We start from the raw sequence: 115,047 nt of genomic DNA on the forward strand, positions 1-115,047 counted from the left end.
AACCAATCAGGAGCCAAGAGAGGGCCCGCCAGAGGGGAACAGGGGGAAGCTCTTAGAGGGGCAGCTTCCTGGGGCAGCCAGGTGACCTCTGACCCCAGAGGCAGGGTTAGGGGCCCTCACGCCGGGGGGGGGGGGGTGCAGCCTGGTCACGTGACCGGACCGGTGCCCTGGGCTGTCACATGGCAAACGCTGACCCCCAGCTGACCCCATGGTGCCCCCCCGGTCACGTGACCCCCCCCAACCCAGTGGCCCCTGTGGCCCTGGGCCGGGGGTGCTGGGGCGGGGGGGCTGCCCTGGGCCCATCCTGCCCCCGAGGCCCCGTAGAGCCCGGGGCGGCCAGTGTCCCCCTGGCCCCCCTGCGCGGAGCCCAGCCACTGGCCTTCGGCTGCCAGGTGGCCAGGACCCGGGCAGTGTGAGTGCCACTGAACATCAGCTCGCATGCCGCCTTTGGCACACAGGCCATAGGTTGCCTACCCCTGGGCTAAAGCATCTTCCAGAAAGGCCTCTGGGCTGGCTGTGACCGGGGGGCGGCGGGACCCCGTATCCCTCTCCCCAGTGCGCCCGATTCACCTTCCTGCTCCTCTGCGCTCCTCCCCTCCTTACCCATCCGTGGCTCGCGTCAGCCCCTTGTGCCCCCGCGCCGTGCTGGGAGCTCGTGTTTGTCCGCCCTGACCCCTAGATCCTTTTCGGCGTCACTGCTGCCCTGGCTACTGTCCCCCATTCGCGTGCTCTGGCCTGCGTTTCTCGAGCCCAGCTCCGCATTTGGTTGTGTAACCCACATACCTCCCAGGTGCGGTGTTCTGTCCCATCTAGCGGCACCGAGACCACTTAAAGAGAGAGATAAAATGAGTCTGCTTAACAGCCAGGTGGCTTTTAGCTCATGAGGTAGAGGCTCATGCACTAAGCTCCAGAGTTCCCCAGTTTGATCCCGCCCGCCGATGACCAGGATCTGTTGGTGTTACAAGTCGGGGCTCATCTGGGATATCACCTGGGAAGTCTCTGAAGCTCGGGATGCACTTCCCCAGCTAGGGGAAGTATGTAATCCACACACCTCCTGGGTGTGGTGGTGTGTCCCATCTAGTGGCACTGAGATCACTTAGAGAGAGATAAAACGAGTCTGCTCTAGAGCCTTAGCTAACAGCCACGTGACTTTTAGCTCATGCGGTAGAGTATCAGGCACTAAGCTTCAGAGCTTCCACGTTCAATCCCGATGACCAGGATCTGTCGGCGTTACATTAGGGCACCTTTTGTTTGAATGGGCCCAGCTTACTCTGACCCAGAGATCCCTTAATGCTAACTGGTGGATGACATAAGTGATGCACAGAGGTTTACAGGCATCTCCTGGGGCTGGTATATGCATAATAATTCACCAGTGGAGGGGCATGTGAGGTCTCCACTGACCCAGTAGGCCACTAATCAGCTTAATCTTTGCAAAATGATGATAATATTTAAGAAGTTATGTTTCTGTACTGAACATTATGGTTTTAAGGTGTGTAAGTTAAGACAGGTCAACTGAGGGTGGAGGTGCTTATCTCTCCCTGGCTGACCATTGCGTATTGTGTGTCTTACAATGTAAATCTATTTGCATCCGGAGCCACCAGCTAATCAAGACTGCGAAGTCAACAAGAGATCACAAAATCTACAGGAAGAACCACACAATAGGAAGGGTTGTCCTGTTTATGACTAAGATCAAAGCATTCGTTTGGTATATCAGGAGGAGCTTGCAGAGAGAGATACGGTATCCTTCACCCAAGGGACAAGCGGCCTGCCTGCTTGTCTTATGAACGGAGGATCACAGCCGATCTGCTTGTTGCTCACTGGGAGAAAGACTTTGGGTGACCTAAACTTCATAAGACCATGAAAGTGTCTTGTTATTTAAATCTAGACTCTAGAAGGCACATGATGATTTTGTTTTAAACGTAACCCATTGTTTCCAATACTTTTACCTAATTGCTATTATATGAATCGCAGTTGTTTGCTTTCACTGTACTTCTTTTCACCATAAACAAAGGGAAGTGCTGTGTGTTAAGCAGAACTGTGATCCTGTGGTAAGCTGAGGTGTGGTGTTCCTTTGGGAACAGCAGGTCTGTGAATTCTGTGTGTCCAGCGGAACGGAGGCTGGACACTCTGCAAATTTATCAGCACCTATTTACTTCCAGATCATTAATGAAAATGTCAAATAGCGTCTGGCCTTGTACCGATCCCTGCAGAACCCCACTAGAAACTCCCCCATTGACAGCTGCTTCTTGAGCTCTGCCAGTCAGCCCGTTCTTAATCCATTTAACTTGTGCTCTGTTGATGTGGCATTGTGCTATATTTTTAATCAGAATGTCATGTGAGTCTAAGTCAACTGCCTTACAAAAACCCTAAGTATATTACAGCTACACAACTGCCTTTATCAACCAAATTTGTAACCTCGTTAAAGAATTAAATCAGCTTTGTCTGACAAAAATGTCTTTTCCATAAAACAATGCTGTCTGACTTTAATTACATCTTTTCAGTCTTTGTTGATGGAAGCCCTTATCAGCTTTTCCCTTGTGTCGCCCAGAATTGATGTCACGCTAACCAGCCTATAATTCCCCTGGTCACCCTGCTTGCCCGGCACAGTATTAGCATTCTTCCAAAAAGAAAAGGAGGACTTGTGGCACCTTAGAGACTAACCAATTTATTTGAGCATGAGCTTTCATGAGCTACAGCTCACTTCATCAGATGCATAAAGTGGAAAATGCAGTGAGGACGTTTTATACACACAGACCATGAAAAAATGGGTGTTTATCACTTCAAAAGGTTTTCTCTCCCCCCATCCCACTCTCCTGCTGGTAATAGCTTATCTAAAGTGATCACTCTCCTTACAATGTGTATGATAATCAAGGTGGGCCATTTCCAGCACAAATCCAGGGTTTAACAAGAACGTCTGGGGGGGGGGGGGGTAGGAAAAAACAAGAGGAAATAGGTTACCTTGCATACTGACTTAGCCAATCCCAGTCTCTATTCAAGCCTAAATCAACTGTATCCAATCTGCAAATGAACTCCAATCCAGCAGTCTCCCGCCGGAGCCCGGTCCTGAAGCCTTTCTGTTGTAATATCGCAACTTTCATGTCTGTAATCGCGTGACCAGAGAGACTGAAGTGCCCTCCGACCGGTTTATGAATGTTATAATTCTTGACATCTGATTTGTGTCCATTTATTCTTTTACATTGAGACTGTCCAGTTTGACCAATGCACATGGCAGAGGGGCATTGCTGGCACATGATGGCATATATCACATTGGTGGATGTGCAGGTGAACGAGCCTCCGACAGTGCGGCCGATGTTATTAGGCCCTGTGATGGTGTCCCCTGAATAGATATGTGGGCACAGTTGGCAACGGGCTTTGTTGCAAGGATAGGTTCCTGGGTTAGTGGTTCTGTGGTGTGGTATGTAGTTGCTGGTGAGTATTTGCTTCAGGTTGGGGGCTGTCTGTAAGCAAGGACTGGCCTGTCTCCCAAGATTTGTGAGAGTGATGGGATAGGTTGTAGATCCTTGATGATGCGTTGGAGAGGTTTTAGTTGGGGGCTGAAGGTGACGGCTAGTGGCGTTCTGTTATTTTCTTTGTTGGGCCTGTCCTGTAGTAGGTGACTTCTGGGTACTCTTCTGGCTCTGTCAATCTGTTTCTTAGTCTTCTGGCATTTCATTCCAACATCTATTAAAAATAAACATTCGCAGGCCTGCGATCTCCTCCGCCAACTTTGTTGGGACTTTGGGGGACGATTTACTTGGGCCTGTGATGTGAACATGTTTAGTAGACGTTGTTTAACATCCTCCTCGGTCACTAATGGGCTGGAAAGTAGTTCACCATCCTCACGGGATGCGAGTTCATCATCCTGCTTCTCTCCAAATACAAAGCCCTAATATTTATGGAACACTTCTGCCTTCTGTACATCCTTATTAACAGCTTTACCATCTCCGTCTAGGAACAGAATCGGTCTGGTCCTTAGCCCTACCAGCCATGGATTTTTCCTTGATGTTTTTAGGTTCCCTTATTGCCATCTCTGCTGGGAACAGACAGTCACGGACGATCCTGTCCCACACCCCACCCTGGTCTCTCTCAAGTCTCAGTCCCAAGCCACAGAGAAGCCGGAGCTGCTCCAGAACTGGCAGGGCTGGGGAGATTCCAGGCCAGTTGTGGTGAGATGCAGCCAGGGCAACTCCCATCCTGCAGTCCCAGGAGAGGAAAATCAGATCTGGGAATCCCCCTGATCCCCCAGAGCCAATGGGGATGTGGCAGGAGATCATTCAGCCCTGGCAATCAGGTAGGAGATGAGTCCCATGAGCAGCGGCACCAGGATGAGCAGAGACACCCAGACCCCGATGCTGAGAAGGGAGAACCGGAAGGACTTCCGGGCCCAGAGATCCGCGTCGGGAGAGTTTGTCTTCCGCTTCTCGTTGGCCTGAGGAGAAAAGGGAGAGTCACCAGAAGCACAGCCCTGTCATCCCTCTCTGCTATATCCCAGCCCCCGGTAGTCCCCAGCGCCGAGACACGACCCCGTACCCCCTCTATATCCCAGTCTCTGGTAGCTCCTGGCACCAAGACATGGCCCCGTACCCCCCGCTATATCCCAGCTCCTGGTAGCCCCCCACGCCAAGACATGGCCCCATACCCCCGCTACATCCCAGTCCCCAGTAACCCCTGGCACCGAGACATGGCCCCATGACCCCCACTACATCCCAGTCCCTGGTTGCCCCCAGCACCGAGATGTGGCCCCATGCCCCCTCACCTTATTATATCCCAGCCCCAAGAACCGTCCAGCACTGAGACATGTCCCCATCCTCCCTGCTGTATCCCAGCCCCCCTCACCTTGACAGCATAGATTAGGGCCAGCACCCCCAGGCAGGAGCAGCAGCAGACAATGCTGCCTATGGCCAGGCAGCGGAGGGCATGGGGACGTGGGGTCCAGGCAGACGGCTCAGGCCGCGAGGGCCCCTCCTGGATCATCACCACAGTCTCTGCCTCATCCCCTGCGGGTTTCCCAGTGCAGCCATTCCCCACGCCGAGGGCCATCTCCTCCCCCATGGGGCACCGAGGGCTCCCCCAGCATGGGGCCGCAGGGGCACCTACAGGACAGAAACACAGATAGTCACATGCCACAGCCCTGCCCTGGCCCGCTCCAGCTGCTGTAGCCCCAGGCATGGCCAAGCTCCCCCTCGGGGAGGGGAATCGGGATGCCCAACCAGCTCAGGGATAGGGTGTTTTTTAGGGAGAACCCCCCCTCCCCGCACCAGCTCCCTTAAGGCTGGGTCCCCTCTGAGCCGGGTCCCCTCATCCTTTGCGGGCTTCCCCTTTTGGGCTGTGTCTGTGCTTGGGATTACCTGCGTCCTCCCTGGTTTCCATTGCCCTGAGTCACTGCCCGCAGGGGATTACCTGGCTGCCCAGGGGAGGGGGGGTGACACCGGGGAAGGGAGGGTGGCACCGAATGCCAGGGCACAGCCCATTCCTGAGTTTCCAGGGACAGCAGCTGCCTCAGCCAGCAATGCCCCATCTCCCAGTGCCCCCCAAGAGGGGAAGGGCCCCACGTCCCACCCCCCTGCCCCCCCCGAGCCAGCCAGTCCCTCCCAGTCTCTGGTTCAGAATCGTTCCTTCTTTCTGTCAGCTCTTTTCAAAGGCGCTTTAAAGGTGGCTTCGAGCGCAGAGCAAACAACAGCCCCTGGGCTTCACAATCACATTGGTAACGTTCCCTCCGGTCCTCTCCAAACCCCGCTGGGTCCTGACAGCGACTCTCAGGCCACACCTAACAGCCCTGGCTGGAAAATCATCCACCACAGCCCCGGGTGGGGGGCGGGGGCCTCTAGCCAAGAGCAGGGTGCTAAGGGGAGTAAAGATCCCCTCGTGCCAGGGCAGCTGTGAGTCTGGTCTGCCCTAGGGAAGGGCAGGGAGTAGACTGCGGGGAGACAGGCTGGATGGGCTCTGATTGGGAGCTGTCTCCATCTCTGCTGGGGAAACGGACTCTTGGGGAGGGGGGCTGTGCGGACGAGGAAGGGGTGGGGTGGAAGGGAAGAGCCCCCCACCCCCTTGGGGAATTGTCTCACCTGGTGGCAGGGTTCTGGCCTGGGATCCCAGCTCCACCCGTCTCCGTCTGCCTGTTTGTCTGCACACCTGTGAGTTCCCAGTCCAGGTTTGGCAGTGCCTCTTTAGGGCTGGGCCCAGCCTCTCAGCATGAGCTCATTGACTCTGACTCAAAGCTGGCCGGCTGCCTCGTCAAACGCCCCCACCCACCTTGCCAGGTCCCTGGGTGGATAGTCAGGCTGGGCTAGTGGCTTGAGCGTTGACATCCCCCTGCCTCTGGGGCGTGTGAGGGGGGAGGGCTGGTCGGTGGGCTAGGAGCTAGTTTCTGGGGCAGGGGGAGCCGTCTGATCGGCTATGGCTGCCTCCTTCCATTAGCTTGGGAGTTTTGCTCTCTCCATGCCTGGCAGCCCCCTCCCCATGGGCAGCAGCAGGACAGGTGGGTCTCTGTGTGTGTCCCTCTGCCTCTGAGCATGTGTCTGTCCAGCAGCCCCAAGGCCAAGCAACCGTGTCACGAGCCACTGCTCCCTCTCCAGGAGGGGCTGAATCAGAAAGCACTTGGGGCCCAGAGCTGGGGACAATCCACCCTGGGACTGCCCGAGCCAGCTGGGAAACTGGTCTTCACTCATTCCTGTGGCATGCCCCGGGGCTCCTGTGTGACAGCCCCACGCCCTCATATGGCACAGCTGGGGGGTGTGTCACTTCCCCATGCCCTTATATGGCACCTCCAAGTGTCATGTTCCCAGTGCTAACGCAATTCAAAGGCCTGCGGAGAGTACGTTTTAAACGTGTACTCGCTGAGGGTTAAAGTTTGGAGGGATAAAATTAAAACGACATGTGTGCCTGGGGAAATGAGTTGACACAAATTATGTTTCAGAGCTTGTATGAAGCTGTACGAATACTTTGTATGACATGAGCGAAATGCGGCTGAACAAAGACGACGTTCAACATTCCACACGCCGTTCTGATTATTTTATCTAGCACTCTAGCGGGGTCGTCGGCCTCTGGCGCTTTGTCCACCAGCTCTGGTCTTTGAGCTGAGCGATTCTGTGTGAAACAGAGGCACTGTAGTGTGCATGCCAACGGGGTAATATTTTAAACACTCTCCGTGCACAAATTAACACAAGTATCTTTGATTTTACGGTTCACGTCATCAAAAACATAAGAGCTGCCATACTAGGTCACAGACCATGGTCCGTCTGGCTCAGAATCCTGTCTCTGACAGTGGCCCATGCCAGAGCTTGAGTCTGCACAGTACAGGGCAAATATGGAGTGATCCACCCCATCTTCCACTCCTGGCTTCTGGTAGTCAGAGGTTTAGGATAACCTTGAGCATGGGGTTCCATCTCTGACCATCTTGGCTAATAGCCATTGATGGACCTGTCCTCCATGATTTTATCCGCTTCTTTTTAAAAGCCTGCTATAGTGGGGTCATCACCATGGCTGCTCTGGCCAGGGGCATCTACAACACAACCTGGGCAGTCCTCAAATTGCTTCTCTCTCAGAAAGTCATTGGCCTCCCCCAAGGAGGAATTTCTATTTGGGGCAAAGTAGATTAGGGACCATTGTTGAAAGGGCAAAGACATTTGCACAGTTAGTTCTGCATTATTTTTCTCATACATGTTGATAAGTTAGAGTTTGTCCAGAACAAGAGACACGTGGCCCCATGTCCTCCCGAGTGTGCGGTAGGTCTATGGGCATCTAGGCCTTCACAAAGTACCCCTCAGCCACTCAACTCCTACCATTGGTGCACATGGCAACCAATTGATCACTGTCCCCTTTGTAACAGCCTTTAACATCTTTGAAGATTGTTACCAGGTCCCCCCTGAGTCTTTTTATCTCAAGACTGTAGCATGGGGCACAGGTCACTCGCTGGAGGATTCTCTGCACCTTGAAGTCTTTAAACCATGATTTGAGGACTTCAATAGCTCAGACATAGGTGAGAGGTTTATTGCAGGAGTGGGTGGGTGAGATTCTGTGGCCTGCACTGTGCAGGAGGTCAGACTAGATGATCAAAATGATCCCTTCTGACCTTAATATCTGTGAGTCTAAGACTAAAAACAACTGTGTTTTTAGCCCTTCCTTATAGGTCAGGTTTGCTAAACCTTTTATCAATTTTGGTGCTGTCCTCTGGCCTCTCTCCAATTTCTCCACCTCTTTCCTAAAATGGGGTGTCCACATCTGGAGACAATGCTCCAGCTGAGACCTCACCAGTACTGAGTAGAGTGGGACAATTACCTCCCGTGTCTTACATACAATGCCCCGTTAAAACACCACAGAACGCTATTAGCCTTTTTCACAACTGCATCATATTGTTGACTCATATTGAATTTGTGATCCACTATAGCCCCAGATCCTTTTTTGCAATACTATCATTTAGCCAGTTATTCCCCATTTTGTATTTGTGCCTTTGATTTTTCCTCCCTAGGTGTAATATTTTGCACTTGTCTTTATTGAATTTCATCTTGTCAAATTCAGACCAATTCCTTAATTTGTCACGGTCATTCTGAATTCTAATCCTGTCCTCCAAAGTGCTTGCAACCACTCCCAACATGGTGTCAGCAACAAATTTTATAAGCATACTCTCCACTCCATTATCCAAGTTATTAATGAAAATACTGAATAGTACTAGACCCAGGATGGACCCCTGCAGCACTCCACTAGATACGCCCTCCCACTTTGACAGTGAATTATTGAGAACTACTCTTCCAACCAGTTTTGCACAAATAGCAATTTCCTCTAGACCACATTACTCTAGTTTGCTTATGAGAATGTCATGTGAGACTGTGTCAAAAGCCTTATATCATATCTATTGCTTCTCTCCTAACAGGGCTACTGGCCTAGTGGTTAAAGAAGGAAATTAGGTTGATTTGACATGATTTATTCTTATACCCACTTCCACTTCAGCAGTGCCTCTTAATTTCTCCCCAGTCTCTCTGCATTAGGCCTTTTGTTATCATAACACCTGTTTTCAGTAATTGCTCAGCTCTCTCATCGACTGACTTGTATGATTTAATGCTGTCGAGTATTTAGAGTTACAGCTTGCATAAAAGTGTTATATATTTATATCAGTAAGAACAGAAAAAATCATTCTTTCAGGCCCCTTGATTGTGATGATAAAAACAAAGAACATCATTGTTGCTTTCCAGATACTGCTACAAAATATTGTCCATCGTGTACTCCCTCCTATGTTTTTGTTAATGGTATTTATTTACTTGTCTGATAGTCCACTGAACAGTACAACTATATTTGATAAAACTGAACAGACGTTTAAGAGGTGAATCGGAGAAGGTTGCCGTTTCAGACCAAAAAAAATTCAGAAAGGGAGGAGAGGGTGTGGGGTGGGTCAACAGTGTCAGAGGCTGCAGCCTTATCCCTGGCCCGCATGCAGGCACAAAGCCATGGCTTTTGCCTTTTAACATTTTACTTTTTTATTGTAAAATCCCTGAACGGAGCGGATGTATAGCATGATTGGAATTTAAATCTTTCTTTACAATTGACAAGCCTAGTAAGAGACCTATGTCCCATCTTTGTCAACTGCCTTTGTTTCATGTTCTCTGTGTATATAAATCTCCCCACTGTATTTTCCACTGAATGCATCCGATGAAGTGAGCTGTAGCTCACAAAAGCTTATGATCAAATAAATTTGTTAATCTCTAAGGTGCCACAAGTCCTCCTTTTCTTTTTGTGGATACAGACTAACACGGCTGCTACTCTGAAACCTGCCTTTAGAGAAGGTTTTTGGGTGGTTGGGGGTTTTCTAGGCTGGGCAATTCATTTAGGCAAAACTTCAAAAACAAACTAACACGATTTTTTAAAGGTTGGGAGAGATCTTTTAAACACTGATATGTAATTTTTATTTCACTAGACCTCTTCATCTTTAACACAAAACCAAAATCCTACACAATCTGTTCCACCTAGTATTTAGCTGTGACCTATCCCAGACCTCTACCTAATTCAACTGATAATGCACAGACTCAGCTCAGGCATATGGATGAAGGGCTCACACTTACTGTTAAAACAAGGAGACCAGAAAGGAAAGGTTTATAGAGGTGTTCCAGTCTGCTAGAGACCAGATCTTGAAGGGACTTCACATTGTATAATGGACTGTTAAAACAAGCGTCAGGTGCATCAAAGCAGATGGAGAGTCTCTGTATAAATTATAAACTTTAAATTGAACATTTCAGCTGTTAGCATTGATGGAGGACCTGCAACTTGAGCAACCAGAACTGCAAAAATTGTCCAAGGGCTGCAAAGTGCCCATAGAAAGCAACTTGTGGAGGTAAATTGCTGACCGACGCAAACAAGTCAATGCTCAAGATATGTCCCAAGATGATTGTACCAACAGTCATGGCCTAACTTTTACACAAGCTGGTGTGATAAGTTGTGCTGCACAACAAGACTAGAAAGTTCCAGTCCCACCTGCAAAATCTCAAAAGCTGATGTTTCATTCCCTGATTGGATGGTGAGAAAGGATGACACTTTTCAAATCTTCACCATCTGCTTGGTCCACACCAGCACTTCCAAGAAAAGGAATCCATCCTGTCTCCTTCAGCACACAGCTTCCTGAAGGCTGAAGACACCTGGAAGGGAGAAGACAGAGATCCTGAGTTGATGCCCTAGGAGTGCTCCTGGTGACATGAAGTACCTGTCTCAGATAGGCACTTTTAACTGTCCTTATTTTCCAGCAATTCAGGTTGCCTGCTAATGCACTGGGAAAAAGACTGTGGTCGTGTGTGTCCTTTGCTCCACCTGTGTTTGCAATGTCAGCTCTTACTGTAAATAATAACAGCACCGAAAGCTGACAAGTGAGCAAAGATCTGGTAAGTAACACACAGACTCTCTCTTGGGTGATGACCTAAGTCAATCAACTGACCACTTCCTGAAACTGCGTTCCTAATTAGAAAGGAAGTGTACATGCTTGTGTATGAGTTTTAAAGAGTGTCACAGAATGTGTCCTTGTTTTGTAGCAAATTCCAATCAAGATTGTTGTACAGTACCTTGGACACTGAACAAATTACTGTTGTTAACTAAGATGGCATAACACCGTATGCATGTCTACCGTAGTTCATGTTCCATACTGCTGTCCCAGTTCAGGGCAAGCGTAGCTGTATCTGCCCTCAGTGGTTCAGGTTACCTCAGGCTTCCAGCACCGCAACTGTTGCCTTTATTGAATAGAGACATGGGTCCCTCTCCCTTCTGACCAGGGTATTTCCAGGATGGACAGTTCCCTGCCTTTGCTCCCAGCACAGACAGGCTGCCCGAACAGACCTGCTTGCTTCCTCTTCAGAGACTAACAGAGCGATTGCCAGCAATACAAGTTGCCATACCAAGTTTTCTAGGCAAGCCGACTTTATTTTTAAAGGTACAAAGCAGGACAGAGAACCGTAAAAACCAACAAAAGAACTGGCACATGTGCTAATAAGTTTACCAGATTTCAACCCAACTCTCACATGGGCTGTGGCAAGACCCCTCTTTCAACCCTCGCCCCTGGGGGCTTCCTTGTGATCACCAGTTCAGCAGAGCTTCAGTCACAACAAGCACACAGACTTAAGAGGCCTCGTAGGCCAAGTCCTTCCAATCTTCCCCTGTGGATTGGTGCCCTCCAGGGAGCAAGGGTCCAGTCCGTTTGCTGGATCAGGAAGAAAGCCCCAGCTCCACCTTAGCTGTTGTCTGGGGGGCTCAAGAGTTTGAAGGCTGATAATGCAGGAAGTTCGTTAGCACCCTACTCGAGAAGGTACATACAATGCTGCAGGAACAGACACAGCTGCATTTTTAATACCATGTACCCCAAAGGCATTAACCCTAATTCAATAAGGTTTAATTTAACTCCGTAAAGCTTCTCTTAATTCCATATGGTTCGTTCAGGACATTATGGAATATTGTCAGTGTGTCACACCTGCTGGTCAAGTGCTAGGCACATACAGATATAAAATGAGACCAAGCGGGCAGGCTTCTTGATCTGCACTAAGTCTGCCCAATGATTCATTAGAACGTAGGAATTCATCTTAGCTACTTAGAAACGTTAAGAGCCTGGGGCTAATCTCACTCCTTGGGAAACAGGTAACGAGGGTTGATTACTATGCCTCCGTGGGTGAACTGGCATATAAGTAATTGGCAGATCGTCTTCTACTCTAGCTTTGGATTGTTTTTCCTCGGGTGTGATAGCAGCACTGAAGTTGCTGACACAAACAAGCATAAGCGAGACCCTGATTTGAGTGACAGAGTAAAAGCGTTTTCAAGGGTGGTTGTGTGATTTGATTCTGAAAACCTACATGGTTATATTGACCGTGCTAGTTTATGGACCTACATAGTCCACTCTTCTCGTCTTCTTATGTCCTAAACTCGTAGTTGTTGCTAAGGATATTTAATCCTATTCAACTCCTATGACCTTTTCTTTAGGAAAGTAATCAACATGAGAAGAACCCTAAGAAAGGTGAGATGGGTACTCAGATAAGCAGTTGCTTAACCAACGTTTATTTTATACCCTGTATTTCTTACAAGCACCACCCACTTCTTGCTGGGTTGAGCCCAATGACTTCAATTAGATCAAATCATTTCAGCCTTGGTGTGAGACACAGGAAGAGAACAGGGGGGACCGAACTGCCACCCAGAGGATGTGGCAATGGGAGGGAATTGATGAGGTGAGAGATACACAGATGACCCCAGCAGGCAAGCACCCTTGCAGAGGAAGGAGGTCAGAGGAGATGGGCATTACCTTGAAGGAATGGGAGAACAGAAGCACACAACTCACTGCACAGGATGTGCTGGTAGTTTTTCCCTCTTTATTTTTTAAAAACACTTGATTCATAGCATTATTCTGAAGAGAGTTTACGTCAGCCCTCTGTACACGTTCTCAACATGCTTCAGGGGGAAAGACAGCTCCGTGGGAACACCTCCCCGCCAGCTCCTGATCTCCCAGCTCCCCAGCCACATACTCCCTGCCCCCTCCCAGAGAATGGCTGCTGCCCCCAGTCCTGCCGCGGAGAGGGGAAATGCTGTGTTCCTTTATACAAAACACTGAGGAGTCAATTTAAATTACCGATCAATGGCACATCCGCTAACCATGCTCAGTCAGTTTATTAAGCAAAGATAGATCAGCACAATACAGAAAAGCAAAGGTTAGCACTGTACCAGCTGGGGATACAGGCTCGCAGCAGTCTTCAATCTGTTCCAAAATCATGAGCTTAGCTGACATTTATATCCTGCATTTTCAATAGGCAGAACACCCTCCGCTACCCCACCCACCCCCATCTCACGGTCACATCAAAGACCTAATTTCCCTATTCTTATCTACTTTCCCCACCTGTTTTTCAAGGTCTACAGACATCTTCACCCAAGACACCTGCACCAATCACTCCTATCACTTTATACCCTGTATTTTGTACACTAATTGTTATTTGGCAAGCCTTAACAGAACATACATCTTGCTTGACAGTTCCTACACTTACAAATACCAGAGGTTATATACAGCTCACTCCGTAGCCTTTGATTAATTTAGAGCGCACAAGTCACTGATCACGGTACTCATGCAGCTACGTAAAATGTATCATACCAACTGACATTGGTGGGTCTCACAGAGATCTGAAAACTTTAACATCCAACTGAAAAGGAAACAGCAAAATGTTTCCCTGCCTTGCACATGCTCCCAACCTCATGGAGACCACCAGAAGCATCACAGGTGAAGATGGAAGAAACAGTAAGTGGAAAAACACCATAAGTAGACATGATTCCACTATCCTGTCATCCTGGTGTATGGAGTTGGTTTGACCAGCTTTTAACTCATTTTCCAAACACCCCACCAGATTATTTGAGACGGTAAGCAAGCCATTCCTAGCAAAGAAAAAATAGTTTTTAAATATGGACCTTTCAAAATCAGCTCAGGGGTCACAAGTCAACAACTGTAAGCTTAGCATGAACACAAAGCATGCTAGGAGTCTGCTTCATAGTTACACAACTTAGCGAAAGTGCGAAAATACAAAACCGTCAGAAATATATGATATTGGCTAATAGCCCCTCCCCGCTCAGATTTATAGCAACAGGGTGACTCCCTGGGGGGGAAAAAAAAAAAAAAAATCACATAGCTGATGTGAAAGCATTTAACTGAAGTTTAGGCTGTTTTAGCAAAACACATGACAAAACAAAATTGACACACACAAAATCAATATAATTAAAGCTTTAAGAGTAATCTCTGTCCAAGCATTAGACGTAAGTATTTCTAAGTCACCATCATGCCTGTGATTATACAGAGCCTTTTCTGCTTCGTGCATGACATTGTTAATCTGATTAAGATGCGTATCTCTTCGGTCTAATGATATTTTTACATTTATGGTTAGTGGATCAACGTGTAGGTTGAACAACTGGTATTATTTTTCAACTTCATCCTGGTGATGGGGTTCACTTTGGATAATGGATTCCCTGATGCCTGTTCCAACCTACACGTTATGGTTCGACTTGCAACACTGTGGGTCAAACAGAAAGTTGGAGTGAAGCAAAGTCTCCATAGGTCAAAAAAAATTTTAACTGGTTACTATGCAATCCCATCTCTCCAGAGCCTAGGTCGCCCTAACTGCTGGTTGTCACCAGTGGATGAGTCTTGCAGGACAAGAGGCTGTAGCCTCTTGTCCATCTGTCTCGTTGAGCCGTGTCCATGCCGTGAGCATGGCCACAGACAGTAGTTTTGATGTCAGACATTACACAGGCACACGCACTGATACACGGCAGCAGGCTACACGTGGTGGGCTCCAGGTTTGCACTGCTGAATGAAATACCAGGAGCTGTGGTACATCCAGACACTCGTTGTAGAGGTCTTCTTCTAGGTAATCAAGTGACTGGACAAACGCCAATTTATTAAACATGTCAGCGCTAAGATTCGGACAACGGAAGCCAAGACTGTTTAGATCAACAAGTACCTCTGGTATGATGAGGTGTCACTGACCCCAAATTACAAATTGTGCTCAAGGGAATCTGTTTGCAGGATTTGAGACATTGCCGGTTTACAAGAGCCTTTGAGATATACTGATGGAAAGACCATTTAGCTAATTTTTTGTCAGTGATAAAATCAGGAAATTTATCCATTTCATCATCACTTGACAAACTGGTTATGGCAGTTAACACAACTATCATAAATTGTGCAAATAATCTTCTTACCTCTGCCATGTTCCTTTTCTTTCCTGTAATTCATTCATTAATCTTGGTGTCTGGCTGAACAGTTTAGCAATGTCATGCTCATTATACACACACACACACACTATACCTTTCCTCAGTAGTTAGGCCATTAATGGCATATTATAGGTTTAGAAACTGTTTCCACTGCCTGGTACTTGAAATAGTTAATGTGTCTTTTTATATTTTCTAAATCTCCCTGTAGCTCACGAAAGCTCATGCTCAAATAAATTGGTTAGTCTCTAAGGTGCCACAAGTCCTCCTTTTCCATTTGGAAAAAGACATCCCTGATCCAAATAATCCTAAAACTGAACAAACAATTCCATCAAAACTTCAGAGTTGCCTATTTTGAAAGATACCAGACTATGTAATAGTTTCTGGAGCAGCTCCCAGATTTTGCACTTGTCCCTGATAAAATGCTATTAAGTCTAATAACAAAGATGCATACAGCAACAATACATTTGTTGTTACACAGTGGACAAATTCAGCAATATTCCATTGAGAAAGATTTAAAACAATAGATATATGCATAAACTACACATTATTAAGCAAAGCACTAGGGACTGAAATAGCAGTTAGACCAGTAAGCGAGCACAGTCCAACCTTAGGGCACTGTAACATCTCTCTAGCTAATTGCACTCAGTTGTTCTTACGAGTGGGTGGAAGTGTAATTGGCTCATCTGTCACCTGTAGGTTTATCTTTTCCCTTCCGATGCCTGGGGGTTTCTTCACTATGCACTGATATACCTTGGTGTCTTTGGTCTGGGTGACGCACCTCTAAAACATCTGAAGTTGGTTAGCATGCTAAACTTTATCCACATTTCTCTTATTCCCAGTAACCCGATTACAGATAAATGAGTTTAATTTATCCATAGTTCAATGGAGAGACAGCCATTTATTATACAAATTATGCTTCAATAAGCATAACAGAAGCATGATCTGGTCTCCTACTTTCCAGTCATTTTCCTTTAATTGTCAAAATACACTTTTGCTTTTCACTGTGATATTCTCCATTCGTTAGCTATGTACACGTGCTTGTTTAAGGTAGTCTTTGAAAGTTTTGCACAAGACATCCATTTTTATTCCCTCAATCTCATGCATCATTAGTTTTTCATAGATGTTTTGAAAGTCTCATTTCTCCATGCGTCATTACCTCAAACAAAATGCAATTTCTTGCACTAGCAAAGCAGTCCCGAATGCCATGTCAAGTAACGGAATGAGACTGTCCTGGTCTCTTCCCTTTAGAGAGAAACTTTCTCACCATCAGTTTGACGGATTCTGTTCATCCTTTCCACCTGTCCTGAGCGCAGTATGGACTGTGGTACTTTTGTTTTGTCCCTAACACCAAAAGACAATTTTGGAAGATTTTTTTCTGTAAAGTTAGTTCCTCAATCTGATTTCAATTTTGCCAGTAGGGCCCAATAGGAGAATACCTAGACTACCAACACACGAGCCATTGCTGAAGAAAAAAAATATTTATTTCCTTTTTAACTTGCAGGTAACAGTCCCACAAAATGAATCTGCAAAGTAGACCACGGCCCTGAATTTTTATGAGCTTTAAGGGGAGCACTGTTCTTATTACTTTAAGATCATTTTGCACACAGATTAAGCAATTGTCACAGCATTATTTCACATTATTTCTTATCTCTGGCTACAAACCTACTCTTGCCAATCTTTGCCTGGTTTTATCAGTCCCTTGCTATCCTCCTGAGGGAACGTCATGGACCAAATAAATCAAATTTTCAAATTAGTGCCCCATTCCCTTTTTACATAAGAAAGCAACTCTCCGTGGTTCTCTATTTTGGTTTGTAAGATTTTAAGAGTTAGTCCTATGACAATTCCTTCCTTAGCCTGCTCCTGTTTTATTGCTTCTGACAATATGGCAATCCACCTCTGCAGAGCCTACAAAACAGGTAGTCTCCGCAAGACTGATTGCTAGAACAGAAATGCTCACAATTTTATGGAAAGAGCCCATCACTTCCTTGTCACCCCTTGATCACTTGGTGTAGCAAGAGTTAGCGATAAGATTTTCATAATGAAACAGAGTCGTACAGCTTTCTTCATTAGCATACTGGTGAATATCTCCGCCTGTCCTGCAGCACACTGGGGTCTGATTCCTGACAAGGAGGCTGTACTTCAAGGTTTAGGAATTTACCAGTGACTTTGGTAAGAACAGAGTACCTTTATAAACAAATCACGTAATGAAATGAGAAGGCCGAGGTGGGGGACACAAAAATAAAGTGACGAAGAAAGCAAGTACCAAAAAAAAATAAATAAATAAAAAAAAATATAGGAGGACAGCGTAGAATACGGGAGGAAAAGCCATTTATAAGAGATGGGAGGGGAGAGTCTATGGCCAGGGCAGGAGGTCAGACTAGATGGATCATAATGCTCTCTTCTGGCCTGGGAATCTAGGAAACCTTTAGAACCTAGGGGTTACAGTGGACAAGAAGCTGGATATGAGTCAACAGTGTGCCCTTGTTGCCAAGAAGGCCAATGGCATTTTGGGATGTATAAATAGGGGCATTGCCAGCAGATCGAGGGACGTGATCGTTCCCCTCTATTCGACATTGGTGAGGCCTCATCTGGAGTACCGTGTTCAGTTTTGGGCCCCACACTATAAGAAGGATGTGGAAAAATTGGAAAACGTCCAGCAGAGGGCAACAAAAACGATTAGGGGACTGGAACACATGACTTATGAGGAGAGGCTGAGGGAACTGGGATTGTTTAGTCTACAGAAGAGAACAATGAGGGGGGATTTGATAGCTGCTTTCAACTACCTGAAAGGTGGTTCCAAAGAGGATAGATCTAGACTGTTCTCAGTGGTAGAAGATGACAGAACAAGGAGCAATGGTCTCAAGTTGCAGTGGGGGAGGTTTAGGTTGGATATTAGGAAAAACTTTTTCACTAGGAGGGTGGTGAAACACTGGAATGCGTTACCTAGGGAGGTGGTGGAATCTCCTTCCTTAGAAGTTTTTAAGATCAGGATTGACAAAGTCCTGGCTGGGATGATTTAGTTGGGGATTGGTCCTGCTTTGAGCAGGGGGTTGGACTAGATGACCTCCTGAGGTCCCTTCCAACCCTGATATCCTATGAAAGGGAGAGGATGAAGCGAGGGAAGCAATGTAGGAAAGGAGAGAGGCAAGATCAGGGGTAGGTTTATTAGAAAAGTTGGAATTTGGTGGGGGCATTGCATAGCCATGCAGAATTGGAAAGCAAAAGCAAGGGTATGAGAAAACCAGTGAAGCGTTCCAAAGCACAGGCAACAGCACCAAGTTCAGCACCCTGAGTTGAGTGAGGCATGAATGAGGAGAGAAAGGAGCAGACCATAAACACCGAAGCCTTTGAGTTAAACCGTCCTCATCAGACAGTGGTGTGGGAATTTGAAGATTTAAAGGCTGCTCTTTTTCATTTTTAGACCTGTTCCTTTCTTCTCCTTTTCTACATTCTGAGTGAGCCACTAATGGGCCCCGTTTTGCTGCTGCTAACTGCTGCTGTGCTGCGGGTGGAGCGGGCGGGGGGGTGTTCAGGGGCACTGCTTTCCCCCAACGAGTTGCCATCTGGCTCCACTTCAGGGGCGGTGTTCTGGGGTGGGAGCAGGGCCGAGGTCTCACCGCCCAAGTCTGGCTTTTCTTTCTGCCAGAGCGGGGCCATCCCATCCTCACTATCCAACGAGCTCTCACTGCCGGCCAGGACAGGCTCCTCCTTCCTCCACCGCCTCCTCCTCTTGCGGCCAGGCAGAGGTGGCTCGTTCTCAGCAGAGGTGTCACGGTCTGAGGCTGACCCGGAGCACAGGACTGCCACCTCCACGCGGGGCAAGGCTGGGCTCTTGGAGGGCCGGCCCCGCTTGCGCTTGGAGGGTGATTCAGCACTGGGGGCAGCCGGGGCCCAGGGCACCTTGGGGGGCCGGCCCCGTCGGCGCTTCTCCAGAGGCTGCTCACTGCTTACTGTCTTGCTCCTGGATGAGACTGGCTCAGGGGCACTGGATCCTGGCTTCTGGGCATGTGGCTTTGGGGTGCTGGGTGAGGGCTGTGCTTCCGCCTCCCCTGGCAGTTCTGAGGTCCTGCTCCTTGGTGAGGAGAGCTCAGGCACCTTGGTCTCCAGCTTCATGACATGGGATGTGGGGACACCGGGTGGTGGCTGTACATCCTCCTTGTTGATTTCTGGAGACTTCTTTTTGGAGGGCTGGTGCCACTCATGGGGCAAATCAGTATGAGGGATGACCAGGGCACCGTGCACCTTGGGAGGTCGGCCCTGCTTGCGCTTCTCGAGGCGGGAGTTGCTATCACTGCTGTCTGTCTCGCTCCCGGGTGAGAACAATTCAGGGGCCTTGGTCTCCAGCTTCCTGACGTGGGACTTAAGAGTGCCGGATGGCAACTGCTCCAAAGACTTGATCTTGGGAGGCCGGCCCCTTTTGCGGGGCAACTCAGTGCTGGGGATGACTGGGGAACACCGTGCCTTGGGAGGACGGCCCCGCTTGCGGGGTGACTCAGCACTGGGGGTGACCAGGGAACATTGTGCCTTGGGAGGCCGTCCCCGCTTGCGGGGTGACTCAGCGCTGGGGGCGACTGGGGAACACTGCGCCTTCTGAGGCCGGCCCCGCCCACGGGGTGACTCAGCGTTGGGGGCGACTGAGGAACACTGTGCCTTGGGGGGCCGGCCCCGCTTCCGGGGCGACTCGGCCCTGGGGGCGACCGGGGAACACCATGGCTTGGGAGGCCGGCCCTGCTTGCGGGGTGACTCAGCACTGGAAGCGACTGGGGAACACTGCGCCTTGGGAGGCCGGCCCCGCCCACGTGGAGACTCAGCACTGGGGGCGACTGGGACACGGTGCGCCTTGGGAGGCCGGCCCCGCTTGCGCTTCTCAAGGGAAGAGTCATTCTCACAGATCTTCTTGCTCCTAGGTGAAGAGGGCTCAGGTGCCTTGGTCTCTGGCTTCCTGGCATGGGACTTGGGGGTGCCAGCTGGGGGCTGCACCTTCCCCTGGCTTGGCTGCTGCACAGACTTGTTCTTGGGGGGCCGGCCCCGTTTAGGCTTGAGGGGCACTGGGGACAGGCTGAGGGCCATCTCTGGCTCAGAAGCTTCATCATCACTCTCCACCTCGACCCTGTGGCTGGCGGGCTGGCTGCGGTGCTGCAGCAGCTCCTCGCCGCTGGAGGACAGCGCCAGCTCCGAGATGCTGCTGGCCCAGCTGCTGCCGCTGTCGTTGTCTTTCTGGTCCAACTCCCTCCTGCCACCCAAGTCCGGCAGTTTGTCCTCAAGCCCCATGTCCTGGGTCATGCCTGTCAGCTTCTCCCGGGGCTAGGCTCACAGACCTGCGGGCCAGCTGAGGGAGGGGAGAGACAAACAGCAAGTGGACAGAGGGCAGCGACTCACCTCTATCTGCACTTCCCCCCCCCACCAAGCATTAGAGCCCCACTCCCAGGTCCCCCTCCCCTCCCCCAGCCCCCCAACCCTCCCCCCAGCTCCCCCCTCTCCCAGCCCCTCCCCCAGCCCCCCAACCCTCCCCCCAGCTCCCCCCTCTCCCAGCCCCTCCCCCAGCCCCCCAACTCCCCCCTCTCCCAGCCCCTCCCCCAGCCAACCAACCCTCCCCCCAGCTCCCCCCTCTCCCAGCCCCTCCCCCAGCCCCCAACCCTCCCCCCAGCTCCCCCCTCTCCCAGCCCCTCCCCCAGCCCCCCAACTCCCCCCTCTCCCAGCCCCTCCCCCAGCCAACCAACCCTCCCCCCAGCTCCCCCCTCTCCCAGCCCCTCCCCCAGCCCCCAACCCTCCCCCCAGCTCCCCCCTCTCCCAGCCCCTCCCCCAGCCCCCCAACCCTCCCCCCAGCTCCCCCCTCTCCCAGCCCCTCCCCCAGCTCCCCCAACCCTCCCCCCAGCTCCCCCCTCTCCCAGCCCCTCCCCCAGCCAACCAACCCCCGCCCCCACGCGCTCAGCACCTCGGTTTCGGGCCGCGCGGTTTGGATAGGGCCGCGCGCCGTGCCCACTTCCGGAGAGGAGCCTGACCACCCACGCGCCAAGAAGGCAGGACAATCAACGGGCACTGGCAGGGAACAAATGAGGGGCGGGCCCGGGAGAATTGAGCGGCAGCCAGATTGACCAATCGAGCTCCGGGGCTCGGCCTCGGTGGGTGAGCAGCGGGGAGCGTGGCCAAACAGAAGGGGAGGGCGGGGTTTGAAGCTGAGTGACGGCTCAGGTAGCCAATCAGCAATGGGAATGCTGCGCGGCGCTATGTTTGACGAACCAATCAGCCAATCAGACGTGGAGGAGGAACGGTTTTCCCAAGTAGCCAACCAATCAGAAGCCGAGCTGGGGGGCGGGCCAGCCAATAGGGGAAAAGAAGGAGCTCTTAAATGGATAGCTTCCTGGGTTAACATGGGGTCAGCCAGGTGACCTCTGACCCCAGAGGCAGGGTTAGGGGCCCTCACGCCAAGGGGGTCACGGCTGCAGCCTGGTCACGTGACCTGACCGGTGCCCTGGGCTGTCACATGGCAAACGCTGACCCCTCGGTGCCCCCAGGTCACGTGACGCCCCAACCCACGGTGACCCCTGTGACCCTCAGGCGGCTGGGCCGGGGCCGGGGGCGCCCCGGTGGGGAGCTGACCTGGGCCCATCCTGTCCCTGGCCGGGCCCATCCTGTCCCTGGCCAGGCCCAGGTTCGCCGAGGCCAGAGGGGCCCATCAGGCCCAGGAGCCCCTTAGAGCACGGGGGGGGGAATCTCTCCCCCGGGACGAACACGCACGACCTATGGCGGGTGGGGCGGGGGGGTTAGGGTGACCAGGTGTCCGCTTTGCGACTGGAACAACCGGTGGAAAAGGGACCCTGGCGGCTCCGGGCCGACTGGGCCGTTAAAAGCCCGCTCGGGGGTGCTGTGGCTGTAAGGCAGGCTAGTCCCTACCTGTCCTGGCTGGCACTGCGCTGCGTGCGCCCCGGGAGCAGCAAACGACCAGCAGGTCCGGCTCCTAGGCAGCAGGGCCACGGCAGCGCTGTGCACTGCCCCAAGCACCGGTTCCCGCTCCCATTGGCTGGGAACTGGCCAATGGGGGTGGGGGAGCAGTCTCTGCGGGAGTGTGGAGCCTCCTGGTCCCCCCCGGCCTAGGAGCCAGACCTGCTGGTTCTTTGCCGCTTCTGGATCATGCGCAACACCGGTGCCAGCATAGGCGGGGGAGGTGTGTGTGGGGTGCCTCCCCTGCCTATGCCCTGCTCCCAGACCTCTGCCCCACAACCCCTCACCTCACCTGGGGGGCCTCGGGTCCTGGGCCCCTGTGGTGGCCCCACCCCCGCTCCCAGGTCTCTGCTCCCGGGTATCGCTTGCCCGTAGCCCCACACCTGGCCCCATGGACGGGGCTCTGCTCTTGGCCCCGCACGTGGGGTCCTAGTTGCTGGTCCCTGCCTGGAGCTCCGCTCCTGGCCCCATACCCTCCCCCAACTGTCGCCTCGGCCCCCTTATCCCTGTCTGGGTCCCCCGCTCCTGAAGAGACAGCCCTGCTCCCAATCAGGGGCAGGGGTGGATGGGTAAGGGGGCTGGCTTTCAGCACCCCCACTACTAAAAATGTTCCAGTGCCACTGGGTGCCAGGACAGGCAGGCAGCCTGCCTTAGCCCCCCTGCTGGGCTGCTGACCAGGAGCTGCCTGAGGTAAGCCAGTGCCCCAGCCCTGAGCCCCCCCAAACCCAGAGCTCCAAACCCCTCATCCCTGGCCTCACCCCAGAGCCAGCACCCCCAACCCAGAGCTTTCACCCCAACTCCCTGCCTCAACCTGCAGCCCCCTCCTGCACTTCAAATCCCTTGGCCCCATCTTCCAGCCTGGAGCCCCCTCCTGCACCTCATTCCCCAGCCTCACCCCAGATCTGGCACCCTCAGTAAGAACCCTCACCCCTTCCTGCACCCAACCCCGCAGCCCAGTGAAAGTGAGTGAGGGTGGGGGAGAGCGAGCCACCCAGGGAGGTGGAATGTAGTGAGCCGGGGGGCGGGGCCTCAGGGCTAGGGTGTTTGGTTTTGTGCAACTAGAAAGATGGCAACTCTAGGGGGAGGGGTCCTATGCCAGGCTATGGGGGTGGTACCATGCCAACGCTGTGGGCACAGGAATGTGTAAAGAAAAGGCGGCTCTGCAATTTCCGTGGCTCGGGCAGTCCCAGGGTGGATCATCGCCAGCACTGGGCCCCAAGTGCTTCCTGATTCAGCCCCTCCTGGAGTGGGAGCAGTGGCTCGTGACACATTTGCTTGGCCTTGGGGCTGCTCCCCAGACAGACACATGCTCAGAGGCAGAGGGACACACACACAAAGACTCACCTGTCCTGCTGCTGCTGCCCGGGGCAGGGCCTGCCAGGCATGGAAAGAGCAAAACTCCCAAGCTAATGGAAGGAGGCAGCCATAGCTGATCAAATGGCTCCCCATGCTCCAGAAATTAGCTCCTAGCCTATTGCAAACAACCCTCCTCCTGCCACATGCCCCAGAGGCATCCGGATTTCAACAGAAACGCAGCATCAACAAGGGGGAAACTGTGCCATGAAGAGGGGAAGAGACATGCATTACGAGACAGAGGAAAGGCTAGGAATGACTCACAGGCCATCCTCTGGTCTAACCCACAGATTCCTGCCTAGCACTGTGGCTAGAATCCAGGAGGGCTGATTCCCAGTCCCCATTGCTTGAACCAGCCTGAATGTCCACCATATCCTGGGGACCTGGCGGGGACTCGGCCAGAGGGGCAAGGTGGATGGGGGCGTTTGACGAGGCAGCCAGCCAGCTTTGAGTCAGAGTCAATGAGCTCATGCTGAGAGGCTGGGCCCAGCCCTAAAGAGGCACTGCCAAACCTGGACCGGGAACTCACAGGTGTGCAGACAAACAGGCAGAGGGAGCTGGGATCCCAGGCCAAGACCCTGGAGGTGTGTGTGGGGGGGCTCCTCCTTCCACCCCACCCCTTTCTTGTCCGCACAGCCCCCTCCCTAAGAGTCTGTTTCCCCAGCAGAGATGGAGATGACTCCCCATCAGAGCCCATCCAGACAGTCCCTCTCACCTCCGAGGCTGGGTCGTCCCCCCCAGTGTACTCCCTCGGGCACACCAGATTTGCAGCTGCCCTGACGCTCTGGGATAGTTGCTCCCCTTAGCCCCCTCCTCTCAGCTAGAAGTTCACCCCCTTTCTAGGGCTATGGTGGATGATTTTCCAGCCTGGGCTGTTAGGTGTGGCCTGAGAGTCGCTGTCAGGACCCAGCTGGGTTTTTAGAGGCACTGAGGAAATGTTACCAAGGGGATTCAGAAGCCGGGGGCTGGTGTTTGCTCTGTGCTTGGAGCCGCCTTTAAAAATGGGAGAGGGGAGGTGGGTGGGGTAATCTGTTTCACAGGCCCCAGGTATGTTGGTGAGAGAGACAAGCCACACAGAGCTCCTCTTCCACTCCAGGGAAGAGTCTGGTCCGTGAATGGTTCTCCCAGTCGGGGTTGCCAACTTTCTAATCAAAGAAAATGGAACACCCTTGCCCTGTCCCGCCCCTTCTCCAAGGTGCCCTCCCCGCTCACTCCATGCCCCCCTCCATCAGTCACTTGCTGTCCCCCACCCTCGCTCACTTGCTCATTTTAACTGGGCTGGGTAGCAGGTTGGGGTGAAGACGGGGATGAGGGGTTTGGGGTGCAGGAGGGGGCTGCTGGCTGGGGTGTGTGGCCGAGGGGTTCGGGGTGTGGGAGAGGGCTCCGGGCTGGGGCAGGGGGGTTGGGGTGTGGGAGGGGGTATGGGCTCCGGGCATGGGCTCGGGGGTGAGGGCTCTGGGGTGGAGCCAGAAATGAGGGAGGGGGCTTTGGGCTGTGGCAGGGGATTGTTGGGGGGGCTCTGGGCTGGGGGTGCGAGCTCTGGGGTGGGGCTGGCGATGAGGAGTTTAGGGTGCAGGAGGGGGTTTGGGGTGTGGGCTCTGGGTGGCTCTGGCTGGTGCAGTTCGAGGGGGCTCTGGGAGGCTAACTGAGCCCAATGGCTTTAGTTAACATTTCCCGGAGATGGAGGAAGTAAGTACGTACAGCTCCCAGGAAGCAGTGGTATGTCCCTCCGGCTCCTAGGTGGAGGGGCGACCGGGGGGCACTGCATGCTGCCCCTGCCTGCAGGTGCCGCCCTGAGTGCTGGCTCCACAGCTCCCATTGGCCACAGCTGTGGCTCCCTGGATTCACGCCCACCGCGGCTTCCCAGCTAATGGGAGCTGTGGAGCCGGTGCTTTGGGTGGGGGCAGCGTGCGGAGCCCCCCTGGCTGCCCCTCCGCCTAGGAGCCGGACATGCTGGCCGCTTCTTGGGAACCGTGTGGAGCCGGGCAGGGAGCCTGCCATAGCCCCGCTGCAGCTAGCTGGACTTCTAATGACCTGGTCAGATGTGTGTCAGGTTGCCAGAAAACCGGACACCTGGCAACCCTACTCACAGCTAAACAGGAGGAGGAGCAGATAGTTTAGCATAAGCAGTTAATGCCTGTGCTAAGGACCCATTCAAGGTGAAGTGGCCCGTTAGTGGGAGGGTGTTTCAAATGAGCCCAGAGAGAGAAAGAGAAATTAGACGTGGGGAGGGGAATTGATTGTGAACCAGAGACGGACTGGCTGGCTCAGTGGGGGGGATGAGACGTGGGGCCTTCCCCCTCCCGGGGGCACTGGGGGATGGGGCATTGCTGGCTGAGGCAGCTGCTGCCCCTGGAAACTCAGGAATGTGCTGGGCCCTGGCATTCGGTGCCACCCTCTCTCCCCTGGGAAGCTGGGGAATCCCCTGCAGGAAAACCGGGAGGGGGCCATGCACAGACAGCCCAAAATGGGGGCCCTGCACAGAATGAGGGTGCCCACCCCTGGGGTGCCTCCCAAAAGGAGAGTGGAGCCCCAGGGGGCTGCTTCATCACTCTTTGCCTAGCACCCCCTCCTGGAGTTGCCGGGGACCCTGGCACCCTGATTCCCCTGCCCAAAGGAAGAGCTGGAAGCACACCGGGACTGCAGCAGCCGAAGCGGGGCAGGGCAGGGCCGTGTGACTGTTCATGTCTCCGTCCTGTAGGTCCCACCCTGGGGGAGCCCTCGGTGCCCCATGGGGGGAAGAGATGGCACTCGGCGTGCAAAACGGCTGCACTGGGAAACCCACAGGGGATGAGGCAGAGACTGTGGTGATGAACCAGGCGGTGACCTCACGACATCAGCCACCCGCCCAGACCCTGCGCCATCCTGGTGCTGGAGGCTGGAATATAGCAAGGGAACAGGGCTGTGTCTTGGTGGTAGAGGTTCCTGAGAGCTGGGATATGGTGGGGGGATAGGGCTGTGTCTTGATGCCAGGGGTTCCTGGAGTTGGGTATAGTGGGGAGGGTGGGGCTGTGTCTCGGTGCAAGAAGTTCCTGGGGGTTGGGATATAATGCGGGGGGGGCGCACAGGGATCGGTTCTTGTCCCTACACTATGTAACATTTTTGTGAGTAGCCTGGCCCAAAACATAAACGCTTCACTGATAAAGTTTGCAGATGACACAAAGATTGGGGGGAGCAGTAAATATAGACGATGAGAAGTCACTGAGTCAGAGCAATCTGGATTGCCTGGTAAATGGGTTGCAAGCAAATATTGTGTGTTTGAATATGGTTGAGTCTCCATGTGTAGATCTAGAAACCCAGAATGGTAGAAAGGCCATGCTGAGAATGTGAACCAGACAGAGAGTGCAGCGGCTGGGTGTGGAGCAGGGTGTGGGGTGGGCTGGGAGAAGACAGTTACCTTTTTCCGTAACTGGTGTTCTTCGAGATGTGTTGCTCATGTCTATTCCACAGTAGGGTGTGCGTGCTCGCCACGTGCACTGGTGCCGGAAGTTTTTCCCCTAGCAGTTCCTGTAGGGGGAATATCACTGCACCCCCTGGAGTGGTGCCTCCATGGCGCGGTATAAGGGGAGCTGTGCGCTCCCCCCACCCTCGGTTCTTTCTTGCCGGACAACTCCGACAGAGGGGAAGGAGGGTGGGATGTGGAATAGACATGAGCAACGCATCTCGAAGAACACCAGTTATGGAAAAAGGTAACTGTCTTTTCTTCTTCGAGTGATTGCTCATGTGTATTCCACAATAGGAGATTCCAAGCGATATCTGTTGGAGGTGGGTAGGAGTTCACAGATTCCCGGGACGGAGTACAGCCCTACCGAACCCGGCATTCGTCCCTGGTTTGAGAGACAATCGCATAGTGCGAGGTGAACGTGTGAACAGAGGACCAGGCAGCGGCCCTACAGATGTCCTGAATTGGGACGTGGGCCATGAAGGCAGCTGACAAGGCCTGTGCCCGCGTTGAGTGTGTCTTCACATCGGTGGCGGGGGAACTCCTGCCAGATCGTAACAGGTGCAGATGCACAAGGTGATCCAGCGAGAGAGATGCTGGGTGGAGATCAACCGCCCCTTCATGTGCTCAGCTGAAGCAATAAACATTTGCGAAGACCTGAATGGCTTAGTCCGTTCCAGAAAGCCAGTGCCCTATGTACATCGAGCATGTGGAGGAGGCGTTCTTCATTGGACACGGGAGGCTTGGGGCAGAGGACAGGCAGGAAGATGTCTTGGCCCATGTGAAAGACAGAGACCACCTTAGGGAGGAACGCAGGGTGTGGGCGGAGCTGGACCTTATCCTTGTGAAAAAACGTGTACGGGGGTCCAGAGGTCAGAGCCCTGAGCTCCGATACCTGCCTGGCCGATGTGATGGCAACCAGGAAGGCCACCTTCCATGAAAGATGAGACCAGGAGCACGTGGCCAGAGGTTCAAAGGCGGGTCCCATGATACGGGACAACACCAAGTTCAGATCCCACTGTGGGACAGGGGGCCTAGCATATGGGAAAAGACGGTTCAATCCCTTGAGGAACCATCCGGTCAAAGTATGGGAGAACACCATACGACCCTGCACCAGCGGATGGAAGGCCAATATGGCTGCCCGGTGCACCCTGACCGAGGAGGGGGCCAGGCCCTGGGTTCTAGGGTGGAGGAGGTAATCCAAGATAAGCTGAATTGGGGTGGCCGTTGGGGAAACACCGTGCTCGACAGCCCATCTGGAGAACCTGGACCACTTTGCCAAGTAGGCTCGGCGTGTGGACAGCTGCTGACTTTTCAGGAGGATGCGTCGGACCCTTCCAAACATGCCCGCTCCTCCCCGCCTAGCCATTGAGCAGCCACGCCATGAGGTGGAGAGCCTCTAAGTTGGGGTGAAGGAGACGGCCTCAGTTCTGGGAGAGCAAGTCCGGGCGGAGAGGCAACGGCCGCGGCGGGGCTGCCACTAGGCTCATGAGGGTCCCATACCAATGCTGCCAGGGCCAAGCCGGGGTGATTAAAATGACCCATGCCTTGTCTAACTTCACCTTCTCTAGGGCCTTGCTGATGAGGGGGAAGGGGGGGAAAGGCATAGAGAAGCTGGCCTGACCACGGCAGGAGGAAGGCATCTGAGATAGCACCCCGTCCCAGACCCTCCCTGGAGCAGAACCGGGGGCAACACCTGTTCTGCCTCGTTGCGAACAGGTCCACCTGGGGAATTCCCCGTGCTCGGAAGGTCTGGTGAGCCACCTCCGAGTGGAGAGACCACTCATACTGGGAGGAGAAATTCCTGCTCAAATGATCGGCCCGTGTGCTGCGGGCTCCCGGCAGGTGGAAGGCCCTCAGGGAGATGCCATGGGCTATACAGAAGTCCCACAGCCTGAGGGCTCCTTTGCAGAGGGCCGAGAACCAGGTCCCGCCTTGCCTGTTGATGTAAAACATCAAGGCCGTATTGTCCGTGAGGACCCTGATTATCTTGCCCTGTAAGTGTGAGCGGAAAGCCACACACGCCAGGCGTACCGCCCTGAGCTCCCTGATGTTTATGTGGAGGGACAACTCCGTGGTTGACCACAGCCCTTGGGTCTGAACTGTCCCCCCAACCCAGGTCCCATGCATCTGACACTAGCTCCAGTGATGGGGCCAAGTCCCGGAAGGGGACCCCTTGGAGCATGTTGCTCAGGGAGGACCACCACCGTAGAGAGGCAATCACCGGGCCTGGGAGAACTGTGAGGCCAACCAAAGTTGGAGAGGCCTCATCTGGAGTCTGGTGTGGCGTACTACATACGTGCACGCTGACATGTGACCCAGGAGCTGTAGGCATGCCCTGGCCGTTGTCATGGGGAATTTCGAGACCGAGGCGATTCGCCCTTTCAGGGTCTCGAACCTGCCCAGCAGGAGGGAGGCTGTGGCCGTCGAGGCATCCAGGAGCGCCCCGATTAACTCTATGTGCTGGACTGGAACTAATGTTGACTTGGCCTTGTTTACCAACACACCCAGGGTGGCACAAGCGGACAAAAGGAGCGCCACGTGGTCCCGCACCTGCAACCAGGAGCTGCCCTTGACCAGCCAGTCGTCCAGGTAGGGGAAGATCTGGACCCCCCGGCACCTGAGGTAGGCCACCACCACCGACATACACTTCGTGAACACCCTGGGGGCAGTGGATAGGCCAAACGGGAGGACCATGAGCTGATAGTGGTTCTGCCCCACTTGGAACCGGAGGAAGCACCTGTGCCCCTCGAATATATGAATATGGAAATACGTGTCCTGCAGGTCCAGGGCCGCGTACCAATCCCCAGGGTCCAGGAAGAGTATGATAGAGGACAGGGAGACCATGTGGAACTTGAGCTTGACCATGAACTGGTTCAGGTCCCACAGATCCAGGATAGGCCTGAGATGCCCTTTCACCTAGGGGATAAGGAAATAATGGGGGTAAAACCCCTTGCCCTTGAACTCCCTGGGCACCATTTCCACAGCTCCCAGACTGAGGAGCCGGCCCACTTCGTGCTCTAACAGGTCCACATGTGAAGGGTCCCCCAGGCCAGCGAGGGATGGGGGGTGGTTGGGCAGGGGCGAGACAAACTGCAGCATGTAACCCCGAGAGATGGTGTTGAGGACCCATTGGTCCGAGGTTAGTCGCGACCATTCTGAGAGGAAAGCACACATGCGATTGCGGAAGGGAAGCTTTATTGAAGGGGGAGTCCCCTCGGGAGTTGCCCGGGTACACCCCGGCGCCCCATCAAAAATGCTTTTTTCCCGCCTGCTTGCCCTTAGAGGGCCCAGGCTGCAGGGCAGGACGCGACTGCCTTTGAGGGCGCCCCTTCCGATCCTTAGACCTGTTATAGGCGGGCTCATATCTAGGCTGAGAAGCCTGGGCAGGGGCCTGCTGCGGCTTGAACTTGGCTTTGGCCGGCGGTACGTAAAGGCCCAGGGTCTGCAAGGTTGTGTGGGAATCCTTCATGCCACGCAGCCTGGCGTCCATTTGTTCTGCGAACAGAGCCTTCCCATCAAACGGGAGATCCTGCATAATTGGCTGGGACTCCGTGGATAGCCTGGACAGCAGGAGCCATGATGCCCTCCGCATGGATACTGCTGAGGGCATGGATCGAGCAGCCGTGTCCGCCGCATCCGACGCCGCCTGTAAGGCAGCGTTGGCAGCAGCCGCACCGTCCTCCAGCAGCACCTTGAAGTCTTTCTTGTCTCGCTCCGGGAGGGAGACCTCAAATTTTGGCAGTGAGCCCCACAAGTTAAATTCGTATCTGCTCAGGAGAGCTTGGTGGTTAGCCACCCACAGCTGGAAGCTTGAAGATGAATACAGCTTCCTACTGAAAGAGTCCAGTCTCCTCGAATCTTTATGTTTGGGCGTGGGAGCTGGTTGGCCTGGTCTCTCTCTGTGGTTGACACATTCGACCACCAGGGAGTTGGGCGCCGGGTGGGTATAGAGGTATTCATGCCCTTTGGCGGGTACAAAATATTTGCACTGTGCCTTCTTTGAAATGGGGGCCAGGGAAGCTGGCGTTTGCCACAAGGTGTTCGAAATGTTTGCCACCCCCTTGTGGAGGGGCAAAGCCACCCTGCCCGGCACCGGGGAGGACAGGACATTAAAAAGGGAGTCCGAGGGCCCCTCCATCTCCTCTGCTTGGAGGTTAAGGCTCGATGCTACCCTTTTCAGGAGCTCCTGGTGTGCTCTGAAGTCCTCCTGCGGGGCCGTGGGTGGCGGGGCCGCAACTGTATCATCCAGAATGGGGGGGGAAGCCGGCATGGAGCTCTGAGTGTCTGCCGGCACTGGAGGGTCCACCCCTTCGTCGGACTCCAGGCGCGGCGCCAAGGATGTACGTCCCACCGATTTAGCTCCCAGGGGCCTAGAGAGCGAGGCCAACAGCGCCTCTGAAGCTCCGGTTACTGAGCGAGCCCCCACCTGCGGCTGCGTCGGAGGCCACAGTGCCCACTGGTGCCACTGCCCTTGCTGCAGCACGAGCGGCACCGGCTGGTCGGCTTGACTAGGCTGACCCAAGGAGGGGTGGCGGCGAGCGGAGGTCGGGCTGACAAGTGACCTGGCACTATCGCCGGAGCAGGAGGAATGGCGGTGCCTGGAGCGACGGCGTCCACGGGACCGTGACCCCGACACAGAGGAGTGGTACCGCTCATAGCTGCTGCTCCGCGATCTGCTCCAATGCGTGGACCTTCGATGGCATGGTGCTGGCAATCTATGCCTCGAGCCGCGGGGACGGTGTCTCGGCGGGGAGCGAGAGCAGGAGCCTGACCAGGAGCGGCGACGGCGCCCATGCTGTGACCGACTGCGGTAGCCCTGACCACTCGGTGACTGTCTATGACGCCTTTCTCGGTCACATCGGTAATCGCTCCGTGGTGTGGAACGGTGCCGGGAGCCCTGTTCGGAAGGCAGCCAACCAGACAGTCTAGCGGATGTTGACGGCGATGCACGAGGACTGCGTCCTGAATGATCGCTGGGCGGCTAGCGGGGTCGGGAGCAGTCTCTTGACCAAGATCTGTGCCAAGCTGGGGGTGATTGCGGGGAGCCCAGCGGCGGTTTGCCTCTAGAGCAGGGGCCCGACACCGGCGGCACCCCTAGTACCAGCATGGTCATGACGTCTCGAGCCGCTTGGCATCCAAGGCATCCAGACATCCGGAGAGGCCTGACCCGACACGGCCGGGCTACTCCGCTCAACCTGAGTCAGAGGCCTAGGGTCCGGAGGGGAACAAGGGCTGCCCGACATGGGTCTAGCTTCTGCCCCTACTTTCTCTCGATGCCATTGCGACGGTTGGCTTTTCCTCGGCTTCTTCTGTCCCATAGCTGGGGAGCGGTGCCAGCTAGTGGAAGGCACCGAAGGGTCGCCGTGCACCGAAGTTGCGGTGCCCGGAACTGAATCGGCGTGCCGGAGCCAGGGTCAGCGCTGACTCCATGAGAATGGCCCGGAGTCTAATGTCTCTTTCCCTTTTTGTTCGGAGTTTAAAAGATCTACAAATCTTACAGCGGTCGCTGATGTGAGTCTCAGCCAAACAACATAGGCAATCCGCGGGCGGGTCACTTCTTGGCATAGAACGCCTGCAAGTGTCGCACGACCTGAAGCCCGGGTCCTGGGGCATGCCCCAGCCCGGGTACTTGAACTGAACTGACTGGAAGAACTGACTAGCACTAAGCGAACCGAAAAGTTCTGGGGACGAGCTACAGCTAAGCTGGAGCAGAATAGTTCCCACGCACCTTCCCTGGTGGCAGGAAGGAACTGAGGGTGAGGGGAGTGCGCAGCTCCCCTTATACCGCGCCATGAAGGCGCCACTCCAGGGGGTGCAGCGGTGCTCCCCCTACGGGTACTGCTAGGGGAAAAACTTCTGGCACCGGCGCACGTGACGAGCACACGCACCCTACTGTGGAATACACATAAGCAATCACTCGAAGAATGGGATGTAGAGCAGGTGGGGTGCAGGGCGAACGGGGGAGGCTGGAGGCAGCGTGTGTGGGGCACAGGGCAGACGAGGGAGGGTGGACAAGGACTAGGGTGGGCAGGTGGAGTGCCGGAGGTGGGGAGGGCATGTGGATTGCTCAGACGCACCAGGCTCTACGAGATACGGAATAGAGAGAGGTGTGTATGAATATCTCAGACACACGGAGAAGACTCTCAAGGGCACGAGGAGCCGCCATGTGCCAGGCTGTTACTCCACCAGCTGTACCATGTAAGGGCAGAGGGAGGGTGGCGTGGAGGCACAGGATCTGTGCTCTGGCCCGGCCATTCATGTGCCAGACGCCCAGGGCTCCTGCTGTACCCCCAGGGCAGGTCCCAGGCCCATCCTGCCGGGGTCTGTGAGCTCCAGCACCCCATCTCTCAGGAGTGAAGCCAGCGGAGTATTCGCAGTGATGCTGCACCTTTTCAAACAAGGCAGTAGCTGTTAAGTCTCCTGGAAGCCAGCATGAGAAAGTCCTTAGGGCGGCCTGGACAAGCCAGGCTTCAGAGTCCCCACTGGAAGGAGCCATGGCCCCGACGCTGCCCTGCTCTTCTGAGATCCATCCTGGCTCCCTCCCGTGGCACCTTTTTCCCCGCTGCGGGTCATTTCCCCCCATGGGATCATGGCTCTTCCTTTGCCAGCACAGGGTCTGCCCTTCAAGGGGTGTAGAGTCCAGCCAGTCTGGGCTCAACTCAAACCGTAGCCCTGATCTCCCCTGGCCCAGGGAGAACTCTTCCCCCCGCCCCCTCCCCTCCAAGAGGTGGCCATACGAAGCAGGAAGAGGCCCTGAGTCAGCCAGATGGGTCATAAAAATGGCCTGTGATGGGATATTAGATGGGGTGGGATCCGAGTTACCCAGGAAAGAATTTTCTGGAGCAGCTGGCTGGTGAATCTTGCCCATATGCTCAGAGTTTAGCTGATCGCCATATTTGGGGTCGGGAAGGAATTTTCCTCCAGGGCAGATTAGAAGAGGCCCTGGAGGTTTTTCGCCTTCCTCTGTGGCACGGGTCACTTACTGGAGGATTCTCTGCTCCTTGAAGTCTTTAAACCACGATTTGAGGACTTCAATAGCTCAGAGATAGGTGAGGTTTTTTGCAGGAGTGGGTGGGTGAGATTCTGTGGCCTGCGTTGTGCAGGAGGTTGGACTAGATGATCATAATAGTCCCTTCTGACCTAAATATCTATAAATCTAAAAATAGCACAAAAAATTCCCACCCTCCTCAGCTGCTGTCATGCCCCCAGCAGTGCCATCAAAGGCCCAGGGAGGTGTCCGGTACCTGACTATGGTATCTTACTGGTACAGGGATGTATCAAGGGCACAGAAGGATGCCAACCATGGGGCTGAGCCATACAGGGGCACAGGGAGGTGCGACAGCTATTGGAACCATGTGCGGTATCTTTGGGGAGCAGGGTAGTTCACATTTAAAGCCTGAAAACCTCCCAAAAGCCACTACAGTGAGCTAGGCCAGACAGTTTGAGGCACACAATGCTTACAGCCCTTTGTAGCAATACAGCTGATGAGTCTGTGTGTGTCCCTGGCTCGCTGGTCTGTCCCTTCTCCCCCGCCCCCATAGGGTGGCCTCAATGTTTGCGAAGACTGTGGCCCACCAGCCTCCAAGACAGGCCATTCCTGGGATGGCAAGGAAACCTTTCAATACTTTTGTTTTTAAAAATATGTTCTCACTCTGATGCTTTTGCCCTAAGAACAAATGCAGTGGAGGGTCTTGGGGTGGAAGTGCCGTCGTGGGGCAAGGTAGATTCCCCATCCCTGGGAGTCCTCAGAGACAGAGTGGATGGGCCTCTCTCCAAGAGCCTGACGGGAATGGGGCTGGTTAGAGACAGAAGGGACATGATGAAAGCCTTTAAAATATTGATGGGCTGAGAGTAGGGAGGGTTTGTTTCCCCTGACTTACAACACAAGAATAAGGGGACAATGAATTACAGTAAGAGGAGAAGTTCAAAACCAAGCAAAGGAAATCCTTTTCCATACACTGAGATTAGCCTGCAGAACTCACTGCCACATGATAAGGGCAACACCAAGGCTTTGAGGCCTGCTAAAGTGATTGGTCATGTCTATGGATAACGCGAACAGCCAGAGTTAGCATAGCTCATGCTAATACTGGTGGGGATATCACTTCTCCTCTGGTTGAGCCTGAACTGATCTTTAATTCTTTGATCTCAGGGTGCAAACCTAAAGCAGGGTCAGATTAGCCTACATCTGCTATGGGGAGGTTCTCACACCGTCCTCTTAAGTGGCTAGTACTGGGCGATGCCAGGTGGGATACTGGGCTAGATGGCCACTGGCTCCGAGCCAGTCCGGCCATCCCTACGTCCCTTCTTAAAGAGATGCTCTAGCTTGGCCACCAGATACAGGCTTCAACCCTGGAATCGTGGCCTGGGATGCTGCAGATGGGGCTGTTTTACGGATTCCAAGTCCAGAAGGAGCCCCACAGAGCATCTGCTCTGACCCGCCGTAGAGCACACCCCATTCCCCATGTTGAGCCCAATGGCTTTAGTTAGCCCAAAGCATTTCAGTTCTCTTCTGAGCCACAGAGAACCAGGGGAGGGGAGAGACACTGACGTGCCACCAGTGCCCAAGCCCCTTGAAAAGCCCCGTGAGCATGCCACGCTGCGGTGGAAGATCTAGACAATCATAGCCGCGAGGGAAGGCTGAGAGAGTGGACGGGAGACAGGAGGGTGCTGGAGGCACAAACCACACTGCAGAGGCTGGGGCTGTGCTGTCGGTTTTTCTTTTTTTTAAACACTTTATTCATAGCATTATTCTGAAGAAAGATTACATCGGACCTCTGTACACGTTCTGAACATGCTTCAGTAGGAAAGACAGCTCCATGGGAACACCTCCCCCCCCAGTCCCTACACCCCCTGCTCCCCAACCACACGCTCCCCCCCCCCCCAACCCCAGAGAACGGCTGCCGCCCCCAGTCCTGCCGTGGAGGGGGGAATGGTGTGCTCCCCTATACAAAATAACCTTTGCATAGATTATGTTCAAAAGAACCTATTTTACAACAAGGGCTGTACATACAGAGAAAGGTGGGGGGCTTGTGTGTCGGGGGGGGGGGGTTCCAACCAATCAGAGCCCCAAGAGTCCTTGGAGCTGTGAGTCTGAAATGTACATAATTAAAAAGAGGACAATTTCTCCTGTGTGTGTTGGGGGGCCGCTGCACCCCGTGTTCCAGTCTGTCCCCAGCGGCCAGATTTGGCTGCCCCAGCCTGACAACCTGGCTCCTGCATGGAAGAGCAGGAAGGAAATCGAGAAGAACCCCAGGCGGGAGTGGGAGGCCGCGAATTTGGTCGCGTCAGTTAAAAACCAACCCAAGCTAGTTAAAAAGAACGGGTGAGTTTTTAGAAATCGGGGGGGGGAGCTCCCTCCATTGGGGGGGCAGGAGGGGAGATCTGAACCAGCCCTGGATTGGGCAAGAGGATAGAAATAAAAAAGGGTGTGAAACGCCTGGGCCAATCCAGCCAGGGCCTTGGGCTAATCCCATGCCTGGAACCAGGAGGAGCCGCGTACACCACCCGCCTTGGTTGGCGCCCTGCCTGCTCTATGATGCCAAGGAGCAGAGCCCTGTTCCCTCACAGGACGTGTCTCCCCCAGGGCCGGAGCAGCAGGGTCACCCCAGGCTGCCGAGACTTGCAGCTGGGTTAGCTTGTGCCCAGAGCCAAGCGTGTGTCGGGGCCAGGGGAACCGGACAGCCATGCCACCAGCCCCTCCCGCGTTCAAGTAGTGGTTTAAACAGTCCAGACGGGGATGGCAGAGAGGTGGGAAGCCCAGAGCGGCTGTACTGCTGCCCGAGAAGGGCGGGATGGGGGTGGGTGGGGAGGCGAGCTCCGATCTATCCCAAGGGGAAGTGACTCTGGCATCTCCCAGGCTGTGGTCACGTTTTGGGCTTGCGGCCTCTGATACTTAGTGAGGAGGTAACCATGGCGGCAGGAGCAGCGGTGGCCGAGGGGGTGGGGGCTCCAGCCACCCCCCCCGGCGTGGTGCCGGTGGCCGAGCGGGTGTTGCCGGCTGGGGTGGCGGCGGCGCTTCGCAGGATGCGGTCGGCCGAACTGCCTCGGGGGCACGGCCGCCTCCTGCTGCCGGTGGCTCGGCCTGCATGGCGGCGGCGGCGCTTGGGCCGCCGCTCACCCTCCTCGCCGCTCAACTCTGCTGATGACTCTGACTCGCCGCCCCCGTCGTCCTCCGATGAGCCGGCAGCCCCGGGGGACTTGCCGCCCTCTGACAAGCACCCCCGCTTGCGCCTCTGATGCTCCTGCTCCAGCGGCGGCACCAAGCTGCCAGGGCGCTGGCGGGTGGAGCGGGCTGGGGTCTGCTCGGAGGTGCTGCTCTCCCCTGACGAGGTGCCGTCCGGCTCCGGCTTAGGGGCAGCGCTCTGGGATGGGAGCAGGGCCGAGCACTCGCTGCCCGACTCCAGCTTCTCTTCCTGCCGGAGACGGGCCAGCCGGGTGAGGGGCCGGGCCTCCTCGCCATCTGACGAGCTCTCGCTGGGGGCCTGGCCAGGCTCTTCCTTCCTCCTCCACCTCCTCTTGCGGCCAGGTGGGGGCGGCTCCTTCTCGGCGGAGGTGTCGCGGTCCGAAGTTGAGCCAGGGCGGGGGGCTGCTGTCTCCACGCGGGGGGAAGCTGGGTTCTTGGGGGGCCGGCCCCGCTTGCGCTTGGGGGGTGACTCAGTGCTGGGAGTGGCAGGGGCCCAGTGTGTCTTGGGGGGCCGGCCCCGCCGGCGCTTCTCCAGGGGGGATTCATTCTCACTGCTCTCTGTCTTGCTCCTGGGTGAGACTGGCTCAGGGGCCTTGGGCTCCAGCTTCTGGGCACGTGGCTTCAGGGTGCCGGGCGGTGGCCGTGCCTCCCCCTTGCATGGCTGCTTCAGGGTCTTGGGTGAGGATGGCTCGGGAGTCTTGATCTCTGGCTTCCTGATGCGGGGCACATTGGTGCTGGGTGGCGGCTGTGCTTCCCCCTGGCTTGGCTGCTCTGGAGACTTGTTCTTGGGGGGCCGACCCCGTTTACGTTTGAGGGGCGGCGGGGGCAGGCTGGGGGGCAGCTCCAGCCCAGATCCCTCGTCTCCCCTCTCCTTGGCAGCCCGGCTCTCCAGCTCAATCCTGCGGCGGGCGGGCAGGTCACGGAGCAGCGGCAGCTCCTTGCTGGAGGGGGACAACTCCAGCTCGGAGATGCTGTGGGCCGAACTGCTGCTGGGGCTCACCACGGTGCCGCCGGTGGTGTCCAGCTTGTGGATGCGGTTGCGCCGGCGTCGGATCAGCTCTTTCTCCTCCACCACAGTAACCAGGCGGCCTGGCAGCTTGCGCAAGACCTTGGCAGCTGGGCCGTCCTGGCCCTGGTGGTTCTGCCGGATCTCTACGTCAGCGCTGGTGCGCCGGCGCGGTGTTTTGGCCGGCGATGGGCTGTCCGAGGAGGAGGTCGTCCCTGGCTGCATTTCCCCCAGCCCCAGCGAGGCGGTGTTGGCTGCACTCACTCCGTCTGGGTGCTTGGGCTTGTCTTCCCGGTCCTCCAGCCCCCTCTTGGACATCACCTTCAGGCTGCTGCTGCCACCAGTGGTGATCTCCAGTGGCTCCGTGGCACCTTGCGCCAGCTCCCTGGGCTGGGGCTCGGCCAGGCTATTGGGGAGAGGGGAAGGCCGCTCTAGCCCGTTGTGCTCCTTGCTGGGGGGCGGCGTTTTCAGTTGAGGCAGGGAGTTGGCAGCCTCCACGGGCTGGTTCAGGTAGCCCGTGAGAGGCCAGGCTGGCTGGGGCTCCGCCTCTCCTGGCACTTTGTCCTCTGTGGTGGAGAAAGGCTCAGCAGTGGGCGGTTTGAGCCCTGTCCTAGCAGCGCTGTGGGCACGCGTCTCTGGTGGGAGCTCTGCTGCGGGCCCATCGGGTGCCTGGCTCTCCGGCACCTCCAGGGTACCTCTGACTGGCTCTCCCCTCTTCACGTCCACACTGTCCAGCTCCACTGGGCATCGGGACAGCTCTCCGGCTACCTCAGCTTTGCCCAAAGATCCCTTGGCTTCTTCAGGTGGCTCCTCCCCAGAGGCTGGCGTCTCCGGGCTTGGCACCGGCTTGTCGGGGGCTGGGATCTCCAGGTTGCAGGGGGCTGGTAGGGGAAATTTCTCTGAGGCAGAAGATGGCTCCGCGCTCCCCATCTTCGCCCCTGTCGTGAGCTCCATGGATCCCAGCACCTTTTCCCAAGTGGGTGGAGGTTCCACCCTCAGCACATGCTCAGCAGGGGGCTTCTTCGAGACTAGCTCCCCTGTGGGTGCTGGGCTCTCAGGCCCTAGCAGGGCCGGTGCCCCCAAGATCTCAGCAGCTGGGAGCATTGGCTGGGGGGTCTCCTCTTTGGCAGGTGCTACCTCAGGTCTTGGCTGGAGGAGCTTCGCACCAGCCGCTGGTGCCTCAGGTCTCAGGTCCTGCTCCCCAGCAGGAGGTGCCTCTGGTCTGAGTGGAGCCGGTCGGAGCACCCTGTCCCCAGGAGCTGGAGCATCTGTTCTCGGGGGGGCGCTCCGCAACACCCGCTCCAGGGCAGCCAAGGGCTCTGCTCGCTGCGGGGCGCCTCGTAGCACCCTGTCCCCGGGGACTGGGGTGTCTGTTCTCTGAGGGATGGCTCGGAGCACCCGCTCTATGGTGGCTGGGGGCTCGGCTCTTTGGGGGGTGCCTCGCAGCACCTTGTCTCCGGTGGCAGGGGGTTCAGGTCTCTGTGGGGAGGTCCGGAGCACCCTCTCCCCGATGAAGGGGGCCTCTGTTCTGTGAGGGATGGGCCGCAGCACCCTCTCGCCAGCCCCTGGAACCTTGGTCCCCGACTCCTCCCTCTTGGCCGCGGCCTTGCGGTTTGGAACCGGCATCTCCTCCCGCACCAGGTCCCTGCGGATGGCTGCGCCACGTGTGTGCTGTGCCACCAGGGACAGGTGGTCTTCTGCCTCCTCGGCCTCCAGCCTGGCATGGTGGCCCCGCAGGTGGCGCAGGCTGGGGAGCCGGGCCTGGGGCGACTCTGTGTCCACTCCATCTGCCTCACGCAGGGAGAGGCGAGTGCCCCGCAGTCGCTCACTCATGCGTGTGCCAGTGCGCTCTGGGCCTGCACGGCTGGGCACCTTGGCCTTCTTGCTCTTTTTGATGTAGCCTTCCTCACTGAGCCGACCCTCCTCCTCGTCGTCGGGCAGCTTGAACACCACCTCATCCTTGGCCTGGTCTATGTCCTTCCGGGCGGCCTCCACCTGCTCCTGTAAAGGAGAGAGACAGTGGTCATCTGCCAGGCAACCACAGAGCATCTGGTCTGGGCCAGGGGGACAAGGAGGGGGTGGAATACTTGGCCAGATGGGCCCATTGGCTTGATCCAGGGCAGGATATTGGGCTAGATGGGCCCATGGGTCTGAGCTGGGGCAGCAGGGAGGGGGCAAAGTACAGGACTTGAGGGTCCTATGGGTCTCATCCAGGGCGGGATATGAGAGTGGTGTTTGCGCCTCGATGGTCCCATGGCCGTGATCTGGGGCAGGATACAGGGGGCTAGATAATCCTGTGGGTGTGATCTCGGGTGGCAAGAGGGACGGGATACCGGGCTAGATGGGACTCTGGGTGTGATCTGGGGCAGCAGGGGGACAGGATACCAGGCTAGATGGGACTCTGGGTGTGATCTGGGGCGATGAGGGGGATGAGATACTGGGCTAGATGGCCCCTGGGTGTGATCTGGGGCAATGAGGGGGACGAGATACTGGGCTAGTTGGCCCCTGGGTGTGATCTGGGGCGGGGGAACTGGATACCAGGCTAGATGGGCCCCTGGGTGTGATCGGGGGCGGCAGGGGGGACAGGATACCAGATGGGTTTACACAGTGCCTCAGTGCCCTGTGGCCACCCCCGTCCCCCACCCAGCTGGTGCCTGTTTGTCATCTCCATGAAAGGTCATAAGCCCAGGGGAGTGGGGCTCACAACAGCCTGGGAGATGGTTGCTGTGCGGCCACACCACTGAAGCTGCGTTGCATGGGGGGAGCCACGCGCTTGAGGTTTGGAGGTGCTGCCGAAGCCAAGGCTGTGGACAAAGCTACTCTGGCCAGCCAGGATGAGATCCCCCCACCTGGCCCCAAGCGATGAAGGGATTAAAGGGGGTCGCATTCACCTCTGCCTGCTTCAGCTCCTCTCGGCTGATGTCCTCCAGAGAGGCCTCCAGGAAGTTCATGGCATAGCGTTCAATGGGGGTGAGCTGCGAGAGCAGGAGATGATGAACAGGAGTTACCAGAGGGATCTGGGAAGTCAGGACTCCTGGGTTCTAGCCCCAGCTCTGGGAGGGGAGTGGGGTCTACTGGAGTAGAGCAGCAGCAGGCTGGGAGTCAGGTCTTTTGGGTCCTATTGCACATAAGAGCCCTGAAACGGTGGGCTCACAGGATTGGCTAAACCCAGGGCACAGGGGCCGCTGGAAAAGCTTGCGAGATTCTGAACCCACCACAGAGAGCAGGGCTCATTCCCTCCAGCAGGTGGCAGCAAGGACACAGCCACCCACCCCCTTCCCATGGTACAATGCTCCCCGAGTTGAGATACACTAGGGTTCGCTGTGCTGCAGGGTAGGAGCAAGGGGAGTGACATGATGCAGGGTGGATCTCTTTCTAGCCAATCTGCCCCTGCCCCTGCCCCTGCCCCTGCCCTGCACCTGCTCCATGAGCGAGGCGATCTCCTGCTCCGCCTTCGACATCTCCTCCTCCTCCTCCTTGCTGGGCCGCTCGTCTGCGTCCAGGGGGATGTTCTCGTTGAACTCGGCCAGCTCTGCCACCTGCTCGGCCTTGGCCTGTGTGGCCGCTCGGATGTCCTCAGGGTCCTCGGCCTTGCACAGCGCCTGCCGGCCAAACACACTTCTCTCAGTGGGTGAGGAGGCGGAGCTGAGGGAAACCCAACCCTCCCCGTGGCTGGGTGGGGCTTACCTGCTCCAGGATCTGGGTCTGCTTGTTGGCCATGGGATCCTCCTCGTCCTCCTGTGCCATGGTGAGGACCTCCCCTTCCTTCTTGGCCGGCTCGTCCAAGGGCATTTCGAAGAGTTCCCGGATGGTTTGCTGAGGGGCAGACACACCCAGGTTAGGCATAGATACCCCCGGGTTATACTGAGCAGTGACCTGCTTGAGTGAGGGGCTTTGTAAGAGCAAGAGCAATGTACTCAGCCAGATTTCTGGGATTGGATCAAGGAGATCGGGCTTGGTCAGGACTCCTGGGTTCTCTCCCCAGCTCAAATTCAATGTTGATAAATGCAAAGTAATGTACATTGCAAAACATAATCCCAACTACGCATATAAAATTATGGGGTCTAAATTGGCTGTTACCACTCAAGAAAAATCTTGGAGTCATTGTGGATAATTCTCTGAAAACATCCACTCAATGTGCAGCGGCAGTCAAAAAAGCAAACAGAACATTGGGAATCATTAAGAAAGAGATAGATAATAAGAAGACAGAAAATATCATATTGCCTCTATATAAATCCATGGTACGCCCACATCTTGAATACTGTGTGCGGATGTGGTCGCCCCATCTCAAAAAAGATATACTGGAATTGGAAAAGGTCAATAAAAATGATTAGGGCTGCTGTATGAGGAGAGGTTAATAAGACTGGAACTTTTCAGCTTGAAAAGAGACGACTAAGGGGGGATATGACAGAGATCTATAAAACCATGACAGGTGTGGAGAAAGTAAATAAGGAAGTGTTATTTACTCCTCATAACACAAGAACTAGGGGTCACCAAATGAAATTAACAGGCAGCAGGTTTAAAACAAACAAAAGGAAGTATTTCTTCACACAACGCACAGTCAACCTGTGGAACTCCTTGCCAGAGGATGTTGTGAAGGCCAAGACTATAACAGGGTTCAAAAAAGAACTAGGCAAGTTCATGGAGGACAGGTCCATCAATGGCTATTAGCCAAGATGGACAGGGATGGTGTCCCTAGCCTGTGTTTGCGAGAAGCTGGGAATGGGCGACAGGGGATGGATCATTTGATGATTACCTGTTCTGTTCATTCCCTCTGGGGAACCTAGCATTGGCCATGGTCGGAAGATGGGATACTGGGCTAGCCTTTAGTCTGATCTAGTATGGCCATTCTTATGTTCTGTTCTGGAAGGGAAGTGGGGTCTCTTGGGTTAGAGCAGGGGGTGCTGGGACTCAGGACTCCTGGGTTCTCTCCCCAGCTCTGGGATGGGAGTTGGGTCTGGTAGGTTGGGGGTGCTGGGAATCACTAATCCTGGGTCCCAGCAGGGAGTTTCAGCTTTCAGCCCATGACTTAGCTGGTCAGCAAGGGATGCAATGCAGCAGGGAGTGTGACTGCTGCAGCAGGGCCAGGTACCTGTTTGAAGTAAGCTGTGGTGAAGTTCCCGCCCTCAATGGCCATGTCTCCCAGCATCCTCTTCTGATTGGCCTTCTTCAGGATGTTCTCCTCCACTGTCCGTTCGCTGATCAGCCTGCAGGGGGAGGCAGAGAGGCAACTTACCCTCTGGGGCAGGGTCAGCCACACAGAGTGGGAGGGGAGGGGACATGCACTGCACAGGCTCCCTCTGCTGGACAGGAGGAGTCAGAGCAGGTGACACGGCGCATGGCTGACCTGTAGATGTGGACATCACGGGTCTGGCCGATGCGGTGGCAGCGGTCCTGGGCCTGGGCGTCCATGGTGGGGTTCCAGTCGCTGTCGTAGAACACCACAGTGTCAGCACCCGTCAGGTTCACCCCCACGCCTCCGCTGCGTGTCGACAGGATGAAGCAGAAGATGCGCTTGTCAGCGTTGAAACGCTCCATCAGCGCCTGTCAGGGGGGAAGCCACAGTGAGGGGTAGCAGACAGGATATGGGGCTGGTGGGGTCTAGAGTTTACAGCTGCGGGGCCGGCAATCAGGACTCCTGGGCTCTGTCCCCAGCTCTGGGAGAGGAGTGAGGTGGATGCGTAGCAGAGGAGGCCTGTGGGCTCAGAGGAGTCCCTAGCCTGACTGCTGAGGGAACCCCCACGACACGTGGGTGCAAGAACAAGGCGGCAGCCGGCGATACCTGTCTCTGCTCCACGCGGGTGCTACCGTCCAGGCGCAGGTAGATGTGCCCATGGTAGTTGAGGAACTGCTCCAGCACGTCCAGCATGCGGGTCATCTGGGTGAAGATGAGAACCCGGTGCGCTCCGGCCTTCAGCTGCCGCAGCAACAGGTCCAGGGTCTGGAGCTTCCCTGCAGGAAGGAACAGGGATGGTGATCAGGCGAGCCAGGCAGGAGTAAGGACCACGAAGAGCCTGGCTTCTCCCTCAGCCCCTGCCTGAGCAGAGCGTCTCTGCCCAGCCTCCCTGCCTCCCACCCCTCCCCTGGATCGGCCAGGGGCCCAGCTAGCCATGACCCCCACTGCCCGGCCCACCCACATACCGCAGTCGTACTGGATGAGGCGCAGGTCGGGGAACTGGGTGCGCATGTTGCAGACGATGCGATGCAGGCCACTGGCACGGGGCGAGATCTCCCGCCGCAGCGTCTCCTTGAAGATGGCCTGGTGGAGCAGGAGTGACGGGGGCGGGTGAGAGGTGTGAATGGTGATGGCAGGCGCCTCCACGGGAGGCATAGCAAAGATGAACCTGCAGATACAACGGGCATGGCTGAGGGTGCGAACGGCCAAGGGCACAACAGCAGGCCAGGGGGACGGAGGACGCGCCTCCACGGTTGTCAGCTCCGGGAGGGGAGTGGGTTACAGTGGGGTGGAGAAGGGGCCTGAGAGTCAGGGCTGCTGGGTTCCAGCCCCAGGCCTGGAATGGGGCAGGTTGGGCCTGGGAGCCAGGACTCCTAAGTTCGAACCCCAGCTCCCCAAGGCAGCTGCCCAGATCCCCGTTCCTCACTGAGTGGCCCAGCCACACCGCCGGGAGGCGTTACCTCTCAATGATGTCTGCCAACTGCTCAACCCTCTGCTGGGGGGTCAGGATGGCCTGGGCAACGGCTGTGGCCCGCTGCCAATACATCTCTAGGTGCTGGGGGTCCCGATGCACCTGCGCCACGTAGCAGTGGCTGTAGCTGGCCCCCCTCCAGCCATCCAGCTCTGGTGCCACTTCCTGCCCCTCCTCCTCCTGCTCCCGAGGGGGGCTGGGTGGGAAGAGGGTGCAGAGGCGCAGCACCTCGGTGCCATAGATGGGGGCCAGGTTGCAGTGCTGCTCGTTGAGGCGGAAAAGCCGGTCCAGGCGCTCCTCCTTCTGCTTCTTCCGCTTCTCTTCAAGTGATTCCTGCCACCGGGACCACACAGATGGACAGACGTCAGTGTTGGCGATGGGACGCCCCCCCGAGCTGCCTTACATCTGAGATCCCAGCCCCACCCCCCAAGATCCTCTCCCCTCCATCCGGGCTAGCATAGCTCCCACCTCTTGTGAGATCCTCTTCCCAGCCCAGCTGGTCCAGATCCTTCTTCTCCCCCTCTCCTGGTCCAGTCCTATCCCTGCCCCACTGCACTGAGATCCTCCTCCCCATGGACTATCCCAGGCCCTCCCTGCCCTATCTGACCCCTGCCCCCTCTTCTTTCCCCCAAGTCCCAGTCCCCCCGCACATTCACTCACCAGATAGAAGGGTGACCGGGGTGGGGGAGGGGGCTGCCGTCTGTGCCGTGGGGCCCGTGGCGACGGGGGAGGTGGGGTGGGCGTGGTGGAGCGTAGCATTAGTGTCTCGGGTTCCTCCTTGGGCACCGGGCTGGGTGCGGCTGCGGGCCGCGGAGCCAGTGTGGGGCAGACAGCAGCAGCGATGGTGGTGGCAGGGGGGATGGGGAGAGGGGCCGCCGTGGCAGGAGAAGGTGGAGCCGGTGCTGGAGCTGCAGAGAAAGGCCAAGTGGGGTTAGTGAGAGTCCTAGGGCACAAGGCCCCGTCTAGGAAGGCAAAGATGACCCGCTTACCCGACTGCTCCATACTGGGCACTTGGGCCTGTACCACTCGGATCATGGGTCGCACTAGGGCCTGCAGTGGGGTGGGTGCCCGCACCGGAACCAGTGGCTGAGTGGGCAACCGCACGGGCGGCATGGGTGCCACGGGGAGCTGGGCTCGCTGTGCCATCAGGGCGGCCGGCAGGCTCGGCAGGGTGGTGGCTGTGGCTGGGCGTGGAGGCTGCTGTAGGGCTGGGGCAGGCACCAGGCCGTCCCGCGGGGCCTGCCGCACTACGATCTTCACCACACCAGAGCTGTTCACCATGGAGGAGGGCACTGGGGAGGAGGAAAGCAGGGTTAGAGTCTGGCAGACATCTTCCCCCTCACAGCACACAGTGACCCCCACACTAACCACTGGACCCCACTCCCTTCCCAGAGCTGGGGACAAAACCTAATTCCCAGCCCCTTCTGCCCTAACCCACTAGCTCCGCCCCGCTCCCAGAACTGGGGATAGAACCCAGGAGTCTGGCCTGCCGCTCGCCCTGATCTGCCCCCTGGCCACTGACACTCACCTTGTGTGGCAGCTATGGGGACGCTGATGGCTGCTGAAGTGGTGGCTGCCGTGGTGGCAGAGGCTGGGGCGGGCAGGATGGTGGTGGGCTGGGGGCCTGACATGGCCTGCACCCCGCCCTGCGCCTGTCCCCCCTGCTGGGTCATGGCCTGGATGAGAGCCACCTGGGCTGGCTGGCTGATGATGTGGTGCTGCCCCCCGGCAGAGACCAGGTGAACTACATTCCCTACAGGGGAGAAATTATGAACAGCTGGGCTTCCCCACCAGAGCACGCCCACCCCGTCCCCGTCCCCTGTGCGCCCCCCTGCAGCGACCCGGCCGGGCTGGCATTAGGGCCTTACAGCAGGGTCAGGCTTGGAGTTTTGCTCTCTCCCTCGGGTCAACAGGCGCCTCATGGGCAGAGACGGCTGGAGCTTAGAGGGATCCCACCCTGGCCGTCTGCCCCGCCATGCCCCAACACTCCCTTATGGTGCCCCTCCGCTGCCTGCCCACCACCGCCCCTCGGTTCCCCACTCCTCACCCCACTGGCATCCCTCTGTGCACTGCTGCCCACCCCACCTCACCAGCGCCGCTCTGCTCGCCCCAGGGCTCCCCACCCCACCGGTGCCTGTTGATTCCCTGCTCTTCCCCACCGTGCCCCTTGGCTGTTCCCCAGGACCCCACTCCCCCAGATCCGTTCTTACTCCACCCACTGGGACCCCCTGGCTCTTCCATCTCCTCCCCCAAGTGCTGCAGTCTCTCATGCCCCCTCCCTCCACCCTCCCTCGTCCGGTCTAAGAACGAGTGTTCAAGAGCCCCCAGCAGAGCTCTGGCTGAGTGGAGGGGAAGAGGAGAGAAAGCAGGCAAGCCAGTCAAGCAGCCAGGGCACAGGGGGCTGAGGGAGAGACAGTGAGAACAGCAATGGTGGAAGCAGGGGAGCGAGGGTTTGGGGCAGGGAGAGGGCTCTTAGCAGGAGGATCACACAGTGTGCAGGGACTGATGAGATGCAGCCACCTCTGGGGTGGGGCGTGGGGGCTGTTTACACCGAGATCCCTCACCAGGATGGAAGGAGGGGAGGGGGAGCAGAGGTGCCTGGGGCCACTTGGGAGGGGAGGGGTTTACCTACTTTGCAGCTGTCGGGGCTGGGCCATGGTGACCTGCCGCACCTGGGTGCCCGTCAGGGTCAGCTTGTTCCCTTGGATCTGGAAGGTGAGGGGCTTGCTGCCTGGGGCGCTCTGCAGGGGCCGATTGGCCAGCGAGGCCAGCTGTGCGATACTCACCACCTCGCCCGCTGCGGAGAGGGGACGGGGTCAGTTCCCAGGAGGGGAGGGGGCAGACACTTGCTGCCTTCCCCCCCACTCCCTGCAGCGCCCCTTGTACTCACAGGGCAGCCGGGCCTGCATGTCCGGGGAGAGCAGCAGCCTCTGCTGCACAGCGCTGGTGGCCGGGAAGTTGTAGCCAGGCAGGGTGCTAGTGGTGGAATGGACTGTCACTGGCTTCATCATGCTCCCCACGGCGCCCGGGTTCAGTGGGTTGGTGGCTAGCCGCACGGCAGGGGCTGGCACCGGGCCGGGCTTGAGGGTGGAGGCAGCAGCAGCAGCAGCGGTGGCAGGGGCCGGCAGCACAGGGGGCTGGGGGGCATTCGGGACCAGCTGGGCCGCAGGCATCAGTGTAGGCAGGACTGTGGGAGGAAAGAGGGGCTGGTTAGAGGGGAGGAGTCAGCCAGCCTAGCCACGCCCCCATGGAAGGGAGAGGGGGATACCAGCCCAGCTCCTCCACCCTGGGAAAGATGGGGCAGGGCCCAAGGAGGTGTTACCTGGCCTGGCCCTGCCCTCCAAAAAGGAGAAGGGAGGGAAATCCAGGCCACACCCCCCCAGTACGGCATTTCAGCCCTCAGGCAGAGGAAAGGGCCCCGCTTCAGGGGATCCCAGTGGGGACCCAGCCCCGCCCCACCCCTTCCATTGGGCAAGGCCCTTACCCTGCGGGGCGGACACCGGGGCCTGGAGCACGGCGGCAGCGGCGTTGTTCTGGCTCAGCGTAGGCACTAGCGTTGGGCCCTGCGGCCTGGCAGCGGGAGGCACCGGCACCGGGGATGGCGGGAGGGGCAGGGGCAGCGAGATGGGTACGGCCATGGGGTGAGGGAGCAGGGGAGGCTGAACGGGCCCTGGGAGAACTGGGCCCATGGGGTGCATGGGGGCCAGGGCCTCTGGCAACACAGGAGCCATAGGTCTCTGCAAGGGGGCCACAGGGCGAGGGCTGTTCACCAGCACCACAGTCCGGTTCTCTGGCTTTGGCATTGGCTGCAGCATCCTGCAGGGAGGGGGAACAGATGGGGTTAAAGTGCGGGGGCAAGGGAACTCGCCACTCCCTGCCGACCCCCCCACAAATCCAGGACTCCCCTCCAACCCCCTGCTCTGCGCTATGGCAGCCCCCTTCCCCAAAACCCCTGGCATTGGCTATGGAAGCCTCCTCCACTGCCCCCAAGATCCCTCCGTCCTGGGCAATGGCAGCCCCTCCCCCCACTGAGATCCCCATCCCCCCATCCCATGGCCATGGCAGCCCCCTTCCCTCCCGCTGAGATCCCCATGGGGGGCTGCAGTACCTGTTCACTTTCATCTTGACAGGCTTGGGCCTGGGCGGGGGGTCCGGGGACTCGGCGATCTCCTCGATCAGCTTCCTTGTCACCTTCCACTTAGGCAGGAAGGTGTCGGCCTCGTAGCGGGACACGCGCCCCTCCAGGTTGATGAGGTCGAAAATGCCCATGTCCACATGCTGTAAAGGGGCCAGGCCCAGTTAGGAGAGGACCAGCCCTCCCATGGCTCCTAGTACTTCCCCCCGGAGCAACACCAACACAAGGGCAGGCAGGAAGGTAAAAGGGCCTGTGTCCCATTCCTGCCTCCCCCCTGAGCAAGCCAGGGCTCCCTAGAGAAAGGCCCCATCTCTTCCCGCCCCCTTCCCTGAGCCAGCCAAGCCCCTGTCCTGGGGCTGGACTGGAATTGAAGTCCCCTAGAGCCCTGTGTCCCACCCCCCACCCCCCTTGAAGGGCTGGGGGCACCTGCCTTAAAGGGGTCCCGGTTGAGGGCGCACAGGACGAGGGAGGCGGTGCTGAAGCAGATGCCCTGGGTGATGAAGGGCGAGTGGATGGGCCGGGGGTCGAAGAGGTTGGGGTGGTTGCAGACCTTCCGCAGCTGCATCAGGATGTTGATGACGCTCATGAAATGCCCTGTGGCCAGAGTCTCCTTGGTGCTGAGAGGCAAGCAAGAGCAGAGTCAGCTCGAGCTCCTTGCTGCCACCACATGCTGCATTTCTGGACTGGCGGGTGGGTAAGAACCACCCAGCAAGGCCACCCTGGGATAGACCATCCAGCGCTGAGATGCGGCCGCTTCTGGGGTGCAGCGCAGCAGCAGCCGGGTAACCACACCGTGCCACTGCACAGGGACCCCTCAGGCAATACTGAAATGCAGCTACCTCTGGGGCAGGGAGCAGTGACTTATTAACACAGCAGTGCAACAGAGCAGTGAAGGTGGATTCTGTACGCAACTGACACTATGGGCAGGAGTTAGAGAGGCAGAACGCCATCACCCGAGTTGGGATCTGGCCCCAGTCCTTCCCAGAGCTGGGGACAGAACCCAGGAGTGCTGGCTCCCAGTCCCCCCTGCTCTAACCCATTAGACACTCCACGCCCCCAAGAGCCAGGATAAACCCAAGCGTCCTGTGCCCTCTGCACTCACGTGGCCTGGGCCATGAAGTCGTCGTAGAGATAGCGCTGGCGCTTGGACAGCCGGCACTTGATGACGTGCTCATATTTCTTTGGCATTTGCTTCTCCACATCCACCTTAACCCTTCGCAGGAGGAAGGGCCGCAGCACCTGCCAGGGGTGGGGCAGAGCCATCAGTCTGAAAGCCAGCCCCGCCCCCAACCGTCACAGGTGTCCTGATCACCAGCGGGAATGCCCAGCCCAGCCCAGCCTAACAGGGAAAGTCTGCCCTCACACCCTGGCCACCACTGGGCAGCCCCCCCACCCTAGGGGTCGTGAGGCTTGCAGAACTCTGACCCCTCCCAGAGGCACCACTTATGAGGATCCTGCTTGGGGACGATGCTCGGCCCCCACCGATCGCCCCGACTGTACTATTTAAACCAGGAGGAAGCACAGAAAGTTGTCTGGGCAACCTACTAACTTCCTGACTGGTTCCCAATTCTGGCCCCCTGGCCTGGCCTCTGACCACTAGGCCTGTCACCCCTGCTCCGAGCACTAGATCAAACCGCCCATGTCCCGGTCCTGACCCATCCCCTCTCCCAACCCCAATCCCTCGCAGACCCCACCCCAGGCCTGATTCCTAGCAGCCCTTGCTCCCCACCCCCAGCAGCTCCTTCTCCCCTTCCGCTGCAGCCACAGCAGTTCCCACCCGCACCTTGTGCAGCCGCTTGACCAGGCTCTCGTTGTACTCCTGGCTACCCTCGATCATGCCTGTCAGTGGATTGGAGAACCACTCCTTGAACTCGCGGTGCGACTGGAAGACATGGGGCATCAGGAAGTGCATGAGGGACCAGAGCTCCATCAGGCTGTTCTGCAGGGGGGTGCCTGTCAGCAGCAGCCGCCTCTGACTGGAGGAGACACGGGGAAAGGAAAGGCAAAGCAATGAGCGTGCTGGGCCACGCCAGGCCAGGGCCCTCCCCACCTCAGGGGGGTACCCCACCCACCTGTTGAAGTTGAGCAGCGACTGCCAGCGCTGGGATTTGAAGTTCTTGATGTTCTGGGCCTCATCCAGAATCAGGTACTTCCAGTTCTTGCGCCGGAATGCCTGGTGGTCCTGCAGCACCAGCTTGTAAGAGGTGATGCAGATGTGGAAGGCATTGGGCTTGGTCCAGCCCTACAGAGGGGAGCTGGGTTACATTGGGAGGGGCTGCGAGCAGCCAGAGAAGATGGACCACCCAGATCCCCTTCCCATCTCCAAACCAGGTGGTTCTACAGCCCAGGACCAGACTGGAGCTGGTGCCCCCAAAGGGGAAAGGCCCCGGGTCCATTCCCCGCCCCCATAAGCCAGCCAGTATCCTGTGCAACCCTACAGAAGCCTGCCTGCTCGTAAAGCAGGAGTGTGCTAATGATACAGACCTGGGAGGCACTGTCAATACAGAAAATTGGAATATTATACAGGAAAATCTGACCTTGAAGACTACAGTGACAGAAATGGGATGAAATTCAGCAGGACAAAGTACAAGGTCCTGCATCTCGAGTCTAATAATAAGAATTTCTGTTACAAGCTCATCAGCTGGAAGCAAGAGAGGAGAGAGACATGGCTGTGGGGGTCTATCACAGGATGACTATGAGGCACCAACGTGATGCAGCAGTGACAAAGGCAAATGTGATCTTAGGATGCCTCAGGAGAGGCATTTCCGGTAGAGAGAGGGAGAAGTATTAATGCCATTGTCCAAGGTACTGGGAATACTGTGCAGAGTTCTGGGCCCCCTGGTTCCAGAAAGGTGAATTCAATCTGGAACAGGTGCAGAGAACAGCTATGAGGATGACCAGGCAAACAGAGGGCTGATCCTACCAGAGGAGACTGAAAGAGCGTGGCTTATTTAGTCTAGTCAAACAAAGACTGAGGGGGATCTGATTGAGTTCTATAAATACACCAGGGAGTGGGGGTGTGTGTAAATACCAGGGAGGGAGAAGAGCTACTGAAGCTAAAGGACAAAGTTGGCACAAGAACAAATGGATATAAATTGGCCATGAACAAATTCAGGCTGGAAATGAGAAGGCAGCTTCTAACTATCAGTAGGGTGAGGTTCTGGAACAGACCCCCAGTAGGAGTTCTGGGAGCAAAGATCTCCATTAGTTTTAAGAGAAAGCTGGAAAAACGTATGCGTGCGATTGTATGACGGGGTTGCTTGTGCTGGCAGGGGGCAGATTTATTTCTTATGTTCCTAAAGCTCATGCTTCAGGGCTTTAGCCAGATCCAGGAAGGGATTTCCTCCATATATTCTGTTTTTGTGAGGCTTTTATCATCTCCTTCTTCTGAAGCATCAGGGATGGCCACCCTGGAAATGGGACATTGGGAGGGCGGGCCAGGGCACTTGGGTGGCACCGAGCAGTCTATCTCTCTCTCAAGTGCTTGGCTGGCTGGTTCTTGCTCACAAGGGCTGGGTCTCACTGATCGCTGTATGTGGGGTTGGGAAGGAATTTGTCCCCCAGGTCAGACTGGCAGGAACCCTGGGTTGGAGGAGACGACTTCCCCTTCCACTGCAGCGTGTGGGTGCAGGTCGCTTGCTGGGACCATCTGGGGATCTTGCATCTAATCATTTCCCTGCTGGTGCCGGTGCACCGGTCCCTCCTACTCTGCCTGTGGCACACAACAGGCTAGTCAATACACTGGCCACATTTCGCTGGCTGGATTAGTGTGCGGGTGCTGGGTGGTGTTGGTGGCCTGTGCTCTATATGGAAGTCAGACTAGATCTAGTGGTCCCTTCTGGCTTATACTCTATGACTCTCGTCCCCAATGCCCGGGAAAGCAGACAATCCTCAGCCACCATAAGGAGGCAGTCCTGTATCCCAGCTGGGGGGTGCACTTGGGGTAATGGAGGAGCCCCGGTTCCTCACCTGCCGCTTGAGCTTGCGCTCCTTCTGTGCCCCATAGTAGGTGAGGATCTTGAAACTGGGGCACCAGCGCTTGATCTCCATCTCCCAGTTCAGCATCACGCTGGTGGGCACGATGATCAGGTGGGGACCCCAGCTACCTGTGGGACCAACACAGAGCAGGGCTGCTTTCAAGCTGCGGACTCAGGGATCTTGGCGCGCCAAGGTGGGCAAAGCCTGAGCAGCAGCATGGCAATCTCTTCCACGTACCCTCCTCACCAATGAGCCTCCCCGAGCCCCCGAGGAAGGGAGCTCCATCTCCACAGTCTGTCAGCCCTGGGCTTCTCTGCAGATGCCACCAATGGGGCAGGTGGCTATTGCAATCCAGGCATCTGGGCCCATCTAGCCCGTCCCCACCTGGGGCAGGATTGTCCCCGTCAGAGATGGAGCCGCCCCATGCAGCCCCATCCCACCCCCTCACCCTTCTCGCAGGCCAAATGAGCCAGCAGGGAGATGGTCTGGATGGTCTTGCCCAGCCCCATCTCGTCCGCCAGGATCCCGTTGAGCTTCTTTTCGTACATGGTGACCAGCCAGTCCAGGCCGATGTGCTGATACTCCCGCAGGGTCCCCCGCAGCAGGTAAGGGATGGGCGTCTTCACCTGCACAAAGGGGGAGTGGGTTAGTCTGGCTGCCTTCCCTCCTCCAACCCCCTCCCCACTGTGGTCCCGCTTACCTGGGTAGTAGCCAGGGTGTAGCCCTTGGGCTGCAAGCTCTCAGCAGTGGCTGCGATGTCTGTGATCTCCTTCTTGGGCCCCAGGGCGGGGGCCGCGTCGTTACGCCCCTCTCCCCGATCCTCGTCCCTTTTCAACAGGTACTCCACGCCAAAGTCTTCCTCCCGGCTCACCGCCGTCGCTTCCTCAGGAGGGGTATCCTCCTCCTCCTCCTCTTCTTCCTGGCTCTCCTCCTCTTCCTCACTCTCCTCCTCTGCGGTGGAGTCTGGGGCAAGATCCAGCTAGCATCAGCCCTGCCTTAAGACACCCACCCACTCCTCGGACCGTGCCGCCTCATCCCTCTATACCTGACTGGCTGCTGCTGTCCTCGTCCTCTGACTCCTCCTCGTACTCCGAGGTGCTGGGCTCCGAGGCATCCGAGGAGCTATCCGACTCATCCATCTCAAAGTCCGAGGCGTAGGCGCCGGCGTATCTCTGCAGCAGCTCCTCCATGGGCAGCTCCCCTGCCAGACAACGACAGGGTCAGGGGCGCATGGGAACACGCAGAGGGTGGGATGGGGCAGGGGTCATGTCGTGTTCCACCCCCGCCCTGTGACTAGATGTCTCTCCAAATCTGTAACGCAGCCAGCACAGAAAGGACCTGGCTGCGGGTTGCAATGGAGAGGTTTCTCTGAGCACCAGCTACCAAATCCCAGCCTACGGGGCCAGGCAGGGACCTGTTTAAGTGCTCCCTGAACATTGATCACATGACTTGGGGGACAGTTTGCCAGGAGCCCTCGGGATGGTGAGACAGAGAAACTGACCCTGTGTCCCTGAGAGAGATCCAGGCCACGCTGAACATCAGTGCTACATGGCTGGAATCAGTCCAGTCCCACAAGGCCTTATTCTTCAGGGCTTAGCAACAAGGCAACACGGAGGGGAAGGTGCAGGAACTGGTTTCAGAATGAGGCTCCACCAACAAATCTGCCAAGGACGGATCAGGGGCTTCCCAAGCTGTTGGATTTGGCCCCGCTGCTGGGGTTAATACCCTGTCTTGAGAAGATCTTTACACCCTGAGGGCTCCATCCCCTTGCAAGCTTGGGTGTGGTCAGAGGATTAAAATCTCTCTGACCCATGCAGTTAAAGCATAGGGGAGAATCCTGGAGCTACGAGGACAGTTAGGCCTGTCCCAGACATACTCTCCTCCCACCCTCTCCATACCTTCCTGGGCCAAGTCATCCAGTTCCTTCCTGTGATCCATGTCCCCTTCCAGCTTCTCTTCAGCATCGATCGTCTCCTCTTCATCCTCAGCTGAGGAGAAAAGGGGCTGTGTTACCACGTGGATGGGAGAAAGCCCTGTTAATCTGTCACCCCCCATCAGCCACCAGTGGCAATCAGGTCCCTCCCATCCACCCAGAGCCTAGCTGCTCCAGCAGGTCCCTTGCCATGCTCACCTTCCGCCTCGTTGGCCGTGAACTCCTCATCCTCCTTGTCAGGTTTCCACGGCCTTTTGTTCCTCTGCATGACGGACTTTGCTTTCTCCTGCTGGAGGCATGAAGTAGAGGGCTGGGAGGAGAGGCTGGGGCCAGGCCCTCCTACCCCAAAAGGAGAGCCCTGGCCCCCCCCAGGCCCTCCTACCTTGGCCTAGCTGCGGGACACAGATCATGCAGCTTAAGGCAGTGGTTTTCAAACTGTGGATTGCGACCCAGTACTGGCTTATGGAATGTAAGGCACTGGGTCGCGGCAGCTCTGGTCAGCACCGCCGATCGGGCCGTTAAAAGCCCCGGTGGCAGTGCTGCCCATCTAAGGCAGGCTAGTCCCTACCTGTTCTGACACCGTGCCCCGGAAGTGGCCAGCAGCAGGTCCGGCTCGGGGTGGGGAAGCCATAGGGCTCTGCGCTCTGCCCCTAGCTCCGGCTCCACACTCCCATTGGCCAGGAACCGGCCAATGGGAGCAGTGGGGGGAGGAGGAGGGGGGCAGTGCCTGCAGGCAAGAGCTGTGTGGAGCCGCTTGCGTGCCTCCTCCTAGGAGTCGGACTTAGTGTTGGCTGCTTCTGGGGCGCAGCACAGTTCCAGGACAGGCAGGAAGCCTGCCTTAGCACTCCCGCTGCGCTGCTGACCAGCAGTGGCCCGAGGTAAGCCCATGCCCCAACTCCCTGCCCCAGGCCTGAGCCCGCCCCCCCCCACCAACCCAGAACCCCTTCCTGCACCCCAAACCCCTCATTCCCGGCTCCAGCCCAGAGCCTGCACCCCCAGCCCAAAGCCCTGACCCCCTCCTGCACCCCAACCCCCGCCCCAGCCCAGAGCCCCCTCCCACACCTCAAACCCCTCATCCCCAGCCCCAAGCCCCCTCCCACACCCCAAACCCCTCATTCCTGGCTCCACCCCAGAGCCCTGACCCCCTCCTGCACCCCAACCCCCTGCTCCAGCCCAGAGCCCCCTCCCACACCTCAAACCCCTCATCCCCAGCCCCAGCCCAGAGCCCCCTCCCACATCCCAAATCCCTCATTCCTGGCTCCACCCCAGAGCCTGCACCCCCAACCCAGAGCCCTGACCCCCTCCTGCACCCCAACCCCCTGCTCCAGCCCAGAGCCCCCTCCCACACCCCAAACCCCTCATCTCCAGCCCCACCCCAGAGCCCTCACCCTCCCACACCCCAACAACCTGCCTCAGCCCTGAGCCCCCGCAAACCTGGAGCCCCCTCCCACACCCCAAACCCCTCATCCCCAGCCCCACCCTAGAGCCCTCATCCCCCCACACCCCAACCCCCTGCCCTAGCCCAGTGCTCCCTCCCACACCCCAAACTGCTCATCCCCATCTCCATTGGGTCGCGGTCATCAACAATTTTCTTCAACTGGGTCGCCTGAAAAAAAAGTTTGAAAACCACTGGCTTAAGGGATCCGAGTGCAGCTGGCTCTCCAGGTCAGTAGACTGAGAAGGGAGGTGCTTGCTCCGAGCAAAGCGCTGCCTCAGTCAGGGGTGTCCTGTCTAGCGCCCCGAGACTGTCGCTGATCACCAATCCCCTTAGCCTCCCTAGCAGGTCTGACCCACCCCTCAGTCATCTTTACCATCTTGGATTGTTTCCCTACCTCCTCATCACTCTCCCCCGCAGCCTCCTCCTCCTCGTTGTTGGAGCTGGAGACGGAGGGGGCAGCGCTGCAGGAATTCTCCAGGATCTGGGCGGGCAGGGACTGCAGCAGCTCCTCCAGGGGCAGCTCACTCTCCTGCTTCAGCAGCTCTATCTCAAGCCGGTGCGTCTCTGAGTCATTCCCTTCCTGCTGCTCCTCCACCTCAATCGTCTCCTCGTCGTCGGACTCCTCATGGGGCTGGAAGTCCCCATCTGCAGGAGGAGGAAGCAGGGTGTGAACCATACACCTGGGGCACTGACAGGGCAAGTGGGGAACCCTGGGACTACGGAGCCCTGGGAGTGAGATCTGGGGCCTTTCCTCTGTAGGGGGCGCCAGCTGATCTGGCCTTGGAGGGGGAAGGGACTGGAGGGCTCAGGGAATGGGACATGGAATCTTTCTTCTTTAAAGGGTGCCAGCTTCAATCCAGCCCCATGGCAGGAGAGACTGGCCAACTCAGGGGAAACGGACACAAGACCTTTAACCTCTAGGGGAGGACTGGCTGGCTCAAGGTGAGCAGGGAATGGGATGTGGGGTGTTGGGGTTCCCTACCTTCTTCGTCGGTGAGGTGTGGAGGTGGCGGGGGACTGGATGCGGTGGAGCCGGCGTGGGAGGAGCTGATGTGGGAGGAGGAGCCAGTCTTGCTGGCTATGGGGAAGGTCTCGTTGAGGCTCTGAGTCAGCAGATCTGAGTATTTCTCTGTCTGGCCCACAATGAAGTCCAGCTGCAGGTCCAGGGCCTTCTTCCTCTTCTCCTCCAGGCGAGACTGCTGCTTGAACTGCACCACCTGCCAGTGGAGGGCCAGGGGGGTGGGCAGGGACATCCAAGTGAAAGAGAAGGGTAAGCGGGAGGTCTCAAAAAGCAGCATATTGTTAGCCTGTCATCCTCGCTTCTGAAGAACCTTCCTGCTGAGGGGCAAAAGGAAATTTCCCCTCTGACGACTGTATTCTACTGCTCGATACAAGACGCTGTGTTAGTGAAACCCACCCTGGAGTAGAGGAGAGGCAGGGACCTCGAGCTAGAGAGTCATGATACCCAAGCTGAAATGACAGAGAGCAGGGGATGCTGGGACAGAGAAGCCCAACAGCCTGAGCTAGAGCAGCGAAGAGGCACGGATACCAGGCTAGAGGCCTGTATGTTGTGTGACAATTCTTATATGAGAAAGGCCAGGCCCAAAGCCAGCCTGAGCACTCCCTCCAGTGCTGCACGCCCTACCCACCTTTTCCACGTTGCTCCAGAACTGCTTGACCTCTTTGGCGATGGAGGAGGCGATGCGCCTCAGCTTGGCCTGCTCCTCACGCTTGGCTCGCTCCTCCTTCTGCTTCTGCTCCTCATGGTGCCGGATCACCATCCGCACCACCTGGGGGAGGGGAGGAGGAGGATGAGATGCATGCATGGCTGGGGGGAAGACAGGGGCTATACCAACCCAGGGCAAACTGTATTGGGGGTGGGGGAGATCTCTCTAGCTGGAGCAACAGCCCAGGGACATGCTGCCAACCAACAGCTGGGTCACCAGCCACAGTTTGAGAAGGGTCAGGGAGGTTTCCGTTCAGCACCTAGGACAGACAGAGCAAGCCTAGATGGAACACAGGAACATGGACAGACAGATGGGCGCTTGGATGAATGGACAGACAGATGTCGCCTGGATGGATTTCAGAGCTCTTGGAAATACACCTCTTAAGCCCTAAGGTGTGCTCTCAGGGCAGAACCCTTAGTAAATCCCCTGCAAAATGTGCCCAGCAGTCACAGAAAGCTGCTGAGGGCAGGACTTGAACTCATAGAACACGGGAGCCATCCAGCTTCCCTGATACCAAGTGACCTGCAAACTCTCTGCCTTGCAACAGAGACCCTGTCCTGCTGCACATGTACTTTTCCACCCTCTTTGGCATGGCATGGTGAACAAAAATCTAAGTGTTTTTTAAAATTAGATTTCAACATTTAAATTAGCTACAGGTTTATATTTTAAAATAAACCTATTTAAGTTAAATTTGAAATGACAACCCATGTTAAGACCTCAATTTACTATAATCTATGGAGTCTACAAAATAATTACAATTAAATACAAAAATTAGCAGTTCATATTTGTTCCCAAGTTTTAAAGAAAGATAAAGCACTGAACTGGTGGAAGTCACAGGCAAAGCACCTGGAACCAGAGTTTGTTGTAGTGGTAAACCAGCTTTTGACATAAGTAGCCTCTTCTGCACCTGCAGAATAATTTGCTTCATTTCAGTTTATCCAACTAATTCAGTTCAATGAACAGATAATTCAGTTACAAAATGAGCTGGGTGTTGAAAAAGCAGAAAAGCTTGTTTTCTTCTTCCAATCTATGAATAAAAACTAGGCGTGAGAGGGCATGATCTATTAGTTCTAAAATTCTGAAGGACATGGTGACCAAAACCACAGTTCAATGCACTAAATACTTCTTTTGTTTAATAAATCAGTTTTCAACGTAAAACATATTTTGATAAACTGTCCGATAAACTTTTCTTATTTATCTAGCACGTTTGAGATAGTTTTATTTAACTATTTAAAAAACATTCAAAAATGCTGTTTTTGTGCATTTTAGTTGAATCTCCACCCAAATTGAGTTTGGCACAAATTATATGTAAAAAACAAATCATCTAGTAAATAAGAAATGCATCATTCATTGTTTTCTAAACTAACAAAAATGTAAAAATTAAGAATCAGAGTAAATGTAAGTTAAACTATATACTTGCTTAAATGAAGGTGTAAGTAGCGTATCCTGCTGGTTAACTAAAAGAAGCACCAAATTTAGTGTAAAGGTTATATTTAGTTGTAAATCAATATATTGTAATAGTTACCAACCAGTGAGAATCAACCTTTCTTTAGGAAAGTAACTAAAAAGTATAAATGCAAAACGAGAGTAAAAGAAATGATTTAAATCAAGGCTACCTTCTTGCAGATTTAAATCATGATTAAAATTAGTAATTTAAATAGCTTCAATTTAAATCAATCCACCCTGCATTGTGGCTTGACCTGTGCTAGAATTCCCAAATTTGACCCTCAATGACTCTTGTGCTATTCATTTCCCAGAGGGTCAGTGGGTATGAAATGCTGGCTGAGATCAATCCTGAATGGGGGAGGATCACAGCAATAGGTTTCAGCCCCAGATGCGTGTAAAAGAGAGTTAGAAGACCCAGAACTTTTTGATGTCATGTGATACTTTCACAGGTCTATCTCAAATGCCCCCAAGTCTGGACCATTTACCCTGCCCTACAGCTCCTCGAGGCACAGCAATTTCCAAGACAATCCAAACCCACCTTTGGGTTTTAGGGGACTTAACAAATGAGTCAGAGCTGTTCCAGGGACGGGCAGAACTCACCTTCCTGGCCACACCCCTCTTCCAGCGTCGCTCCTGGGCAAAGTCTGCCGAAAGCCACTGCATCTCCTCACAGAGGTAATCCCAGTGCACCTTGGGGCGAACTGGCTCCGGCACCTTGGAGAGCCTCTTCAGGGACCAGAAGCCCTCCTTCTTCATCTCCGCGATGCGGTTCTCAATCTCCGCCTCCTGGAACATAGCACCAAGTCAGCAGGGATCCCAGCCCCCACCCATCATGGGAGATTGGAAGGCAGGGGTAAATCAACCATCCTCAGGGCCGAGACCCATCTGATCCTAAACAAAAGGAGATGACCCACAGTGACACAGGGGTAAGGGACCTAGAGGAGCTCAGAGTCACATTACCCCTCCTCCCCAGCCAGGGCATTATCTCCCCCCTTGCCCTGACGGTCTCCTTGAGGGCATCTGGGTCACATCCCCTACTTCCTCCCACCCCCCACCCTGGCATGGGCTCCTTGAGGGCATCTGGGTCATGGCCCTGGGAGCATGGAGGGCTCCAGCCCAGGGGACCCTTCAGACACAGTCAGCTCCTCACGTGCTTGGCCTGCTCAGCGATCTCAGCATGCGTCTTGTCCCACATGCTGGCCGGGTCCGAGGCATAAACTCCTGGGGACGCCAGAGCTTTGCTTTGCAGCCTGGGCACATCAAAGCCCAGGTGACTGTCCAGGGAGGAATCGTGAGTGAGGTGTGGTGGCGAGACGCTGCCACTGGAGGCAGGTGACCCCGAAGAGGCCGGTGACACAGGATTGCTCCCCGTCATTTTGTCTGGTGCAATCTGGGGGCGAAAGAGGATGAGATGACTGGGACAGCCACTGCCACAGCTACATATGGAACCAGTGAACTCAGCAGCCCTTTCAGCCTAAGGACGGTAAAGTGCTTTTCCCCATGTGTATGAACAAGAAAGCCTTGCCTGGTGCCGAGATGAAGCAGTCTCTGGAGTGGGGAGGGGGGCTGTTTATACAGGGATCCCTCACCCAGGTGCAGCCAGCTCTTGGTTGAGGCATGGCCTCTAATTATCAGCTGCATATAACAGTTTTGGATGGGAAGTGACAGAGAATCCCATATCCACCTGAAACTGCAGACGGAATTAAGGAAGCAGAATGGAATTACATTTAAGATTTGGACAGTAAGATTAATACTCCAGGTCTTGAAAAAAAAAGGGCCAGGACAGCATTAATAGAAACGGGGGTTGACTTATTTTAAGTCTCTTAATGCAGCAGTACTCAGATCTCAGTGGTTCAGGAACCAAATTAGTGATCAACATTACCCAAAAGAGCCGCAGTAGTGTGAATGCATTGTTTCATTCACTACAGTAACATATAGATATATATATAAAAAATAATTAATTCTCACAGCAAAACGATTGACCGAGTATTATTATTTTATCAACTACAACTGATTAATAGTATAGTAATAACATCCTGATTGGTTAATAACTTAGACTGGTTAATAATTAAATCACACGATGTTTTAATATCATGTGTTGCAAAGAGCCGCAGGAGACACTTTAAAGAGCTACATGCGGCTCCTAAGCCTCAGTCCGAGTATCACTGTCTTAATGAAAGACCCACATCAGCAAAGGCCGGGTCTACACTGCAGGGTTCAGGCAACACAGGCTGCCTTGTGTTGACGTAGCTGTGGAAGTGTCTTCACTTAAATTCGGCTCCTGCCGATGCAAGTGCCTCTCTACGCTGATTTAGTGACACCACCTCCCCGAGTGGCGCAGAGTCACAGTTTATACAATTAGGTCGACGCAACGTCAGTGTTGTTCACGCTGACTCTTACTGGTTTTCAGGAGCCGTCCCACACTGACAATACCATCAATACGGGTGCTCCTGGTGAGAGCAGGCACCGACAACACAAGGAGCCAAGTGTGCACACACACACAAGCGATATAACAACTGCAGTGGCTGTACGCTGACATAAGTTAGGTCGACATCATTTTGTAAAGTAGACATAGCAGTAGTGACTGCCAGCACGGCATTGGGGCCAGCACTGACTGCAAGGGAAGAGCACCCCCTACTAAGCTTCCACCCTGCTCCATACAGCACAGCGCCCACTGACTTTAAAGTGAGAGCGCTCCCTACCCTGCAACACAGCTCCCCCAGGTGCTGGGGTCAGCAGTGACTGAGGGGAGGGAGCCCGTTAGTGAGCCCCCGCGCTGCTCCTTGCAGCACAGCTTCCCCAAGTACCACACTGGGGTCAGCACTAACTGGGAGAGGAGAGCGCCCCTTTCTGAACCCCCAGCAGCATTCGCGCTTCTCCAGCTCTCCCACCCAGGCAGCAATGCAGTCTGTTCCTGGTCAGCTCCAAGGCCAGGCTGGGAGCCCCTACCTCACTGCGCAGTGCATGGTGCTGTTGGGGAGGATTGCTCTGCATTTTACTGCTCCCTTGCTCTTCGCCTCGCGCCCCGATAGCTTTGCTCGTGGCCGAAGTGCTGTCGTCCTGCTCCAGTGCATGCTGGGAACCGGCCTCATTCTGGTCAAGCAACCGCTGGGACGAACTGTCCAGCTCCTGGGTCCCCTGGCAGCCCAGCCTGCGCTCGGGGCTGCCTGTCTCTGAATCACCTGGCAAGAGATGGGGAAGTAGCCATCAACTGTGTATTCACGCTGCCAGCTGAAGGGACTCCTCTGCTACCGAAAGCTGCCCATACTCAGAAGGCAACACCCATCTCCTCTGGGGAGACTCACCTTGCAGAAATAGAACTAGATGAGAGTATGTCTAGTGGTTACAGCAAGGGCTGGGAGTCAGGACTCCTGGGCTCTAGCTCTGGCTCTGTGAGAGGAGTGGGGTCTAGTGGGTTAGAGCAGGAGGGAACAGAGCTAGGATTCCTTGGCTCTGTGCTGTAGACGTTCATCTTCAGTGAAAAAAAATAAGTTTTATAATGGGGAAAAACTCCCTCCCTGACTACACTGCCTTTTGCTGCCAGTTCTACCTGTCAATCAACTACCAAGAACTGGGAACTAAGCTCAGGACACACGACACTTTAATTTCAATTGTTGTTCATATTTTAACAGCTGCTGAAGTTGGGATAAGCATGAACTTGGCCTGACCTAAGTTAATCTGCACTGATTTACATTACACCAATCGACATGTGCTGTGGCAACTCCATCATACAGACACAGTCTACTGCCTTAAGTCGAAAGAGTTGATCGGGAAGTTTCCAAGTTCAGCATTGCTAGTATAAGTCCACTTTTAATGCGTCCAGGACTGAGGCTTGCAGCTGAAATCAATTTATTTAGCAAGAATGCTCATATAGGATCTTATTCATATTATTATTACAGTAGCATCTAGATGCATGAGTCACAAACCAGGACCCCACTGCACTAAGTGCCACACGACAATAGAACAAGAAGACAGGCCCATGGTGTTCAAGATGTTTTTGTTTCACGCTAGGAGGAAACCTGAAGTCAACAACAATATTTTTAAATAGTTGGAAACGCAACACCTTCTTTGTCAGGATTCCCCCAAGAACGGCTGCTTCCCAGTTTGACACAGGGAATCCATAACCAATCTCTGCCCATCTGATCCCTCAGCCCTTTTCATCAGTGATCTGTATTTTTCCATCACTTTTGAATTTGGGATCTCAAAAGGGTTTCTTACAGGGGGAAGGATTCACTTGCCTGCTGCTGAAATGCACCTGCCTATGGGGTGAAACGTGACACAGCTCTGGAGAACATCCAAAGCTTCCTGCTGCAAAGGCAATGCTACACTGCTGGCTTCCCCCAAGAGGGGGGAAAAGCCCTGAGCCACCAGAGAGCATATCCCAGCCATACCTGTGTGAGCTGAGAACTCCTCCTCCTCGTCAGACTCCACTTCCACGGTTTCTCTTTCCCGGGGAAGACCGCTCCTGCAGCAAGATGGGACAGGATGGGGGCATGGCTCCAGACTTCCCTCTCCCTTCACACTTTTCTAATCCCAGCCCTTTCCTTGGAAGGGTACTCCACAGGGATACAGACCCCCCCACCCCGTTCCTCCCACTTTTCCCTGTGCCCTTGGTCCAACATGGCTCGCACAGAACAGTCCTTGGGTCTAGCTAAACCTGTCTCTCTGGGCCTGAAATGCAGCTGGCAGACTATGGACCTAGCTGCAGGATATAATGGAGAATTTTCTCTGAGCACCAGCTACCAAATCCCTGCCTATGGGGAAAGGCAGAGACCTGTTGAGGGTGCTGGGGAGAGGCAGGGACGGGGACACCCTGTCTGTCCTAATGCGGAGCCTGGGAGACAGCTGGCCGCCAACAGCAATGCCTAGATGTCGTCAAGGCAGGTATAACCCATCTCCACTTAGCTTGCTGGCTTGGCTTGTCTGCAAGGGAGTTAGGAGCCCAGACCCTTGCATTCTCTCCTCTAATCCTGGCCACTTCCCTGTCTGCCACCTTGCTCCATTCTGTTACTGTATCGTATCCCTTATCCCATATTAGCCCTTCTCAGCCCTTCACCACTTTCTAATCTCCCACCCTCTGATCTGCTGATACCCTGGTGTCCTTATTACATCCAATCTTGGCCCACCCTGTGACCCCTTCCTGACCCATCCCTTGTCGCTCCATCCCATTGTCATTACCTGCTAAACCCTGCCTCCCCACCCTACTGACTTCATCCTGCTCACCACATTACTGCATCCCCACACTGCAACCTGTGTGTCCTCCCCATCACTACCCTGACCCCCATAAGCCCCAATCCTATTACACCTTCCTGTTTCCTGATCCCATGTGCCTAGCTGTTCCTTGTTACCTATGCCCTGTCCCATCCCTGCCAATCCCACAGCCCCACTTCCCCACCCAATCAGGCCAGTTACCCTGTGTCCCACCACCACCAGTTCAGTCATCCCCTGATCCTAATGTGCCCACCCCGGCCTCTGGTGTCCTGTTTTTGCTAACTCAGGTGCCTCCTGACCCCACTTTGCGATGCTGTGCCCTGGAACCCCCTGATCATGTCCCGACAATCCAGGGAGCCCGTGCTCAACCACCTCCAACCCTGTCACCCCCTGACCCCGTACAGCCAACCTCCTTGCCCTGTATCCCTCCATTGCCAACCCCCACCCCACCGAGTCTGTCACCCCAGGTCGCTCGCCTGCCAACCCATGACCCTGTCCTGCCAGCGCCTGCACACCATGCCTTGCCACCACCAACTCTGCCAAGGCCTGACCCTGTCCCACTAACTCCCTCACGCTGTGCCCTTCCAATGCCAAACCTGCCATCCCGAGCCCCACTGCCTCTGTCACTCCCAATACACGACCCTGTCCCTCCAGCCCCATCCCCCCATATCCTGCCACCCCACGTCCCCATCTCACTGCCTCTTCCAACTCCAGCACCTCTGGACTTTGTCCCGACAACTCAGCCACTCTGTTTCCCACCACCTTCAACCCACTAAGTCCCCGGTCCCAGCCTGTGAGCCACGTCACCCCTTTTCCCACCATCCCAGACGCTTCTACCACCTCCTTACCCAGTCCCACCTTTGCCTCCAGTGCCCTTGATTCCTGAACCCATCCTGCCAAGCCTGTCACATCAGGGTTTTGTCCCACTATCCCAGGTCCTGCCACTGTTACACCCTGGTGCTGTCCTGCCAACCCTATCATATTCCTGTAATCTGTGTCCTTCAAGCCTGATATCCTGGGTACTGTCACTAAGTCCACTAACCCACTCACCCGCTGACCCCATCCTGTCACTGCATATCCCTCTACCTCCAACCCCAGTACCTTCTGACCCCATCCAGCCAACCCCAGTACTCTGGATCTCCGTATCATTAAACCTGCCAAACCCATCATCCTATATCCCCCCAACCCCGTTACTTCACAACTCTGTCTTGCCAAGCCTGACACCCCAACGCCCACCATCTCCCTCTTCCCAAGACCCCGCGCTGCCGACTCCCTTTTGTCAACCACCTCTGTCCTGCCCGGAGACTGTCCTGCCTCTACTGTCACTACCAATCTTGGCACACTGTCCCCCAGCAACCCCTGACCCAAACTGACAAACTCCCATTCCCCCTAATCCGGCCCCACCAGCCCTGGTGCCCCTGGCCCCACAAACTCCATGACTGTCTGTTGTGCCAACACCGATGTCCCCTGCCCCACTAAACCCATGGCTGCCTGCTGGGCCAACTCCTGATCCTGTCCCATCAACCCTGATGTTCCCTGCCCCACTGACCCCGCAACCACCTGTTGCACAAGCTCTGACACCCCCCGACCCCGCTCAGACACCCTCAGATCTGCACTGTCAGATCCCACTAGCTGTGCTGCTCCTGACTCCATAGCCACTGACCCACTTCAACCCAACCCCACTTGCTCTTTGACCTCTAACCTCTGCCCTCCCTCAGCCCCTAACCCTATTCCCCCTTGATCCCATCAGCCCCAACCCAGCCCCCTCTTGCCCCTTGATCCCCAGTGCCTAACTAGGCAATCGCTTAGCCCAGGGTTGTGAGTTCAATCCTTGAGGGGGCCATTTAGGGATCTGGGGCAAAAATTGGGGATTGGCCCTGCTCTGAGCAGGGGGCTGGACTAGGTGACCTCCCGAGGTCCACCCTGAGATTCTAGGATTCTATGAACCCACCACCCTTTGACCCCCACCCCTAACCCACGCCTTGCCCTCTGACCCTTTAACCTCTGATCCCTACCGCCCACGCCAACACCCTTTTGACCCTTGACCCCTGCACACCCCAACCCACCACCCTTTTGCCCTTTGACCCCATCCCCGTTGCCCCGGACGCCCCAGAGCGAGGCTCCCCCCGCCAGGGAAGGCGGCGGTTAGTGCCGCGCGGGGAGGGGGGAGCGGCCGTTGGCGACGCACGCGCTCCCTCCTCCCTCGCGCCCCCTCCCTCCCCAAGCGCGTCTCGCGCCCCTATGGGTAGGGGCGGGGGGGGAGCGCGGAGCCCCGGCCGGGCCGCCATCTTACCTGGGTGGGAGGGGGGAGGAGGGAGGGAGGCGCCTCCTGCTCCGCCTCCTCCTGCCGCCGCCTCAGCCCCAGCGCCGCCGCCGGGCAAGATCCGCCGCCATCCGCAGCCCCCCGGCCGCAGCCACCCCGCCCCTCCCCGCGCTCGGGCCCCGCCGGCCCCGATCAGCCCCGCGCTGGCCCCTCCCACCCGAATGCCGACCCCGAACCAGGCCCCGCCGAGCCGAGCCGAGCCGCCGCGGCAAAATGGCGGACGCCACCACCTCCACCACCAGAGCCGCCCCCCCCGCGCCCGCTTCGCCGCCCGGCAACTCTCGCGAGAGGTGAAAGGGAGACACAGTCAGAGGCGCGAGGGATGACGGGAAGTGGAGTTCGAGCGGGGCAAAGGGGACAGAGCAGGACCAATGCGGCCGCGAAGTCTCGCGAGAGGAGGAAGCCGGGGGAGCGCGGGAAGTGAAGTCTCGACTCCTGGCGAGGAAAGAAAGAGCGCTGAGCTCACGGGATTGTGGGAAATGGAGTCCAGCCCGGAGATAGGGCGCAGGTGATGACGGGAAAAGTAGTTCCATGGAGGGACGGCAGAGGCGGGCGTTTGGAAATATTATTCCATAGAGCCCGGACAGAAGGGGAGGCTGAGAAATGTAGCTCCGTGGGACCGGGCGGCGGGCAGTGACACAGGAAGATGCTGGGAAATGTAGTTCTCCAGCCGAGCGCCGAGGAGGCTGCTGGGAAATGTCGTTCCATGGAAGGATGTCAAGGATTTTCCCCACCAATTTTTGAGGGGGTGTTTCCCTTGAACTCTTCAGGGAGAACACGGGACCCGAACCACGGCGGATTGTCACTATCTACTGTCTGGGGAAACTTAACAGAACCTTGTGATAATTTTTCTCTGCAAAATTTTCTGCCATGCCCCTTTTACTGGTGCTGGTGTGTGGATGTGATCAGCGCCTTCACCTAGATGGAGCCATGGCTGGGCTTTATGGAGAGAGAGCGCAAGTGGCCAGGCCTGTGCTATCGCTTCCTAAACTCTTGGGGCCACGAATTAGGCCCCATTAGATGATCTAGCTGGAATCCCACAGGGCTGGTAACCTCCCCCAATGCTTCCTGCATCCAGCCCCACACCTCCCTGGCTGATCTAGAGCAGAGTTGAGAAAAAGACATCTTGTCTTTATTTAAACACTCCACCTGAGGAAGAATCCACCCTGTTTCTGCATAAATAATCCCAGTAGCTAATGAGTAAGGGGAGTGTAGGTCTGAGTGTATGGAGACAGATACATGGGGCGTGGGGGAGGATGGATAGAGGGGTCCATATGGGGATGAATGGATGGAAAGATGTGCATATAGAGGGATGGATATAGATGAGCGTGTATGGGAAGGGATGGATACAGACAGCCAGTATATAGGGATGGATGGATGGACTGGATGTATTCAGAAGGACAGATTAGGTGGGTGTGGATGTGGACAGATAAAGGGGTGTGGATGGAGCAGTGTGGATGTGGAGGGAGGCAGGGATACAGGGGTGTGGATAAGGATAGATGGGGGATGTGGAAGAGGAGCGATATGTGGAGGGAGGAAGGGGCATGCATGCGCATAGGTGGAGAGAGAAGGATGTATGTGGACAGAAAAGTAGCTTTTCAAATCCCATTTCAAGGTAATAGGATGCTATCAAATCATACATTGCAAACAAATCCATCCCCTCTGCTTTCTCACTACTGCCCCCTGGGGACAGCAGTCAGATGCACTTGAACCATCCAGCAACTTTTCCATGAACATCCTGCTTCCCTCTGAATTAACAGAGCAGGATCCATTAGGGCTCATCTTCCCCCTAGTCCTTGAGATCTGGGTTCTTTCTTGTTCCCATTTGAACAGGCTTTGTTCAGTATGAATGACACCCCCTTCACTCCCTTATTGCTCTTGGCTCTATCTGCTGGGGGAAATGGGTCAGCATATCACTGCACAACAGGAGGCATCCCTACCTCTAGCCTCGGGTTCTGTTGGGCCACAATGTCCCCTGCACTGCGAATGATAATTATTCATTCTCGGGAGTGCTGTAGCACCGTGATAGTGCAGGCCCATTCTAAACTCTTGGGGCCAGGAATAAGCTCCTGGGCTGTAGAGCGCCTCATCCTGACTGCAATAGATAATTGTTAGTAATCCTCTGTAACATGGAGCATTTTTTCCATTTGCTGAATCCTTAAGGCTCCCAGTGCCCCATGTTCTAATCAATAGATGCTATTCCCCTCCCAGAGCTGGGGATAGAACCCAAGAGTCTTAGCTCCCAGCCCTCCCACCAACCCTATTTCATTCCTTCTGTATACAGAACCTCACTTAAACATGATTGGCTCTGGGTTGGAGCATAATGCCCAACATGGAGGAAGCTCAGGGTCAGGGCTGTGTCAGCAGCTGGTAGTTGGGAGAGGAGCCCCACATTTTAGAAATACCCAGACCTCTCTGCTCTCACCATTTCCCCAGCAATAAAGCACCTCCTACTGGCCTGGTCGGTGCTGCAGGCTTCCACAGCTGCTCCTGTACTCTGCTTGCTGTAGCAGGCTCTTGGGGAGAGAAAGAGCGCCCACGTGCCAAGCGCCCCTGCAATGCACTGGCACGGCCCTGCCAAAATGCAACTGCCACGGGAGTGAAGCACAGAGAAAATCTAAGGGCAGGTGCCAGTGGATCTTACCTGCAAAAGATGGGGCAGGGAATCAGGGGGCTTCTGTCCCCTTGTAGTTTTGTACTAGTGGAACAGGAGGGATGGGGAGCGTGGTCTTGGGTGGAGAATGCTCCGGAAACCTCCCAGAGCTGGGGGAGGGAGAGTCTTTCCAGCTGTAAAGGAACGCTGGCATACCAGCAATCATGCAGACCCCTCTCCGACCCGGATCAGGGCTGCTGTTGCATCCGGGGCAGTGTGGACCCCTCCCTAACTGGGACTGGGGCTGCAATTTACCGGGGGCCGCACGGCCCTTTCCCCACATAGGTTTGGGGCCATGTCACACCAGGGGCTGCACAGACCCCTCCCTGCACAAGATTGGGGCTGCACGGATCTATCCCTGCACAGGATTGGGGCCGCATCACACCGGGGGCCGCACGGATCTGTCACGCACAGGATCATGGCCGTGTCATGCTGGGGGCCACATGGACCTCACCCTGCACGAGATTGGGGTTGCCATCACCCCAGGCTCTGCCCAGATCCCTCCCCAAATGGATCAGGGCTCCCACTGTGGAGGGTGCTGCCCAGACCGCAACTGAGACTGGGGCCCCCATTGTGCTGGGTGTTGCAGAGAGAGAGAATACGAGTCCCTGCCCCAGGAAGCTCACAATCTAAATCGACAAAGGGAAGGACAATTCTCCCTGTTTTACAGATACGGCCCAGAGAGATTTAAGGACGTGCCCAGGGTCACCCATAGCCTGCAATGGAGCCAGGAATGGAACCCAGGTGTCCTGAGTTGGGGCCTGAACCCCAGGATCAGCCCGCATATGGCCTCCCTCATTTTACTGCATCAAGGCACCAGCTGCCCACTCCTCCCCAGAGACTCCCAGCCCTGGGCCTGAATATTTAATCACTGGCATGTTCAGATCCTGCTACCATGGATTATAACTCGGATCCCTCACCCATCCCCAGGTAGAAGAAATCACAAAGAGGAATCCATCCAGAAGCACCAATCTGGGGTTTAATTAAACGGGGGGGGGAGAGGAAGGGGAGGAACCGGCAGTGTCCAATGCAAGGGGCGGGGGTCTCCACTACCCTTCCCCTGCAGCCGTGTTATCCCTTTCCGATCAGGTCCAGTTGGGAGAGGGAGGGGAGCGTCACAACGTCGATACAGAAATAGAAAAAAGCGCGGTACATTAAAAATGAGGGGAGAGAAGAGGGGCGGGGGGGATCCTTTAAAATCACCACCTCAAACCTGGTATAAATGTACAAAACCCAGCTCACCTGAGGGTAGCAGGGACCTATTTACACTAGGCTGGGGGCCCCAGCTCCACTCCTGCCCCCTCCCCCCAGTCCACAGGGGAGCAAAGCAAGACACCCCCCCAAAATCCCCACTTACGGGGAGATTTAGGGAACCTGAAGCCCAGACTCCTGCCCTGAAACCCCATGAGCTTGGGGAGATCGCCCTTTAACCCACACCTCTAACCGCCACCCGCCCTAGGATGATCCCAACAACCCAGATCTAAACCCCACCAGTCCAGTAGAGAACACCCCGACAGCTGGTCTTTCTCCCCCAAGCCCTCTCCATGGGACAACGTGGGGCACGCAATGCCAACCCTCCTTCGCCTGGACCCAGCCAGGCCAGGGGGAGATGGGGAGGCACAGCCACACCCTGAACCCCACTGTCCTGCCTCCCATCCCTTCTGACCGTGCGTAGCGGCCGAGAGGGGGGCAGTTTCCTCAGCGCTCTCACCCTTGATCCTGGCCAGTCCAAGGGATGGGGGCGGGGATCCTGCACCTGATGCCACGTTGGGGGGAGTGGATACTAGTGCTGATGCTAGGTGGGAGGGATGCTGACTGGCCTGGCGTGGGGAGGACATGCTGCCCCTGATGCTGGGGTGGGCGGGGGAAAATTCTGCCCCTAATGGCAGGGTGGGGGGGGATCCTAGCCAGCCCAGTGTGGGGAGGGTATGCCATCTCTGATGCCAGGGCCTGGGACCCACAGGCATCATTATCTGGAGTCCCGGTCCTTGTAGGCGGTGGTGAGCTCACGGAGGTCCGGGGCACGGCGGGGGGAGCTGGGCCGGGCGCCGGGCACGGCAGGGATGAGGGGCGGAGGGGCGCCAAGCAACCCCTCTGGGGGTGGGGCCTTGGCCAGCAGCGTGGCATGCCGGGGATAGGCCAGCAGCCCCGGGGGGTGCGGGCCCAGCCCATAGAGCCGTGCGCGCTCGTAGTCCTCGGGCAGCTCGCGCTCTAGATAGCGGGGCAGGGCGTAGGGCTCCCGCCAGGCCTCCAGGGCAGCATAGGGGGCACCGGGGGCCGGCCCAGCCACCAGATACGGGGAGCCCTGCGGCCGCTCGAAGACGGCCAGCGCCCCCAGCGGGTGGGAGACATGCAGAGCCCCGGGGAAGGGCCCGCCCGCCCGTAGTGCCCCCTCTAGGACACCCAGCTCCGGCTCCTCCTTCACCTTCACCTCCTTCTTGAGGGCAGGGTCAGGGTAGGGTGAGCGTGAGGCCCGGCCCCCCACTGGGCTGCCGTAACGCTGCTCCCGGCCTGGCTCACTGTGTGCCCGCATGGGGCCGTCTTCCAGCCCCAGGGATGCAGGGTGCTTAGTGGGGAGGGGCACTGGCGAAGCACGAGGGGGCGGCCTGGAGAAAAGGGTGTCCCTGGAACAGAGCTGGGGGTTAGTGCCACGAACTGGGCTGAGGCCAACACAATGTCCAACTCGTCCCCCTCCTCCTCAGTCCCTGATCCCCCCACATTCCTCAGCCGTCCCATCCCCCTCCTCAATCCCCAGCCGTTCCATCCCCTTCCTCCCCCACACCAGCCCCGATCCCCTCCCAATCTCCGGCTAGCCCGTCCCCCCTTCCCCAGAATCAGTCCCCGCTCCTGCACCTGGACCTCATTGCCCCATCCCACCCTGACCGCCCAACAATCCTCAGCCAGCCCTGCAACCCTCATCCCCGGCCCTCTTACATTGACCCCTACCCACCCAGCTGGCCTGCCCCCACCTCATACCTGTCCTTCTCGTCCTTTATGGCAGGCACCTCCCGCTTGTCCGGCTCCTTCTCGTGCTGGGCCGGTCCACGCTCAGCTGCATCACCAGCACCCCCTTTGGGCCAGGTGGGGGCAGTGGGGAAGGAGGGGGGCGTGCGGTGCAGCCGGTTCCATGGGTCGTGGGGGCTGCCGTAGGCCTGGGCCCCAGGGCTGTCCTTCTGCCCGAACATGGAGCTGGAGTCTGGGATGGGAACACAGAGACCGGAGCATGAAACTGGGAAGGACCTAGCTCCGCCGCTCCCAAAGTGGGCTCCATCCCGAGGGCTCTCCCTACGTAGGCTCCACCTCTGCCAAGGGAGGCCCCGCCCCCATGTCCCTTCCCTATCCAGGCCCTGCCTTATCCCATGGGGGATTAGCTTACAGAGGTTCTGAGAACAGGTCCCACCCCTCAGGTGCGGGCTCCGCCCCTCTTCCCCCCAGAAATACCTGGGGCTCGCCTGCCCGCTCCAGCACGGGCCCTGCCCCAGGGTTGTTCCTGGGCAATTACTGTCCCTCTTGGACACAGTGCCACCCCAAGCCCTTCCCCAGGGCTCACTGAGGCCCCACCTCCTCTCACATGGGGGTCTCACTCCCGAGAGCTCGCCCGGCTCCACAACTTTTCCCTCACCGGCTCCGCCCCCAGCCTCTCACCGCGCAGGTCCTGCTCCCTCCCAGGTGGGCTTCGGCCCCGAGGGGTCGCCCCACATGGGGCATAGAACAGTCCTCCCTCCTTCCCAGCACTGGAGTCCGCCCTCATGCCTGTGGCCCCGCCCCCTCTACTCACTGAAGGCGGGGTTCCCCAGGCCCCCGAAGGCCCCGTTGGAGAGCGCCCCCAGCGCGGCGAAGCTGGTGGGGCGGCTGAAAGGATCTGAAAAGCAAGGAGGAGGAAAGGGAGGGGTGAATGGGCGCAGCAATGCCCCTCGGGGCCCTCGTGCCCCACCCCTGGCGTGGGCCGCACAGCCCACGTGCCTCATGTGCAGCCCCCGACTCCATGCCTAGTCCTGGTGCCCTGTACCCCGCCCCCAGCTCTTACCAAGGTGTGTGCTGGGGCCCAGGAAAGAGCTGTGTGGCGCGCTGGGGGGCCCAAAGGAGGCACCAGAGCTCGGATGGACAGCGCCTGTGGAAGACAGAAAGAGCATTAGATTGGTTGAGAGGGGTTCATCCCTACTGGGCCCATAGCCCTTGGCTAGATCATCTCCCTCCCTCCCACCCCCAGCCTGAGCCCCAACCCCCACAGCCCCGGGTCGCCTGTCTCTTCCCTCCCCTAATCAACTCCAATGCCCCCATATCCCCCACCAGCCCAGTATCCCCTCCCCCAGATAAGCCTCCAACTCCCATGGCACTTTTATGCCCAGTTTTCCTAATAACCTGGGTACCCAGGGCTGGGAGGGGGACAGTGGCTGCAGGATCTTGGGGCCTGGAAGGCGCTGACCTGCGGGGGTAAAGAGCGTGGCGGGGCGCGTGAGCTCCTGGCCATGAGCCAGACTTCCAAAGGTCCCTGTGCCAGGAAGGCAGGTGATCAGGTCGTTCCGGAAATCCAGCTTGTGGGGATCACCCTGCATCAGCTGGGGAGAGGGGAGAAAGGAGGTCAGCAAAGGGGGGGGACCTAACTGCATCTCACAGGGCCCATCTAGCCCACCCCCACCCAGGCAGGGTCGCCCCCAATGGTTACTCCCCAGGGCTCCATATGGCATCAGTCCCTGGGTTCATGTTCCTCGGTGCTAGGGAACGGGCCCTCCTGGAGTTCTGGGAACCATGGGCCAGAGCTGACAGTCTGGGAGCACATGTAATTCTGGGGAAAGTTAATGGCAGAAAGGTGAGGGAGGGGTCATCGGATTCGTTTAAAAAAAAAAACAAAAACAAAAAAAAAACTACAGAATCCTCATTTCACGGGTGTCACCCTTTGCGAGGGACTCACAGTCCCCCCAGCTCCCGGTCCTCTGGTTGGTGGAAGTTTTAATAATACGTCAGCAGCAATGGGTCGAGTGGGGTATCATTCAAAAGCCCTTTCTCCCCGCACACAACGGGTCAGACCTAGAACAATTATTTAGCCTTGGGTTATTGAAAAATATTGATAAACCCAAGGGGTTTTTTAATTCTACTTTAACCCAGGGATGTGAAACATGCAGTCCTCCCCAAGTGAAACTGGGGCCCTCGCCTGACAATGCCGTGGTAGCAGTTAATGCTCAGACCAGGAGACCGGATTTGTTTTTCTAAGGTTACAAGAGAGGGAAGGAGAGCTTCCCATTGATTGGGCGTCATCAGCAAAAGAGAAGCAGTTCAGTGGTGTCGATCATCATTGTTATCAGCCTGGATTATTACACGAAAAGAGGTGTAATGGGGCGCTGGTTAAGACATCCAGTCACAAGTCACTGGGCTCCATCCACAAACTGCAAGCATCAGGCAAGCGTGGAGCAGCACCAGCAGGGGCGCTGATCATGGTGCTGCAGGTGCTGGCCGGTAGGAAAGGCAGGGGGACAGGCTATGTGGCTGGTTCCCGGCGAGCTCCTGCTGGAGGTAGAAGACTGGCTGCACCAAGTGCCTGGAGGGCAAGGGGTGCCACATGGGGAGGGGGTGCAGAAGGGGAGTACAAGGCTTAGGGAGAAGGGGCACAGGAATCCACATTGGCCTTCCAGAGGCGACATGTTGGGGGGCACGTGGGGTTACGTGGACCCCCAGATTTCTTGGGACACCTCGGGGTGGGATGCTCAGCAGCGAGGAGACAGTGCTCCCCTTGGCATCTGCACTCTCTGTGTGTCCCTGCAGCCCGGGGAGGGAGGAAGCAGCAGGACAGCTTGCTGAGGTGGTCACATGGCCCCCATCCCCCGCCAAAAAAACCCCTTTCAATTGTAGTTCCCCACTACCCACAGTTATATGTCGCCTGTCCCCTCCGCTGCTCACTTCTACAAAGGTTCTGGTGCCCTTGACGGAGTAAACCTGGACCATCGCAGACAGGGGTTTGTCCAACCCGTTTTGAAACCTCCAGTGGCAGGGATTCCACAATCTCCCTCAGAAGTCCGGTCCAGACCCTTAGCATTAGAAAGTTTTTCCTAATATCTAACCTACATCACCGTGGCTGCAGTTTAAGCCCATTGCTTCTTGTCCTAGCTCCAGAGGACACAGAGAACAAGTGATCATAGTCTTTTTCATAACAGCCCCTACCCTACTCGAAGATGGTTAGCAAGTCTTCTCTCAGTTGACTTTTTGCTCAAGAATAACATGACCAGTTTTTTTAACCTTTCCTCCTACGTCAGGTGTTTTAAAACTTTTTAATCATTTTTGTTGTTCTCCTCTGGACTCTCTCCAATTTGTCCACATCTTTCCTAAAGCGCAGCACTCAGAACTAGACACAGTACTCCAGCTAAGGCCTCACCAGGGCAGAGTAGTGGGGGACAATTACCTCCCTTGTCTTAGATATGACACTCCTGCTAATACACCCCAGAACAATATTAGCCTTTTCCACAGCTACATCACCTTCTTGACTCATTCAATTTGTAACACACTCTAACCCCCAGTTCCTTTTCAGCAGTGCAACCACCCAGTTATTCCCCACATTGGGCCTTTGATTTTTCCTTCCTAAGTGAAGTACTTTGCACTCATCTTTATTAAATTTCATCTTGTTGAATTCAGACAAATTCTCTAATTTGTCAATGTCGTTTTGAATTCTAATCCTGTCCTCCAAAGGGCTTGCAACCCCTCCCAGCTTGGTGACATCTGCAAAATGTATAAGCAGAGTCTCCACTCCATTATCCAAGTCATTAATGAAAATATTGAATAGTATCGGACCCAAGAATGACTCCTGTGGGTCACCGCTAAATACACCCTCCCAGTTTGCCAGCAAACCACTGATAACTACTCTTTGACTACAATCTTTCCACCTCATGGTAATTTCATCTAGACCACATTACCCTATTTTGCGTATGAGAATGTCTGGTGGACAATATTAAAAGCCTTACTAAAATCAAGATAGGTCACATCTTGAAGGAAATTAGTTTGGTTTGGCATTATTTGTTTTTGCGAACAGGGAGTTTTGAGAGGGAGTTCTCCAGGGGAAGGAGGAGCAAATACGGGACCCTTGGGGTAAGTGGCTGTCTGTAGTGTGGGTTTGTGTTTGGGGGTTACTTGCTGTGTGCTGAGCTTGTGTTTGTTTGTTTGAAGGACCATGTGCTGTGGCCGGCAGCTGGAAGCTGTGAGCTTCTAAACAAGGTTTGAAATCTAGAAGTCTCTGTTCATTGGCTAGCCTCAGTCAGAGGGCAGGGCTATCAAGAACGCCAGGGCTTGAGAAAGCAATGAGAAAGCCTCTAGGGTGCTTTGCGACCAGGGAGTTTCGAGAGGGAGTTTGGAAAGGGGAGGAGGTATACTTGCCATTCTTTAAAACCTTTAAACTAAACTATAATCAAAACTTCTTGATTTAAACAAAAACCCTGTCATTAACCTAGGTAGCTGTAGGAGAGAATGCAGGCACTATGTGTGAAAGAAAATGTAGAATTAAATGAAATAAAAATCTTAAATGAATCCACATGTTCCATAGAATCTCTATGGATAGTAATTCCATGCTCTAATAAGAATATAACAGTAGGGATCTATTATCGACCACGTGACCAGGACACTGATAGTGACGATGAAATGCTAAGGGAGATTAGCGAGGCTACCAAATAAAAACCTCAATAATAGTGGGGGATTTCAATTATCCCCATATTGACTGGGTACATGTCATCTCAGGACGAAATGCAGAGACAAAATTTCTCGATACTTTAAATGACTGCTTCTTGGAGCAGCTGATACAGGAACCCACAAGGGGAGAGGCAACTCTTGATCTAATCCTGAGTGGAGTGCATGATCTGGTCCAAGAGGTAACTATAACAGGACCACTTGGAAATAGTGACCATAATATAACAACATTTAACATTCCTGTGGTGGGAAGAACACTCCACAGCCCAACGCTGTGGCATTTAATTTCAGAAAGGGGAACTATGCAAAAATGAGGGGGTTAGTTAAACAGAAATTAAAAGATACAGTGACTAGAGTGAAATCCCTGCAAGCTGCATAGACACTTTTCAAAGACACCATAATAGAGGCCCAATTTAAATATATACCCCAAATTAAAAAACACAGTCAAAGAACTAAAAAAGAGCCACCGTGGCTTAACAACCATGTCAAAGAAGCAGTGAGAGATAAAAAGGCATCTTTTAAAAAGTGGAAGTCAAATCCTAGTGAGGTAAATAGAAAGGAGCATAAACACTGCCAAATTAAATGTAAAAATGTAATTAGAAAAGCCAAAAAGGAGTTTGAAGAACAGGTAGCCAAAAAAACTCAAAAGGTAATAAAAAAATATTTTTTTAAGTACATCAGAAGCAGGAAGCCTGCTAAATAACCAGTGGGGCCCCTGGACGATCGAGATACAAAAGGAGCACTTAAAAAGACAATAAAGTCATCGCAGAGACACTAAATGAATTCTTTGCTTCAGTCTTCACGGCTGAGGATGTTAGGGAGATTCTCAAACCTGAGCCGTTGTTTGTAGGTGTCAAATCTGAGGAATTGTCACAGATTGGCGTGTCACTAGAGGAGGTTTTGGAATTAACTGATAAACTGAACAGTAACAAGTCAGCAGGACCAGATGGCATTCACCCAAGAGTTCTGAAAGAACTCAAATGTGAAATTGCGGCACGATTAACCATGGTTTGTAACCTGTCCTTTAAATCAGCTTCTGTACCCAATGACTGGAAGATAGCTAATGTAACGCCAATATTTAAGAAGGGCTCTAGAGGTGATTCTGAGAATTACAGACTGGTAAGTCTAACGTCAGTACCAGGCAAATTAGTTGAAACAGTAGTAAAGAATAAAATTGTCTGACATGTAGAACATCATAAATTGTTGGGAAAAAAAGTCAACATGGTTTCTGTAAAGGGAGATCATGTCTTACTAATCTATTAGAGTTCTTTGAGGGGGTCAACAAACATGTGGACAAGGGGGAATCCAGTGGACGTAGTGTACTTAGATTTCCAGTAAGCCTTTGACAAGGTCCCTCACCAAAGGCTCTTATGGAAATTAAGTTGTCATGGGATAAGAGGGAAGCTCCTTTCATGGACTGAGAACTGGTTAAAAGACAGGGAACAAAGGGTAGGAATAAATGGTAAATTTTCAGAATGGAGAGGGCTAACTAGTGGTGTTCCCCCAGTCCTAGGACCAATCCTATTCAACTTATTCATAAATGATCTGGAGAAAGGGGTAAACAGTGAGGTGGCAAAGTTTGCAGATGATACTAAACTGCTCAAGATAGTTAAGACCAAAGCAGACTGTGAAGAACTTCAAAAAGATCTCACAAAACTAAGTGATTGGGCAACAAAATGGCAAATGAAATTTAATGTGGATAAATGTAAAGTAATGCACATTGGAAAAAATAACCCCAACTATACATACAATATGATGGGGGCTAATTTAGCTACAACTAATCAGGAAAAAGATCTTGGAGTCATCATGGATAGTTCTCTGAAAACATCCACACAGTGTGCACAAGCAGTCAAAAAAGCAAATGGGATGTTAGGAATAATTAAAAAAAGGGACAGAAAGTAAGACGGAGAATATCTTATTGCCCTTATATAAATCCATGGTATGCCCACATCTTGAATACTGCGTACAGATGTGGTCTCCTCATCTCAAAAAGATATACTGGCATTAGAAAAGGTTCAGAGAAGGGCAACTAAAATGATTAGGGGTTTGGAACGGGTCCCATATGAGGAGAGATTAAAGAGGCTAGGATTTTTCAGCTGGAAAAGAAGAGACTAAGGGAGGATATGATAGAGGTATATAAAATCACGAGTGGTGTGGAGAAATTGAATAAGGAAAAGTTATTTACTTGTTCCCTTCTATAAGAACTAGGGGCCACCAAATAAAATTAATGGGTAGCAGGTTTAAAACAAATAAAAGGAAGTTCTTCTTCACTCAGCGCACTGTCAACCTGTGGAACTCCTTGCCTGAAGAAGCTGTGAAGGCTAGGACTATAACAGGGTTTAAAAGAGAACTGGATAAATTCATGGAGGTTAAGTCCATTAATGGCTATTAGCCAGGATGGGTAAGGAATGGTGTCCCTAGCCTCTGTTTGTCAGAGGGTGAAGATGGATGGCAGGAGAGAGATCACTTGATCATTACCTGTTAGGTTCACTCCCTCTGGGGCATCTGGCATTGGCCACTGTCAATAGACAGGATACTGGGCTGGATGGACCTTTGGTCTGACCCAGTATGGCCATTCTTATGTTCTAAACCCATGCTGGCTAGTCCTTATAACCCTATTATCCTCCAGGTGCTTACAAACTGATTGTTTAATTATTTGTTCCAGTATCTTTCCAGGTATTGAAGTTAAGCTGATTGGTCTATAATTCTCCGGGTCCTCTTTGTTCCCCTTTTTAAAGATATGTACTGTGGCTGTCCTCCTCCATTCTTCTGGGAGATCACCCTTCCTCCAGGAATTCTCAGAGATAATTGCTAATGGTCTAAGATTGCTTCAGCTAGTTCCTTAAGTACCCTATAATGACTTTCATCGGGCCCTGCCTACTTGAATACATCTAAAGTATTGAAATATTCTGCAACGGTTGCCTAGTTCCTTGCTGAAATAAGAGATGTATTTAGGGAGGAATTTAGAAAAGGAATCTGGGTTGTTAAAAGGTCGCCAGTTCCCTTCTGTGCACTTGATTCAGACGAAGAACTAAAACAAGAAAACAGAGCACTGAAAGGCACTGGGGGGACTGGTGGGCATAACAGCATCCAAATGCTCTTTTCTGGGTTTTCCTCACAATGACAGGACTCCATCCAATTTCGAACGAAACATTAAGCATGGCTGGGATGATTTCCCCAGAAGTAGCCAAGCATCATCTGGATTCATTAGGTGTTATTAAATGCCAAGAAGGGGTAACTGTAAAGCTACATGATGAGCTTACTTGCACTGGCAATCCATTTACATATAACGGACTGGAGCTCAGGAATAGCAGCCTTCAGGGATGATATAGCTAAAGATTTCGGTCAAATGAATACTGTGGGCCATGACGTGCATGAAGACTTCAAAACCCAAACACTTATCCAAGGCCGTGTCAATCTATAGGCTCCCATCAAGAACAGTAGGCTAAAGCTGTGCTCAAACGCAAGAAGGAAGTCAGCGTGAAAGGCTAACCAGGCAGGTCACTGTTTGCTCATCTCCTGGCTGCGTCCAGATCGCAGCTTGACGTTGATATACATGAGACTTTGGGAACGTACGAGTTCTTCGTGGTGCTACAATCTACATTTGAACGTGATAGAACAATGCATATGTACCAGACAAGAAGCAAACTAATGCACATCTCACCTGGGCTTCCTCAGCCAGCACCTACTGACAACGTGACTGGTGCCTTACGCCAGCAGAGGCCATTCAGCATAGCAATCAGAGATGGTATGGCTGAGGTACAAGGTCCTGACAAACCAGAACCTGGTAACACCTGCCAAGATTTGGCTGAACATTTCATTATGAAGCTACAGAGAAAATACTGGACCTATGATAAACTCCAGCTCATGTTTGACACGTACGCGGGGGAATCAATTAACAATATTACCAAAAAGGAGATACTGCCCCTGTCTGATACAAAATAATTGACTCCACAGACATCTCCACTTTCACAATGAAGAAGCTACAGTCTCGTACTTGCATGAAGGATGAGTTAACGGTGTACATTGCAGGGACAACGCTCCAGCATGCAAAGAACTGATGGAAGAATATCATGGTTGTATGGTGTAATGAACCTGCTGCCTTGCACTGTTCAGTGGAGTTTCTTCATAGTTCCCATGAGGTGGCTGAGGCTAAAATTATCTTGCATGCCATCAAAGCCACAGAGAAAGAGGTGCTACTAAACTCCAGAGAGTTTTGCACAAGACACAGATGTTCTAGGTTCTGCTTTTGTGCCTGCTTCTTCTGGGGAACAGAATCGCTGTATATCCCTCAGAGAGGTGTTCCTATCACTCGGACCATTAAATGCTACCCACTGGCACGTTTCCATGCCCTTTCAAGATGTGACACTACTAGAAGGTTGACTGGGAAGACCAAATTATCTTACTGGAAGGCATTTAATTCACCTCTCTCCTTGTCCAAAGGTGCTCGAAACAGCTGTGACAGTCATCGATGAGGTTTTTAAACTAAGGGCTGGAGAAAAGCCAACAGGTGCAGAGGAGCACACGGTTTGGACAGAGACATCCCATGGGGAGGATCTATTAACTGGGATTCTCTATATTCTAGTAAAGAGTAGAGAATAGAAGTTGATAAAATACAGGTAGGAACGCAAGAGAAACAGTCAAATGAAAAGTTTCAGAGTAGCAGCCGTGTTATTCTGTATCCGCAAAAAGAAAAGGAGTACTTGTGGCACCTTAGAGACTAACAAATTTATCTGAGCATAAGCTTTCGCGAGCTCATGAAAGCTTATGCTCAAAATACATTTGTTAGTCTTTAAGGTGCCACAAGTACTCCTTTTCTTTTAAGTCAAATGAAAAGGAGTCCCGTTCAAGTACATCACATGAAGGCAGACAACTAAAAAGTGACACATTTTATAAGTACTTGTATATAAATGGTAGACGTCTAAATACTAAAATGGGTGAATTTGAGTGCCTGGTATTAAATGAGGATATTGATATTATAGGCATCACAGAAACTTGGTGGAACAATGACAAATGAATGGGACAAAAGTAATTCCAGTGTGCAAAATATATCGGAATGACAGAATAGGTCATGCTGGTAGAGGAGTGGCACTATATGTGAAAGAAAGCACAGAGTCAAATATAGTAAACATCTTAAATGAAATAAACTGTACTATAGAATCTCTGTGGACAGAAATTCCATGCTTGAGTAATAAAAGTATAGCAGTAGGGATAAACTCAGGGCCATCCCTAGCAATTCTGGGGCCCTTGGGGGGCAGGGGGGGGACCACCCCCCAGCACTCACCAGAGGCATGGCTGGGGCCGGGTCACTGCACTTCCTGCCACCGGTGAGTGCAGGCCCAGCCCTGCTGCAGAGCTCAGGAGTGTGGGGGCGGGGCTGGGGCAGAGCAGTGGTGGGAAGAGGCAGAGCAGGGGCTGGAGCAGCACACAGCTGCGCAGGGCACCAGGAAATTTGGTGCCCCAAATTTCCTGGTGCCCTACGCAGCTGCATACTTTGCGTATGGGTAAGGACGGCCCTGGATATATTACCGACCACTGGACCAGGATGGTGACTGTAAAATGCTCGGGGAGATTAAAAAAGCTATTAAAATAGAAAAAACCCTCAATAATATGGGGGATTTTAACTATCCCTATATTGACTGGGTACATTCACCTCAGGATGGTATGCAGAAATAACACTTCTAGACACCATTAATGACTGCTTCTTGGAGCACGTAGTCCTGGAACCCACAAGGGGAGAGACAATTCTCGATTTAGTCCTATGCGGAACACAGGATCTGGTCCAAGAAGCGACTATAACTGAACCACTCAGTAACAGTGACCATAACGTAATTAAATTTGACATCCAGGGGTGGGGTGGGAAGGAAGGAAGAAGAGGAATACCAAAGAAACCCACCACAGTGGTATTTAGATTCAGAAAGGGGAACTACACAAAAATGAGGAAGCTAGTTAAACTGAAATTAAAAAGAACAGTCACAAGAATAAAATGCCTGCAAGCTGCAGGGAAACTTTTTAAAAACACAATAGAGGCTCAAATTAAATGTATACTCTAAATTAAAAAGAATAGTAAGAGGGCCCAAAAAATGCCACCGTGGTTAAACAGAGTAAAAGAAGTAGTTAGAAGCAAAAAGGCATACTTTAAAAGTTGGAAGTCAAATGAGGAAAATAAAAAGGAACAATAACTCTGGCAAATAAAGTGTAAAAATATAATTAGGCAGGCCAAAAAAGAATCTGAAGAGGAACTAGCAAAAGACACAAAAACTAACAGCCAAATATTTTTTAAGTACATCAGAAGCAGGAAGCCTGCTAAAAGTGAAACCACTGGAGGATCAAGGTGCTAAAGGAGCACACAAGGAAGACAAGGACATTGAGGAGAAGCTAAATTAATTCTTTGCATTGGTTTTCATTGCAGAAGATATGAGGGAGATCCACACACTTGAGCCATTCTTTTCAGGTGACAAATCTTAAGAACTATCCCAGATTAAGACATCAATAGAGGAGGTTTGGGAACAAACTGATAACTTACACAGTAATAAGTCACCAGGACCAGATGGTATCATCCAAGAGTTCTGAAGGAACTCAAATATGAAATTGCAGAACTACTAACTGTAGTTTGTAACCTATCATTTAAATCAGTTTCTGTACCAGATGACTGGAGGATAGCTAATGTGACGCCAATTTTTAAAAAAGGCTCCCGAGCCAATGCTGGCAATTACAGGCTGGTAAGCTTAACTTCAATACTGGGCAAATTGTTTGGAACTACAGTAGAGAACAGAATTATCAATCACATAGATGAACATGATTTGTTGGGGAAGAGTCAACACGGCTTTTGTAAAAGGAAATCACGCCTCACCAATCTACTAAAATTCTTTGAGGGGGTCAACAAGCATGTGAACAAGGGTGATCCAGTGGATATAGTGTACTTAGACTTTTAGAAAACATTTGACAAGGCCCCTCACCAAAGGTTCTTAAGCAAACTAAGCTGTCACGGGATAAGAGGGAGGGTCCTCTCATGGACTAGTAACTGGTTAAAAGACAGGAAACAAAGGGTAGGAATAAATGGTCAGTTTTCAGAATGGAGGGAGGTAAATAGTGGGGTCCCCCAGGGGTCTGTACTGGGACCAGTGCCGTTCAACATATTCAGAAATGATCTGGAAAAAGGGGTAAACAGTGAGGTGGCAAAATTTGCAGATGATTCAAAATTACTCAAGATAGTTACGTCCAAAGCAGACTCCGAAGCGATACAAAGGAATCTCACAAAACTTGGCTGACTGAGCGACAAAATGACAGTTGAAATTCAATGTTGATAAATGCAAATGTACATTGGAAAACATAATCCCAACTATACATATAAAATGATAGGGTCCAAACTAGTTATTACCATTCAAGAAAGGGATCTTGGAGTCATTGAGAGGATGTTTTCAGAGAACTATCCACAATGTGCAGCGGCAGTCAAAAAAGCGAACAGAATGTTAAGAACCATTAGGAAAGGGATCGATAACACACTAAATACCATAATGCCGCTACATACATCCATGGTACGTCCACACCTTGAATACTGCATGCAGTTCTGGTCACCCCATCTCAAAAAAGACACATTAGAATTGGAAAAGGTACAGAGAAATGCAACAAAAATGATTAGGGGTATGGAACAGCTTCCATATGAGGAGAGTTAAAAGACTGGGACTATTTAACTTGGAATATACGACCAAGGGGGGGGATATGAGAGAAAGTGAATAAGGAAGTGTTTTTCCCCCCTGCACATAAACACAAGAACCAGGGGTCACCCAATGAAATGAATAGGCAGCAGGTTTAACACAAACAAAAGGAAGTACATCACACAACGCAGTCAACTTGTGGAGCTCATTGCCAGGGGATGTTGTGAAGGCGAAAACTATAAATGGATTAAAAAAATAATTTAATTAGATAAGTTCATGGAGGATAGGTCCAGCGATGACTATTAGCCATGACAGTCAAGGATACAACCCCATGCTCCGAGTGTCCCTAAGCCTCTAACTGCCAGATGCTGGGACTGGAGAACAAGGGATGGATCATGTGATGATGAGCTGTTCTGTTCATTCTCTTTGAAGCACCTGGCATTGCCCACTGTCGGAAGACAGGCTACTGGGCTAGGTGAACCATTGGTCTGACCCAGTGTGGCCATTCTTACATCATAAGTGCACTGGAGGTGTTCACATGCTGCGTTTACCACTTGAAGATCAACATTACAACACTTGCAGAGTTACAGTGTGGATGTTTGCCAAGAAGCAGACCAACAGACATAAACTGCCACCAACAAGGGGTGCATTTATACCTGCTACCAGAAGTGCAAATCATCAAGCACGGAATGGCTCAAAGATGATCATGTGCATCCAAAACTACCCTCCTCCTCTCAGGCACAGATGGAGTGACCACACCAGTTGTGTGTAAAATACCACGTGCTCCTGAATCCATCCTTAGCTAATCAAATGCTCACATGCACAGCCCAGATACTCATCACCCTGCAAATGTCTGGCCAGCAGCCTGCCTTGTACAGAGATGTGAGAGTGCGGCACGAACAAGGATCAGTGTGACAACGTGCCTAGACGGAGAGGACCCCGATAATGAGTTTGATGAAAACATGTTTTCAGTCCTACATGTCAAGGCTAACTTCCCTAGAATTACCAAAGAACCATGTCTTTTTTATGTAACCAATACATCCCCGGTTAAAGTACAGTTAAATAAAACCTGTTACCTTTATTGATCAAACTTGTAATCTCATTCAAAAAAAAAAAAAAAATATATATATATATATATATCAGGTTAGTTTGACCGGATCCATTTAAATGCTCTAGGTTTGTTACGTTTGGTACTGTTGTGTTAGAGGGAGAAAGGCCTTTTGAATGATACCCAACTGGACTCATTTCTGATGACACAGTATTAACAAAATTCCCACCAACTGGAGGCTCTAGATCTGGAGTCGGGTGCAACGAGTGCCCCCTACCATGCTGCAGAGGGTGAAACCACTGAACTGACAATTCTAGAGATAAATAAGACTCAGCTGACACCTCTCTTGCCTTTCTATGGCTAAGGTGCCCCCAGAATGAGTTTTTACTACATTATGCTCCCAGACTATGAGTGCAGGATCCCAGCTGTGCTCTCGCCCAGCACTGGTACTGCAGGGGGCGCTACTGGTCAGGATCTGCTGTCCCCTGCAGTGCCCACTGGGGCCTAGAAAGGGCACCACCACGACTCTACCTTCATCCTCTCCTGGTGCCGCAGGATCATGTAGGCCACGCGGACGTGCATGGAGCACCATTTGCCAGGCTTCTACAAGAAAGATGGGAAAGCATCAGCTCCTGGGACACACCAGGGCAGTGCCCCCGCCTGGGCTATTCCCCCTTTTGTGACCCATTCCCAACAGCGCCCCCTGCTGGGCACAAAATGGGCTATTCCCCTGCCCCATGACCCGTTCCTCCCAGCGCCCCCTGCTGGGCACACACTGGCCTATTCCCCCAATGACCCATTTCTCACAGCACCCCCTGCTGCAACAAGTGAAGTTACAGGATTGGTACACGTGGTTACTTACCCTCAGGGAGGGTCTGAAAGGGTCCGTGAGCTACAAAAAGACAGAGAGCGGGCAGTTAGACAGGGATCCATGCCCACACCCCCACGCGACGCAACCAGCCCACTGCCCCACTCACCTGACCCCCTTTCTGGGATAAAGAGGGGGCGACAGCTCCCAGCCGCGATGGCAGCTCTGGGTTAGTGCTCTGGGGAGAGAACAGGGCGTCAGGAGGCTACAAACAAACAAATCCCCCTACCACAGCCAGAGCCAAAGCCAGGGTAGAGTCCTCCCTCCCATCCCTCCTGCACGATCACCTAGACTCCCAGCCCCCCCCGGCTCTAATCCATGAGATCCCACTCGCCTGCCAGAGCAGGGATAGAACCCACGAGTTCTGGCTCCCAGCTGCTAACCCCTCCTTCCCCCCAGGTTTAACCTTCTAGGCCCCACTCCCCTCCCAGAGCTGGGAACGGACAACGTCTACTTCCCCGCTCACCTTAGGCTGAAAAGCCCCCTGCAGGGAGCCAAAGGAAACAGCAGGGGGCAGGACAGGTGGGATCCCAGACACGGTGGGAGGGAACGTGGCATAGAACTAGGAGGAGAGAGAGGGCATGGAGAGCTCACTGAGTGGAAACGGAAGCACCATCACTGCAGGGGTCTCCTAGTCCCTGGGGAATAAGCAGCACCCTGGGACCTCGGACCTCAAACCCCGGGAACACCCAGCACGGCCCAGCCTCCCCCGCCCACACTATATCCCAGCACCTGGGAACCCCCAGCACTGAGACACGTCCCCATCCTCCCGGTTATATCCCAATCCCCAGGAACCCCCAGCTCCAATACACAGCCCTGTCCCCCACCGCTATGCCCCAGCACCGAGACACGGTCTTGTCCTCTGGCTATATCCCAGCTGCCGAGACACAGCCCATATCCTAGCCCCTGGGAACTCCCAGCACCGAGACACAGCTCTGTTCCCCACCATTACAGCCAGCCCCCGGGAAGAAACGGTTGCTCACCCTGGACAGTAACTGTGGTTCTTCGAGATGTGTCCCCCTCCGGTTGCTGCACTCTAGGTGTGCTTGCGCCCCCCTTGCCTTTGATTGGAGATTTCTCATAGCAGTGCCCCAGGCCGCTGTCATATAGCACTGCATGGGCAAACTGCCCTCAGCTCCGTCTCTACCATGAAGCCCCATAGCAGAGAACTCTGAAGGGAAGGGGAAGGGGGGCGGGGAGTGGAACACATCTTGAAGAACCACAGTTACTGCACAGGGTGAGTAACTGTCTCTTCTTCTCTGAGTAGTGTCCCTGTGGGTGCTCCACTCCGGGTGACTACCAAGCAATTCCCTCTAAGGATGGGGCAGGCTTCAGAGTCGAGTCCAGTAGGGAAGGAAGTACAGCTGAGCCAAACACAGCATCAGAAGCAGAGAGTTGTGAGTTATTGACAAGCGTTCAGTGAACGTGCATATAGAAACCCAAGTAGCAGCCTTACATATTTCAATCACAGGCACGTTTTTGAGAAATATAGTAGAGGTGAAAATGGACCTCGTAGAGGGAGTTCATATGTGCGGAGGTGCCTGAATATTACAAAATTTGTACAAAGAATTAATGCAGTCAGATATCCACTTGGCAAGTCTTTGATTAGAGACTCCAGGCCCTTTTGATCCATCTGCGAGTGAGACACACAATTTGGGGGTCTTTCTGAAGGGGTTAGTCCTTTCCAGATAGGAGGCCAGGGCTCTCCCAAGGTCAAGGGTGTGCAGCAATGCTTCTTGTTTATCTAGGTGAGGTTTAGGGTGGAAGATCAGCAGGTGAATGGGTTGGTTAATATGGAACTCAGAGGAAACTTGAGGTAAAAATTCGAGGTGGTGTCATAATGTGACCTCATCCTTAAAAAATTCAGTGAAAAAGGGCCTTTGTGGCATGTCCCCCAAGCAGTTGTGCCGACGGGATGGCTACCTGGAATGTTGTTTTCATTGATAAATGGAGCAGGTAGCTCAGTTTAAACTGTGATCTTGAAAGGCATTTAAGAACCAGATTGAGGGCCGAAATCGGATTAGGACACTTGACTGACCGATTCTGACTTCTGAGCCCCCTGAGGAACCCCTGGGGAACACCCTGGGCAAGAACAGAATAACCCTCTATTGGAGAATGGAAAGCTGGGGTGGCTCTAATGGAACTCAGCGATAGTCCCAAAATTTTTAGCGTTAGGATACAGTCCAGTATATCTGGCAGTGATGAGGTCGGTGGACTATGTCGGTGGTCACACCAACAGACAAATATTGTCCATTTTGGAGAGTATGTGTAGGAAATAGACTGTTTTCTGCTGTGTAACAGTATTCCTTAGCCTGCTGAGAGGAGATAAGTCTCTAATCCCATGAACCAACAGTGCTTTAAAATGAAGCTCTCCAAGACTGGGGTTAAGGATCTTCCAGCCCTTCCTGGGAGAGCAGGTGAGGAGCAATGTGGAGAGTGATCAGTGAGCAAACGACCCGCTGTATCAGGTAAAGAAACGATGTTTGTCTGGGCCTGATCAAAACTATTTGGATGACTCTGGCTCTGTCCTTTTTTATTTTGAGCAGAACTTTGGCTATCAGAGGAGTCAGTGGGAATACATGCAGTCGATCCAATGACCAATGAAGGCATCTCACAGGAATCGGTGACCCAGTCTGCCTCTGGAGCAAAACTAGACACATCTCTTGTTTATCGCTGTGGTGGATTGGAAATCTCGATCTGCCAATCGAGCGTCCTTTTCCAGTTTGGGACCTATCTGGGAGGTGCCCCATTACCAGAATATGTAGTGTAATTTGCAGGAATCTATTTCTCACTCGTGGTCTTGAAGAAGTGCCTGCTGAGAGTATCCACGGTCACATTCTGTGACCCTGGAAGACAGGGTGCTGTGAAGACACTCTGATTGCATAATGACCAACTTCAGAGCTTGACAGCCTCAGTGCAGAGGGAGGGGGGATCTTGCTTCTCCTTGCCGGTTAATATAAAACATGCATATGTTGTCCGTCACGACCTTTATGTACTTGCCCCTGATTAGTGGTAGAAACCGGAGAAAGGCGTATCTGACCACTCTGAGTTCCAGGAGGCTGATGCATAGCATGGTCTCTTGTGACGTCCATTTGCCTAGGGCCATGTGAGCATCCAGATGCTCTCCCCACCCTAGCATGGAGGCATCGGTCATTATGATGACCATTGGGAAAAGACGTACAAATGGGACTCCTGCACACACGCTGTGATGGTCTTTCCAACAATTGATGGACTCTTTTATGCAAGTGGGTATGGAAAGAAGCATATTTAAACTGTGTCTGTTTGGTGACTAAACACTCCTGAGCCACCCCTGAAGGCAGTACATTCAGAGTCTTGCGTGATCTACTAGTTGCCATGTGCCCCAACAATTGAAGACAGTTCTTGACCGAAGTTTGGGTGCTGAGCTGGATCATATTGGCTGTGTTGGAAAGGGCCACACACCAGCGCAGGAGGTATGCTCTTGCTGTTCCTGAGTCAAGATGTGCTCCTATGAATGCCAAGTTGTGCACAGGGGATAAAGGGGATATTTGAATGTTCAGTTGTAGGCCCAAGTTGAGGCTTCGGAAGTGGCCCATGAAGTCAATTCCAGGGAGCGACCCTTCAGCAGCCAATCATCCAGGTAAGGGAACCCTAAAATACCTTTCCTGCGGAGCTGTGCTGCTATTACTGACGTGACTTTCGAAAAGACCCTTGGGGCAGAGGACAGGCTGAAAGGGAGCACCTGGTACTGATAGTGGTCCCGGCTGACAATAAAATGTCTATTGTGAGATGGGTGGATCGCAATGTGGAAATGCACATCCTGAAGGTCGAGGGCTGAGAATCAATCCCCTGGATCTAGTGATGGAATTAACACTGCACGTGTCACCATTTTGAATGTTTGTGCCTTCACCTAAGTGTTGAGTAGCCTCAAATCTAGGATGGGTCTCCCAGGGCCATTCTTTTTTGGTACTAGGAAGTACCTGGACTAAAACACCTTTCCTCTGTGCTTCATGGGAACTGGTTCTATAGCACCCGAGTGTAGGAGAGAGGCTATTTCCTGACAAGGAAGCTCCTGTGAGAGGGGTCCCTGAAAAGGGATGGAAAAGGGGGGTTGGTCAGATGTGGAGGGGATGGTGTACCCTGTGGAGAAGATCTCCAAAACCCATCTGACTGTAGGGATCGACTCCCAAACTTGCCTGAAGAGGTGAAGGTGGTTGCCAAAGGGAGGAAAGCAGTGGAACTGGTGGAGCTGGTAAGGATGAGGGTGGTAATTCAGAATCTCAACCAGCCCATCAGAATTGCCGCGGGGAGGTGGAATGGTGGAAGGCAGAAGGCTGAGAGATGGATGGCTTCCTTCTCTGGAATTTGGGTGTCTTCTGATATGGTTCTCACAGCCTCAGAGATCAGGAATTGAGCTGGACGGGATATCTGAGCTGTATGGGATTTGGTAAACCATCTCTTCTAGGCAGGCGTATAGATTCCAAGAGAACACAAAGTAGCCCTAGAGTCCTTTAATGTGCTCAGAGATTCATCTGTCCCATCGGCAAACAGTTTACACCAATCAAAAGGAAGGTCTTCCACTGTATTCGGCTCCTCTTTCGGAAATCCAGAGCTGGAGCCAGGAAGCCCTTCTCAGAACTACCACTGCAGAGATCGAACGGGCAGCAATATCAACAGCGTTGAGGGAGGCTTGTCGTGATGTTCTGGCAAGCAGCGGGCCCTCTGCAATAATTGCCTGGAATTGCTCTCTATGCTCCGCAGGTAAGCGGTCAACAAGAGAGTTCAGTTTGGTGTAATTTACATGATTATTAGGCCCTACCAAATTCAAGGTCAATTTTGGTCAATTTCACGGTCATAGGATTTTAAAAATCATTAATTACATGATTTCAGCTATTTCAATCTGAAATTTCACAGTGCTGTAACTGTAGGGATCCTGACCCAAAAAGGAGTTGTGCAGTGGTCGCAAGGTTATCGTAGGGGGGGTTGCGGTCCTGCTGCCCTTACTTTTGTGCAGTTGCTGGCGGCGGCGCTGCCTTCAGAACTGGGCAGCTGGAGAGCGACAGCTGTTGGCCAGGAGCCCAGCTCTGAAGGCAGAGCCACCGCCAGCAGCAGCCCAGAAGTAAGGGTGGCATGTAAATAATATTTCCGGGCTGCTGCTGCTGGCGGTGCGCTGCCTTCAGAGCTGGGCACCTGGCCAACAGCTGCCGCTCTCTGGCAACCCAGCACTGAAGGCAGCGCAGAAGGGTGGCACTACCCCAATCTCCCTAAAATAACCTTGCAAACCCCCTGCAACTTCCTTTTGGGTCAGGACCCCCAATTTGAGAAACGCTGGTCTCCTCCGTGAAATCTGTATAGTATACGGTAAAAGCACACGAGACCAGATTTCACGGTCCGCAATGTGTTTTTCATGGCCGAGAATTTGGTAAGGCCCTAGTGATTATGTTTCACCATTAATGCCTGATAGTTGGTTAATTTAAGTTGTAAGGAGGCAGACGAATAAGATTTTCTACCAACTAGTTGTTAGGATATAGATATTAAGGCCTATCTGTAAAGGCCTACGCTTTAAGAATTTAGGTATATGTTTATCATTTAGCTAGTTATAGAAGTATAAAAGAAAGAATTTGTGTAAGAGCCTTCTCTCACTGTGACAGTCTGGGGCCCTGTTCTTAAGCTAAGGCCTTTGGCTAAGCAGCGGGAGCAGCCATAAGCTGAGAAATGTATGGTCACATCCTCACATTCCAAACTAGTCATATTGAAATAAGGCAATCTGGGGCTGTTAGAAAGGTGATCTGATCTATCAGTTCCAGAGAAAGGAAAGAGCCTAGAAGATGTAAAAAGCAATTTAGTTTGATAGTTTTCTGTTTGGTAAGAACTCACTTAGACACAGCTGGGAAACCCTTATGTCTTTATAGATGTAGTTGTGAAATCCTCACTTCTGTATTGTTTTGTCATTATACTTCCCACTTTGCTATTGTTTATTTGCATGGTCTCTGTCTGGTTTTGTGATTGCTTCGGTCTGCTGTATAATTAATTTTGCTGGGTGTAAACTAATTGAAGTGGTGGGATATAATTGGTTAGCTAATCATGTTACAGTACGTTAGGATTGGTTAGCTAAATTTCACTAAATTGGTTGGTTAAAGTATAGCTGAGAATATTACTATATAAATTGGGGGCAAACAGGAAGTAAGTTCGAATTCGAAAATAAGGAAAAAGGAACTTGGATTTAAGCTTGCTGGAAGGTCACCCCAACATCGAATTGTTTGCACCTTCAGACTTCGGATATTGTTGCTCTGTTCATGCGAGAAGGACCAGGGAAGTGAGAGGGTGAATGAAGAAGCCCCCTAACATAGGTCTAAATGTTTATGAGTTTCTTCTTATAAAGTTTCTTCTTGAGGATCAGGTCTCCTAGAGACGGAAGGCGATGAAGGTTGACTATCTTTGTGATGGGTGGTGCTCGAAGCCCTGGAAAATTGTTAATGATAGGCCCAAGGGTCCCAGTATGGCCAAGGAGGTGTTGCATAAGGCATAGGAGGGGGTGGTTGCGATCTTGTGCCATGAGTGGTCATAGACTCATAAGAGACTTCTGGAGAGGGGCCACTATAGGGGTGAGGAGGAGAGCCCTGGATCAGTATTTGGGAAACTGAGGCAAGGTCTTCATCAGAATCCTCTTCCTCAAACTCACTATGGAATGCTCACTATGGTGGCGTGCCTGGAGAAATCTGAGGGGAAACGGTAATTACCAGGTGAACTGGCCATCTCGATGCACTCGGTATGGAAAATACATTGGAGACGGGCAGTGGAGAATTGGGTGTCTCATATATAGTGAGGTCCCAGGGAAGATTAAACTCCTGTGGTACCGAGCGTGCTGTCAGTACCGAGTCCATAGTCTGCACCGAGCTGATGGTACTATGAGTCTCAGCTGCACTGAGGGAAATGTGGTCAGAGCCCAAGCGGGCTTCTTTGGTACCAAGGACGCAGAGGAAGAGCTTTTCTTGCTGCTTTGGTCTGCTAACGGTACCAATGATCTCGATGGGCCCGAGGCTTTGCCATCTTTTGGTCTAGTGGTGCCCTCGGAACCTGAGGAACCAGCAGCCTCATGGGTACCAGACTGGAGAACAGACAGTGCTGAAGTAGCTGAAGATACTACGACCTTGGCTTTTTTGAGACAGATTCTACCTGGTGAACTCAGGGCACGACCTTTGGAAGGCTTATGAGGGGAGTCTTGCGTCTTCCTCTAAGATACCCTCAATGAAAGCAGTTGAGAGATAGTGGAGGTAGCATATTTTCCTGGAGACTGGTGTACAGGAGGAGTCCCTTGGCCTGGGTCAGAAGCAGGGCGTAGTGAGCTTTCCATCATGAGGAGCCGAAGTTTGATCTCCCTGATTTTTCTGGCTCTAGATTTCAATGCCAGACAGAATTTACACTTCTGGGCAATGTGTGATTCCCTGAGGCAACAAATGCACTGAGGAATGCCCATCACAACAGACAACGTTTGACACTGGGAGAACCGGGCATAACCTTCCAGTGAACAGGAACTACCTTATCTACTAACTAATATCTATCCAAATGTAACATATTAAAAAAATAATTATTTTTCATAGCCAGTGTAATTAGTTTTAGCTTCCTAACGTTAAGCACTGCAAACTAACTACTACAATAAGAGAGCAGGGTCCAGCTGAGGTAATCTCAACGGGAACCGCTGTCAGAGCTCTGTCTCTGGCCGAGTCGGCTGAGAAGGAACTGAAGGCGGCTCGCCCGTGCAGCGCTATATAACAACTGCACGGAGCATGAGGCTGACAAGCACGCATGTGCGAGCGGACCCGACACTGCTATGAGAAATCTCCGACCAAAGGCATAGGGGGCACAAGCGCACCTACAGTGCAGCATCCATAGGGACACTGCTCGAAGAACCTCCCCTGGTATTGAGACACCCCCCCCCCCAACACACAATATCCCAGCCCCCAGGAGCCCAATCACCCAGACACAGCCCTGCCCCGAGCAATATCCCAGCCCCCAGGAGCCCTGGAACCTAGACACAGCCCTGCCCCCCCCATACCCCAGCCCCCAGGAGCCCCGGCACCTAGACAAAGCCCTGCCCCCCACAATATCCCAGCCCTTGGGAACCCCTGGAACAGGATAGTGGCTGCCAAGGCCGCACTCACGTTATGCCTCAGAAGCCCATCAATCTTGCCTGGGTATTTCTCAAACTGGAAAAGAAAAAGTGGGGTATAAGGGGAACCCAACGCACCAGTGCTCTCTAGAGGCCCATGTCCCTTTCCCCGCTCCCCCTGAGGCAGAGTCTCCTGCCCTGGGGTCAGACTGGAGCTGATGCCCCTGAAGGGTCACTCACCATGGCGGGGGCGGGCCCGGGCACCATGCCCGGTGGGAAGGGGGTGAAGTGCTGGTGCGTATGCTGGTGGGTGTGCTGGTGCTGGTGGTTGTGCTGGTGGAACTGGAAGGCCAGCGGGCGGATGGCAGCTGCCCCCATGTCGGCCCCGCCCTGCGCTGTCAGGAACCGTGAGCTCAGGCCCTGCCGGATCAGCTCTTGTTCTGAGCAGGGAGAGGAGAAAGCAGGGGGTGGAGTTATCTGGGGGAGATGGGACCCCCTTGTAGCCTCTCCCCCTCAGACCCCCAGAGAGACGAGAGCACCCCCCACCAGCGTCATCCTGAGAAGTGAAACCCCTTCCACCACCACCACCAGCCACCTCCCCACCCTCCCAGAGAGATGGGATCCCCCCTGCCGGCCCCTCTCCCCTGGAGATATGGGAACCATCTTCTGCCTGCTCCACCTTGAAAGATGCTCCCCTTTCCACTCTGCCGGCCCCTTCCCAGAAGAGATGGGACTCGCCCCACCAGCCCCTCCCTTCCCCCTCACCATACACCCCCCATTCCCTCGTGCCTCCCTCCCAACTCACCGGATAAGGCTGCGGCTGCGGCCGGGTGCCCAGCGACCTGGAGCAGAGGGGGGGGTGGGGGCAGGCCCGGAGAAGGGGGAAAGAGGGGTGGGTGATGGTGGGTGGGGGGGCGCAGGGTGGAAGGGAAGGCATGGGGGGGCAGGGCCAGCGAGGGGGTGGAGGGGCGGGGAGGAAGCTGCGAAGAGGAGGAGCACGGGGGCAGCAGGGGCTTAGCATGTGCGCTGCTCCGGCTGCACCTGCAAAAGACAGAGAAAGAGAGAAAGTCAGCCCAGGGGAAAGAACGAGTGAGACCGAACAGGAGAAGAGTAGCTGGGGGGGGGGGGGGGGGGGGGGGGGGGAAGACACGGACATGGAACGGAACGCGAGATAAGACCGGGGGGGGGGGGGGGGGGGGAATAGCATGCCTGAGAGAGAGCAAGAAAAGAATGAGGGGAAAAAGGTGACAGAATGAAGGGGGAAAGAACAAGGCAGGAACGCACTCCCTAGCTCACTCACCCGGCGATGCTGAGGTCCAGCCCTGCTCCATAGGGCCCCGGCGGCGTGGGGCTGGCGAAGGGCGCTCCCTTCCCATGCACAGTGGGCTGGGGCAGGCTGTGGGGTGCTGGGCCCCCCTGTGGCGCCGACAGCTGACCCCGGGGCTGGGGCGTGGTGCGGGCAGCAGCCGGGTTGGGTGTCCGGGAGGGCGGCGGGGCTGTAGGAGTAGGAGGCCGGGCTGGGGCCACAGGGAGGGCTGGGGCTGCCTGAGAAAGGGGGTCCTTGGGCAGGAAAGGCACTAGCAGGGGGTCCCCGTCAGCCTCGTGGCTCCGCTCCTGGCTCCGCTCCAGCCCTGAGACCTTGGGGATCACAGACAGTTTGGCTGCACAGCTCCCGTTCACTGCACCAACTGGGCCCGAGGCTGGGGAGAGAGACAGCACCCAGTGAGAGACCACCCAGCACCAGGGGGCACTCCCCTGGCTGCCAGTGCTGCCCCTGATGCCCCAATGCAGCGCTGGGGGTGGGGTGGGTGGGTGCTGCCATGTAAGGAGCGGGGTGAGGGGCTCAGTAGGAGGCATTCTGTTAAGGAAAAGTTAGCACATGTGACTCCATTTTGGTTTGGGGCCCACCATTGTTTAAATGCCAGCACATCATACACCAGGAGGAGTAATCCTTAGATACTGAATCCCTGTGAAAATCCTCCTCCTTGTCTCCAGCCTGCCTTGATTCCCAGTATCTGGTTTTTGTCAGTCTCTAACTCCCTGTCTCTTGGCCTTGATGTGAGGCCTCCCATCCTGATAATAAAAGTTACTGATGCATGGCTTTAGAACCATGCTGTGTAATTAACATACTGGTATAGCACGAGGAATGCACCAAGCAGGGATAGGTGGTAGATAAGACAAGGGTTTGTTTATTGGCTAAGGTTTCCGATGCACGAGGGCAACATGCTTTGCTAAGAGGTATATAACCTTTTATAATCTGTATTCGGGGTCCCCTCCTGGCTAGCAGGGGGGCACCACGCTCGAGCGTAATAAACTTAGTGTCTTTTGGGAACTCTGCAGTTGTGGACTTTATTTCTGTACCTCAGCCTAGATTCGAACTGTGCGTGTCCTACCAGGTGTAATTCGTAACAATTCTCCCCAGCAGTCAGTGCTGCCCTATGCCCCAGTGCAGTGCTAGGGGGCTGTGACAGACTGTACCCCATGTTCCCACTTTTCAAAAGACTATGATAAATTGTGCACAAATGTATGCCTTGTGAGGTGGCAATAGAAAACTAATAATCTGCTGAACATTATTGTCCCAGTAAAATGTGTGTGGCAACAATGTATGTGAAGTTATAAGATTATACTGTATTACATTGCTGTAACATGTTCCAAGTTTATAAAAGCAGGCCCAAACCAGTTCTTCAGAGACAAAAGACACATTGACATCCCGGCCAGGTATCAGCACAACCAATGAACCATCATGGACTACCACCGAGATAAGCAGCCATTCTTTGGCAGGAAGAAGGGTGTGAGCGAGAACTTTACATATTGGCAAATCCACAGTTGGGGGTTTCTGTGTAAACTGACTGCCTGTCACCTGACCCCCAGCTAGAGATGATCCTCAAAGAGGGGAAAAGGGTACGAAAAACAGTGGCCTCCAAATCACCTCTCTCCCCTTCATCTCTGCTCACAGCAGCAGCAAAGTTGGAAAGACAAAGGAAGCATCACTGAACTGGGGGGAGATCCTGGCTGAAGCAATCCAGCCAGACTGCTGTAAGCTTATTGCAAGAAAAACATTTTTGCTTTAAGTTCACTTAGCTTGTTAAGGTAGCTTGTTAAGCTAGGTACTTCCTTGTAAAAGGAAGTATTTTTTCACACAACGCACAGTCAATCTGTGGAACTCTTTACCAGCAGATGTTGTGATGGCCAAGACTATAACAGGGTTTAAAAAAGAACTAGATATATTCATGGAGGATAGGTCCATCAATGGCTATTAGCCAGGATGGGCAGGGATGGTGTCCCGAGCCTCTGTTTGCCAGAAGCTGGGAACGTGTGACAAGGAATGGCTCATTTGATGATTACCTGTTCTGTTCATTCCCTCTGGGGCACCTGGCATTGGCCACTGTCAGTAGACAGGATACTGGGCTAGATGGATCTTTGGTCTGACCCAGTATGGCCGTTCTTATGTTAGGTATTAGTTTGCCTTTTTGCCCTTTTATTTTCATTGTAACCATTTCTGACTTTGATGCCTCATTACTTGTAATCATTTAAAAATCTTTCTTTCTGGAGATAAGAAACTTGTTTTATTGTTTTATCTAAGCCAGCGTGTTTGGATTGAAGCATTTGGGAAACTCCACGTGAGATAACAGAGTTTGTGCATATAATTTTCCACTGATGAAATGACTGTCTTTCTGCCTCGTATTGCCCAGCTGGGAGCCATGCAGTACAAGACGTACATTTCTGGGGGACGAGGCTGGGACTGGGAATTTGCTGGTGTTGCCCTGTATGTAATTCATGAGTGGCTGGCCAAAGCCCTCATGTCATTTAGCTGGGAGTGATTTTGCAGGTATGGGGCTATGAGTGAGTAGGAGCAGGAGTGGCTGTTCTCACAGCAAAGCAGCGCAAAAGGCAGCGCAGGCTAGAAAATTAAGGGGACACAGCTGTTCAACAGTCCAGACTGTACCCAGGGTAATGTCACAGGGGGCGCTGTGCTGCAGTTAGCAGGGCGGGGGGCTCGGTAAGGGCTGCTCTTTTTCTTTAGCACCCACCTTTGTTGGTTGAGACAGTGAACGATTGATCCAGGTCATCATTGGAGGCCTGATAGGGAGAGAAATGAACTCACATTATCCCTGGCTGTGGGGAGCCCCCTGATGCCAAATACACGCCAGGAGCTCCCCACCATCCTTGATTCTCTGAGCTCCCCATGGAGGGCTCCCCTCCTGAATGCGCCTGCCCGGGGGAGGGGGGATTCAGGGCTGTGGGGGCAGGAGGGGTGGGCTGGTGGAGTTCAGGGGGTGGGGATGGGAAGAGGGGGCAGGAGGAGGGGTGGGGTTCAGGGCCTCTCACCTGCTCCCCTGGGTCACTCTCCATGTCGCACTGCAAGGGAGAAAGACAAAGGTGGGATGAGCGGAGGGCGAGCTGCCTGAGCCTGCCCCTAGGGGGTGCCGTGGGCCAGACAAAGGGGGGAGAGGCGGAGCGCGAGGGAGCCACTTACTATGTATCCTGTTTCCAAGTAGGAGCGGAGGGAGGCCTGTGGAAATGAAGGGGTATGATTGGCAGCACCACCCCCTGCTGAGCAGGGTTGGGATGCCCCTGCCATGTGTCATGAGAATTTCCTGCAACCCACCCCCCCGGCCTCCACCCCAAAGTCCTCATCCAGCCCCCACCCTCCCTTGCATCCTCCATGCCCCGTCCCCCTGCCCAGTCCCCCCACCCTCTCTTGCAGCCCCATGTCATACAGCCCCCCAGTTCTCCCTGCCCAAACCCACACACCCCTCTCCACTGACCTCTTTCCTCCTCCTCTTGCTGCGTCTCCTCAGCGCCCGCTCCCCCGCATGCCGTCCACACCCCTTCTCTGAGCTCTCATCACGGCCCTCTTCCTCTTCTGAGCCACTCCCCTCGTCCCGCTTCCGCTTCCCCGAGTGCTTCAGCCGATGCTCCAGCCGCTCGGGGGTCCTCAATGTCGTGTCCTTCTGTGGGGAGGGGGAGACGGTGAAGCAGCTCCTTGAGGACAGATGACACCTGCCCAGCCATCTCTAAGGAGTTCCCTCATAGAGTGCTGAGATGCAGCCACCTCTGGGGTGGAGTGTGGGGGGCTCCTTATACTGGGATCCCTTGCCCAACTCTGAGATATGGCCACCTCTTGGGCAGGGCACAGGGACGGTTTACATAGGGATCTCTTGCCTGGCGCTGAGAAGCAGCCACCTGGGGGGCGTGACATGGCAGACTATAACTGCCCTAGTGGAGTTCAACCTTTACTCTGGAGTACACGCCTTGATTCCTAATCAGTCCAGTCTGACAAGAGGAGCAAGCATGAGTCACTGCAGAACAGGAACACATGGAGCTCAGAGAGCTCCCCACCCTGCATTCTTGAAACCTGGATTCCCTGCTTCACATCTTAACCGGAAAGTGTCTTAGGGTATGTCTACACTGCTCGTGTTCCCTGTGGCCACACTTTTTATCTGGCAGTGATAAAAAATAACCACCCCGAACAAGGTGTCTATACTAGCACTTTTCAGCGCTAAAACTTTTGTTGCTAGGAGGGGTGTTTTTTCACACCCCTGAATGTTTTAGCGCTGAAAGTGGCAATGTAGACACAGCACCTCTTCCCAAAAGAGAGCAACCTTCCTGGACACAGCACCCAGCATCCCAGACAAAAGTCATGGCCCCATCCCCCTGCTATATCCCAGCCCTCAGGAACCTTCCTTGGAAGCTTTTAAGGTCAGGCTTGACAAAGCCCTGGCTGGTATGATTTGATTGGGGATTGGTCCTGCTTTGAGCAGGGGGTTGGACTAGATGACCTCCTGAGGTCCCTTCCAACCCTGATATTCTATGATTCTAACCCTTGCCACTGAGAGATAGCCCCATCTCTCCCACTATATCCAGTGCTAGGAACCCCCGGTTCCAATGTACAGGTGTGTTCTCTCCCCCCCCAATGCTATATAACATCCCCTGGCACTGCAACACTGCCCCTCCATCATGCCGTCCCGCCGCCCCCCCCCCCCCACTATATCCCATCCCCCGAGAACCCCCGTCCCCAAAACACATCCCCGTCTCCCCAACTATATCTCAGCCCTCAGGAACCTCTGGCACTTAACTACGTCCCCCACTATATTCCAGCCCCCGGGAACCCACAGCACCGAGACATGACCCCACTTCCACTGCTATATGCCAAGTACTCCAGAAACATAACCACATAAATCCACTCTCTCTGGGCTGGGCTGCCTATGATTGTCTGTTTTGGGTGTGGTGTATGTGTGTCACACACCACTGTGCTTCGCTTGGAATGGGCTCTGCTATGTGTGTCCTGGGCCCTATAGTGCCTGTGGCTGAGGATGATTCTCAGCCCCTCACCTCCAGTGCCTCCAGACTGATGAAACTAGCAATGGCGAAACCGTCAATTAGATCCTCTTCCTCCTCCTCCTCCTCCTCCTCATGGCTACAGGAGGAGCCTGATGGTCTTGTCCTCCGGCGCAAAGGCCGGCGCCGGGGCTTACCGGGTGCCACAGGGGCTGGCGGGGCGGGACCTTCGCTCTCTGAGTCTGAGGAGGAGGAGAGGACGCCCCGGTGGGCGGGCTCCCCCGGGCGTCCCCCCCGACGTTGGCTCCGGCGGCTCTCGCGGTCCCGCCGCGAGCAGCGCCGCAGCCTCCGGGTCCTGCCACCCCCCCCGCTCCAGCAGGGGGCAGGAGCGGCCGCTGCTTCCATGCTGCCCCTGGCCAAGCCTCTTCCTGCGACGCCCTTCACCCTTCTCCGGCCTGCTGCATGGCAGCTCTTCTGAACTGGGTCCTCGCTCTCTCCTCTGGGCCCTGACCGGTGGAGAACTGGAGGCAGGAGGTGCTCCCCCAGGAAGCGGAGGGGGTGTGTCTTCGTCCTCCCCTTTAAGGTGGATTTTGACACGCGCTGGCAAACGTCCCCTTTGAAATCCGATTTAGGGCCCCCCAACACGAACTCCCTGCGGCAGCTGCTTTGGGGGGCCTCGCCTTCAGAACGCCACAGCGGCTGCTCTGTGCGTCCTCCCCTTTAAGGCAGGCCTTTCGAAGAACAGAGGTTTAATGCCCCTTGACATAAACTCCAAGCCCGGGGGGGGGGGGGGCGGGGGGCCGAGGTGCACCTCCCCTTTAATTCAGATTAAATTGCTGCCGAAACAAACCACGCTACCACCCTCTTTCCAGGGGCCTCCCCTTCGAAAGCGGGGCCTCCCCTTTAACGATGGGGGAGGAAAGGGCTGAGGCGGCTTCTGGCAGAGGCCTCCCCTTTAATCAGGCCTCACATGCCCCCCCCCCCCTTGCGGGGTTGGGGCCCCTCCTCAGAATAGATTTAAATCCCTCCCCGCACAAAGTGCAGCGGGGGGGGTGGCTTCTGGGGTGCGGCCTCCCCTTGAAGTGCGTGGGCTGGACACCCCCACCGCAGTCAGCCGCTTGCGTAGCCGGCCTGGGGCCACTTCCCCTTGGAGAGTCCCGATTTAAATGCCTTCAGCAACCCAACACGCCGGGGGGGGGACTTCCCCTTGAAGACTCCGGCTTCCCCTTCTGCCAGCAATGGCAATGGTTGACGTGCCGAGGGAGGCACCTCGCCTTTAACACTCCGGGGGCAAGTCTCCCCAGCCGACGCGCCTGGCTCGGGGGGAGCCGCCTCCCCGGTCAGGATCCGGATCGAACGGCTTCTGCCTCCCGCGGGGTGGGGGTCACTGCCCCTTTAAGAAACCGCTTCTTGGCATTCGTGTCAGGGGGCCACGTCCCTTCGGAGAAGCCGGAGTTTAAACCTCACCAGCCACTTCCGTCATTAGCCAGCCAGCCAGCGTCCCCTTTAAGAACCTGGCGTCAAAGTCCTCCGACAAGAAACCACTTTCCACAATGGGGCAGGAGCGAACTCCCCTTTACCAGCTCGGGGCTTCCTTTAAATCCATTGACAGGCGCTGGGAAGAAGAGGGGGGTTGTTTTCTTCCGGTAGAAATCCCCCTTGACGTCTCACGTTGCTCTGTTCCTTTAAGAAAGCGGCCGTAGAGGGCAGGAATCCGTTGACGGCGGGGAGGGGGTCTCGCGGCCGTTGCGGGGAGCGGGGCGTCTCGCGACCCCCGCGCTGATTGGCCGCGAGGCTCGTGCCCTACGCTGTCCTCGCTGCCCCCCGCCCCCCGTTGATTGGCCGGAGCGGGGGGGATGGAATGGTTCGGTCCGAGCCGGTCTCTCCTTCCCCCACGGGAGGGGGCCCGGTTGGTCTCGCCCTCCCCCTCCACGGGCCGCGCCCCGCTCGCTACTGTCCCCCGACTCTCTCGGCTCTGTCTGTGCGCGTCGCTGTCGGATCCTCTTCTCTTCTGCGCACGGCACGCGACGCAACTCCGACCACAGCGTGCGATCCCTCCGCTACGTGCTGAAAGCACAGAGAGGAAAAATCCCTCCGCTAGAAGAAGTAGTCCCTGCAGCCCCTCCCCAGGCCGGGACTCTCCCTCCCCCACATTGTGATGTCACAACGTTCCCAGGAGACGCAAAAGCATGTTGATGTCACCGCACAGCTTGATCACATCACATCCTACACTGATGTCATAGCCCCACCATACCACATCACATGACAAGACCTGATTCTGTCCTGATGTCACCAACCAGCCTTGTGATGTCACACCCCAGTGCCCCACCCAACCCCAGCACCATGCATGTCACATGTTGGCCTGCTCTCAGAGTCCCGCCCAATCACACCAGGTCAGCCCAAACCCAGCTCCATCCCTCCCCCACCGCAAACCACAGCAGTGGGGGGGGGGGGTATGACCCCACACCAAGGAGCCAGGTACGGAGGCTTGCCTATGCCTTGCTGCCAGGGACACAGCTGCTCCATCCCCACAGGCCAAGGATGGCTGTTGGCAGGAGGCTTAGGCCAAGGCCCAGATGAATCCAGCTGGGTAAAAATGAGCCTGTCACCTCATAACCCGCAGTCAGCCCCCCTCTCCTTCATGTAACAACACACAGGGGCTGGGTACCTAATGCAAAAGCATTTCTGATCCCAACCTCCTGGGATATCTCACCCCAATCCAGGGCCAGCACTCAAGGGACAATCACTTTGTTTGTACAGCACCAAGCACAATGCGGACCGGGACTGTGACTAGGGCTCCTAGGTGCTACAGTAAAGGAGTTGCCTTAACACTGGCCTCCTCCCATCTGCTTTCCCTTACATAAAAACAGGAGTCTCTTCTGCTGCAGCTCCAACCCTCTTTGGGGCCCTGGTCCCCTAACAGATGGGGCACAGGCAGGGCAGATTCTGGCAAGGCATTGGAGTGACTACGGCAGGCTCAGACCTGCCAAATGAGCCTGAACAAGCAGTCAATTAGTGACAACAGTAGGGTTTAGGGTTAACAGCCTGGGCCAGTTAGGCCAGCAGCTCCAGGTGGACATATCATCTCCCACCCACAGGGCACCGAGGTTCAGGGCTTACCTCCCACCAGCTTCCTCCTACATCCGCTACCTCTCAGACCCCAGCTGAGGAGCTCACTGCAGCACAGCATCCCCTAATGGTGTGTAGGGATCAGCACTGACTGCAAAGGGAGAGTGCCCCCTATTGAGCTCCCCCCTGCAGCACAGTGGCCCCTAGTGCCAGGGACAGCATGAATGAAGCAGATCAGACAACAGGATGGATGTTTTTGTTGAAAAGTTTAATAGAAATATAGATCTCAAAAAACTCCACACACATAAAACCAGCAAATATCCACTGACTGACCCAACAGGGCCCAGCTCAGGAGACACCCCACACCCAGGGCTCCTGCCAGTGCCCCCAAGGCTGCAGTCACACTTCAGAGGGGAAAATGCCCTCCTCCTGATAAACACAGGGACCTGATGCCCTGGTGCCTTTTCCCACAAGCCCCCTCTCCTGCCCTATATCCCAGCCAGACTGGACAAAGGCCACTAGCCCTCCAGGCATTCAGTGGGAGGTGACCCTAAAATGGCTAATACTGCCCCCTCCCAAACAATCTGCCCCCTGGTACGTTCAGCCACCGGGGGGTGGGGGCGCTACACAGAGGCACTGGGACGATGGAAGCACCAGGAGGATTTGTGCGTAGGCAACTGAGTGCTGAGAACGGGAAGGTTCGTCACAACTGCTGGACATTCATCCCACCCCCACCTCACTCCTGGACTGGACCTGGAGCCTGTGGGGGGAGCAGTGGCGGAGGCAGCTTGGCGACTGGCTGCAGGACAGCTGCCTTGGCTCAGGCAGATCAGGGAAGCAGCCAATTATGGGTGGAACTAGGGCTCAAGGGGGAGATGTCTCCTCCTGGGCAGCAAAGGATTCTGGGCAGAACTAGGACATCTCTGTCCCAGAGAGATCTCTGCTTGGACATGGGTCCAGGAGCCCCAGGGGAGCTGAGGATTCTGGGAGTACCCCTGGGGACATGATGGCTCTAGGAGGATCCAATAGCAGAACATTCTAGGTATATCCCCAGGGGAGATGTTCCCTGGAACAGCAGAGGCTTCTGGGAGGTAACTACTCTCCTTGGATACCAGAGGATTCTGGGAGCTCCCCCAGGCCAATGAGCAATACCAAGGACAGAGGGGCCACTCAGTCTCTGGTTCAATGCCCAGCATGGATCTGGACAGTGCACAGCGCCCCCTAGTCCCCATCAGCTTCAAACAGGGCATCCAGCTCGGCTAGGCGCTGGCGCAGCAGTTCCTCCAGGTCGGGGTGTTGGGGTGGGGCCCGGCGCCCACCTGGCGCTCGCCCCGCCAGCCTCCCCCGGGGTCGGGCACGGCGCTGTTTGCGGGGCAGGCTGCTGTCCTGGAACTCCATGGTGCGCTTCAGCTTGCGCTGGCTGGTAAGCACCAGTGCCCCGTTCCGCTCCCGAGGCTCCTCGAAGATAGTCTCGAAGGTCCTACGGGGGAGGAGAGAGGGCTAGAAGGGACCCAGGTGCCCGAGTCCACCAACGCACCCTGTATCCCGGCTGGAACGCCTATAGTACAAATGGAGCCCAGACACCTCGGTCCTTACCTACTGTGTCCCCCAGCTGGGACACCCTCAGCACAAGGGGCGGGGGGAACAGGGATCGGACTCCTGGGTCCTCCACTCAGGACCAAACACCTCCTGCTGCTTAGGGGGGCAGCAAGTTTGTGGGCTGGACACCTGGGTTCCCAGCAGCAAGAACCAACCCCGGCTAGATTTAACATCCTGCACCCCACCCCAACTCTGAAGCCAGGCTCTCCCCTTCCTGTGAGTTGGAGGAGGGGGGTGCCCCCCCCTCGTAGCCACCCCCAACCCCTCACCCCCTCCAGCAGCAGCACCCTGGGCCCCCTCACCGCTTCTCGGTGGGAGTGCGGTAGTTCTTATTGGTGTAGATCTCCTCCAAACTGAACTCCTTCTTGTTCAACCTGTGATGGGGAGACCGGACTTAGCAACAACGCATGGGAATCCCTTGTCCGTGCCGAGACTCAGCAGCCTTGGGGGTGGGACGTGGGGGCTGGACAACCACCACACAACAGGAATGGAAGAGAATCCTGTGGCCAGCTGTAACTGCTGGGGAGATTCAGAGCTGGGGATAGAACCCAGGAGTCCTGACTCCCAACTGCTCCCCTCCCCCAGAGCTCCCAATACCTGACTGGCCGGGGCAGGCCCATTGGTGTGAGGTTGGCTTGCTGTTTGGCTGGGGTCTTGCGGATGCGGAAGCGGGACACTTTCCCTGTGGTTTCTTCCTGGGAGCACTGCAGGGAATGGGGAGAGAAATAGGACAGGATCAAGAAAGATTCCCTGTTATGCACACAGTGAGTGGAGAGTGCCCCCTTCAGCATCGTGCCCTGCTGAGCCCCTGTCCCACAGCAAAGTGCCCCCCACCAAGCCTCTGCTCCCCGCAGCACAGCGCTCCCCACTCCCTGCAGCACAGCACCCCCCCGCACCTCCCCTCACCGTGCTCCTGGCAGCACAGCACCCCCTGCTGAGCCCCCCCCACTCTCCACAGCACAGAGCCTGCAGCACGGCGCCCCCAGCAGTGCACTGGGACTCTGGGACCAGCACTGCCTCCCATTGCTCCACCTCACCTTGGCATCTGTGTGTGACAGCAGAATCCCACCCGTGGTGATGCCATGGCCCCTGTCCCCCTGCTCCGGGCACTGAGAGCTGTTCCTGCGAGGCAAGAAGACCATATGGACCAGGAACCTCTCAGGGCCTTTTCTGGAGAACCAGGCGATGCCACGGCACTGGGAGCCCAGATGCTGGGGCAAGGCAGGATGGCAGTGGGATGACCTAGGCCAAGGCAGGGTGGCAGGAGGGATGGGGCAGGGTTATCTGGGGCAAGGTGAGGTGGTGTTAGGGGCAGGAAGGGGATAGCAGGTGTGGCAGGCAGCAACAGGGTTACTGGGGGCACGGCAAGGGGTCTCGGGGGGAAGAGTTCCCGGGGCCAAGTAGGGGCTCAGGGGGCAGAGTTCCCTGGAGCCAAGCAGGGAGTCGGGGGCAGGGTTACCTGGGGCAAAGCAGGGCAGTGGCAGGCTCCTCGTGGTGGAGTGGCCCCGAGCAGGAGGAATGGGCCTCGTCGCAGCGGGTCATGCACACCACTGGGCTGAGCAGGTGGCGGGAGGCTGGGGAGGGGAAGGGGAAGACCTCCTTGCGCAGGCAGGGCAGGACGGGGGGCGAGGGGTGGCCCCGCAGCAACTCCCGCGACACCTCCAGGCTGCAGACCGTGTGACGGCGACGGCGCGGTGGGCAGGGGGCGGATGCTGGCAACGGGGACGGCATGGCCCAGGGGAAGTCAGGGCAGGAGTAGCTGCGGCCCAGGCGGGGCTGGCTGGGGTCCTCAGGGCTCAGGCGCCACTGGCAGATGGGGGGTCTGCGGCTCACAATGCTGTCCCCGTCCCTGTCATCTTTGGCCTCGCCAGGGCCCCTCCTCTCTGCTGGCTCCGAGATGGCAATTTTCACCTCGATGTTCACTCCCTGGCGTGAGCTGTGTGCCCCCTGCTGGCTCGGCCCGCTCCGACTCTGCGCTGGCTCCTCCTCGGGGCGGGAGGGCTCTGCCGGCTGCCCCCCACCTTCTCCCTCGTCCGGACAGGGAGACGGTGGGGGGCGCAGGCGTGGCTTGGCCGGGCTCAGGAAGATGTCAGCGAAGGTCTCCAGCTTGGATTTGACACTCTGGAAGAGCGGGGCGATGCCCCAGTGCCGCAGGTTGGGGACTGTGGCCCGGGGGCGCAACAGCGAACAGATCGGGGGAGGCCAGGCGGAGGAGGAGGAAGGCAGGAGGCTGCCAGATGGCTCGGCTTCTTGTGGGGCAGGATCTGCTGGGAGGAGGGCACAGGGGTCAGGAGAAGTCAAGGGAGGACCATATCCTGCGATGCACAGACAGCCACCAACAGTGCCGAGCCCACTAAACCTTGAGCAAGGTCCCAGAAACACCCCCAAAACCACACACTCTTGCCTCCCTGGCCCTGTTTTCAGAACAAAGAAGAAATTTTGACTTCCCACAAAACAAGACTTGGGGAAAGCCACATTTTGAGCAGAAAGGTTTCATCCTGATGAGGATCTAAATATTTTTGTAATGATTCAATCTCTTTAAAACTTTTTTCTATAAAACAAAAAAAATGGTTGCTAAACTCAAAATACCCAAAATAAATTTTTTTTTTAACTGAAATTTCATTTAAATTAATGTTTCCTTCTCAAGAACATTTTCGGTTAAAAAACGTTTTAAGGAAAAGTTCAACCCCTGCTCCCCATGGAGCCCCACCCCCATGTCCAAGCCCCGCCCCTGCATGAGTTGGAGCTCCACCTACCTGGCTGTGGGCAGCACTCCCACTGGTCTGAGGAAGAGGAAGATGCTGTCAGCTGATCAACCCTGTCAGGCAAGAGAGAGGAAGTGAAGCTCTGGGGCCAGCGCCCCCTAGAGGGCCCTGTGTCCCACCCCAGCTGGTTGGTAGGGAAGTCCACTTACGTGCTAGGAGGCAACAGCGTCAGCAGATCTTCCTGCTGCAGGCTGGCATCCTGCCAATGAGAGGTAGCATCTGAGGTGAGGCACGGGATGGGGTCCACCCCCCGCACCAAAGGCTGACAGGACAGCGACACCTGGTCAGGGCAGCTTCCTCCTTGGTTGTAAGCCCAACCCCTCCCTCCACTGACCCATCTGGGACAGCACCCACTGCTGAGATCCCCACCCACCCATCCCTGCCCCTCTGGCCAGGGTTCTGGCAGCCTCCCCCACCCCCAATCCCTCCCCCACCCCCATCCCCTCCTCTCTGGGCTCTGGCAGTCCCCTTCTAGCTTCCCAGCTGCTCACTGCTGCCATGGGGCACTCCTCCAGTGCCACAGTCAGGACGCGCTGCTGGGCCCTCTCCATGGGCGACGTCACCAGCTCCTTCCCCTGCTGGGAGATGGAGGGAGATACCCCCGGCCCCCGGCTCTGCTGCGGTGCCCCCTGCCGCAGCAGCCATCGCTTGCCCTGCAGCCGCTCTGACTCAGACCCAGCCGTGCCCTGGGGCAGCCAGCACGATGCAGGGGCCTTATTCTCAGGCCTCTGGCAGACGGGAGACCTTTGCTCCTCAGGGGAGGGTCTGGAAGAATGAGACGGGGCCATGGACCCCAAAGCCCCGTCGCTCACTGGCACAGTTTTCACCCCCCCCCGGATCTTCAGCCCCCCTTCCCCCCAATCACCACAACACCAGCACCCCCTCCGAGATCCCACTCCCCACACCCCTGCCATCAGCTCCACTGAGCCCCCTGGCACCTCATTCCCACTCCCCCCCCCCCAACTCTCAAAGCACCCCACTCCCCTTTCCCAGCCTCCCACATACTGCCATACCTCCGCTGTCAGATCCTCCAGATCCAGCCCCTGCCCCAGAAGCCAGTGACCTCCTCCCCCGGCAGACACCCTGCTTAGTATTTGGAACGTGCCCTGACACATGATTCATCCCCGCTCACCTGTCCATGGTGGGCTCCTGCTGCCTAGGGGTCCAATCTGAACCAGGCGTAGGGCTCCCAGCTGGCGGCAAGGCTTTCCCAGGGAGGGGGTGTCCAGGGAGGGAGGGGTTGGCCAGATGAGCTGAGGAGGATGTGCCCCTTTGGGAGACCTGCTGGGCAAGAGACACCACGGGGTTAAACATGGACCCCACCTCCCCCCCCCCCCCCACACACACACACAACTGACTCCCAGCTCCTGGCATCTCCTAACAACTCTCCTCAAGAGCCCAGCCTGGCCCCCTCCCATGTGTAATGGGGGCACAAATACCAAGCGGTTCCCCCCCCCCCGAGAGCTCAGCACAGGAGTTTCTGGGCCGTCTGGGGGCAAACCACAGCAGGGAGAGAAGGAGGTTACGTGGGGGAGAGGCTGGCTCGAGAAATCCATACCGGGGAGCAGCAAAGGATTTAGCAGGTTCAAGGGAGCAGGACAACAGGGCCTGGGAGGGCTCAGGGGAGGTTGGGGCGGGGGGCTCAGGCCATCAGATCTCCAAGCAGGGCCCCCGCCACAGTCCCAGACCACCCGTCCCCCCCGCACTCACAGCCCCTCCTGTGGTGGCAAGACACTCCTCCAGGGCAATGGCCAGTACCCTGTGCCGGGCTCTCTCCATGGGCGAGGCCACCAGCCACAGCTCCGCCCCCTGGCCCCACGGGGGCACCCCCTGCTGCAGCCGCTGCCGTCTGCCCTGCAGTCTCTCCGACTGGCGCCTTGCCTGAGGAGACCCGGCCCTGCCCCGGGGCAGCCAGCACAGCGGGGGAGCCTTCTCCTCAGGCCCCCGGGGGGCGGGGGAGCTCTGATTTTCAGTGGAGGGTCTGGAAGAGAGAGATGGGGTCACTCACAGGGGCCATGGACCCCCAAATCCCTCTGATTACTGGCATGATGTTTGCCCCAGGACCCAGAGACCCACAGCTCCCCGCCCCAAAAAATCACCCACCCGGCCTAGTTGAGACCATTGTCTCCTACCCACAGCATCCTGTCCTCCAGCATCCTCAGCCCTGAGTCTCCCCCCTCAAACACACCCAGGGGAAGAGGAAGGGCGCTGCCCCCGGTGAGGTCTGCCCAGGGTGGGATAGACAGGTCCTGACCCCAGAGGGGAGGCGGCTGGACAGAGGTGAACCCCCACACACACCTGTACACGATGAGCCTCTGGCGTCGGATGTTCCGCTCCGAGGCAGACAGCCTGGTACAGCCCCCTGCCAGCGCCCCTCTGGCCACGGGGTGCTCCATGGCTGGCTTCAGCTGGGATGTAGGGGGCAGCCCCCTGGGATCAGGAGTTCAGAGGTTGTCCTGGGACAGCCTCCTGCCTACTCATCCTCCAGCGTGGCCTCCTCTGCCCAGGAAAGAGAATCCAGGGTTACAATGAGCACTGCAAGACCCCCGCCCTGACCCAGCTCCGGGGTCGGGGGCTGGCTGGCTCAGCTGGAGGGGAAATGGGACACAGGGTCTTTCCCCTCTAGGGGGCACCGGCTCTTGTGAAGAGCCCCCGAGGACTCAGCATGACACCCCTCCCCCACAACCTCCTGCATTCTAGGGTTGGCAGCATGGCCACAGTAGCAGAGGGCTCAGCCATGGGGGATCAGACTGGGGGAGGGGGTGTAGATGTGGTGGTGGGGGTGGGCTCTCCTCAGTGCCGGGGGGAGGGGCTGCAGAGGTGGCACATTCCCATGGAGCAGAACTCAAGAGATCACAATGGACAAGCAGAGGGGAGCCGCTGGGAGAATAATTACAGGGCATTAGCGGGCAGGCAAAGCCATTGCTAGCAGTAACCAGAGAGCCCCCTGCGCAGCTCAGGTGTGACCTGATACCAGCTTGGGAGCAGAAGGGAAGCTCGGGAGGTGTGGGGGTTGGGAACGATCACCTAGAGATGGTTTCCCAGGCCACAAAGGACATGCACGGATCCTGGGCAGCGGGGACAGGCTAGAGGGGCCCTGATGGGGCATCTCCATCTCTTTGTCCTGCCTCCCAGCACTGACCCTTCCTAACTCTGCCCCTAGGACTCCCCCACTGAACCTCCCCCGCTTCAGGTTCCTCCCTTCTCCCCCTAGATTCTCCCCACCAGCCCTCTCTATTTCCCCTCTCTCAGTCACGAAAGCTTATGCTCAAATAAATTGGTTGAAGTGAGCTGTAGCTCACGAAAGCTTATGCTCAAATAAATTGGTTAGTCTCTAATGTGCCACAAGTCCTCCTTTTCTTTTTGCGAATACAGACTAACACGGCTGTTACTCTGGAATCTCCCACTCTGGTTACTCCCAAATCTCTCCCCCACTGGGTCCCTACCCCAAAATCCATCGCCCGGGCTCTAGGTCTCTCTCCTCCCCTTGGATCTCTCTCACCCCCCCCCGCCCACTACTCCCCCTTTTCCTCACCCACCCGCCTCTCCCACACCCTCTTTACTCTCAGCCCCTCCCCCAGGGCTCTCCCTATGTTCGGTCCCCTCCCACACTGCACCCCTCCTCACTCGCCTCCACAAATTGCCCCCCCCCGTAGGTGCTCCCTCTCACCATCTGCTCTCCCCCTGGGTCTTCCCCCCATGGCTCCCATCGCTGGTCCCCCTAAACTGCCCTTCCACCAGGTCTTCCCCATTGGTCCCTTTCTCCCGAGCTGCACTCCAGCTTTCCCCCCTCAAATCCCTCCACCACTTCTCTCATCATCCCAAATCCCCCAAACCACGCTTCCCCCAGGTCTCCCCCTGCCATACTTCCCCTTGTCCTGATCTCCCCCAATCCCAACCCCTGTTACCCTCCCTCACTGATCCCCCCCCATTGCCCTGCCCCATAAGTCCCCTGTCCTCAAAGGCCCTCATTGCTCTCTAACCCCCTGGATCTCCTTCCCCCCACTGCTCCCCCTCCCGGCTCCCTCCGTTGCCCCCCCTCCCCCCACTGCTCCCCCTCCCGGCTCCCTCCGTTGCCCCCCCTCCCCCCACTGCTCCCCCTCCCGGCTCCCTCCGTTGCCCCCCCTCCCCCTCCCCGCATTGCCCCCCCTCCCGGCTCCCTCCACTGCCCCCCCCTTCCCCTCCTCCCAGCTCCCCGCATTGCCCCCCCTCCCCGCACTGCTCCCCCTCCCGGCTCCCTCCACTGCCCCCCCCTTCCCCTCCTCCCAGCTCCCCGCACTGCCCCCCCTCCCGGCTCCCTCCACTGCCCCCCCAGCTCCCCGCATTGCTCCCCCTCCCGGCTCACCGGCTCTCGCTCGCCGTTCGGTCTCCGGCTGCGGCTCAGCCTCCTCCCGCCCCGCCCCGTTTCTGTCGACGCTCCACAGCCCGACCCCCGCGGCCAATGGCAGCGGGCCTTGCTCCCGTCCGCCCTCAGCCAATGGGCGCGCGCCTTGCTGCCCGGGGGTCCCCGGAGCTTGAAGCCGTGGAGACCGCCATCTTGGCAAAGGGCGAGAAAGAAAGCCGTGTCACTGCTCAAGCTGAGCCGCCGCCATCTTGGGGTGGGGCAACAGTGTGTGGTGGAGGGGGGCGGGGGGTGGTCAAGGGGAGATAGCGGTGCGGCCATGCGGTGCTGCCATCTTGGATTAGGGCATCGGAGGGAGTGAAGCAGTTTCAGGGCGAGGCCATCTTGGATGAGGGCGAGAAGCTGGGCATTTAAAGGGCCAGACGACCCTAGGTGATGGGTAGGGTGACCAGATGTCCCGATTTTATAGGGACAGTCCCGATTTTGGGGTCTTTTTCTTATATAGGCTCCTATTACCCCCCACCCCCATCCCAATTTTTCACACTTGCTGTCTGGTCACCCTAGTGATGGGGGCTCCAGCCAGCCCCCATCCTGGGAGCGTGGGGCCCCAGTTCTTTGTTCCCCTCGGACCCGTTTACACAGCGCAGAATTAAAACACGTGCCGAACTTCCCACCCATGCAGCTCGCTCCGATTCAGCCACCTGGCCTCTTCCCGCTTGACCACTTGCCTCCCCCCGGCCTGTGTCCTCTGCAGACTGTGCCAGGGGTTCCCTTATGTCTCCTTCCAACACGTTCCCATTCTGGGACCCTGACCCGATCCCTGCAGGGCTCCCTGGAAGAACACCAGGCCAATGACAAGCCCCTGTGCCATGTTCATTTGATGCCAAGCCAGATGGGCCCCTTGGTTTGCTCCAGCCTGGCAATGACTTTGTGTTTGTAGGGACCCCTTTTCACATAGGCACTAGTCCAGTGGTTTTCAAACTGCGGGTTGCGACCCAGCACTGGGTCGCAGAATGTAAGGCACTGGGTCACGGCGGCTCTGGTCAGCACAGCCAACCAGGCCGTTAAAAGTCCCGTGGGCGGTGCTGCCCGGCTAAGGCAGGCTAGTCCCTACCTGTTCTGATGCTGCGCTGCACCCTGGAAGCGGCCAGCAGCAGGTCCGGCTCTGAGGCAGGGGTGGCCACGGTTCCCGGCCAATGGGAGCTAGGGGGTTGGGGGTGGTGCCTGCAGGTGAGAGCTGTGCAGAGCCGCTTGCGTACCTCTGTCTAGGAGTCGGACTTGCTTCTGGCAGCTTCTGGGGCACAGTGCGGTCCATGGTGCCTGCCTTAGCACCTCCACTGCGCCGCTGACTGGAATCTGCCCGAAGTCAGCCCATGCCCCAACCCCACACCCCTATCCCCTGCCCCAGCCCTGAGCCCCCCCCAAACCTGGAGCCCCTTCCTGTATCCCAAACCCATCATCCCCAGCCCCACTCCAGAGCCTGCACCCCCAGCCCAGAGCCCTGACCCCCTCCTGCACCCCAACTCCCTGCCCCAGCCCAGAGCCCCCTCTCACATCCTGAACCCCTCATTCCTGGCCCCACCCCACAGTCCTCACCGCTGCACCCCAACCCTCTGCCCCAGCCCTGAGCCCCTCCCGCACCCCAAACCCCTCATCCCCAGCTCTGTTGGGTCACGGGCATCAACAGTTTTGTTCAACTGCATCGCCAGAAAAAAAGTTTGAAAACCACTGCACTAGTCTGACTATCACTGTGATGGGATACCTGTGCTGTTCCTAAGCCCCCACTGCCCGTATGTAGGGGGGAATCCCTCTCCTACAGAGAGTACAGGCCATCTTCCCCAGGCATCTCCTTACCCGAAAGGATCCCTGTGAACATTTTCCCTTTGTTTGGATCCCACATCACCCAGACTGAGAATAGGGCTGGGGTTAAAATCAGGGCACATTCTCTGTACAGAGTTCTTTGGGGGAGATTTCTCCAAGTGCCACCTTGCCTGTTTCCTTCCCCTGAGCAGGATTCCCTGTCCCTGACCCAGCTGTAATC

The 115,047-nt window shown here is 55.2% G+C and overlaps 5 protein-coding genes across 8 annotated transcripts; all 5 read right to left on the bottom strand.

Moving 5' to 3' along the window:
• Nucleotides 1-4,270: 4,270 nt before the first annotated feature.
• TMEM265 (transmembrane protein 265) lies at nt 4,271-6,113 on the bottom strand. Its single transcript, XM_074954442.1, has 3 exons — nt 6,066-6,113; nt 4,837-5,093; nt 4,271-4,429 (listed from the first exon to the last, which is right to left on the bottom strand). Exons 2-3 carry the CDS (start codon nt 5,050-5,052, stop codon nt 4,271-4,273), a joined length of 375 nt encoding a protein of 124 aa, XP_074810543.1. The 5' UTR covers nt 5,053-5,093; nt 6,066-6,113.
• A 6,825-nt stretch (nt 6,114-12,938) lies between these two features.
• LOC141988540 (uncharacterized) lies at nt 12,939-21,271 on the bottom strand. The gene is made up of 2 exons (XM_074954341.1): nt 21,137-21,271; nt 12,939-20,530 (listed from the first exon to the last, which is right to left on the bottom strand). The coding sequence occupies exon 2, from the start codon at nt 20,482-20,484 to the stop codon at nt 18,646-18,648; it is 1,839 nt and encodes a 612-aa protein (XP_074810442.1). The 5' UTR covers nt 20,485-20,530; nt 21,137-21,271; the 3' UTR covers nt 12,939-18,645.
• Nucleotides 21,272-35,878: 14,607 nt separating this feature from the next.
• SRCAP (Snf2 related CREBBP activator protein) lies at nt 35,879-63,995 on the bottom strand. Of its 2 annotated transcripts, none has more exons than XM_074954312.1 (33): nt 63,826-63,995; nt 62,384-62,616; nt 60,585-60,824; nt 60,035-60,220; nt 57,911-58,051; nt 57,244-57,478; nt 56,656-56,906; nt 55,022-55,109; nt 54,789-54,878; nt 53,936-54,091; nt 53,591-53,853; nt 53,339-53,516; nt 52,882-53,018; nt 50,985-51,154; nt 50,696-50,888; nt 50,015-50,151; nt 49,343-49,529; nt 48,886-49,055; nt 48,262-48,593; nt 47,668-47,964; nt 47,410-47,574; nt 46,306-46,530; nt 45,767-46,069; nt 45,438-45,685; nt 44,767-45,110; nt 44,272-44,474; nt 43,913-44,082; nt 43,478-43,674; nt 43,223-43,337; nt 41,818-41,946; nt 41,550-41,732; nt 41,022-41,105; nt 35,879-40,131 (listed from the first exon to the last, which is right to left on the bottom strand). In XM_074954312.1, exons 2-33 carry the CDS (start codon nt 62,426-62,428, stop codon nt 36,805-36,807), a joined length of 9,189 nt encoding a protein of 3,062 aa, XP_074810413.1. In that variant the 5' UTR covers nt 62,429-62,616; nt 63,826-63,995; the 3' UTR covers nt 35,879-36,804. The 2 variants fall into 2 exon arrangements, with proteins under 2 accessions (XP_074810413.1, XP_074810412.1); XM_074954311.1 differs by having other exon boundaries at nt 35,881-40,131; nt 55,022-55,112; nt 63,826-63,989.
• A 6,605-nt stretch (nt 63,996-70,600) lies between these two features.
• FBRS (fibrosin) lies at nt 70,601-102,005 on the bottom strand. The gene is made up of 19 exons (XM_074956601.1): nt 101,286-102,005; nt 99,719-99,904; nt 99,427-99,462; nt 99,279-99,308; nt 98,981-99,029; nt 96,250-96,649; nt 95,866-95,990; nt 95,755-95,805; nt 95,190-95,389; nt 95,002-95,046; nt 87,327-87,422; nt 86,970-87,038; nt 86,855-86,884; nt 86,524-86,595; nt 74,048-74,180; nt 73,649-73,732; nt 73,400-73,483; nt 72,598-72,817; nt 70,601-72,245 (listed from the first exon to the last, which is right to left on the bottom strand). The coding sequence occupies exons 1-19, from the start codon at nt 101,634-101,636 to the stop codon at nt 71,591-71,593; spliced, it is 2,916 nt and encodes a 971-aa protein (XP_074812702.1). The 5' UTR covers nt 101,637-102,005; the 3' UTR covers nt 70,601-71,590.
• A 2,593-nt stretch (nt 102,006-104,598) lies between these two features.
• Nucleotides 104,599-113,077, bottom strand: PRR14 (proline rich 14). 3 transcript variants are annotated; one of them, XM_074954331.1, is made up of 12 exons: nt 113,010-113,077; nt 110,963-111,163; nt 110,375-110,645; nt 109,797-109,945; nt 109,156-109,429; nt 108,814-108,863; nt 108,656-108,717; nt 107,359-108,163; nt 106,937-107,021; nt 106,497-106,603; nt 106,202-106,273; nt 104,599-105,780 (listed from the first exon to the last, which is right to left on the bottom strand). In XM_074954331.1, exons 2-12 carry the CDS (start codon nt 111,058-111,060, stop codon nt 105,522-105,524), a joined length of 2,232 nt encoding a protein of 743 aa, XP_074810432.1. In that variant the 5' UTR covers nt 111,061-111,163; nt 113,010-113,077; the 3' UTR covers nt 104,599-105,521. The 3 variants fall into 3 exon arrangements, with proteins under 3 accessions (XP_074810432.1, XP_074810430.1, XP_074810431.1); XM_074954329.1 differs by having other exon boundaries at nt 107,359-108,166; XM_074954330.1 differs by lacking the exon at nt 113,010-113,077 and adding an exon at nt 111,692-111,806 and having other exon boundaries at nt 107,359-108,166.
• Nucleotides 113,078-115,047: the final 1,970 nt, after the last annotated feature.

This window comes from Natator depressus, chromosome 6 (genome assembly GCF_965152275.1).
Source record: "Natator depressus isolate rNatDep1 chromosome 6, rNatDep2.hap1, whole genome shotgun sequence".
Taxonomy (NCBI): Eukaryota; Metazoa; Chordata; order Testudines; family Cheloniidae; genus Natator; species Natator depressus.

Excerpts from the sequence above, each read along its gene's own strand:
- FBRS (XM_074956601.1), bottom strand. The coding sequence starts at position 101,636 with ATGGAAGCAGCGGCCGCTCCTGCCCCCTGCTGGAGCGGGGGGGGTGGC. Across the intron at positions 99,905-101,285 it reads TCAGTCTGGAGGCACTGGAG|AAGGACACGACATTGAGGAC; the intron begins GTGAGGGGCTGA and ends CCCTCCCCACAG. Across the intron at positions 74,181-86,523 it reads GGCACCAGGAGAGGATGAAG|CTGATGCAGGGTGATCCCCA; the intron begins GTAGAGTCGTGG and ends CCCTCTCCCCAG.
- SRCAP (XM_074954311.1), bottom strand. The coding sequence starts at position 62,428 with ATGCAGAGCAATCCTCCCCAACAGCACCATGCACTGCGCAGTGAG. Across the intron at positions 53,019-53,338 it reads TCATTTGGCCTGCGAGAAGG|GTAGCTGGGGTCCCCACCTG; the intron begins GTGAGGGGGTGG and ends TTGGTCCCACAG. Across the intron at positions 48,594-48,885 it reads GTCAAGATGAAAGTGAACAG|GATGCTGCAGCCAATGCCAA; the intron begins GTACTGCAGCCC and ends CCCTCCCTGCAG.
- TMEM265 (XM_074954442.1), bottom strand. The coding sequence starts at position 5,052 with ATGGGGGAGGAGATGGCCCTCGGCGTGGGGAATGGCTGCACTGGGAAA. Across the intron at positions 4,430-4,836 it reads CCCTAATCTATGCTGTCAAG|GCCAACGAGAAGCGGAAGAC; the intron begins GTGAGGGGGGCT and ends TTTTCTCCTCAG.
- LOC141988540 (XM_074954341.1), bottom strand. The coding sequence starts at position 20,484 with ATGACCCAGGACATGGGGCTTGAGGACAAACTGCCGGACTTGGGTGGC.
- PRR14 (XM_074954329.1), bottom strand. The coding sequence starts at position 111,060 with ATGGAGCACCCCGTGGCCAGAGGGGCGCTGGCAGGGGGCTGTACCAGG. Across the intron at positions 110,646-110,962 it reads CAGAGGCTCATCGTGTACAG|ACCCTCCACTGAAAATCAGA; the intron begins GTGTGTGTGGGG and ends TCTCTCTTCCAG. Across the intron at positions 109,430-109,796 it reads CAGGAGCCCACCATGGACAG|ACCCTCCCCTGAGGAGCAAA; the intron begins GTGAGCGGGGAT and ends TCATTCTTCCAG.